We start from the raw sequence: 130,732 nt of genomic DNA, 5'->3' as shown, positions 1-130,732 counted from the left end.
GGGATGAAGTCTACTTGATAATGATGATCTTTTTGATGTGTTCTTGGATTCAGTTTGCAAGAATTTTATTGAGTATTTTTGCATTGATGCTCATAAGGAAAATTGGTCTGAAGTTCTCTTTCTTTGTTGGGTCTTTGTGTGGTTTAGGTATAAGAGTAATTCTGGCTTCAAAGAACAAATTGGATAGTGTTCCTTTTGTTTCTATTTTGTGGAATAGTTTGAAGGGTATTGGTATTAGATCTTCTTTGAAGGTCTGAGAGAATTCTGCACTAAAGCCCACTGGCCCTGGGCTTTTCTTGGTTGGAGACTTTTAATGACTGCTTCTATTTCTTTAGGAGTTATAGGACTGTTTAGATGGTTTATCTGATCCTGATTTAACTTTGGTACCATTCTTTTTTTTTTTTCTTTTTTTCGAGCTGGGGACCGAACCCAGGGCCTTGCGCTTGCTAGGCAAGTGCTCTACCACTGAGCTAAATCCCCAACCCCTTTGGTACCATTCTTATCTCCATGTACAAAGCTCAAGTCCAAGTGGATCAAGGACCTCCACATAAACCAGATACACTGAAACCAACAGAAGAGAAAGTGGGAAAGAGCCTCAAACACATGGGCACAGGGGAAATTTTCCTCAACAGAACAACAATGGCTTATGCTCTAAGATCAACAATCAACAAATGGAGCCTCATAAAACTGCAAAGCTTCTGTAAGGCAAAGGACACTGTGGTTAGGACAAAATGGCAACCAACAGATTGGGGAAAGATCTTTATCAATCCTACATCTGATAGAGGGCTATTATCCAATATATACAAAGAACTCAAGAAGTTAGATCCATAACCCTATTAAAAATGGGGTACAGACCTAAACAAAGAATTCTCAACTGAGGCACATCAAATGGCCAAGAAACACCTAAAGAAAAGTTCAATATCCTTAGTCATTGAGGAAATGCAAATCAAAACAACCCTGAGATTCCACCTCACACCAGTCAGAATAACTAAGATCAAAAACTCAGATGACAGCAGATGCTGGTGAGGATGAGGAGAAAGAGGAACACTCCACCATTGTTGCTGGGATTGCAAGCTGGTACCACCACTCTGGAAATCAGTCTGGTGGTTCCTTAGAAAATTGGACATTGCACTACCTGAGGACCCAGCTATACCACTCCTGGGCATATACCCAAAAGATGCTCTAACATATAACAAGGACACATGCTCCATTATGTTCATAGCAGTTTTATTTATAATAGCCAGAAGCTTGAAAGAACCCAGATGTCCTTTAATAAAGGAATGGATACAGAAAATGTGGTACACAATGGAGTACTACTCAGCTTTAAAAATGATGACTTCATGAAATTCTTAGGCAAATGGATGGAACTAGAAAATATAATCCTGAGTGAGGTGACCCAGTCACAAAGAAACTCACATGGTATGCACTCACTGAAAGTGGATATTAGCCCCAAAGCTTGGGATATCCAAGATACAATTCACAGACCACATGAAGCTGAAGAAAAAGGAAGACCAAAATGTGGTCAGTCCTTCTTAGAAGGCAGAACAAAATATTCATGGGAGGTAGAGGGTGGGAGGGACTTAGGAGGAAAAGAGGAAGGGGAGGGGAAAAGGGGGCAGGATCAGGTATTAGAGGAGAAGGGATAATATACAGAGGGTCAGGAATTTGAACAGAGGTGTGTAGCAATGGGGGATGGGGAACTGAGGGTAGCCACCAGCAAGTCCCAGATGCCAGGAGACCAAAAGGTTCCCAGGACCTAACAGGGATATTAGCTGAAACGCCAAACAAAGGAGAAGGAGAACCTGTAGAAACCAGGTTCTACAAGGTTAGACATGGCCCCCGGTTGGGGGCATGGGGCCACCCACCCTTCTCAAAATTTTAACTCAGAATTGATCCTGTCTACAGGAAATACAGGGACAAAGAGTGAAGCAGAGACTGAAGGAAAGGCCTTCCAGAGACCTGGGATCCATCCCATATGCAGACACCAAACCCAGTCATTATTGCTGATGCTAAGAAGTGCTTGCTGACAGGAGCCTGACATGGATGTCTCCTGAGAGGCTCTGCCAGAGCCTGACAAATACAGAGGTGGATTCTCACGGTCAACCATTGGACTGAGCATGGGGACCCCCAATGGAGAAGTTAGAGAAAGGACTGAAGTAGCTGAAGGGGTTTGCAACCCCATAGGAAGAACAACAATATCAACCAACCAGACCCCACCAGAGCTCCCAGGGACTAAACCACCAACCAGTGAGTACACGTGGTGGGCTCCAGCTGAATATGTAGCAGACGATTGTTGTGGTTTGCCCTGGAGTTATCTGTATTTTGATGCTAATTCCACTGCCCCAAGAAAGCTGCCTAGTCACATACTCAGGACTCAGGTGACTTTTCCAGAACCTTCTCCCCATTTAAATTGTAAAATACAGGTGAGGGGCAGGTACAGGATAGAAGGAGGCCTGTCATTGGACGAGAAGGAAGGATGGGCGGGAGAAGAGTTTGAAGGAAGAGGAGGAGACTGAAACGGAAAGGAGAAAGAGACAGGAGGGGAGGGTGCGAAGCCATGGCAGGACAATATGGCAGGTAATGTTAAGATTCTGCTCTGTGTACTTACAGGGTGTTATTAATGTTCTTAAGGAATGGATGGCACTGGGCTTTGTATGTTTAGGTGGGCAATTATATTTTACCAATTGGGTCAAAGATTATTGTGTTGTGTGTTCTTTCATGTGTAGATTTAAGTGTAATGGAGTGTGGGGCAGCTGGGCTGGGCTGCCAAGGAATTGGAATGTGTGCTTCTGGCAAGATATCCAGCAGATGTCTTGGGGCACCACGATGACGAACCTAGTGGGGACAAAAGACAACCATACTTTTTTTTTTATTTTTTATATTTTTACGACAACAGAGGATGGCATCAATAGGAGAGGCCCTTGGTCCTGTGAAGTTTCGATTCCCCAGTGTAGGGGAATGCCAGGGCAGTAAGGTGGGAGTGGGTGGGTGGGAAAGGGAATATCCTCATAGAAGCAGGGGAAGGGGGAGAGGAGAGGAGAGGGACTGGGAAAGGGGATAACATTTGAAATGTAAATACATAAAATATCCAATTAAAAAAGAGGGGGAGTCACAGTCTATCATGGGGGAGCCCAGAACCTAAGCCAGGAGAGCTTGAAGAAGAAACCACAGAGAATTACTGGTTCCAGCTTGCTCTCTGCTAGCTCTTTAAAACAGTCCAGAACCCTGGCCTAGGAATGTGCTTCCTAAGTGGGACATGCTTCCTACATCAACTAGCAATCAAGAAAACTGCTCTACAAAGCATCCACAGGTCAACCTGACAAGGGAATTACCCAACTGAAGTTCCCTCTACCCAGGTGACTCTAGTTAGGTTCAACTTAACAAGTAAAACCACCCGACAGAGTCACTGTTGGCAACAATTCTGAAGATGACAGGATTTTTTTTTCTATTAAAAAAAAAAGAGAGAGATAGAAAAGAAATCTTTTGAGGGATCAAAATGGCTCAGTTGGTACAGGGCCTGCCACACAAGCGTTAGGACCTGATTTCAGATCCCAGCACTGAGGAAATACAGACTGCGGGATACCTGGGGCTTGATGGCCAGCCCATCTAGTTCAGTTGGTAAGCCCTGGGTTCAGTGAGAGATCATCTCAAAATTAAGGTTAAGAGCTATTACAAGACTTTCTCAGACCCACCAGCGGTTCAGTAATGACACAGAGACTTTTATGCAGCTTAAAGTTTTACGCCTTCAGTTAGGAGAATCTCTCAGCTACTCTTTAAACTTAACCAGACCATGCTAGCTTATGACCCCCACCCCATGTGGCTAATTCTATACCTCCCTGCTCTGCTCTGGTCATGACTATTCTCTTCCACATCAATTTCTGAATCTTCTCTGTCGCTGTCTCTTCCAGGAAGTCCCACCCTTGTACTTCCTGTCCCAGCCATTGGCCATTAGCTCTTTATTACAACCAATCAACAGTGAAACAACATCTGATACAAGTCCTAGATTGGTTTTAGGCAGATGAGGAAGGAGAAATATTTACAAAATAGAAAACCCAGTTAGGGGGCATAGAAATGACAATACCAGAGTCCTGCCAGCATTTAGCTCTTTGTCAGTACAAAATTAACAATTGAAAATATAGAGACACACCTTTATACCATCGAGGAAGGTCACCCCAACAATGAGCAATTGGGAAAGGCACCCAATATTGACCTTTGGCTCCCACATATGGGACACGGGTTTGCAAGTTTGCATACACTCAGAGACCCTTTCTAAAGGTAGGATTTTGAATGCCAGTGATGAAGAAACAGAGGCAGACATTCTAAGTGGGGTAGAAGATCATGACTGGCAGAACCCGGGGCTTTAAAAAGGGCAGTGGGATTAATAGTGAGTCTGTTCAATTAAAGAACCGAAGACCAAGCAGGGCAGTGGTGGCAAATTCCTTTAATCCCAGCATTCGGGAGGTATTGGCAGATGGATCTCTGAGTTTCAGGCCAGATTGGTCTGTGTAATGAGTTCCAGGACATCCAGAGCTACATAGTGAAACCCTGCCTAAAATCTAACAAACAAAGAAACAAGGAATCCAATATCAAACATGATTATAGAGTAAGGAGGAGAGATTGCCTCATTCCCCACAGAATCAGAAGGGACTACATTCTAGGTAAAAACATCACCTTGAGCCAGGCGTGGTGCTTGCCTTTAATCCCAGAGCTCTGGAGCAGAGGCAGTGGGATATCTGAGTTACAGCCCAGCCTGGTCTACAGAGTCCCAGGACAGCCAGGGCTATAAACAGGGATGCCTTGTCTAAAAGGGGAGGAACGGGAGGAGGAGGAGGAGGAGGATGACGACGACGACAAAGAAGATGAAGAGGACAAAGGACACGAAGATGAAGACAATGAAGAAGATGACAAAGAAGAAACAACTTACAATGCCAAATATGGGGTTTTCTCAATGTTGTAAGGCAAGAGAGCCTTTAGACATTTTCGTGGAAAGAACCATCAAACTGATAGTTTCTAGGACAGGCTGAAAATAGTAGGAGGGTGTTGCTAACAACATCCCAATCAAAGTGGTGAGCGACCAACAACACCATCGCTACCCTTCTGACACACACACACTCCACTCAGAGTCTTATTGACATAACCTGTATCATGAATGCTAAATTGTTATTTAAAAATACATACAAGGGTCTGGGGAGATGGCCTGCTGGTTGAGAGTACTTGCTGCTCTTGCAGAGGATCGGGTCCCGTTTTCTGGATACTGGCGGGGTGCCCACAAGTTCATCTGTGCCTCTGGCATATCTGGTATCCGTAACTGGCTTCCCTGGGCTTAGCTAGACCACTTGACCAGTTGCAACATATAATGGCTTCAACTAGAACGTGCTCTGCTGACAGGGCAGGGCGGGTGGGTGTTCATCAAATACTGCTAGATCACTGGTGTGAAGATAGAACATAACCAGCTTGCATTTCTGAGATTTCTGCCTGGTCAGTAGTGCAGTCTCTGAGGGCAAGCAAGAGGACGGAAGAATGGGAGCAAGCTTCATGGAAATAATTACACACCTTCACAGGCCGTCAGCAACCTCGACTTCCCATTGCAAACCATGGAGTCTTTTTTTTTTTTTTTTTTTTTTTTTTTTTCCGGAGCTGGGGACCGAACTCAGGGCCTTGCGCTTGCTAGGCGAGCGCTCTACCACTGAGCTAAATCCCCAACCCGCAAACCATGGAGTCTTAACATGAGTTTCATTTCCATCACTCGTCATCTAAGAATATATCCCTAGGTCCTATAGATTGCATTATCAGACTTAGTTCTCACTCAGTAGTCAGGAACTGATACCAGGAGAAAGTACCAGTTTAAAACACAAATCCTAAATGTATCACATGCCCATCTATGAGAAAGAGAAAGCCCGTGTGTGTGCATGAGATGGGTTTCCTCACCAGGTAAAGGTCTAGAGATTCGGTAGTTGGATTTTAGGCCGTCCCTAGGCAGCCATGCTTCTGTTAAGCTGCAAGGCTGTTTCCTGGTATCTTCCCTAGAATATTCATACAAGGTATGTCTGTACAGTTTGGCCCTTTAGAACAAAGACTGTATGTAGCACTGGACATAGAAGGCAAACTAAGGTGTTCTTAATCAAGTTGGAAACAGCACAAGTTGCTGTCATTAGGGCGTATCACTCCCTTAATTTTACCACCTATCACAGGGGTAAGGACTGCCACATACACTGAAGGGCCACAGCCAAGAAGTTTTCTCCTAGTTCAAAGATGCCTTTACCATACCCAGAAACAACAACATGTGGCACCTAAGCCACATGATGCAGAACTAAAGGACTACGCTTGAGCGGATCAACAAGGTTACATTTCTAGAACTTCAAACAACAGAGCCAAACTTTGGAGATTTCAAGTCACCTTGGCTGTAGGACAAGAAGTAGAATTTTTTGCAGTTAATAGGAATGAGTGGTGGGTTTAAAACTACCGAGAAGGCAGAGCACAGCCACACATTTCCAGTAAAAAATCTCCAGGGAGAGCTGGGCAGTGGTTGGTAGCACACGCTTCTAATCCCAGCACTCGGAGAGAAGAGTCTTTGAGTTTGATCTTTGAGTTTGACCTGGTCTACAGAGTTTTAGGATAGCCAAGGTTACACAGAGAAAACCTGTATCAAAAAATATAAAACAATCAAAAATTCTCCAGGGAAAGTCAGTGGTAAAGTGACTATACACCTAGGTTCAATATTCACCAGCGTCACATGCCCCCAAATAAAGTCTTTGGTGGGCACCAATTGGTACATACAAAGGAGCAGCTTCTGTATGGGACCAGTCTCCTTCTAGTTTCTTCTGAGAAACTAACTTCAGAGTCCTTGATGATATCTAGGTATTTTTCCTTGATTGCTCTAAGAAATGCCATGTGACATGGTATGCAGTTATTCACATGAAAAGCCAAACAAGAGGTTATTTCTAGGATTTTTATAGCAAAGCAGATAGTATCTGGAAAATTTATTGAAGCCATATAAAATCTGCATACCTTGCGATGTTCTACAGGCTACATTACTTCTGGTTAATAACTGAACTTGAAAATATTTGTATTTAAGAAATTCTCATGTTTCTTACCCAAAGAAGCTCATAGGGTTGTCTTTTTCCCTTCCTCATAGTTTGACTATCAATAAAACATCTGTTTTCAGAGGTTTTTGCAATCATGTTTTACATATTTCATACAATGTCTTTTCTTTCAGGAGAAAAAAAAATCTGTTCACCCATGTGAATCAACTGAAATGTCCTCCTGCAGAAGCTAGGCTTCCAGTACATCTTCCAGCTTCTCATTTGAAAACTTGGGCTGTAAAACACCCCGGTCTAGTGGCACATTTTTTTTTTCCCCCGGAGCTGAGGACTGAACCCAGGGCCTTGCGCTTGCTAGGCAAGTGCTCTACCACTGAGCTAAATCCCCAACCCCTTAGTGGCACATTTTTATACCCAGCACTAGGAGACTAAGGCAGCTGAATCCTGATTCGACACTAGCCTGGACTGAGACCAGGCTAAACTGTAGAGTCACAAGATGTCAATGTGTGGGGTGTGTGGTGTGTGTGTGTGTGTGTGTTTCTACACACAAACATCAAAAAAAGACCAGAAAGAAGTCACTCTGTTGAGTGTGCAAGCCTCTACTGCTTGCCCACTTCTGTCCTTAGGCTGGCACACCAAGATGCTTCCTTCCCCCCAGCTCGCTGACTGACTGGAGCTTTTCACTAAGTACTTACTGTGTGTGCCTCCAACAAGGACCCTAAGAAAGCAAAGCCAGAAGCAGCACTTATGTGGAGAAACAATTCTGAAGACTAAACTAGCAAGAAGCTGAAAGGCCACCTCACCTCAAGCAGTGACTGCCACCTGGGTGTTCTGGTCACATCGACATGGAACAACTAGGCCTGTGAGGGCTTACCTGTAAACTGACATGGAGATGAACTGAGGAAAAGTTTGTTTTTCTTTTTTATTTGGTTATCAAGGGTTTTTTTATTGTTTGTCCTAGAACTCACTCTGTAGGCCAGGCTGGCCTCAAACTCACAGAGATCTGTCTGCCTCTGCCTCTGCCTCCTGAGGGTTACAATGGAAGGCATGTGCCGCATTTGCTTTTCTTACTTTGTGAAAACTGAAACTCAAGTTTTGTAAGGGAGCACTACCCTAATCTATGCTGAAATCAAACCACCTTTGCTGCAGGTTCCCGCCCTCATCTCTGTTGCTCATTTGAATTGTGGCCTTGATTTTAGAGGAAGAGCAATGTAGATGCAAGCTGTATTTTAATATACCACCACCAAAAATCTTGCTATCCTGGTAGGATCATCTGCAAAGCAGGTAATTATGGGAGAGCAGCTTTAGCAGAAAAAATTTTGTGCAATTCACATCAACAGGAATTTCAACCTGCACTCTATTTCTAAGTGTTTTTCTAAAGATACTATAAATGTGAAAAAGAAAAGAAAGCATGGACAACAGCAAATATTTGTATAAAATGAAAACAGAAGTTGTAAAGGCTTGGTGAGGGTTCCAGGAAGGTATCTGCTTTCAGTGTACACACTTACAAAAATAGAGGGTTACGTATGGTGGTGGATACTTGTAATTCCAACATTTGGGGAGCAGAGGTAGATTATGGGCCCAAGGGTAGCCTGGGCACTTAATGAGCTCCAGGACAGCAGTCTCAAAGATAGTGAAATTTAGTATGGAGTTAACAATATTGTAGTAGTGTTTCAGTATCAGTAACTATGGTGGTGTTTTGAATAAGAATGGACCCCTAGGCTCATGTATTTGAATGTTTAGTCATCTGGGAGTGGCACTGCTTCATAAGGATTTGGAGGTGTGGCTTTGTTGGAGAATGTGTCACTAGGGGTGGTCTCTGAGGTTTCAAAAGCCCAAGCCAGGCCTAGTGACTTTCTCTTCCTCCTGCTGCTGTCTGCAGATCTGATGTAGAACTCTCAGCTACTCTCCAGCACCATGTCTGCCAGTGTGCTGCCATGGTCCCTGCCATGATAAGAAACTTCTGAAACTGTAAGAAAGCTCCAATCAAATGCTTTCTCTTATGGGAACAGTCATGACTAAAGTGTCTCTTCACAGCAACAGAACAGTGACCTTTTGCTCCTTTCTTTGGTGGTCTTTTGGTTTTACTGTTTTTCAGATTTGATGTTCCTAACTTCTGACATGATTTTTTTTTAAGTTACACTTATTTACTTGCTATCTTACTGTGTGTGTATGTAGGTCAGAGGACCACTTGATGGGAGTCAGTTCCCTCCTTGCTTTGTGTGGGCCTGGGGGACTGAACTCAGGTCATCAGGCTTGGTGACAAGCACTTTTCCCAACTGAGCACCTCTTGAGCCTCATCATGATTTTAAATTATATATAATTGTTCCTAAGGAACTGGTTAAGAAGAAAGTCTTTACTGAAGTTCACAATCAACTTAAATATACTTATAAATATGTTAAAAATAATTCATTGTTAAGCATTTTTGATATTTAGAGAAACACTCCAACTTCTCTACGACTAGGAAAACTTCAGCAGTTCAATTGTACGCTAGCGCAAAGGTAACCTGAAGTTTAAAGCCTGCTGGGGCCCTGCTGGGGCCCTGCTGGGGCCCTGGCTCAGTGGCACAGTGCCTTGCTTAGCACACACCAAGCCCTGGGCTTGAGCCCTACTACCACAAAAGGAGAACAATTATAGTAAAGTTCAACTTAAGCACACACTCCTAACACCTATAACACATATATTAAATAGGATATAAAGACACGTAAAGTCATTGCTAAATTATATATTACACGTTTATTAGGAATACAACTTTCATGTAAAATTTACATTTTATGAAAAAATCAAAAGTATTTACAAAATTTTGGAAGACAGATGTGCTCTAATTACAACCCAAAGTAGTAAATGACGACCCTTGAACGCTCACTGTGCTAAGAGTTCTGTGTTTACAAATTCTTGTTAAAGAAGCAGCTACAAAGTTATCACTGTACACAAGCAAGAACCAGCTTGCTAGATAAGATAGTCTCCCACTGACTCTACTGGGTCTTTTTAAACATTAGTGAATTTTTAAATGGAAAAAAGAATCACTATAAACTCATATGGCTTTAAAACTGTAACCTGTACCCAATATAAACTTGCATGTCGACACTCAGTATGAAGGCTGTGGGGATTAGGAAAGTGCACAAGGTTAACCAACCATTCCACTCACTTCAACATTTTAAGGTAATACTTGATTAACAACAGACAGTGTCAGATTTCAAATAGTAAAGCATTAACTGCCCAATAAAAGCAGATTTAGTCAATATTTTAGTAAGTGTAATTGAAACTGGCATTTTAAAGATTGTAAGAGTTAGAAACTCTCATTTTGATAGTTAGTAAAGGCTGAATTTTCTTATCTTTAAGTCAAACCTAAATTTAGAATAGGAATAATACTGAATAAAAAATGCTCATTTGTATTACATACTGTGAAAAAGAACAGATTTCTGCTGTTTAATATAGCAAGGTGTTATATTAATGTCTAGAAATAGGGATTTTATTTTCTCTAATGCTTAACAAAATTAGTGGTTTATATAAATTACCAGATATAACACAAGCTATCACTTCTATGGAAAAAAAAAGGACACTGGTATTTATCATAAACTCCTGTCTGTGAATTATGAGGCCTTGTCTAGAACACACTCTTGTTAGTGGGGTTGACGTGAAGCGGCTGCGCGGCATGAGCAGCTCATTTAAGAGGCTCTTCTCCGTCCTTCACGTCATACATTGCCCATCTCACCATGTGGGAATCTGACCATTTCCTAGTTGTTAAAATAAAACAACTGACAGTACTTCTTTCATTGCTAAATGAATCCTGCCAAAAGAAATATTCTTAAAAGGCTAGAAAACTTGTGTTCACAACACAATAATGTGTAAAATTTTTTTTGATAAATAGGGTAAGGGAAATGCTAAATTACAGTTAAAATACCAGTTACGGATTTACCACCATAGTTTCAGAGCTTGTCTGTGTCACACACTTATAATGAGGTCAATGTTGAATATCTGAAGGTAATTTTATTCCCAGTAAACATACTCCATTAGGCTGATTTGTTTTTCTAGTGGCTACGGTGTATCACTAAAGAAATGAGACAGGATTTTTAAGTATAAATTATCTTTTAGTTATTTTGAATTTTCTTCTCAATTACAAGCCAGAAGTATTTTTTAAGTTGCAAATATCTTTTAAATATGCTTGAGCACGGTATGAATCTGAAGAGAAGATCCGGAGTGAGGCACATTAATTAACACAAACTAGAGAGGCACATTTCTGGTTTTTGTTATTGTTTTAAAAGGCACACATTATGTAATCCATATAAAAATAAATTAAATCTACAGCATTAATTCATCAAAACAATCACAACTTCTATAAAGTTAATTAACTGCAGAAGTAAGTTTTTCTGCTGTCCTTTGCAAGCTTATTTTAAAACACATTGCACTTGAGAATTTCAAAAAGTTATATAAAACACCATTTACACTTTATCAATATGCTTCGGAGAATCAGATTATAGGGATGTTTTTGTTTGCATACAACTTGGACTCTGGTCTGATTACCTTATGGCACATAACTCAATTAGATTGAGTTCTGATTTAACATTCAAAGCCTAAAAATTCATGTTCTCTTTATATTTATTCAAACTTAGGAAACTTCAAAGGTTAACTCCGAGTCTAAACACTTATGGAAAGCTAAATAACATCTGTGCTTGCTCTCCTGAAATTTTAGGCTTGTTACTACATTCTAACCTTTTTAAGAACACAGACACTGAAGATAATAAACTTCAATTTTAGTGACAATTTGAATGCACATGCTTCCAGAATATTGCATTTGATCATTTACTGTATACAAGGTCATTTCAGTGCTATTTCTTTCAACAATACTTTGAAAGTGCAATTTAATGTTTGTAGTCAGCTTTCAAAGAGCGAATTTGAAAGACATCATACAAGTAGAAATAGTGTTTGGGAGGAACAGGTGACGCAGAGTGGCGGGTGCCCACTAGTCCCTTGAGAAAACCGCATTCGGTTCCATCAACAATCTGCCAAGTATCGTCCTGAAAAACACCAAGCAGACCTTCACAGTTACAATTTCAGATATATTCAAATGATACATTCAGTGTTCTTTGTGGTTACAGACACAGAACTCTAATTCCCCTCTGTCATTTACAAGTCATTAGAATCACATCTATGCTGAAAATAGAAAACTCTCTACCAAGACTGCCTCTACTGACAACTACTGTGTCTGTAGGTCTGGGTGGGGGTGGGGGTGGAGATGGGGGTGAGGTGGTAGTCCATTTAAATTATAAACTACTAGAGCACAAGTGTTTCCCATGCACACTAAAAGAGTTCAAAACATGCCAACTTACCAGTGGCAAAACGCTTCTTTACTAAAGAAAGTCTATAGCCAGTACCAACAAGCTCGATGTCTACTCCTGAGAGGGTATTTCCCTCACTAAGGAATTGCACCGCAAGTGTGGCAGGCTTGCTGGGACCTTCTGAAAGATCAAATTTTGCTCTGAGGGATCCAGAACCTGTAAAGATAAGAATAAAGACCTCATAACGGATACAATACACTGCACAGCAAATAAAACTAAATGAGCATCTAAGCTGGTGCTTTTCAATCTTCCTAATGCTTCAACTCTTTACTGCAGCTCCTCATGTTGTGGGGACCCCCAACCATAAAGCTACCTTTGTTTCTACTTCTTAACTGTAATTTTGTTACTGTTATGAGTCCTAATATAAGTATCTGAATATATAACCCCCAGACAGGTCAACACCCACAGGTCAATAATAAATTCACGAGATGCATGTAGTAAACAAACCACTGTCTGCTTAAAATCAAATCTTTTTCAGTGAGCCAGAATTTCTACTACATAATCTTTTTTCTTTTTTTCCGTTTAAATGTAGAAGCACTCTGCCTGCGTGTACACCTAAATGCCAGAAGAGGACATCAGATTTCTTTATGGTCGTGAGCCACCATGTGGTTGCTGGGAACTGAACTCAATTAACTGCTGAGCCATCTCACTGGCCCCCACTAGGTCATCTCAACCATCCTTTTACTAATAGTAGCGTTCAGAGATGAATACTACTTAGACTGATGCCTGCGATGCATACATGTTACAGTGAGTCAACATGGATGAAGGAAGCCACAGAGGACAGACAGCACACAGCAAATACTGGGATTGGGGGAGCCGCAATGGGGACAAACCCAGAACAAGACAAAGTAAAGACAAGTAAGTTCTAGTACCAGAACATACAGTCCCCAAAGGGTAAGAAAAGGTGGATGAGATGACGGCATCAGCCTCACTCTTTTCCACTCATCTTTACTTATTAGCACCATCCTGTACCCAACTGAGCTAACTGGCTAATTGCACCACCATCATTTTTTAAATTTTACTCATACAACATTGCCCCTTAGGTACATTGTAAGACTTCCTTTCAGTCATTTGTTTAGTGTATCCTGTAGGGGGTAGTTCTAATGTTTTGATCAGGAACCTTCAGTGTTCCCTAACTGGTTTTTGATTGATCAATAAAGAGGCTAATGGCTGGGCAGATACTTGTGACTTCCAGTTTTCCCACAGGTGCAGGAGAGAGGACTAGAGATTCACCATGCTTCGGAGAGAGAGAGAGCCATCAGCCATGTGAGACCTAGGGTGGAGTGGCCATCGGCTGCTTCTCTGATTGGGCCTGGGGTAGCAGGGAGGAGGTTAGAAAGGCAACTCAGCTGCAGGCAGAGTCAGGGTGCTGAGCTGGGAGAGAAAGGGAAGGTGCAATAGCCACGAGAGGTCTAGAAGAGCCCGGCCACCGAGCTAAAGCATATGCAAATAAGTTAGTGTGTGTGCTCATCTCTTTCATGTGAGGATCCAAGGGAACCTGGCAGGGCAGGTAGTGTGGTCCGCCTGGAGCTTAAGGCAGGGTAGCAGGAACTACACAGTATGCCAGTCTGACTGCAGTACAAGTAGACAATCAGTGGCACTAATAATCTGACAAAGGGTGTGTGAAAACACGTTTCTACTGAACGTACACACTAATGGGCATGCTGGGTGTACCATAGGCAGAACAAGGTACTAGGATGAAGACAGACCTGTGAGAACAGGCTTAAGAGAACAACATCTAGACCACCGTATCTGATGAACAGGACACAAGTAAAGGGCACTTGAGATGAGACTAGAATAGTAGCAAAGACCAGACTACAACAAAGAGCTTATGACATAACCACAAAGTTAACACCCAAGAAAAGAGAGGCAAAGATATCTCAGATTAGTGTCCTAGAAGAGAGAGGAGGGACTAGATGCAAAGTAGAGAGACCAACTGTAAGACAATGCAACAGTTTATTAGAGCTCTGGGTGACAGGAGAGGGGATCTGTAGTAGGGCCGAGGCAGAAGACACAGTATTTAAAAGGAAAGAAAGGAGGGGTCTAGAAGAATTTCTAACCTAATTTAACCTGGGTTTCTGGTTAGGAAAGTGTTTCTTTTTCTTTTTTTTTTTTTTTTTTGGAGCTGGGGACCGAACCAGCGCTCTACCACTGAGCTAAATCCCCAACCCCAGGAAAGTGTTTCTTAACTAGAGTGCTATGATCCCTCAGTCCTATAAGACGTCCTGCATACCAGATATTTACATTTTGATTCATAACAGTAGAAAAATTATAGTTATGAAATAGCAATGAAAATTATTATTGTTGGGGGTCACCACATGATGAAAAAAGAGTATTAAAAAGTTGTAGCATTAGGAGGGTTGACAACTACTGTGTTTGGGGAAGTGGACAGACTTGCTCAGTAGCAACAGTAAGACATTTTAATCCCCTGTATACAGTTCAACAGCACAGAGAAATACAGAATAAGCTGTTGTGACTGGTCTGTCCTCTATTATCATGCCTGGTGACGCATACTGCAGTGCAGAACTCTTAGCTGCTGCCCACACAGTCTGAAGGTTGTACACCCTTGTTCAACAGCTCAGCTCTGTGAAAGTTCCACTGCCAGAACTGGCAAGGAGCAGCTCACCCAGCCACCCTTAAGCTTTCCAACTGCTTCCTGTTCCTATTCTGGGAACTGAGATAAAAGAGAAAACAGATTACTATTTTACAGTGTTCAGATCTGGATTGTTCTTTGTAAAGGTTTTACTGACAACATCAAAATCACATTCATAAAATTCTCCCATTTCCTCATCTAGAACACTCTCCTATCTGAATAACAGAAGGAAAGTACTAAATATGTGGATAAAAATATGAATCTTATTTCTGAGGGAATTCCTTTTCAGGTATATTTAAAATTAATATGTGCTTTATTAAATAGAGGAACAAGATACTCTCTTTTCCTTGCTGGTTGTTTGTTAGCCTAATACATAGGATTTCTGATTTGCTTTCCATCTAAGTTAGGAAGTTCAGTGTGGTTCACAAAACTCTCTATGGTAGGAGAAAAGTCAGTGAATCTACTGACTGAAAAATGCTTCCTGTAAGCACTAAACAACAAAAAGGAACTTCAGGCCACCTTGGTTATTTGTCTAGCGCAAATCTGACCTGCATAACAGTTATAAGTAAGAGACAGCCCAGACTTGCTGATGGTCTTTTGTATAGAAATCCTAAGAAGAAAAAACAATGACATTCTCAAAATGTTCAAAATGAACACCTGAACCAACGGGAAGAACTAAAGTGCTAACTCAGTAAGAAAACTTAGTGGAGGCTAATTAGGAAAGTAAGTTAGTTCTCTTTTAACTACGAGAGACTGTGACTCTCTCATTTTAAGGAGTTGATTGTCATGTGTCTTTAAGACACATGGTGGGGTTGGGGATTTAGCTCAGTGGTAGAGCGCTTGCCTAGCAAGCGCAAGGCCCTGGGTTCGGTCCCCAGCTCCAAAAAAAAAGAAAAAGGAAAAAAAAAAAAAAAAAGACACATGGTGAACGGACAGATGCAGTCAGTAGGAGACAATAAACTTGCTTCTCCTTAAAACTGCTATACAGAACTGAAGACTAACGTTAACTCCAAAAAGAATGAACAGAAGGGTCCCCTCGGCAAGACGGAGCAGACAAGCATTCTCTCAAGGCTGCTTTTCTATGTATTTTCAAAACTATTTTCTATGTAACTGGAGAGGGGAAAGCAAAGGTACCCCATTAACAGAGTAAGATCAATCATCTGCAATTATCTGAGTTATCTACCTGAGGATAGTTCTGTTTTTTTTTTTAAAAAAAAAAATCTATTACTAGACATTCCTCTTATGTAACACAAGAAGCATTTATCTTGCAGTTATAAAATTGTTATTTTTCTTACAGGAAAAACTGTTCTAAATCTCAGCTTGTCCATTCTTATGTAGGGTACTAACTTCCACCTAGTGGTCAGTTCTTGAACTGAAGACATAAAATTCCAGGGGGGAACTTTCCAGTGAATAAATAAGCTTTTAAAAAACAAACAAACAAACAAACAAGCAAACAAACAAGCAAGCAAAAGAAAAACAGCAAAAACAAAACCTGAAGGCGAGATAAAATGGCTCAGCAATGCCTCACCAAGTCTTAAAACCCATGTTTCACTCTCAGGACCCAGAGTAGAAGAGAACTGACTGCTGCAAGCTTTCCTGTGACCAGACCTGTATGCACTCATACACATAAACAAACAAAGGTAGTGACAGTTACAGAAAACAACCAAGGCTAGGGGCCGGGGCTGGGGCAGCAGAGTAACACATTACTTGCCTAGCATGAACACACCAGAACCTGGATCTGATCCCCAGCACAGAGTATAAGAGGGAGCACACCCTTACCTCCACTGTCTGACTTCTCCGAAATCCCAGATAATTTCCAAAAGGCTTTCATTTGTTCTGCATTCCTGTAATAAAAACAAGTGTCCTCAAATTCAGTCTCTAACAGTACCTAGTACGTGAATGGACACTCAATAAATGTACCTCAAATATTTTTACTATAAAAACTACAATGTCCCTTTAGAACAAGATGTCGAACTCTCACCTCCTTCTCTAGCACCATGCCTGCCTGGACACTGCCATGCTTCTCACCTTAATGACAATGGACTGAAACTCTGAACCTGCAAGCCAGCCCTAATTTAATGTTGTCCTTGTAAGAGCTGCCTTGGCATGGTGTCTCTTCACAGCAATGGGAGCCCTAAAAGGACACTGCTTTAAATTCTATGCATGCATAGCGATGTGCTTGCTACTGGCCCATACAGGGTCAGAGGGCCTCCTTTCCATGGTTCTCAGGTTTACTAAGATCATCAGGTTTGCATGGCAAGCACTTAACCCACTCACAATCCACCCCAGCAGCCCAACTACTATTAGTTTAAGAGGTTAGAACTGTTGCAGCTGGAGACAAACAGAAATACAAATGGATGCAAAAATAGTTTACCATATTGCAGGAGGAAGGGACTGCATATTTGTGACTCCTCCATCCACTGGTACCACCACCTGTATGTTGGAAAGCACACTAGGTGCGACCATAGCCTCTGGGTTGTACTTATAATCCACTCTCAGATCTGTGGTGCTGGCACTGCATTTCCAGTATGTTGCAAGATTTAGAGGAGTGGACTGAATGCCATTTGATGATACCTTTAAAAAGAATCAAGAGTAAACAAAGCACATTCATGACGAACACTTAAGCCTACGAATCTGCAGAAGCACAATTGAGCAGGTTGTGAGTGGTTGTTGTTGGGTAAAGCACTCAGCTCAGAGGACAGGGAACAACCTATGGGGCAAACTGCCATGATGCAGTTCCCCAGGATCCAACTGCAGAAAATCTGACTTTACAATACATTTTGGGACAGCACCCAGAAATCAGCTCTATTATGTAATTTTTTATTATTTATTTTTAGAAAGTCTAAAGCCTTTCAAAGGGGGATTCTAAGATTCATCATTAATTAATATGAAATTATAAAGAACTTAGATATACATCAGTGAGATCCCAAAGGTTAGAGTTAATGCACTTCTAACTTCAAATACTTAGTAACTTTAAGCATAGTAAATGGCATAATTCCTCCTGACTCCAGCTCCTTTCTCAAGGGCTCCCTGAGGCCATTCCCTTTTGTCCATACCATGTATTTTCTAACATAACAATATCCTTGTCCCAGCACTTAACAAGCACTAATTACAAATGTATTTTTTTAGAAACACAAGTTATTTTAGTATTACTACACTATTAAAATTTCAAACATAAATGTAGAATAGAGAATTTGCATGCTTGTGTGCTGCTAGGGATAAACTCTTCTCTAACAGTAACAACAAATCCAGAGGCACACTTAAACACTGTAATGCTAACAGAAACTGCAAGTGTCTGCCACATTGAACTTTAACTGACTGCTTTGGCATTTCTTTATGAAGAACAATGATACTGGAGTTTCCAGGTTAAATATAAATTCATGTATTAATATTTACTCAGTAGTTTAGTCACAAATACACTGTATCATTTGGCTGAAAGTCCTTAACTAATATTGTCTCAATTTTTGAAACAATCTTGTACTCTTGGAATGGACCTCATTTGGCTCTGACACTATTCCTTCAGTGTTCTGCCAGATTCCACTTGTTTCTATGCAAACTTAAGGTTGTCGCGGTTACAGACACTCACCTGGTATTTTAATACATCTACATTATAATAAGAAGCAGCTGGATTTTGCTCTGACAGCTTCTTGAGGTAGACAGTAACAGCTTGCATGTTCATCCAAAAATCTTTTGTGTTGGAATCACATTGTGATGGATCACTGTATGTGTAAGAAACATTGTTGTTATTTCATTTGACTTATCTTTTTCTTTCTTATATTTAGTCAATTGGTGACCTGGGAAAAATTACAGAAATGAACCAAAAGGTGGGATGAGGGAAAACTAAGGTGAAGGACAGAGCACAGCAGTTTCCCTGAAACACAGCAGCAGCATTAACAGGAAATAAGAGGATGGCACAGAGAAAACATTTCTTAAAAAGAAAGTTCAATGTTAATCTTAAGAGCAGAGCAAACAAACCTGAACACAAGCTGTGAATTTGGAAGAATCTGCTCGAGTCTACTGATGTTTTTCACCCTAAAGCACAGCACAGCTGGAGAGGGGTTGCTCGTGAAGACTTTAATAATTCCACTTGGAAATGATATTGTCACGTCTCCAGTAATCTTCACAATACACCTGACGAGGAAGGACATTGGCAAGTACTTAAATAAGATATTCTAATCTCTTCTCAAAAAGTCTGCTTGGCTTTAAAGGTATATGTATGTATACCTTATAGCTGTAACCCTATACATACAGCTGTTCATCTCTCTGTTCATACATACATATACTTAAATCTTATTATAACTGAGATAAATTAGTCTTAGAAAACTCCTTATTAACATACGCATACTTCTTTGTGTGTGGCTGCCATCGCTGGAAGATCTGTAGGAAGTGCAGCTCTGGTAATACCATCACTCACTCCTTGCAGTTATCTTCTTCTCTTGAGCCCTCTGACACCCTGGGTGTGGTGATGTCTGCTCTTTCTGTTCTGTTTCTTCCTTTGAAACTCATGGTTCACACGGTACTGTTCAGACCTATCCCCCTCAGACGAGATCTTCAGCAGTCCCTCTGCATTTTCTAAACGCCAAGTCTGGCTCACTGCTCATCTCTCTCTCTGCCCCACTATGTCAGCATAATATTTTGTAAAGCTCACTATCCATCCAGATGCCCCTCTCAATATCTGTCATCACTTAGCTCTTCAATGTCTTCCTTCCAGTGGCTCTGTCCTTTATTTGCTCACTCAGTCAGGCCACAGTTCCTCCAGTTTCACAATCCTCACTCATCTACTCAGAATCCTATTTATCTAACTCATCCCATCTAGTATCAACCATCCTACCATCCTACCTCCTCACTATCCTACCCCACTTTCATAAGTCTCTCAAACATCATACCTTATAAACCAACTCTGAATTTCCAGGTTCCTCATCGGACACTCTACATAAGCCCTCCTTACATAACTGCTTAGCTAGCTCAATGGTCTTGGCTAAATCTTGCTTCCTCCCCACTTGCACACACTGAATGTGAATGAGAAAATTCTACATGACCACACCTCTCCAATCTGCTCCCTTAGCATAACCTGGTAATCCACTCTTGTCTAGTCACTCATTCTTCTGCCACTTCAGGGCTTCTATTTCTCTCAAGTCTACACTTACTCAGTGAGCTCCAGAATCATGTATGAAGCTACCAACTTGTCCACAGTAATAGCACTCAACAAGTACTTCAAATTTGACATTCAAACTCAACAAATCTTGATAACTGTTTTCAAATTACAGTTAGAATGTCATCACCGCTTACAAGCTTTCCTGCTAATATTCAAGTCACCATCATCTCTTATCTGGGTTTCTGCAGCAAATCTTCTAACTCTTGAGTTTATCTTCCAAAGAGCAGCCAGAATACTACAAAACCACAAATAACTTCATGACCTCTCAACTCAGTGTCCACATGCCTTCTTGCCTTACTAGAAATGAATTCCTAATTTTTTTTTTTTTTTTTTTTTTTTTTCCGGAGCTGGGGACCCGAACCTAGGGCCTTGCGCGCTAGGCAAGCACTCTACCACTGAGCTAAATCCCCAACCCGAATTCCTAATTCTTTTATCATGGCCTACAACAGCCCATCTGGCCTGGGACTTTTCTGGATGAATCCTCGACCACACTCCTACCTTTCCCTATTCAGTGCCCTGCTTCCCCTTCACTGTCTCCTGAATACTCCAAGCATGCATTTACCCCAATTCTCTCCCATGGGGCTCTTCTCCCAGGTGTGGATGGTTTGTTTCACCATAGTTTTCAAATATCTGCTTAAAATCACCAAATCACCAAAAGGTGCCCTACTGTTATTTCCCACCTTCTTCCCCAACAAACCCCCAGAGTTGAAGACCGAACCCAAGACCTTGCACTTGCTAAGCAAGCACTCTACCACTGAGCTAAATCCCCAACCCCTATTTCCCACCCTCTTAGTAACATGTATCAATGCCCACTCTCTCTGCTTCTCCGATATTTTCTTTACTCTAATGCAAGCTCAGGAGACCCCTGTTTTCTGAAGTAGCTTTAGTACTTATCAAGAGTCTTACTGGTTTGATAGTGCACACTTGTAATCCCAAACACTGGGGAGGCAAAGGCAGGTGGATCTCTGAGTTCCAGGCCAGCCAGGGGTACACAGAGAGACCCTGTCTCATGAATAACCAAAAAAGGAAAAAAATGAAAGAAAAAAGAAAAACAAAGTCTTACACATAGTGAGTGCTCAAGTACTTTGGGAATGAATGTATACTGAATGCTAGAGACAATAGCAATGGAGGTTGAAAATAGCCTGGTAAATAAGAATGCTTGCTGCTCTTATAATGGACCCAAGTCCAGCTCCCAGCAGCCACATCAAGCAGTTCATTCCAGTTCCAGGGGCTCTAATGTCCTCTTCTATCCTTTGTGGGTAACAGACATGCATATGGCATACATACATACATATATACATGCAGGGAACATATATATATATGAAACTAAAACAAACCTTAAAGGAGATGTAACTTTTCTCAAAAGCAAGATGCTAAAATGTGTGTGTGTATAGGAATCCCTGAATGAATGAATATCTATCTATCTATCTATCTATCTATCTATCTATCTAAAATCAAAGTATAATTTAAAATTTACCACTAAACCCCAATTCCTGCCCAATACATAACACAAGTGCTTATGTATATTTAAAACTAACTTGGGGTTTGGGGATTTAGCTCAGTGGTAGAGCGCTTGCCTAGCAAACGCAAGGCCCTGGGTTCGGTTCCCAGCTCCGAAAAAAAAGAAAAAAAAAAAAAAAACTAACTTGGTAGGATCTGCTCCTTTAAAGTAGGCATTGACAGATTCTGTAAGGGCGATTGCCACAGGCAAAGTGTCCTGGTTTCCAAGGCTGACTGGGCTGGGACCCCGTGATACACCTAGAATAGACATAATTCATTTGTTAAATCATTCTAGAAGAGACACGCTAAATACTAAGACTCATACCATAAATACTAGGACAGATTCATGTTAGGCTGTCACAAAAGAAATTATTACTGGTTTCAATAATTCTGCAAGTATAAACCTAGAGGTTAAGAAAGACATCGTGAAACAAATTAGAACATAATGTAAAACACACACAAGTCTAGAAGGCTATAAAACTGACTTTTAAATGGAAATACACAGGATGGTTAAGAATATCAGAAGGCAAAGGTCATCGATTTGAAAAGCTAATGTAACTACTGCATCCTCCAAACCCTTCAAATATCAATTTTTTAAAGTTTATCAGTCAGACACTTCAGGCCATTATATTAGATTTGTGCTTGTTGTTTCTCCGAATAATAATAGTTCATATACTACTTTTTTAGACCCCTCTTGGATGCCTATATATCCTAAGTATAGTGTATCTGGATGGCTTGATGTCAGACATCTATCAGATTTGAAGTGTTTCATATCTTAGAGTATTGCCTGATCTTCACCAACCTCCATCATCCCTAACCTAAAAGCTTCAAATCTAAAATGTCCCCCAAATCAAACTGTTTTGAGAATTACCACCATACAAGCTTTAGTATTTCAGATTTTCAATTTTTAAATTGCAGGAACTTATCTTGTATTGCAGTCCCATGTTACTTTGCATGAATAAGTGCCTGACACCAAACATTACTTTAAAACCAATTTAATTTTCATTCAGTCAAAATACCTTTTGAACTGTACAACATAAAGACTGTGATTTTAAAAGCTTAATAAAATACTAGACAAATCTGTGAACTAAATTAAAGTTCAGCTATTTTTATGGTCATTGTGGACAAATACCTAGCACAACTCAAGAACAATTATTTGTATTGGCTCATGGTTTCCCGGGGCTTAGTCCATTGAGGTTGGTCTCATACGCTTCAGTAGATGATCATGCAGGCAGAAGCATATGGTGGGGGATGACAGGAAGCAAGGAGAGAGAAAGGGACAGGACAGGCCTAACCTTTAGAGGCTAGGACTTTCTTCTGTCTGCATGGGTCCTAGATGCTTTGTACTAAAATGCAAAATCTTCAAAACACTGTCACCAGTTTGGGAGCCAAGTATTCAACACAAGAATAGCAGGGTTTGTTTCACACTGCTCTCTAACTCCCTCCCTCCCCGCTCAGTCCGCACAGATGTGCTCTTCAAACGTAAGCTCCACAATTACTGTAACGATTTCCCAAAGGTGAGCATTCACTGGACCACAGTGTCTAATGCCTTGCAACCAAACAATCTTACAAAGAGTGACAGCAAATGTTTTATACGCTCAAGAGGTCAAGAAGACCTACTGTTCTAGACTTTGAAGGAATTTTGATTAAAAGGTTCTTTATTGTTATAAAAATAGCTTTAGTGATGAAAACTACTCGGAGACCAAAACTGGCGCTTTGGACCCTGGGAAGGTGTGCTCTCCAACATGAGCAATAAATAACTCCATGTGAAAATAAGAGATCAGAGTGGACTCACATAACAGCGACCACTGCAGGTTAAATAAATTGGGTCTAAATTGCCTGGGCCAGACTAGTCTCTCGCATTTAGGCTTTTTTTTTTCCAATTTGGGAATATTTTCATAAGCTCTGCCAGTTGAACAACTCTAATCTCAACATTTTTGTTATCCAAAAGGCTCCAGAATTTGAAACTCTGTCAAGAATCTTCAAATTTCAGAGCATTCTGAATCAAAGACAATTGGCAGGTACAAAGCATTTTGCTAAGGTAGCATAAAAAAATAAGAGATTTTTGAGTAACAAATATAGGTTAATATCAAGGCAATACATGATTGGACAGTAGAGAGTGGGGCGGGGACAAAGTTTTCCTAAGGCGGGAGCGAGGAGGAAGGAAGGGGATCAAGATGGAGTCTGTGGAGGAGGGTGGGTCAGTGAACTGGATCGATTTTTATCTTGTCCAGGTGGGAGGTTCATATCTTTATCAACTGGCAGTGAATTTATTGTGTAGATGAATTGTGGACTGAGAATTTAACATGTAAATCTAATTGCTAAATTACAAGTTTCTGGAACTTTGATTTTACCAGACTAAAGAGGACAGTGTGTGGAAGAAATGGCTGAGAGGCAGTGGGAGCGTGTGGATCTGGTTCTGTTGCCCGCGCAGATTGCAGACCATGTGGCAGAGTAGCAGCCGGAGTGAGCTGATCCAGCTCGTGGGGACTGATAGAAAACGTTCCTTTAAATTTTTACCGCAACAAACAAGTCACACTTTTGCAGAACAGAAATACATATGTGGATTAGGAATAGATAAACAGTGTAGAGAGAATCTCGTGCATGTATGGAAGCACCACTGGTCAATATAAAGCTGACTGGCTAATGAGCTGAAGCAGGATATAGGAAGTGGAGTTCTGATAGGGAGAGAGGAACTCTGAGGAGAGGTAACTAGCCCTGTGGCCTTCATAGAATAGAATGAACGAGTTAATTAAGTTAGGAGCTAGTTGGGAAACAAGACCGAGCTTAAAGCCTAGGCATTAATTCATACATAATTAAGTCTTAGAGTTGTTATTTTGGGAAGTGTGGCATGGGGGGAGGAAGGGCACGTGGTTACCAGACAGCTATGAAGAGGACAGAGTAGCTTTTATGATCCTGATCAGAGGATATAAACCTTTACACATTCACTCCACTATTTATAACTACTAGAAAATAGAAACAGCTTGGATATTCATCAAGAGAAGTGGATAAAGAAAATCTGGTAGTGTACACAGAATTTTATTCAGCCATAAAGAAAAATCAAATTACAACATTTGCAGAAAATGGACAGAAAGGAAACTCATGTTTTTAAAAACATAAGCAATACTCAAAAGTAAAATACATCTTTGTTCTCTTTCACATATGACACCGATATTTAAATGTGTATATATGGACTATTTGAGTGTGTGCGTGAAGGTATGCAGGTTTGTTTGTAGGTCATAAAACTACAAAGAGGACAGTGAAAGGGGAACAAGACCTTAAGAGACATTAGGGGAAAGAGAGTAACAACAGAAAGGGAACTATGGGAGAAAAGATAAAGGGATATATGAGAGGCAGAAAGAGCGGCAGGGGGACAAAAATGGCATGAGGAAATTTGCACGTTAACTTAAAAATTAATTTAAAAAAATGCCACCACTGTCAAAATTCAAAAAAAGCAATATTGTGGCCACTCAGAATACCAAATGATACTGAACTGAAAATAAACACATACAAGTTTAAATCTGTATTTAAAAATGATTAGGTAAAATATAATGAATTAAGCCAGGCCTAAGGCATGCCTTGAATCCTAACACTTGGGAGGCAAAGGCAAGCAGATCTCTGTGAGTTAGAGACCAGTGTGAAACTCCCAGGACAGCCAGGGCTACACAGTGAAACATTGTCTCAAAAACTTGAACAATGGAAAGGATGGACAGGTGGGTAGGTGGGTGGGTGGGTGGGTGGATGGATGGATGGATGGATGGATGGATGGATGGATGGACGGATGGATGGATGGATGGAATGGGATAGATGGGCAGATGGAGAGGCAGGCAGGCAGGTAGACAAGGGATTAATCAAGAGGAATGAATTTGAGCATGCAAGTGAGAAAATGTTAAGAAAAATGCTACTGGGGTTGGGGATTTAGCTCAGTGGTAGAGCGCTTGCCTAGCAAGCACAAGGCCCTGGGTTCAGTCCCCAGCTGGGGGGGGAGGCGACCGGATATGCTACTAAGCATGAGCTACTGATTTCAAGTATAAATACATGTTTATAGACAGAAAAGTGTCTATAACCTACACTGAGGTAGCTCCTACTTAATCTTCCTTGAGTTGCATATGGACCAAGGCCATCAAAATAAATAAATAAATAAAAATTAAACAAAAAAAAAAAAAACCTAAACTTGAACTCACCACCTTTTACTAACATTCTAAAGTAGAAAGCCACCAGAATGTAAGGACAGCACATTCTTAGGCAAAGATAAAGTTGTGGTCTTAACACTTATGTCCATTATTTTGACTTTTTGAGGCAGGGTCTTCTGGTCTTAGCAAGTTTTAGGTACATGGTTAAGTACAAAGACATGAAACAAGTAGCACTGCACAGCCATCATCATGTACTTCTATAACTCTCATTCACACAAAACTAAAACGCCATACCTGTTAAACAATTACCCTCCATACTCACACCCCATTTACCCACATCTGGCAACCATAGCTGTACTTTCTGTCCATGAGCCTGACTCTAAAATTAGATCAAATAATATTTGATCACAATATACTGAATATTCATATTGCGGTATGTCAGAATTCTCTTCCTTTCTAAGGCGAAATAATATTCTATGACATACACATATTACATGTGTCTAGGCTCCCATTTTCTTGCTACTGTAAATGCTATGGTAAATTGTACTGCTACAAATGAGTGTAAAGAAACTACCTCTTTGAGTTCCTGCTTTTCATCCTTTTGGATGTGTGCCTAGATGTTAAACTGCTAGATCATACAATTAATTTTGTTAATTTTCTGACAAGCTGACACTGTTCTCCACGCAAAGAGGTTCTCAGTTTTCATCAAACCTTTGCCAACACATGTTATTATGCTTTTTTGTGATTTGTTTTGTCTGGCAGTAATAAGGATCAAACTCAAGGACTTACACGTAAGAAGCAAGGTTTGTGATCTATATCCCAGTCCAATGACTTTCTTATTAAGAAGAATTACACAGGGGTTGGGGATTTAGCTCAGTGGTAGAGCGCTTGCCTAGAAGCGCAAGGCCCTGGGTTCGGTCCCCAGCTCCAAAAAAAAGAAAAAAAAAAAAAAAAAAAAAGAATAATTACACAGCTGGTTCACTGAACCTGAATGTTCAGCATTTGTAGGTTCAGCACACAAGATATATGAGAAAACACTATGTTTTGGTGTCTTCATTCCCTAAACAAGGCAGTATAACAACTACCTACAAAGCACTTATCTTGTCTTACATATTCTAAGTAACGTGAAAATGATTTAACGTCCACCAGAGGATGTGTGCAGGCCACATTAAAACAATGGCAGTGGACTTGAGCATCCACGGCTTTTCTTTTTAACTGCAAGGTTGTAAAAAATACTAGTCCTTTATGATACCAAGGCCTTTTCTTAACCATGAAATTCATATTTTCCTTGAATAGCCCACAAATAACTATCAGCACACAGTCAAAGATAAGCTAGCACCTGCTATTCCTTTGACTATAAAAATCAAAAGAAACCAGGCTGCGTAGCTAGCTCAGTTGGTAAAGCGCCTGCTACAGAAGCATGAGGACCTACATTTGACAGGCAGCACCCATCCAAAGTTGGGCATGGCAGTAGGTGTTTATAACCCACTTATAAACTAGAGATGGGCAGGCAGGTGGACTCCCAGAACTCGCTGGCCAGCCAATTTAGCAAAATTAGTGAGGAAGACACTGCCTCAAAAAACTAAGGTAGACCACAGTCAATGATCATATCTGCTGTTGACCTCTGGCCTCCATGTGCACACGCACATGCACGCACACACACACGCACACACGCACACACACACACACACACACACACACACACACGCTCATTGATAGAGCAACTGACAAGCAGGTTTCATACATAATACTAAAGTAAAAAAGAAAACTATTTTACCAAGTCAGTTATTCATTTAAGTTTTATAATCTGGTCATTTAACGATAATTCTTGAACTAATTTCCCCATACACTGCAATGCTTCTTATGAAATATGGGCAAGCAAAGAGTTAGAAGGTTGAGGGGAGCTCAAAAACACTTTACCATTTGGTTTATTTGCATTTCTGGTTTTTTGTTTTTGTTTTAATTACATTTTTGTTTTCAAAACTGTAATCCACAACATGTAGACTTCAAAATAATGGACTTGCAAAGGAACTATTTACCTGTCTAAAATAGAAAGGAAATATTTACCTGTCTAAAATAAAAAGCTTATTCTACATTTATAGTTGAGCGTTTTTGGACGTGAAAACGGTCTGTACTTTTTTCTCTTATAGAAATGTGCTGTTTTATTACAAAGAGACTCACGAAGTAAAAAGGAGGCGAGGCTCACAACCTGCATCTACGGAACTGGGGGAAGAGAGCAGCTTGCCCAGGATGGGTGGGAAGGTATAAAGCCAATCTAAAAATGGCTGATAGTACCCTAGCCTGCAAAGAGGTCCCAGAAGACCCAATCACCCCTTCTAAAAAGCTTAATCAGGGCATCTTAGCTGAGCTCCTAAGCAGGCACTTGCAGTTCAGGATTTTGTCTTCCAGTTGTTTTCTTTCTGCTCAGACCTGGTTCAAAACTCAGATCTGGGGCAGGACAGACAAGGAAGTTCTGGAAAGAGTTCTCCCAGTACCACTGCCCTGTGCGCTGGTCCCTGGTTCCTATCTAGTCCCTGAAGACGTTATATTTAATATATTTTATATAAATACACAGGAATAGAAAATATAAAGTCTGAGAAATTGAGGGCAAGTGAGGGACTTGGGGAGAAGATGGAGCTGCAGACCTTGCTCAGGCCAACTGGACCTCGCCTTTGACCCCTTTGGCTTCTGACCCTCCTCCTTGGTTTTCTCTTTGGGATCTTTCTCTTTCTCATCCTCTGTCCTGACTCATGGCTGTTAAAGTTAGAAGCGTTCTTGAGACCTCCTTCCCCTCCTCGTTGGAGTCGGAGAACCCCTCCTCACGGCAGTGCGTCTGTCAGAGGAGCAGGTGGGGATTCGCTTGTCAGGGTCTTCCTCACCTCTCTCTTCTGGGATGGCGTCCTCAGGTATGGCCTGAGCATGGGGCAGCATTCTCAAGTTCTCAAAGAGGCACTGCTTGGTCTTTTCCAGGTATTCATTAGTGTTCTGGTTAGTCATACTGGAAGGGCTGATGTGAAGCTTGAAATCTGGTCCAAAGTGGTCATTAGGGATCTCTGTGCCCAGGGCCACAGCTGTTAAGTCCAGGAGTGAGCAACACTAAGGATGGTGTAGCCACCTCCTCCCAGCATTAGCATAGGCAAGTCGAAACTCTTCAGGGACTCCACACACTTGGCATGACCTTTGATGGTCAGATTGAAGCAACCTAGCCGATCCCCAGACAAAGTCTGACCCCACTGTAGGACCACTGCACTAGGCTGGAACATCCCCATTACTTCAGACATGACTGGCTTGAAGATGGCTTCATAGGGCTCAGCATCAATGCCGTCTCCCAGTGGGTAGTTAACGGCGTAATACTTGCCTTTGCCAGCCCCAATATCCCATAGGTCCCCAGTTTCTGGGAAGTACTCTCCATACTTCTGAGAGGACACAGTCATGACCTGGTCTGTAGTATAGCAGGCCTCTTCCACACCATCACCATGGTGAATATCAATGTCAATATACAGCACCCTCTGGTGATACTCTAGCAGTTCCAGGATGGCCAAGATGATATCATTGACGTAACAGAAGCCAGATGCTACAGACTTCTTTGCATGGTGCAGGCCCCAAGTCTACTTCACAGCGATGTCAGTCTGCCTCTTATTGAGTTTCATTACACTTGTAATACAGCCACTCATGGACAACTGACAGAACTCAAACAAGCCATCAAATACCAGACAGTTCTCACCCACGTTGAATTGCTGTATTGAGACATACTATCTGGGCGAATAGAATGCAAGAATTTAATGTAGTCATCACTGTGGTACTTGGTCATCTCCTCAGCACTGGCTTTGTGAGAACGATAGATTTCCATTTTTTTGGTAGAGACCATAATTGAGCAGCTACTATGAGTCATGCAGATTCAGTGAGGCTTCACTGGGTGCCCTTGTTCATAATAGTAGTTTTCAATGTCCCCGTCATCACAGTAAGTAACTTTCCTCTTGGTGCCCTGAGTCTGTGTCATCTTGCTTGCCACCCGGCCCTCCTGTCAGTCTAACAATCTGTACTCTTACTAAGGACACATTCATTTCCAGTTTTGGTTTAACTGCTACATATTTAGAAAGCATTAAATCCTGAAAATACAAAACGTCTAGTAGGATAAGCAGGATACAGAGCACTTTCCTTCAACACTGAGTAGTTCTATGCACTTCCTTTGAGCACAGTATCCACATGGCCTTTGCGCTCACACTGCGAGCATTATTTATTTTTATTTTATGTGTATGCACTAGTTGCTTTGCTTGAATGCACTGAGTGCATGCAACACGCAGAACTAGAGTTATAGAGGGTTGTTAGTCAGCATGAGTTTCTGAGAATTGACCTGGTCTTCTGCACGAGCAGCCAGTGCTCTTACCTGCTGAGCCAAGTCTCCAGCCCCTTTTATAACATTGTTAAGGCTGACATACTTTGTTTCCTTTTTTTTTTTTATAAAGATTTATTTATTTATTATATATAGTGTTCTGCCTGCATGTATGCCTGCATGCTGGAAGAGGGCACCAGATCTCCTTACAGATGGTTGTGAGCCACCACGTGGTTGCTGGGAATTGAACTGAGGACCTCTGGAAGAGCAGTCAGTGCTCTTAACCACTGAGCCATCTCTCCAGACCCACTTTGTTTCTTTTCTAATCACTCTGTTCTGATAGCTTGAGAGTTCCAATCTGTTGGTTTTTAATCCTTAGGCAGGATGGAAGAAAATACAAGATCAGTATGCGTTTTTATAATTAAGGCCTGGTCTCGTATAGTGACTGGACATAATTAGCACAAAATTGAGACAGTTAATCTTAGAGTTATTCCTGACTGCTGACACACTATACAGTGCTGGAAAAGGAAAAAATTAGGTGAAATAGTTTAGACAGCTTTGGGAGCATTAGTCACATGTAACAATACCTGGTGTTGTCTCACAGTGCTTTTCAATGTCAGAGAGTGTCCCAATCAAATTATCATCTTCTATCACATTTAAATAAGATAAAATATTGCAGGAAAAGAAAACATTTTCAAGAAACAAGAAAAGTCAACAACTTCAAATCTCAACAGAGCTGAATAGTCATAACAAAGGAACTTTTTAGATAGACTGAAGACCCTCTAGTGCAAAAACCTGGAATCCATCTGCCTTGCCTGTCTATCTCTTGTACCAGATTTCCTACTGTCAACATTAGGGACTAAGACAATAAACAAATACATACCAGCTCAATCAAAATCAACTTCACATTTCCACTCACAAACCGGTTGTCTGAAACAGGCACATCCTGGGGCTCTGTGCACCCCAGGACAGGTGTGACTACAACCCAGCATGTGTACAGATCACAGTGCCATGCAGACAGCAAAAGGCTGGGTGTACCAGTATGCAATGAAAATGCTGAAGTCTGTTTTCATTACTCAAGCTGCCTGCTCAACTTCTAGTAGAGCTAATCTTTTCCTATGACTAAAGTATAAATTTTGTGGAAACAAAATTAAGAAAACACATATACAAACAAAAATAAAGCTGTTCACTCAAAGAACAAACTTATCGATTATACTCAGTTACATAAATTTAAAATGGAAAATGTGCAAGGCATGTAAAATAAAATGGTAGCATCAGGCTTGACCATTGAGAAGTCGAATCATTCCCTTGTCCGTCAAGTCGATCACCATGCAATCATCACACCAACAAGGTGCATTCTTTCTAAGTCAGCCGTGATAAACTGAATGTAATTAAATTAGCTTAATTATAGGTCATATCACAATCCCCCTGAAAAGCATGGAAAAGCCCAGCCTCCAGTCCTGAGTGTCTGACTTTAACGTCTACATTTCCATTAGGGCCCAGGAGACGGCTGCACCTGAAACCCAGCTGGTGCACGTCAGGAGCTTCCTGCTTGTTTTCACAGTGACAACGGGTTAGAAAAATAATGAGAACTGAATAAAGGAGACAATGCTAAAAAATTCTTGAGTAAAATCTAGATGCAGTAAAACATTGGTTTTGTTTGTATGGTTTAGATTATTTAAATAATTTCAGCCTAATAACTTATTTTTAATATTTGTGATTAAATTTCTATAAGATAAATAATTCACCACAAACACACAACATTCTTTCATTGAATAAAACATTCCAAGAAAATGATTTTCAAACATGAACTTTGTTTTCCTTTTTTGTGTATGTTCGAGTGTATGGTGTATGTATGTGTACAACATTGTGAATTAACCTGACTGTCACGCTCCTCCAGAAGTGAAGTTACTGGTGGTGTGGACTGCCATGTCTGTGCTGGAGATCAAGCCTGGGTCCTCTACAAGAGCTCTGTTAACCACTGAACTATCTTTTCAGCCCCCAAACACAAACTTTCTTAAGAATGTAACTGTGAATTCACAGTAGAACTGACTGCATTGTACAGTATTCCTTTGGTAATTTACACTGACCAGCAATTTATATATTGGCAAATTCGTAAGGAGTTTCAGCAATAGTTACAACATTCCAAGTATAGACAGTAATAACTAAAACAGAAAAAATGTGGTCAGTTTCACAAGTATAAATGTATGTCCAGAAAAACAAAATTTCTGATGTTAAATTCTTTACTTCTCACCAGGGAAGAGAAAAAAAGGGTATATGTGAGTGTCTGCTTTTCCTTTAATGAAAGTTCTAGGGTAAGATGGTTCACCAGATGCTATACTAGACTTACCCACAAAAATTTGGCCCAGGTTCTTACTCTTCTGCATCTACTCAAACTACTAGCATGGGAACCAAAAATACAGGCTGTTCCTGGGCTGCAATGTTTCCATCAGTATGCGAAGGACAGAGGCTGCATTAAGTTGGACTAAGCAGTTTTTCTTAAACATATTATTCAAGGCCTCTACTCAGTCAAAGAGCTGAGACTAGTCTTTGTATATAAAACTAAAAAATTTAAGGCCTTCTAAACCATGTATTGGGCGTGGTGGCACATGACTCTCATCTTTCACAGCAGATAGAGGCATGTCAGGGGTGGGGCAGAGGCAGGCAGATCTCTGTGAGTTCTAGGTCAGCCAGGGCTATGTGGAAAGACCTTGCTTCTCTAAAACAACAAATATGTGTGTATGCACATTTCTCACCCATGCAAATGTAAAGCTTTGCACACTAACTAACTTTCATAACCAACAATAACCACTTACCTACTGTTGGAGTATTGGCAGCACTCAATGACGCAGAGGAAGAGATAGAGGAACTGCTCTCTGCCCGGGCTAAGGGAGCAGTAGGAGGTGGGCTGGTGTTGGAAGTTATAGGTGGGCTGAATGGCCTGGGCTTAAAAACAAAAAGTTATTTATCAAATTATATAGAAAGTCCTCCTTCCTTGTCAGAGAAAAATGTTGTCTTAACAAACCATTCATCTTTACCATGAGTTTCTTTTAACTAGGTGTTGGAAGCAATTTGCTTCCAAGAATATACTGAAACCTTAAAAGGCTATATGCTATCAAGAAGGTTTGTACATAAAATATTCTCCTATTTTAAGTATACTTAATACAGTGCTCATAAGTAAAATAAAAGTTCTCCAAATTGCTTCCCAGAAAGGTCATGCACACTATTTCTATAAACAGGAGATTAGTTCTCTGTATCCTATCAGTAATAAGTCAAGAAATAAGAAAAAATAATTTTTAAATGTTCTAGTTAATTTTTAAAAGGCATATTTTCAAACTTTCTTGTTTTACTGCTTATGTGTGTTTGTGTGCCTGTGTTTGAATGGAATGGATATGTGAGTGCCCACACAGCGGCCAGACAAGGGCATTGGATCCCCTGGGCTAGAGTTATGGGTGGCTGTAAGTTACCCAAAGTAGGTGATACTATTTTTAAAGTAACTTGAAATCTATAAAGCAAAAATAATTCACAAAAGACATTTCCAAAACATCCAAGCAAAAATAACAGATATGTAAAATATGAATTAAAATATATGCTTCATAACTTTTTAAGTTATTATCTGTACTCAACAATGTCCTTACAATTTTACACACATTAAGTCACATAAGTCCATCTTCCCTAGGACTATTTTTTTTTGAAAGTTAATTCCTTTATTTGTAGCAAATAAAGTAGTTAAAGTTTTACTGTTTATTCCATGGCTCCATTGTGTTATATTGAACACGTGTGTGGCTGATGGGGACTTTAAAGTTGGTATCATCACTTTTTAGGAAAATACAATGTGGTGAGTCTAAAAAAAAAAAAAAAAAAAAAAACAAAAAAAAACAAAAACAGAAAATACTGGACACACATACATAGGAAAGACCCAAAGGGGATGAGACCAGCTGAAATGCCCAACAAAGGAGAGGTAGAATCCACAGAGCCCACATTCAGGGGTTAGGCAAGGCCCTGGTAAAACTGATCTAACACTGAACAGCTAATATGTCTGTCCTTATAGTAACTGGTAATTTACTATCTAGGGTCAAATATTTATGCATTAGGAAAACAATGAAAGAATATATACTAAAATGTTAACATAGTTATTGTTGGTAATATATTGAGGAGATTCAATTTTTCTGTGTGTTTTTTGTATTTTCTAACATGATTTAGAAGTAAGAAACAAGTTTTATAAACAGAAAAAAAGACATGTTACAAAGTAGTGATCTGAGCTGGAGAGAGAGCTCAGTGGTTAAGAGCACTGGGGGCTCTTCCAGAGGTCCTGAGTTCAATTCCCAGCACCTACATGGTGGCTCACAAGCATCTATAATGGGGTCTGGTACTTTCTCTGGCCTGTAGGCAGACAGGGGATTCATGCATAAAAATACATAAATAACTAAAACTTAGTAATTTTTATATTATTTAAATAACCATCTCCTTGGCAGCTTGTACTTAGTCTTTACCTCACTTCCAGTAAATCAGTTCACTGGGATAATACATTAATTAAAGAGGCTATCCCTTCTACTGTGACCTTCCACTCAAAGTACATTTCCTATCTGTGTACCATGTTGCAGGCTTTCTGCAAACTGCTGTGGACATGAAGCTGGCTAACACATCATGCAATCAAAAGAACAGCCACTAAGTCTGCACAATGTGAGATGCACTCTAACAAAAATACAAGTATGTGGGAGTGAGCAAAGAATGATACGATTTGCTGGAGGAGTGACCAAAGGCAGCTAATGGATAATAGCTGGGTCTTAAAGAAAAAGGCCATTTTTTGCTTAGTGAAAGCTGTCACTTCAAATGGAGTTGTACAATGAGAAAATGTAGATGTGGAAAATAACAAGAACCAACTCAATGGCAGTGTGTGTGCTTATCATGCATGAGGCCCAAAGTTCACTTCTATCTCCTTACAGCCCCTCCCCATCCATAAAAGAAAACAAAAGAAGGAATAAAGAGCATATTGTATTTGGAGAACACCAGAAAGTTTAGAGTAGCTGAATAGACACAAAAAGGGGGAAAGGGGCGGCTGGTATGGCTGAGACACTTTAAAGTATCTTTTATATTCAACCAAGACTCAACCACAATGATTACATTGCTGGAAATAGATAAGGAAAAAATATGCAAGGGTTTCAGAAACGTAATTGTAATTAAACAGCAATTAGTGTGAAAGATGAAACAAAACAGAGCACACAGGAGGCACAGAGGCTGGCTTGGGAACTCACAGATGTTCCTGCCACTATTGATGACTTTAGAGAATTCAGTGCTCCTCATTGTCTTGTACACTCATATCATCTACATACAATGGACTCCAGACCCCTATGTATAAAACAAAGTTGGAATAGACAGATGACCCCTGGGAACCCCTAACACTAAGGCCTAAAACATAATACATTTTTTCTTAAATAATTACACTTAGGCAATTACATGAACTTGTTTATTTTGAGTCAATGGACACTGGCTTGTGTAATATACCAACTTTTAAAAAGGAAACCTCTGTTCTCTTACACAGTTTGTTCTTTGCCAGTATGATTTTTGAGAGAGAGAGAGAAGTATGACTGGAAAAAATTCCTATTCTTTAAGGAGTTTAGAAAAAAGGATTTAACTATTCAGGGAATATAGAAAATAACTGTATCTTTTTTTTTTTTTTTTTTTTGGTTCTTTTTTTCAGAACTGGGGACCAAACCCAGGACCTTGCGCTTCCTAGGTAAGCGCTCTACCACTGAGCTAAATCCCCAGCCCAAAAAATAACTGTATCTTAAGTTGAAATAATTGTATCATTTTTAGAGAACAGTTTAATCTCTGTAATCTCCGCGCTTAGAAGGCAGAGGCAGATGGATCTCTGTGAGGCTGAGGCAGCCTGGCCTACATGAGGAGTTCCAGGACAGCCAGGGCTACACACTGAGACCCTGCCTCAGACAAATAAAGAGACTGAAAACAGTTATATAATTTAAAAGAAAAATGAATACATACTATTTCATTAATTCCACTCAGTTTGCCTGAAGTAAGCTTTGGTCTAGAAGCAGGTCTTGGAGGTGGAACAATGGTGCCTAAAGAAAGAGGTGTCGTGGGTCTGGCTGATGGGAGAGAAAGGAGAATTTGAAGAAAAATCAACAATATGCACCAATCCTTAGATAAAGACAGAAGAATTCAACGATCATTTCTAATAGTGTTAATATAATCAAGGTTATTTGTTGAAACACTGAGAATCTACCCATCAAATAGACTTTTATCAAAGCTATCGCTGATATTCACAATAATCCTCAAAACAATTAATTATTAAATCTTCCAACGAAACTGACACATAGAAATTTTATTCCTGTTTCAACTTTTTATACATATATAAAAATTAAATCTGATAGATCATAAACTAATTTAAATTCAAATGTCTTTGGTTTACTATCAATATATCTAACTCAGAGTCTAATGTGAAATCAAGGCTTTGCAGAATAACGTGAATGCCAATTAACACATCTAACCTTAATTAACCTTTGTGGTCTGACTTAAGTAGAACTACACTGTAATATTCATAATAATTAAACCATTCAAGACTATTAATTTGCTAAAAATATTACCCCAAATTAGTAAAACTCATTTTTTAAATTTTCATAATACCTTCATTCTTCTTAAATCCTGTTTGAATTTAATGTTGTCAATGCCATTTGTAACACTTTATAATTTTGAAAAGCAATATTCCTAACTTAAGTACCTTTATCATAATATTAAGTAAATTTCAATTGTATACCAACAAGTCATATATATATAAATCAAAGCAGGAATGAATTAGAGTCAAATATTTAAGCTATCTTTATAAAATTATTAATGTAGTTCTGAGTGTGTGAGTATGGTGGTTTAAATAGGAATGGCCCCTGTAGACTCATGTGCTTGAATGCTTGACCCATAGGAAGTAGCACTATTAGGAGGTGTGGCCTTATTGGAGGAAGGATGCCCCTGAGGGGGTGAGCTTTGAGGTCTCCTATGCTAATTTATGCCCAGTGTGGTGTGTGTATATAGAGAGAGAGTCTCCTGCCACTGCCTGTGGATTAGGACGTTATCCTCTTGGCCCTTCTACCACGTCTACCTGTACGCTAACATACTCCTTACCATGATGATAATGGACTGATGCTCTGATGCTCTAAGCCAGCCCCAGTTAAATGCTTTTCTTTATAAGAGCTGCCTTGGTCAGATGTCTGTTCACTGCAATGAAACCCTAACTGAGACAGTGTGCATGGAGGTTAGAGGACAAGTTGTGGGAGTCAGTGTCTTCTAGCATTTGGGCTCCAGGGATGAAACTCGGGTCGTTAGGCTTGACCACAGTACCACCTGCTGAGTCATCTCACTGGCCCTTAAATTATTTCCAAATAGAATGATTTTCAAAACCTTTGATCCACTAAGAATATGTACTATAATTCAAACATTAAAAAAATATAGTGAGTAGAAAAAATAAATTTGGCGAATTCTCTACATTTACAAATGTGCAAAATTCAAACCATGTAAGTACCAGCCTAAGTAAATACATAAGAAAATAAAATATAAAGCTAAAGATCTCGGTAATCACTCAAGGAGAGTACGAAGAAGGCAAAAAGAAAAGGCATTCACAGGATAGAAAATAAACTCACAGGAAGGAATTATCATTAGAAAGCACATCACATGAAAGTATGTATTCACAATTGAGGAAGCCGGTATAATATCAAATCTGGATTCAGAGGCTGCTTCATTCTTTCAAATGATACCAGTTTTTTCATGTTGTCCCTGTCCCTGCATTTGAAGGTATAATCTGAAGAAATGTATCCCACCCGAATGACTGCAACACTTCCCTTTGCTATTAAGTAGCTATTTTAAGGATATGATCCTCCCTGTGAAGCTGGCACTGAACGAGACTCAACACTTGAAGCTTGTTGGTGAGTAAGCACAGCAGAGGCAGGCGTAAGTGAGTTACGTATCAGGAGGCCTGTCCAAGTGGCATTTCAAACGGACTTAAGCCAAGCCGTGTATAAGTATGAAATTCAATTCTTTACAATAATCAGAATTACTTTATAAAAAACACTAGTAACATATTTATTAGCACTAGTGTTTATAAATGAATATTACATCTGCACACAATCTCCACCAGTCAGTGCTTTTAGAAGCCACTGGAAGAAAAGAGATGATTATGATTATTTCCATTCTTAAGTGTTCTGGAGTGTTCCATTTTTTACAGTGGTAGTAGCGATGGAACTCACTATTACTGGGTGACAAACTTAAAAGGAAAAGCTTTAGATGATTAAACATAATACATAGACACAATCAATCATGGGGAAAATGCTGCTACTATATTCCCAAAATTAAGACATCATTTATATACATATATTTTATTTTATCAGGGCTTTTTTTACCTGATGATGATGAAGTTAATGGAGCTGAAGATGACTCAAGAGACGATCCAAATAGGGGGTCCCAAGCAAGTAAATCATTGGTCCCTTTCCTAGAATAACATTTTAAGAACAATGATTAGAAAGATTATTATTAACATAAAACCATTTATTTTAGTTCCACAAAATTCTAACAGTTCAATAACTGTGATTAAATAGTTAGACACACTGAGAAATGTAGTCCATAGACTTAGCAAACAGCACCAGGCAGAATTACAATATAACATCGTGCTGGCAGGGAGAGTGATAAGGATTGATGTTCTTTGATCATACCTTGCTAAACTCAAACTGAGTGTGAAGAACAATAATTGTGGATTTACAAATGAAGAAAAGCAGCAATGTACATGAGCTACCCAATAGACACAGCTAACAGATCCTAAACAGACTGAGTTCTAGTACAGTCTACAATATAAAATTCAAAAGAAGTGAAATCTGTAAGAAATTCTGAATAGAATCGAGGTCTATTCTGTCAAAATTGTTACACTGATTTAAAATCACCCATCTAATATTTCAACATGCACCGATGCAAATATGTCCTACCTTGTACAATAAAGCCTACTACTGTAACTATCTAAGCAAAGTCTAAAGATTAAGCTTTAGATGCTAAACAGCTCAACTTTAAACGTTATAAATACAACAAATACCCCCACTGCCCTCATTCCATACTTCACAGGCACCAAATAATCTTCAACTACCCACTTCACTAAGCTGAATGTTCACTCATGTACAAACATGAACTCAAAGGGAATACTCTTGCTGGCACGGCTTTTTCCTTCATCTGTTTTAAGAGCTAGTGAGATGGCTATCTGGTTTTTGCCTTTTCATATTAATTGAGATACTCCATCTTGAAGCTCATGATATATGGTCCATTTTACAAAGTCACAACCAAAAGTGAAGAGGAAAGTGAGAAAGAGAAGTGGGAAATTCCCATAAAAAGATGAAAACACATACGCATGAAATGGTCACCAACATCTGTTAGGGAGCAGTACAGCTCAAGGCCAGCGGCACTTTTGTTTTGTTTTTAGAAAATCATCATAAAAAGAAGTTTCACGTGAAAAGAAATTAAAATATATAAAAACTCCAACATAAATTTTACAGTTCAGAAAACATGACTAACATATAACTGCAAATTTCTAGGGGAAAAAAGACAAAAGAAAATACTTAAATCTAAACGTGGCTTTAAAAAGATTAGCTACGCAGAGCATGAGATTTTACACAGTAAAGACACTGGTTATGACATTACAGTCCCAGTCCTGTGAGAGCTGCCTAGAGAGACTGGGTGGGGTGGCAGAGAGGAAAAAGAGGAAGAGTTGCTTACACCCACAGAATGTACAAGAACCTCTGAAATTCTCTGGGGGATCCATGTCAAGAGGCAAGTTCAGCAACAGTACTACCCTGGTAAGGGGTTTGAGAAGGAAGCCTGGCATGCTAAGATAGGGAGTATATATAGGCAATCTCTGTACCTTTCACCCAGCTTTGAGCTTGACCTAAAATTGCTTGAAATAATACAGTCTATAATGAATCTACTAAAAGAAATAAACAGCAAACTTACTCAGTGGGTAGAGAAGACGGCTTTGATTTTGTTAACTCTTCATCTAATTAAAAAATTAAAGTATTATGAAAAACTAATAATCTGAGACAAAAAATACTTTAATTAAAAGTTCCTCTATAAATTTACATATTCCAATGCTAAAAACAACTTAGAAGTTTGGGACTAGAAAAAATAAATATAAACAATTGTGAAAAACACAAAGCTGAATTTCTGCTGATTCCTGATTCTTTTTATTAGCTTTATAAAGGAAAGCACAGACTGTAACTTTAGACATTGTAAGAGCTAGGCATGGTGGCTCATGCCTTTACTTCCAGCCCTCCAGAGGGCAGAGACAAGGGAAAGCTCTGTGACTACAAGGCCAGCCTGGTCTACATAGTGAGTTCTAGGACTATATAAAGAACCTTATCTCAAAAATAAGTAATTAGAAAAATTAGAAGAAATGGGTAAGTACGTGTGTGTATTCTACACAAGAATTTTATTTGATAAGCCCCACAGTCGGTTTCGCACTCTCAGAATAACTACTACGGACTACTATACAATCATTAGTGGAGATGAGCTACTGAAGGAGGGAGGTCCTCATCCTTTCTGCTGCACTCTGCATCTGACCAGTGAGAACAACACTGGAGTGAGGTCTCACCAGTGAACATCAACTCTGGCCACACCTTAAATGTTCTACATCTCCAAGCAACAACTGGTGCCAGCAGTGATCCCAATGGGCAGCACAGCTCATCAGGAGTACCGAGCTGCCTGCACTGGTTTTCCCTGGGTTTATTCTGGATGTCTGCTCTGTCTCAGGGCTTGCTGCACTGTCCTCCATCTTACAGCAACTGCGGAAACTGTAACTGTAACATGACTTTAAAATAAGTAAAGTTAAAGATTATTACTATTTTATAAAACACTCTCACAGCCTCCTCCTCCACAACGCTGGGGTTTGACCCCAAAGGACGTTCATGTGCTAGGATCACATTAATGACAATGAACAGTCCATTTTAGCATCTCAGTCAGCAGCTCCTCTCTAGCTTTGTCGGTTTCTAAAGAATTCTGTAAGCTACATGAGGACTAAGGAATGTTTCCTAGTGCAACAACAAACGCTGTGGGTCCTGTTTTCTGCATAAGTATCCTCTAGTCTACCAGTAAGACTGGCAATGCAAACAGAGCATTAATCCCTTAACTACACAAGGCTGAGACCAGCTATGTGTCTGATATCCTTACAAAATCAACCAATTCCTGTTATCAAACTTACTAGATGAATTCCGATTCATCTGTACCTAAAACAGAAATGCAAAAATTAAGTATTATTAAACAAATATTTAACTTGGTAACAAACTGTAATAAAATGTTATCAATACTAACCTACTTTATGTGGCCTGTATCATATATACTTAACTGTAAATTGCATTTACAAAAATATATTTAAAAAATTCAGTACTTATAAATGTATCTCTAAATGTAGGCGTAATAATTTCTAGTGTAGTAACCTAATTCAAAAAGTAAAGTACATGTACCTAATACAATGTTCTTAAAATATTCAATATCTAAAATACTACAATAATCTAAACTTAACAAAATTTTGAAAATCAAATGTTTTATTACACTAATTTTTAAAAAGTCAATAGGCAAAATATAAAAATCTGGCACTTACTGGACTGTGTCTCTAGCAGTACATGGAAAGAAAGAGAAAAACAATGTTCAGTATAGAATTTAATTCTCTTTTCACACTTAATAATTTGTTTCTTCCCTTCTAAATCCTACTTAAAACACATTCACCTTAAAACACACAGTTAGGGAGAAAATCATACAAGTAAACCACATAGGCAACAACACACATGCAAAGAGCTCTTCTTTTCAAACACAATAGTCACTGTTAAATTGTTCCTTTAACTACTTTCTGGGCATGAAATTGATATATATTAATTTAAATACAAACAGAAACAACAGATGAGACACGAAAGCTTTAAGAATACCTGTGACCCCGACTGTTCATGAAGAGGTCATAGCACTTTAATATATATGTTTACACCCATCCCTTTAAGCGTTTGCTTATGTTTATTTTTCATTGGTTATGCTATTACACAATAAAAATTGTCAATGGTTCATAACTGACTACTTCAAATATACACCAAGTCTCCTCATAACTACATACTCATCAATGTTAAAATAGTAATGATATAATAGATCCTCACTTCGGAATCCTGGAGGCATGGTGCTGAGAATTATAGAACATTTTTCCCTCCATCAAAAAATACTTACTCCTCCCTTCCCCTTCCATGTTACTGAGTATCAGACTGAGGGCACAATGCTTGCTTGGCAGATGTTCCACCACGGACTGATACTCAAGAATATGAGTACTAAGAAAAAAACACTTTCACTTCCAAAACAAGTATGTATAGGTAGGTGGGTAGGTATGTATGCATGCACGCGCGCGCGCGCGCACACACACACACACACACACACACACACACACACACACACACACACACACACCTTTGAACGTATAATTAGGACCAGGTGTGGTGGTACATGCCTTTAGTCCTAGCAGGAAGGAGAGACAGGCAAATCTCTGTGAGCTCAAGACCAGCATCGTCTACGGAGCATATACTAGTCAGCCTATCTCAAAATAATATATTAAAATTTAAAAAATTAAAACCCACATACAAATTAGGTATAATACATAAAATGGTGTTATAACAAAAAATTATTAAGGAAAATAGCTTTTAAGTAATGATAATATGCATATTTCCATAGAAACTTCTCATTCTAAGACATGCCTTTCTCCTCTGTAATACCTCTCAATTCATATGACGTCAGTGGCATTATTACTATAGCATTCTTAATTTTATCACTATTGTGTATGATATTTGTGTGTATGAATGCAGGCACTCGTGTGGATGGAAACCAGAAGACACCTTTTGAAAGTGAGTTTACTCCTACAAAGTGGGGTCTGAGAATCGAACTTAGTGCATAGCAAGTGCTCTTAACAGTGAGACATCTATTGGCTACATTCGTATTTTGTTTCTTCTTCAAATTCAAATGTGACAGAGAAAGACAAGAATATAAAAATCCAAAAAAGAGCCAGAATATCACTCGGTGGTAGAGTGTTTGCGCAGCGTAAGCAAAAGCCGAGATTCAAGCTCTAGCACTGCCGGGGGAAAGGGAAAGACTGAATTTAACCTTTAAATTGATTTTCATGGCATCCTTTTACAGTAGATTTGAAAACAGAAGAAATCCTTTAAAATTAGATGAGGAAAATAATAATTTTGTCAGTTCGCAATCTTCTGCCAGAGACCCACAGCACTGTCACACAGTTAACAAATGCCGACTGCTCTACACTTCTTGCTTCCTTAACTGTTCCATCAGGTGCTGCTGCACACCTTTAGCCCCAGCACTGAGTTCGAGGCCAACCTGGTCTACAGAATGAGTTCCAGGACAGCCAGGGCCACACAAGAAAACCCTGTCTCAAACAAAACACAACAATTTTTTTTTCCAAGAGCATAACTAAGCCAAATCAATAGCCTTATTTATCTATATAAGAATTATAAACTGAGCTGGAGACGACTGGATAGGTTCTAGCAAGCGCAGAGTCAGTTCTCAGCGCCGACATGGCATGTCACCATTATCTGTTCACTACCTCTAAGTCCTGTTCCAGGGTCTAACTCCCCCTCTGCCTTCCTCAGCACCTCACAGACATGATCCACAGACGTCCATGCACGCAAACATTCATCACGTACCTAACAGCTCTGGGGGAAGACGACATAGGGAGCGAAGAGGGCATTGGGATTTAGCTTGAGGACCTGGATTCAGTCTCATTTTGTAAAAAAATATACAGTATATAAAACTCAAATAAAATCAAACAAACAAATTTAAGAATCACAAAATAATATCTTCCAGTTTTATTGTTTATTTACTATTCTCAAAATTAACCATAGATGGTATGATATCTCAGCAGGTAAAAAAAAAATTACCTGCCACACATACAAACATCACAACTTTGATCTCCAAATCCATGTAAAAGCATAGTGGGAGACCTGACTCTACAGAGTTGTCCTGACCACCACGCCTAACCCTGTGGCACATGTGCACATCCCCTCTACATGGTCATATACAGTACACATTAATAAAATAAATATTATTTTAAAAGAATTAAGCAGTTGTAGGCAGACAGAACATGGCTCGTGCTCAGATACTCACAGACACAGCTGGGGACAGTGTTATATTCCCTATGGACACTTTCAATTCATCCAGAGAAGCCATTGTGTGATGCACGTTATTGGGATGCACGGGCTTTATCTCTATCCGGTACCTCTTTGGTTCTTCGTCTTCAGAGTCAGAGTCACTGGATGAGTAGAAATGGTTCTCTTTGGTATGTGAGGATGAGTTAAAGAATGTAGTGTCTACCTTATCTTGAAAACTGATTTCCACATTAATACAAAAATAAAAGAGCCTTATAAGAGAAATATATATGGATAGGAATAAAACTACTCACTTAAATTAACAAAACATGTAAAATGAAGAACAGTCTATTTTAGCTAACTAAAAACGGAAGTGGCTTTAAGTAGGACATTATTTTTATAGCTATGTATATGCCAACACCATCCATTAAGAATACCCAGATCACAAAAGGATATCATTCTGATTTGCTTCTGGTTTAATACTAAAACCTTCTTCATCTACATCAGGAATATTCTAGGGAACAACAGTAAAGAATTACTATTATGACAGCACCAATATTTAAAGACACTAAAGAGAGCAAACTCTTATAGTCTAAAATATTACTGAGGGCCAGTGGTAGGGGTGCACACCTTTAGCCCCAGCACATGGAAGATAGAGACAGGTGGATTTCTGTGAGTTTGAAGCTAGCCTGGTTCTGAGTTCCAGGACAGTGAGATCCTTTCTTGAAAAATACCAAAAATTTTTAAAAAGATTTATTACTGAAGAACTAAGCTACTGTATCAAATATCAATAGATTAACAAAATTTTTAGCACTGTGGAAAATTAAATCTCTATAGTTTATTACTTTTAAATCACATTCTATGCTCCCGAACCTGAAGAAAACCCTGCAACATGCAATAGGAAATCACAACTCGTAATTTTAGAGCAAGAAACTGCCAAGGTGGGGTACAACAGATGGTTTAGTAGCCAAGAACACACACTACTCTGCTATAGGACCCCGATTTGGCTCCTACTACCCAGCAGCTAATCAGGCTAACAACTTCCTGTAACTCCAACTCAAGAGGATCTGACACTGCCAGCCTCTACATCTGAAGAGGCTTGCATATACATGCACATATGTATTCCCCCTATAAATATACACATATACGTAATTAATTTTTAAAACAAATATTTTTAAAAGATTTATTTATTGATTTTATGTATGTGAGTACACTGCAGCTGTCTTCAGACACACCAGAAGAGAGCATCAGATCCCATTACAGATGGTTGTGAGCCACCATGTGATTACTGGGAATTGAACTCAGGACCTCTGCAAGAGCAGTCAGTGCTCTTAACCACTGAGCCATCTCTCCAGTCCCCAAAAATAAATCTTTAAAAATAAAGAAAAACGCCAAGGTGAAAACCAATTCAGAATACTCAAGATCCACATTTCTGTTAAAGTCCAAAATGAAGGATGCACCTAGCCCTGTAGAGACCTGACCCCCATGGGAGGGGGATGGAAGGGTCGGTCAGTGAGGCAGCACTCTCTCAGAGGCAAAGGGGAGGGCGCACGGGTGAGGAACTCTTGGAGGGTGGACCCAGAAGGTAGGCAACAATTGGTAAATAAATAAAACAATTTTAGAAAACAGAAATAAATGAATTAAAAGAAAAAGAACTACGGCCAAGATAACTATTCTTTCAGTATCTTAAGCAGCTGCAAGGAGATCTAAGACAGAGCCTCTTTAAAGGAGATTAAAGTGTGACTAGCCAATGCTCTATCTAAGACAGTGCGTCAGTATTTTTAAAAAGATAAAAAGGAAAACATCATGTGCATCCAGAGGAAAACAAAACCCACTGAATCTAAATCTGATCACGCTTACAGAGCTAAGCACCAACTTAAATAACACAGAGAAGAGAAATAACTCACTATAGAAATACACAGTCAGCAAAATCCAGTTTATGCGAAGCTACAAACAAACCAGAGTCTCTTCAGCAAACAAACGGAGAGCTCAACAGAGATGGGGAGAGATGGGACTGCTGATCAGGACAGACAGCAGACATAGCAACAAATCCACACAAACTGTAGTCAAGCATTAGCAAACAGCGGTACACCACAGAGGCTGGAAAGCCATTCTCTAAGAGGCTGCTTCTGGATCCACTTGCAGATAACAACCATAAAGTATGGTGAAAATACATAGTTCTTAAAACTATTTGACATGGGGTAACCACTAAAAAGCTCTAAAAAACTGATTCATCCAATTTCTTTTTAAAAAAATGTTTTTTAAAAAGATATTTGTACTCCTAAGTTTACTGCAGTACTATTTCCAGTAGTCAAGACAGAATCAGCCACGGTGTCCATCATCAGGTGGCTGAGTAAATAAAATACAATACGCATTCAAAATGAAATAGCGTACAGCCACAAATTCAAACAACAAAAAATGAGTCCTATCGTTTAGAGCTACATAGACCAGGCTGAAGGGCTTTATATTAAATGATCTCTCTCTCTCTCTCTCTCTCTCTCTCTCTCTCTCTCTCTCTCCCTCTCTCTCTCTCTCTCTCACTCACACACACACACACTCACACTCAAAATACTTCATATTTTATATGTAGAAGCTAAAGAAACAATATTTTAGGTTGATGGTTATACTAATGGCTCTGAACTAACCATTAGACACTGGATATGCACACTAAAAATACCACATGATGTCTAATAAGTATGCATGATAACTTATCAAATAAAAACAATATATTTCAAAAAATAAATAAAATGTTCTTGTTTTGAATCGACAAATGAAAAAAATACACTTAATACTAAAATTAATTAAGTGATTGACACAACAAATGAAAGATAATTGAGCGAACTATGTCGATAATAAGATCAACTTATAAATAAATAGGTTGAAAAAAAGGATAGAAAAACAAGACAACAACACAAACAAAAGTAAAATCCAAGTAGTTATTTTAAGATTAGATTTCAGAAATAAAATTACCAATCATAGAAAATAATTATCTATATAAAAACATGTACACAAGTATTCACAGAAAGTTTATTTCTGACAGCACAAAACAAGAAAACCCAAAATAACATATAAAGGTTAGCATTTGAACAAACTTTGATATTCCTGAGCACAGAAAGCAATGAATTTCTCATCCCACACCAGCCCTGATGAGTGTCCTGAGAGCTGTGAGAGAGTGTAACAATCTGAAAGGGTGCTATGTGCTCCCTTACATAACTGCACTGTGAGACTGTCTATTTTCTGAAGGCCTGGGTGAAGAATGGTCAGTGGTTAAAGCGTCTACTGCTTTTCCAAAGGACTCAGGTTTGGCTTCCAGCACCATGTCCAGTGGCTCACTACCACCCGGTAGTCCAGCTGGAAAGGACTGGGGGCAGGGGTAAGGAAGGGGATCAGATGCCCTCTTCTGACCTCTGCAGACATCCTCACACACAAGGCAAACACAGACAGAGAAACACAAATTAGAAAATAAGAAGTAAAAAACAACAAAATGAGTCAGTTACTCAAGATTTTGAAATACTGAAACTATTCACAGAACTCTAATACTAATAAAAGCATGAAGACTACACTATATGTCTTCATTCATTTAACCCATGTTTCTATATTAGGGCTCTCACTATTTAATGAAGTATCATGCCAGTAGCTATATAAAGAAAAGAAGAAATAATTTCAACATTTTAAAAATATAGTTGTGGTAGTAGTGGTTTTTAAACAACAAAAATCAAACCATTATGTGCCCAAGCATGATGGTGCACACCTTTGATCCCAGCACTCAGGAGGCAGAGGCAGCTTCCAAGATCAGCCTTAGGTGAGTTCCAGGACAGTCAAGAGTTACACAGAGAAATACCATCTCAGGAAGGAAGGAAAGAAGGAAGAAAGAAGGAAAGAAGGAAAGAAGGAAAGAAAGAAGGAAGGAAGGAAGGAAGGAGAGAGAGAGGGAGAGGGAAAAGGGGAAAAACATTAAAAAAAAAAAATCACACTGTGAGCATTGTACAGACCTGTAATCCTTACCACTAAGGAAGCTGAGAACTCATTCAACCAAGGTGGGTGGTTGGGTGGGTGGGTGGGTGTGTGTGTTTGTGTGTTGAAAAAGTTCAAGAGTCAATGCAAAATTTTATAATCTCTGCTTAGGGACAATGTACCCCACCCCAAAAAGAACAATCTATTCTCACTTGAGCAGCCTTCAAAAGATGTACACCAAATTAGTTTTGAAATCACATGTTTTTTAAAAAGAACTAGGAAACAATAATATTTTACCTACAAAACAACTTACTGATTTTGTTCTTGTTAATAGCCAGATGTGGTGGTACACGCCTTTAATCCCAGCACTAATGAGGCAAAGGTTGGGGAATCTCTGGGAGTTCAAGGACAGCCTGAGCTATTTACAGAGACTCTGTCTAAAACAGACAGACAGGTGGGCAGGTGGACAGGCAAGTGGGATAGTGAGAGAGAGAGGGTGATAAGGGCATGAACTAGCCATAAACAAAATGAAGCAAAAGAAAAATGAGTCTCCTGTCCTGCTCATAACTAATCATTCCGCCCATAGCAATCACAATTACTTTTTGACGTGGTTTACTTTTGAAATAGCAATCAGTTAGAGAGATTACACTTTTACTTAAAAAATTCTTTCCATATGGACAGTTACAGATATAGGTCAACCTAATTCTTTGTAAAAATCTGCTTATATTAATAATTTATTTAACCAGTTCTCATTTGGTGAATATTTTGGCACTCCAGTATTTTGCTAATATATTTTCTTGATATGAGGTTTGAAAAATAAAAACAAATATCTTTTCCCCCTTTTGGTTTCTCTCCTCTCTCTCTCTCTCTCTCTCTCTCTCTCTCTCTCTCTCTCTATATATATATATATATATATATATATATATATATATATATATATATATATATACACCTCTATCAAGAGAATGTTTTGTTGTAGATAGATACAAATGTTCTATGAATACAGTCATAATAATAAACACTGAGCAGAGGCTACTGGCTTAAAACTAATCTATACTTATTTGGGGAGATATTATCAAATTATCCAGAAAACAGATGCCCAGTTTGTATTAATGTGCATGCAATGGCACGCATGTATAAGGTCTGTGTTATGGTTAGTCACTACTTCTGTTTCTTTTGAACAAAACTGCTTGGATCAATTTCACATCCTTTTCTTGCTAGTCAACTGCTTAACTTCTGAACTGATCTGTATTTAAAAAAAAAATCAAAGTTCCTTTTTTGATATCTTTTAATATATACTGCCAATATGGTGATACAAAACCATTTATGGTATATGATTTTCCTAACTTCACATCTACAACCAAATTTACCAATCTCTTCTTCCACAGCACAAGAACATAATGTTCTCTTTGGCCCTCTCCTAAAGTCTGATAATTGTATGTAAAGTCTAAAGCTGGATAACAACTATTGTAGCATTTAGCTGAATTAAAAAGTTAAAAGAATACACATATAGATAAAACATTTAAGAAAGTAAAAAGTTTAATAAATTTGCAACCATCAAATGCTATAATTTCAAAATACACGATGAGAGCCATAGTACACATCAACTGCACCTGCTACCTTTGTTAGTCGGTTAGGCTTCTCTGACAACTTCTCACTCTTAACTTCCACATACATTTTTAAAGACTTGGGTGTTGTTACTACTTGTGTTATCTGTGTGTGCCTGCATCAGCTATATGTGCCATGTGCTCACAGATGCAGGAGGAGGTTTGAGGGCATCTGAGTTACAGACAGCTGTGAGTTTCCTGATGTGGGGGCTGGGAACCAAATGTTGGTCTTCTGCAAGAGTAGTACAGACTTTCAACCACTGAGAAATCTCTCCAGCCTCTATTTTCAAATAAATTTATTAATAAACCACAACTCTCTTACTTGAAAACTGAAATAGAAAACAGAAATACTAGTTTATCTAAGTTACATAAGATAGCATTTTACAAAATACTCTCACGTCTTACTTACATACATCATTTAAGATTAAAATGCCTTAAAACAAAAACAAAGCACAAAAGCAGTATTTAGACTCTTACGCTAATCAGCACAGTTAGTGTCTAATAGAAATAGATCTGTGTGCACATTATCTCCAGCATTTGGTAAATCTACTCCTGCACTATGCCCACTGGGACCTCAACTTGGTAGCTCTTAACCAAGAAACAGAAACAAACCTTAAAACACAGAACAGTGATGATCACTTGTTGCTATTTCTAAAATGTCTTAAATAAAAACCAAATACACGAATAGATAATATCTTTGAAGCCAGAAGATGGTAAGGCACGACTTTAATCCTAGCACTCTGTAGGCAGAGGCAGGCTGATCTGTGAGTTAGAGGTCAGCCTGGTGTACACAGTGAGTTCCAGGACAACTAGGACTACACATAGAAAACCCATCTTGAAAAATTAAAAAAAAAAACAAAACAAAACAAGCCTAAATTAATAAATGTTGGCCAATTTTAAGGGATGCAGATTTTTTTAAACTTTACCAACATGGTGCCACTCTAATTTTAAAAGCAAAATTACCCATTTCTCAAAGAAAGTGAAAAGTATGTTCATTTAGCAGTAAAGTGTAATGTAATGTAAAACTGAGATGCATCTTTAAAATTATTTTAGTACCAAATTATTACATGGTTGGTATTTTTCTTTAAAGACTGATTAAAATAAAATCAAATGTGTTTTTTTTCTAATGAAAATGCCTAATTTAAATTTTCTTTAGTAAAATTAAAATTACTTACAAGTGAATCTGCATCAGGACATTCCCTGTTTTTAAAAACAAAACAAAACAAAAATGAAGTATTTTATGATTCAATTATTAAAACTATCTGCTAGAGACTTGAAATGCCAGGTGGGGGGATACCCAGGTAGGCCCCCTGCTCAGAGGAGAGGAAGGACTGTGGGAGGGCGTGACCATGTCCTATCGATAATAACTGTTAAACATAAAGAGCTCACACACACTGTGGGTGCGGATAACTGTACTTCTCTTGTAGTAATGTACTCATCAGTGCAACAACGACGCTGTCTACTCTACAGGGCTTTCTGGCAGTGTTTACATTTTTAAAACTGTATAGAGGTGGGGTGACCATGAACAACCTGTAGGACTTGCTTCTGTTTTTCTACATGCAGGTCCTAGGCATGTCAGTTTTGTCTATAATGCCTTCGAATTGTAAGTAATAAATTAGGAAAGTTAATGCTCTGAACTAAAGCCAAAGAAACTAACAAATCTAGTTGCTAAGAGAGGCTTTTTTCTTCTTCCAGTTAAGATAAATACACTCAATATTTTCAAAGACTTTTTCCTTTCAAAAATCAAAACAATTCTTAATCACTTATAAGCAATGAAAAGAATTTGGGCAATGGTTAAAATACTTACACAGATTCTGCATCCTTTTCCTTTTTAATTATTCCAGGCAAAGCAAAAGTCTTTCTTTTCCTTGGTTTTATGCCTTTAACATAAATGCACATTGTAAAGAAGCATAACTGCACGTGATAAGACACAACATACTCAGACAAGTCTTTTCTAAGCATCAAGCGGACTTCGAATCAAAGACATAAACTTCCCCAATAGTGGCAGTGCACACTGCAGTCCTAGCGCTGTAGAAACTGGGGCAGAGGAGGGCTGTGAGTTTGTTACCATATGAGGGAGCATACATGCCACAACCTTTCCTCCCAAAAATCCTAATGAATTAATAAACAACTGAAGAAATGATCAAACAATAATAAAAAGTGTCAGCTAATAAAGCCTACAACTTAAATCAGTCTGTTTCAACTCTTACATTCATACAACATGAGTTACTAAAAAGGATATTCACTTAATAAAATTCTCTGGTAAAATGTGCAACTCTTTGTAACTTCAGATAAAATAAGCATATAAAGACATTAAAACTCGAAAAGTACATAATTCATTATATGTATTTTTAAAAGTATTATCGTGGGATATGGGTATAGCTCATTAGTAGTGTAAATGTTAGATCCTTGGTCAGTATCAAGACCACTAAATATATGTATGTTAACACTGATGACATCAATGGATAGCAGAAGACACCAGTTCTCACATGCCTCAGTGTATTACAAGCAAACTTACCTTCAACTGCACTAGCAGGGTCACACTCCTCAAATTCAATAAGGCCTAGTTTAGAAAAGAAAAACTTGTTTTTAAAAAACAATTACCAGATAAACTGTTTTAACTTTTTAAATTTAATTGTAAATATATCTTGTATGAGTAAAGGCACATAAACACTCTAGCACACGTGTAACTAAGGAGTTCGTTCTATTTTGTGGAGAAAGGGTCTCCACGTATCTGCTGTATTCTGTACTTTGAACTCAAGGCTGGCGGGCTTGAGAGCAAACTGATCAACACCACTGTATAGGCTTTCTTACCTGGACTTGAGGGATAGAACTCAGTTGTCAGACTTGAGCTGCAAGCACTTCTAGCTGCTGAGCCATCTCACCAGCCTGACAAGACACCCTTTGAAACCATGCTAAATATGTTGTAGTGCTTATAATAACAAAGCGTTGTGACGTTACTGTACAGGTGTGTTAAGAGCAAGAGAACTGGCGGGAACACGCATTGGAACACATGTGGGGGTCAGAGCACAGCCTTCAGAACTTGACTCTTCTGCCCAGGTCCCAAGGATCCAACTCAAGGTGCCAGGCTGGTATCAATGTCTCTACCTGCTGAACCACCTCACTGGGCCTAGCAATGTTTTTAAATATTTATGTGAGTACCTGCATGTATGGGCATGAACCATATACAGAAGAGGGTGTCAGATATCCCTGGAATTGGAGTAACAGACAGTTGTGAGTTGACAACTGACTGCTGGAAACCAAATACATGGGGCTCATCTGAAAGAGCAACAAGTGTTCTTAATTGGTGAGCCTCTGTCCTTAGCAGTAGTTTTAAATTAAATAATTCTAACTGAGAAGACAAACCTAAGGGTTGGAAAGATGGGTCATCAGGTAGAGATGCTTGTCCCCAAGTCTGACCGCCTCAGTTTGATCCCTGGAGCCTACTCACATGGTAGAATAACAGGGAATCATTGATTTCCCTTTGACTCCCACAAATACACTATGGTATGTATACTGCCCCTACACATTAATGTAAATTAAAAATGAAAAACTGAGATTACTCAACAAATACCTGGTAATTTACTAGAAACTGTTCTTATGTTATAGCACAGAGCTAATGAAGTTTCTGCTTACAAGGATCTTGAAGCACAGTTAATGGAGGAAATGAGCAGTCAGAGGCAGCAGTCCTTGAAGAAAACAGTAAATAGTACCAGAGTACAACTCATCTGAGGCCCGGCACCTCAGGTGCCCCATTCTTTATTCTACCCTCAATTCTTAGACTTAGTAAATCCCCACTGCATAAGTAATTACAGCCTCGTTAGGTCGTCACCCTAGAATTACAATTCAGATCTCTAAGTGTTAGAAGGTCAAATGAGAGTCTGTGCAGTTTGCAGGCAATGAGAAGAGTTTTGTTTGAGACAGGGTCTCACTGTGTAGCCTGGCTAAGCTGAAACTCACTATGAAGACCAAGCTGGCCTTGAACTCAAGCAGAGATTCACCTGCTTTTGCCTCCCAATTGATGGGATCAAAGGTGTGTAGCCTCACACCCCACTGAATGGAAATATTTCTAATGTGAAAAGAACGTGCTTCACTCAGTGTCAGCTGCTAGCTCAGCTGGATGTCACGGCACGGTCTGACCTCATGGTAGCATGTCTCATTAGAGTTTAGTCAGCACTTCCCTCAAATGCAGTTTACACCTGTCATTTTGCTATTTAATCATAAAACCAGTTTTTTTCTTTGATAAGTACTGACAAAGCCAGAGTAAGAGTCTTAATTACTAGTTTGCTACAAATGGAATTTCAACTGCTTTAGACTCTATTAATTCTGCTGTGAAGATAAATCATTGCTCTTAGCACTTAGTTTCATGCTTGGTCACAGGGCAGTTTAGTTTGCATAAAGGTAAGTAAAACCATTTGCTTCTGTCTCTTGATGCTCTCCATCACATGTTTTCTAAAAAACACCACTGGATGTTCTACTCATAAGAGAACAATTCCAAAAGGACAGTAATTCAAAGCAAAATATCTTAAATATGATGCTTTAGTAGAAAGTAGAAATTGTTTCTACAAAAAGTCATCAACCTAATGAATTCACCCAAACTAATTTGAATTAGAACGTTTAAGAAATATTACAAAAGGAAAAACAAACTTTAATCTTGAACCAAAAATATTTTGTTGAATGAGGTTGAATATAAATATGTAACGTATTTAGACATATTAAACAGTTCACATTACCTTGGAATTAATCCTAAATCTCAGACCAGCACCAGAGCAAATTTACAACTTTCATTAAAAACTGCTTTAAGGGGCTGGAGAGAAAGCTCAGTGGTTAGGAGCACTTAATGCTCTTGCAGAGAACCCAGGTTCAGTTCCTAGCACCCTCATGGTGGCTTACAACCCAATTCCAATAAATCTAATGGCATATAGAGGAAAATAAAATAAAATATCAAGGCTCTTCCATGAAAAGATACAATTTAAAAGAAAAACTGACTCAAAACTCAGTATGTCATGACTATCCAAATTCAAGTAAGATTCTACAAATTTCCAACTAAAGAGTAGTTGATTTAAATAGAGCCAAGGCAAAACATACAATACATGCAACCACACACCCCAAGTCTAACGGAGGAGCATGTGTGTGCATGTATGAGCCTGCACTGGGTAGGGAGAATAACAGAGAGGTGTCTAACACTCATTTCAAGCTTGCTCTTGGGTTTGGCAGTCAGACGAGCTTGACAGCGAAAGAGCACTAGACTTCAGTCTGTGTGTTCACAGCTCTACCACTCGGTTCCTAGATAGTTAGTGACTTATTTTGAGTGTAGGATCACTCATTCTTATCACATATGAAAGGGGAATGCTTACGTGATCTTTGTCATGTATGCTTTCTCTTTACATATATATCCATATACATTTTTCCCTTCCTCTTCTGTTAAACCATTTGGAAATTACAAATATCAAGGATATCTACTTTAGTAAAGAACCTGTAGAAACAATTTCTTTAATTTAAAATCCCATCTGACCATCAGAAAGTCCTACTGCAACATTATTCAATCAATGATCCCAAGGCTATGACCATCCAGAGGGGAGGGTATGTCAAGCCACATAGCTCTAGACTACAATCCCAGCGAACCCTATTCAAGTCCGGGATGGTATTCAGGACTCAGCATTTTGATGGTTCAAGAATCACATTAGAGGGCTGTCGAGATGGCTCAGTGGTTAAGAGCACTGACCATTCTTCCAGAGGTCCTGAGTTCAATTCCCAGTAACCACATGGTGGCTCACAACCATCTGTAATGAGAACCAACAGCTACAGTGTACTCATATACATAAAATAAATAAATCTTAAAAAAAAAAAAAAGAATCACATTAGAGAAGTGCAGTTCTATAGGACACTGGGGCTGTTATTCCTTTAAGTCCAGACAAGGCTTCTCCAGCTGTCCTGTATGCAAACTACCCAGAGGTCATGTTAAAATATATATTCTGGTTTGGTATGGATAGGGTTTGTGATCCTGGTTTGTTTGTTTTTCAAGACAGGGTTTCTCCATGTTTCCTTGGATGCCCTGGATCTCTGTGTAGACCAGACTGGCCTTGAATTCAGAGATCCGCCTTCCTCTGCTTCCCAAGATGGGATTAAAGGCTGCCAGGTTAATAATTCTGTACTCTTAACAAGTATCCACCTGACTTAATGCTATAGTTTGTCAATAATAATGGCTAAATGAGCTGAGGAACATTAACTACAATATAATGGTTAAAAAATAATCTTCAGTCACTACCCAAAGACTATACATAGACTGACCCTGGGCTCCAACCTCATAGGTAGCAATGAATAGCCTAGTAAGAGCACCAGTGGAAGGGGAAGCCCTTGGTCCTGCTAAGACTGAACCCCCAGTGAACGTGATTGTTGGGGGGAGGCGGTAATGGGGGAAGATGGGAGGGGACACACCCCATATAGAAGGGAGGGGGGAGGGGTTGGGGGATGTTGTGTAAATAAGAAATACTCAAGTTAATAAAGATGGAGGAAAAAATCTTCAAACTAGTTAATATAAACAAAATTTCTAAGGTGATACATTTGTAACTTGAAAAGTTAGTATGGTCTTAATTTAAATTTCCTTAATAATTACTGAAGTTCTCTTCACATGTTTTTCTTTTCTTTTTACTCTCACATATTTTTGTTGAAGTATTAAAAAATTTAAATGTTGTTGCTGCTGTTATTTTGGCTATTAAAATTATGAATTTTGGACCAGGTATTGGTGGCATACGCTTTTAATCCCAGAATTTAGGAAACAGAGACAGGCAGATTGCTGAGGCCAGCATGTTCTACATAGGGAGTTCCAACAGAACAAAACAAAATATCACTATTTTTACGTATAGGGGCACATACTTGTAATCCTACTACTTAGGAAAGCTGAGGCAAGAGCTACCTGTAATTTGAGGGCAGCCTAGGTTTATACAGTAAAAGCCTATCTCAAAAATTCAGTAACTAATTAAATTAAAAATAAAAAATAATAGGGGCTGGAGAGATGGCTCAGCGGTTGACTGCTCTTCCAGGAGGTCCTGAGGCATGGTGGCTCCAACCATCTGAGATCTGATGCCCTCTTCTGGTGTGTCTGAAGACAGCTACAGTGTACTTATATAATAATAAATGAATAAATCTTTAAAAAAAAAATAAAAAAAAAAATAAAAATAATAAAGTCATGGTACAGGCTTTAATCTCAACGCTCTAGACGAAGAGACAGGCAGATCTCTGAGTATGAGACCAGCCTGGTCAGCAAGGTAAATCCCAGGACAGCCAGGGCTATATAATAAGACCTTGTCTCAAAAAATTAACAACCACATCAAAATTAGAAATAATGGTGAAAAGATGGCTCAGCAGGTAAAGGAACTTGCTGCCAAGCCTGACAACCTGAATTAGATTCCTAGGACCCTCCTGACAGAAGCAGAGAATCGACCTCCTTAAGTTGTATATGTACAAACGCGCACACACGCGCACACACACACACACACACACACACACAATGAATAAATGTAATTTTTAAAAAAGATTTATACATTTTTATTTTGATAAAAAGCTTTTAATTATTTATCTAAAAGTTTTCAATGCCTGTCCAAAACTGCAGCAAGTGATTTTCTTTTCTGGGTTACAATGTAATCCACTCATTACTTACTACTTACTCAAGTCATTCTAGCTATGACCAATGGGAGCTTTTTAGACTATTCCTTTGTCCTTCTAAAGCTATAAAACTACAATAAAACTAGAAAATTAGGAAAAAATCTTTGTGATATTGAATTAGACAAATGGTAACAACCCCTCTCCCCCCACCCCTTATTTTTTTGTTTTTTAAAGACAGGCTTTCTCTATGTAGCCCTGGCTGTCCTTCTTGAGTGCTAGGATTAAAGGTGTGTACCATCCTCTATGGGCACAGAGATAAGTACTTCTTTACTATGACACTAAGCTCCACTGGTGAAGCAGGCTTCAAATTGCAGCTAGCTCGGAGGCTAAGGCAAGAGGACTGAATTGAATGTCTTTCTGGGTCAGAAGGTGACCTAGTAAAAACAAGGCTGGGCAATACATATAGCTCACAGGTAGAGCAGCTTGCCTAGTGTGTGACAGGCCCTGGATTCCCTCCATAGTAACCAAAAAAAATTTTTTTTTTTTTTTTTTACTTTTCTATTTTTTGGAGCTGGGGACCGAACCCAGGGCCTTGCTCTTGCTAGGCAAGCGCTCTACCACTGAGCTAAATCCCCAGCCCAAAAAAATATTTTTGAAAATGCCATCAAAAGCATAAAACATAAATCTGGCAAACTGGACTTGATCAAAATCAACCTTTGATTTTTCTTTTTTTTTTTTTTTTTGGTTTTTTTTTTTTTTTTTGAGCTGGGGACCAACCCAGGGCCTTGTGCTTCCTAGGCAAGCGCTCTACCACTGAGCTAAATCCCCAACCCCAACCTTTGATTTTCAAACTAATAACCCAGGGGCTAAGAGAGATGGTTCAGTTGTTCAGAGTACTGACTGCTCTTCTAGAACACCTAGATTTAATTCTCAGTACCCACATAGCAGCTCACAATTGTCTGTTAACTCACATCCCAAGAGATCCAATACTGAGAGCACCAGGCAGACAAATAGATTTTAAAAAAAGAAAATCCAAACTAAAAAACAAACAAACAAAAAACTACACAAAATATAGATCTGACATACAGCTTAACATATTCAGTATTAATAACACATTCAGTCCAATTCTTGGAATGACCAAAAGATCTGAAATGCTTTGATGAGAAAATCATAAATGGTCACAGCATAAGAAGATGTATCCCGTTAGTTCTTTGGGAAATGCAGACCAGAAATCCTGCCCTTATTCAAGTCCAGCACAAAACTAAGCCCTGACAAACACCAGCAAAGCAGAACCTAAGCAGGTCATGGTGAGACTGTCAAACGCTGTGGACACAAAGTCTGATGAAATGAATACATACGTCTCTCACTTTAAAATACGTCCCACTATTCAACAGATATCGAAGTTTGCAACAAACTTTAGAGTGAAAAGTTATGCTCAACATACATTTTCAAGCATCTTTTCTCTCTTGCCATCTCCGGCTATCTTAAAGGGTCTCTGAGGTTAGGGAGATGTGAGGGAGATGGGAGGATTATGGGAGCTCAGCAACAAACACCCCCCCCCTCTCTGATAAATGCATCTAGTCTACAGAAGGAATTGCAGGACAGCCAAGGCTACACACAGAGATACCCTACCTCAAAACAAATTTTTTCCTTTATTTTCTCTTATTTTAAAAGCAATTTTTAAAAATCTGGATGATAAAAGATATAAAGCAATTGCTTTTCTAGTTTTCTAGTTCTAATCCTGTCATGGATCTTTTGGTTTGGGTGGTGGCTAAGTGCATAAAATATATTCACTGCTAAAAGGATAAAGTTTAAGTTCCACAGCTTCCATTCCAAAGAACTATTCCGACTACATAGAATTCAGAACCGTACAAACTTAGGATCTGATTAATTCTGGTGTAGAAAATTTTATTTATTTGCAAGATTTAAAAAAAATAAATTTATAAAATTTAAAAGAAGACTAGATAGCATCATGGGATAGTAAGTTCTCTAGGCTTGGCATTTTACCAAATCTTCAAGGGGCCTAGAAAGATAACTAACAGGTTGTCATCTATTTTTCAAAAAGTATTTGTTTTATCTTTTAATCTGTAGTAATATACCTAGTGTAGAAGCTGAAATATTACAGAATCTAAATATATTAACCTCACTTAGGAACTCTGATCACAAGAATTTCATTTTCCCCTTTTTCTTTTTTCTTTTTTTTTTAAACATCTACCCTTCCCCTGGCTTCCCCTGTTTTTACTTTTATTTTTAAAGATCTAAAGCTTTGACTTTAAGAACTTTGAACTAGAAGCTACAAATCTACTTTGTCATGTAATGAAAACAAAGACAAGTGTTCCAACAAAGCCTTTATGTTCAAACCTTACACAGTTTAAAGATACTTACAAAGCCTGTTAACTTTATTTTTTAAAGTTACCTAATATTTCTTATAACTGGTAGCACTAAGTTTTTATGAAAAGCAGACAGTAAATCTAGCAGGATGACTATAAAATAGAAAACAAAAATATGAATCCTAAATTGGGTATAGTGCTGTACCTGAAATCCAGAACTATGGGAGGTGAAGCAAGAAGACTGAGTTTGAAAACCTAGTCTAGGGGGCTGGAGAGATGGCTCATTGGCTAAGAGCAAGAATGCTATTCCAGAGGTCCTGAGTTCAATTCCCAGCACCCACAGGGTGACGCACAACCATCTATAATGGGATCTGAGGACCTCTTCTGGTGTGTCTGAAGACAGCCACAGTGTACTCATACATGTAAAATAAAAATAAATCTTTTTTTAAAAAAAGAAAACTTAGGCTATATATAGCAAGCTCTAGACTAGCATCAGCCATATACAAATCCTATCATCAAATGAAATACATGACTGATCAGGGCTACTAAGATAAAGAAAGAATATAAGTGGGGATCTAAATGGAGTTCCCTATATGATGGACTATAAACTGTAACCTGAAATAAACTCTTTTCTCTTCAAATTTTTGTCAAGTGTTTTATCACAGCCACAGAAAGCAAAGTAGGATTTCTGTATGAAATGAAAGACATGTTGCATAAGTTCCAATATATTTATGGCTTTGGACTAGATTATTTTAAAGTCTTCATTAAGTAGTAAAATTCTATGAGAGCAAGACAAGTCAGGTTATATAACATTTTCCTTCTAGTTTACCTAATTACAAACTAAATCCTCTGCACTGATCTTTCAAATTAATGATTAAATATTAATAACATGATTATGTCCTATAATTGAAACATATATACAATCGATTCCAGTTTTAAAAGCTTTTATTTGATAGTCTGATATGTTTTGAACAGATACTACAATCTAGAACTAAACCAGACATGCCCTAAAAACACCTTCCCTAAAATTAGTATACTAATACTAGCCAATCAAAGTTTGATTTTTTTCCTATTTTGATTCTCAACTGACATAGTCATTGACCTATGAAGGCAAAGGCAGGCATATCTCTATGAGTCTGAGGCCATCCAGGACCTCAGAGAGATTCTATCTCGAAAACACAAAATAACAAAAAAAATTACATCAAGAGAAAAAAATAAAATGCTATTAAAACTGGAGCTGGACATGGTGACCACACCGTTAGTCCCAATACTTGGGAGGCAGAGGCAGGAGGAGCTCTCTCCCGTGGGGGGCAGGGTGAGGAACAGACCATCAGAGGGGCAGACACCCCTGTGAAACCAGAGGAGACTACTCTCTGCCCACATTCCTGACTCAAGAGGAAAATGCCTAGCGCCATCTGTGGCCCCTATACACAGGGACCTAGGAGAAGTAGGGGTAGGACCCTTCTGGTTGCTGCCCTCACAGAGAGCTGAGTGCCAGCCCCGAGGAACGACTACATGCCTGAGAGCAAAACACTGTTCCCATAACTGGCTGAAAGAAAACAGGAAAACAGGTCTCCAGGAGTGCTGACACACAGGTCCACAGGAGTCAAGCAACCATCAGAAACAGCAAGAAAAGCTAACACCAGAGACAACCTGATGGCGAAAGTCAAGCACAGGAACCCAAGCAACAGAAACCAAGACTATTTGGCACCTTCAGAGCCCAATTCTCCCACCAAAGCAAACAGTGGATACCCAAACACACCAAAAAAGCAAGATGTAGATTTAAAACCACGTTTTATCATGATGATGGAGGACTTTAATAAGGTCATAAATAACTTCCTTAAGGAAATACAGGACAAGACAAGTAAACAACTAGAAGCCCTTAAAGAGGAAACACAAAAATCCCTTAAAGAACTACTGGAAAAAATAGCAAAACAGGAGAAGGAAATGGAAAAAAAAAAAATCCAGGAGTTAAAAAATGGAAATAGAGGGTTGGGATTTAGCTCAGTGGTAGAGCACTTGCCTAGCAAGCACAAGGCCCTGGGTTAGGGGTCCCCAGCTCCGAAAAAAAAAAAAAAATGGAAATAGAAACAATAAAGAAAGCACAAAGGGAGACAACCCTGAAGATAGAAAACCTAGGGAAGAGATCAGGAGTCACAGATGTGAGCATCACCAACAGAATACAAGAGATAGAAGAGAGAATCTCAGGAGTAGAAGATTCCATAGAAATCATCAACACAACTGTCAAAGATAATGTAAGATGCAAAAAGCTCCTATCTCAAAACATACAGAAAATCCAGGACTCAACGAGAAGATCAAACCTAAGGACAATAGGTATAGAAGAGAGTGAAGACTCCCAACTCAAAGGACCAGTAAATATCTTCAACAAAATCATAGAAGAAAACTTCCCTAACCTAAAGAAGGAGATGCCCATAAGCATACAACAAGCCTACAGAACTCCAAATAGATTGGACCAGAAAAGAAACTCCTCCCGTCACATACTAGTCAAAACACCAAATGCACAAAACAAAGAAAGAATATTAAAAGCAGTAAGGGGAAAAGGTCAAGTAACATATAAAGGCAGACCTATCAGAATCACACCAGACTTCTTACCAGAGACTATGAAAGCTAGAAGATCCTGGACAGATGTCATACAGACCCTAAGAGAACACAAATGCCAGCCCAGGTTACTGTATCCTGCAAAACTCTCAATTAGCATAGATGGAGAAACCAAGATATTCCATGACACAACCAAATTTACACAATATCTTTCTACAAATCCAGTCCTACAAAGGATAATAAATGGCAAAACCCAACACAAGGAGGCAAGCTACACCCTGGAAAAAGCAAGAAACTAATCTTTTTTGCAACAAAACCAAAAGAAGAGAAGCACACAAACAGAATTCCACCTCCAAATACAACAATGACAGGAAGCAACAATCACTATTCCTTAATATCTCTCAACATCAATGGACTCAATTCTCCAATAAAAAGACACAGATTAACAGACTGGATATGTAAAGAGGACCCAGCAATTTGCTGCCTACAGGAAACACCTCAGAGACAAAGACAGACACTAGCTCAGAGTGAAAGGCTGGAAAACAACTTTCCAAGCAAATGGTCTGAAGAAGCAAGCTGGAGTAGCCATTCTAATATCAAATAAAAATCGACGTTCAACCAAAAGTCATCAAAAAAGACATATTCATCAAAGGAAAAATCTACCAAGACGAACTCTCAATCCTAAATATCTATGCTCCAAATACAAGGGCACCTACATGCATAAAAGAAACCTTAATAAAGCTCAAAGCACACATTGCACCTCACACAATAACAGGAGATTTCAACACCCAACTCTCATCAATGGACAGATCATGGAAACAGAAATTAAACAGAGACATAAACAGACTAACAGAAGTTATGAACCAAATGGACTTAACAGATATTTGAGAACATTCCATCCAAAAACAAAAGGATATACCTTCTTCTCAGCACCTCATGGTACCTTCTCCAAAATTGACCAAATAATCGGTCACAAAACAGGCCTCAACAGATACAGGAAGATAGAAATAATCCCATGCACCCTATCAGACCACCATGGACTAAGGCTGGTCTTCAATAACAATAAGGGAAGAACGCTCACATATACGTGGAAGTTAAACAATGCTCTACTCAATGATAACTTTGTCAAGGAAGAAATAAAGAAAGAAATTAAAGACTTCTTAGAATTTAATGAAAATGAAGGTACAACATACCCAAACTTATGGGACACAATGAAAGCTGTGCTAAGAGGAAAACTCATAGCTCTGAGTGCCTGCAGAAAGAAACAGGAGAGAGCATATGTCAGCAGCTTGACAGCACACCTAAAAGCTCTAGAACAGAAAGAAGCAAATACATCCAGGAGGAGTAGAAGGCAGGAAATAATCAAACTCAGAGCTGAAATCAACCAAGTAGAAACAAAAAGGACCATAGAAAGAATCAACAGAACCAAAAGTTGGTTCTTTGAGAAAATCAACAAGATAGATAAACCCTTAGCCAGACTAACGAGAGGGCACAGAGAGTGTATCCAAATTAACAAAATCAGAAATGAAAAGGGAGACATAAAAACAGAGCCAGAGGAAATTCAAAAATCATCAGATCCTACTACAAAAGCCTATATTCAACAAAACTGGAAAATCTGGAGGAAATGGACAATTTTCTAGACAAATACCAGGTACCAAAGTTAAATCAGGAATAGATAAACAATTTAAACAACCCCATAACTCCTAAAGAAATAGAAGCAGTCATTAAAAGTCTCCTAACCAAAAACAGCCCAGGTCCAGATGGGTTTAGTGCAGAATTCTATCAGACCTTCATAGAAGACATCATACCAATACTGTCCAAACTATTCCGCAAAATTGAAACAGATGGAGCGCTACCAAATTTTCTATGAAGCCACAATTACTCTTTTTTTTAAAAAAAAAAAAAAAAGGTTTATTTATTTCATGTATGTACACTGTAGCTGTCTTTACACTCCAGAAGAGGGCATCGGATCCCATTACAGATGGTTGTGAGCCACCATGTGGTTGCTGGGAATTGAACTCAGGACCTCTGGAAGAGCAGTCAGTGCTCTTAACCACTGAGCCATCTCTCCAGCCCCACAATTACTCTTATACCTAAACCACACAAAGACCCAACAAGAAAGAGAACTTCAAACTAATTTCCCTTATGAATATTGACACAAAAATATTCAATAAAATGTTTGCAAACCGAATCCAAGAACACACCAAAACGATCATCCATCATGATCAAGTAGGCTTCATCCCAGGTATGCAGGAATGGTTCAATATACGGAAAACCATCAAAGTAATCCACTATATAAACAAACTCAAAGAAAAAAACCACATGATCAATTCATTAGATGCTGAGAAAGCATTTGACAAAATTCAACACCCCTTCATGATAAAAGTCCTGGAAAGAACAGGAATTCAAGGCCCATACCTAAACATAGTAAAAGCCATATACAGCAAACCAATAGCTAACATTAAACTAAATGGAGAGAAATTTGAAGCAATCACACTAAAATCAGGGACTAGACAAGGCTGCCCACTCTCACCCTACTTATTCAATATAGTTCTCGAAGTCCTAGCCAGAGCAATCAGACAGCGAAAGGAGGTCAAGGGGATACAAATTGGAAAGGAAGAAGTCAAATATCACTATTTGCAGGCTGACGGGAACCGGAGATAGATCTCTCCTGAGAGACACAGCCAGAACATGTCAAATAGAGAGGCGAATGCCAGCAGCAAACCACTGAACTGAGAATGGGACCCCCATTGGAGGAATTAGAGAAAGGACTGAAAGAGCTGAAGGGGCGCTTGCCTAGCAAGCACAAGGCCTGGGTTCGGTCCCCAGCTCCGAAAAAAAGAAAAGAAAAAAAAAAAAAAAAGAGCTGAAGGGGCTTGGGACCCCATAAGAACAACAATGCCAACCAACCAGAGCTTCCAGGGACTAAACCACTACCTAAAGACTATACAAGGACTGATCCTGGGTTCCAATTCCATAGGTAGCAGTGAATAGCCATGTTGGGTTCCCATCAGCATGCGCTTCTTAGCTTTATCCATCTTATCTAGTTTTGGTGGCTGTATATGTATGGGCCACATGTGGGGCACCAGTGGAAGGGGAAGCCCTTGGTACTGCCAAGGCTGCACTCTCAATGTAGGGGATTGTTGGGGGCTGGGGGCGGTAATGGGAGGAGGATGGGGAGGGGGACACCCATATAGAAGGAGAGGGGGAGGAGTTAGGGGGCTGATGGACAGGAAAGCAGGAAAGGGAATAACATTTGAAATGTAAATAAGAAATATCCAATTTAATAAAAATGGAAGGGAAAAAAAAAAACAATAGAGGATGATCTCTGGAATACCTTCCCCAATTTCCAACAATGATAACATTTGGGAAAGGACAGTTTGACATCCTTACAAGAATGCAAAGATAAAATCTCTATACTTGGATATCTCACCATCTTCACTCTATCTGTAACTAGGTCTGCTCCAAATTTTTCCTAATTGGTCTTAGGATCAAGAATCCTGGAACTGGAACCCATATATTCACACAGGCATATGTTAAGCTTCTCAGACCAACAGTAAAACAAATACCAGTGCCTGCTTCGGAGGGTCACACTTAATGCTCAGTGCACACCTGCTTCTGTGCCCTGTGTACTACAGTCACTGTGCAGATGCACATTGGTCTTTAGCAACTTTCTGAAGATCTTGAACACATAATGAAGATTTTCTGAAAGTAAATTCATCCACTTCAGTCTAATCTTACCATTCAAAGATTTATGTGTAACATAATCCTAAAGTTTTTCTTTTGTTTTGTGTTGTGCTGTTTTGTTTTGTTTTGTTTTGTTTGAAACAAGGTCTCTCTGTGTAGCCTTGGCTATCCTGTAACTTGCTCTGCAGACCAGACTGGCTTTCCTAACTCTGCCTTCCAAGCGCTGGGATTAAAGGCATGCACCACCACTTCCCCAGTTAACTGTTAATTGCATAGTCAAACATTCATGTTATAATATTTTAAAGGGACCTGGTAAAAAAAATATCTCCTTAGCTGTGTAAGAAAACTACAAATTATTCAGAAAGGTCTGACGAAGAAATATCTTATCATTCAATTAGTAACATTTAATAATTAATGAGATTTGGGAAAAAAAGAAAATTTAGATGACTTCAAGTCTTGTTTCTGTGATATAATGAAGAAAATCGATTCCCAAACTTTTCTTCTATCATTTACCTATTTTTTTGAGTTCCATGTTATAGTTTCATTTGACTGAATTAATTTTACCTATGAAATAAAATACATTTCTTTCATACTATAGTGCATAATAAACAAAGTCTGGAAGACTGTAAATTAAATAATAAGAGGTAATGACTACTTACTACACCCAATGTCACAATATGCTCAATACAAGTAAGATACGGGACCAGGCACAGAGGTCCAGACTTTAATCCCAACACTTGGGAAGCAGGGGCAGAGTTTGAGAGCAACCTGGTCTACATAGAGTTCCAGGACAGCTAGAGCTACATAAGAGAGAGTCCCTGTCTCAAAAAATTAAGACATACAATATACCTTTTTTAAAAAATAGAAATGTAGGGCTGGAGAGATGGCTCAGTGGTTAAGAGCACCCAACTACTCTTCCAGAGGTCCTGAGTTCAATTCCCAGCAACCACATGGTGGCTCACAACCTCTGTAAAGAGATCCGATGCCCTCTTCTGGTGTATCTGAAGACAGCTACAGTGTACTTATATAAATCTTAAAAAAAATAAATAAATAAAAAATAGAATGTAGAAGTTACGCATGGTAGCACATGCCTTTTATCGCTGTACTCAGGATGCAGAAGCAGGAAAAAAACTCCATGAGCCTGATCTACATGCTGAGTACCAGGCAACCAGAGTCGTAATAAGACCCTAGGAAATGAGGGAGGAGGGAGGGAGGGGAGGGAGGGATGGAGGAGGGGAGGGAAGGGAGGGAAGGGAGGGAAGGGAGGGAGGGAGGGAAGGGGAGGGGAGGGAGGGAAGGGAGAGGAGAATTTAGAAGCTAGGGTCATTTAGTCACAAAACTGAAAGCAGGACTCCTACACTCACTCAATCACTGGTATATTCCTAATGCCCAGCAGTTATCACTCAATAAAAGATTACCTAGAAATATCTGTCAGTGACAAAAGAAAAGGTAGTAAGTTTTAAGAAAGGTTCTATATTGGTCTTAGTGCTAAAGGATCAATATTTTATCCCAATCTTTCTTTATTAAACAGGCCTTCTGTATCTGTGGCTAATTCTCCTTTCAGAAATCTACTGAAACAGAAGATAGGTTCATTTAATAAAGGTTATATAACCATTTTAAGTAGCTAAATTATTAACTAAAAGGCTGTGACAAACGCTTTACATTAGAGGCTGGAGAGACGGCTCAATGGTTTAGATACTTGCTCTTGCCGAGGACCCAGCTTGAATTCCCAGCACCCATATGGTGGCCCACGACCACCCATAACTCCAATTTCAGGGGAAGTGAGTATCCTCTTTAGTCTCCTCAGGTATCAGGCATGCACATGATATACATATAGACATGTACATAAAACACTCAAATATAAAATAAATCTAAAACCAACAAACCAAACTAGCATGACTCAATTTCAAGCTTGACTCCATTTTAGGTTTAAAAATGTTATTTAGGGCAAATATGTGATAAAGGTTAAAATTACCCATCATATGCATACATTCAAATACAAATCTTTAAAGGATGCAAAACACTAAGGCAAGGATCACGAGCCAGTGTATGCTACATAGCAAGATTCTGTCTTAAAAAATAATAGTGGGGTTGGGGATTTAGCTCAGTGGTAGAGCGCTTGCCTAGCGCAAGGCCCTGGGTTCGGTCCCCAGCTCCGAAAAAAAGAAAAAAGAAAAGAAAAGAATAGTAAGGACTGCCTTGTCTGGTATCTGTGGGAGGGGAGGTGCCTGGTCCTGTGGAGGCTTGATGCCCCAGTGAAGGGGGATGAAAGATGGGTGAGGCGGGAGTGAGTAAGGAATGAGTACCCTCTTAGAGCCAAAGGGGAGGGAGATGGGGTTAGATGCTGCAGAGGGGAGACCAGGAAGGGGACAACATTTGAAATGCAAATAAAGAAAATAATAAAAAAACAATAAGGCAAATATTTGTTTCCTTGCAGTTTATCTTACCAGGTCTTTCTTTCCCTGTGCCTTTTGACTCAGCAAATTTTTGTATCAAACTTTCAATTGTTGTATTAGCCATATTATTTATAAATTCTTCATGAACCTATCAAAAAAAAAGGGGGGGGGTTTCTTTTTAAATTACATTCTTACTTTTTTCAGAAACCTACTACAAAGCAATTTAGAAAGCTACAGATTTCCTTTTAACCTTCCATGTTGTTTCCTAACTGCAGATTTCTGGAGACCAGCCTCTGCTTAGACAAATTCTCATGATAAATAAAACTTATGAAGACAATGTTTACATCTAAATAACAAAGAAAAAGACATTTCCTTTCCCCTTACTGAAAAACACCCAAAATTATCATTAAACTCTGAACACTTCCACATTTAAATTTCTCCCTTCCCCCACATTTAAATTTTCTAATTACTAAAGTTCCTTCTCTAATCTTTTAAAGTGTTAAAACTTGAAAAGAGAAGTATTTAGAAGTTGGTAATTTCAGTAAATGAAGACTGTAGGTTAATATGTAGAAGTACACAACTATTTAAGAAACAGATGTTTAATATACAGTAACTATCTGGTTAGGTATACAGGAATACTGATAAGTATATGCATATAGTAGCTATATAATTATATAGTACTTAGTTACTTTAAAACAATTTAAATTGGGGCTGGAGAAATGGCTTGATGTTGTTTTTCCAGAGGACCTAAGTTCGATCACCATCACCCATTAAAGACACTAAAAGACACCAGTAGCTGTAATTCCAGAGTAATCTCTAGATATCTTCAGTCATGTGTACATATCCAAACACAATTTAAAAATAATCAATAAAAATATATCTTAAAAAATAATAAATTGTCATCATACATCTTTAATCTTGGTAGGCAGAATGTAGGAGGATCTCTGAGTTGAAGCCGGCCTGCTCTACAGAGTGAGTTCTAGGACAGCCAGAGCTACACAAAGAAACCCTGTCTCAAAAAAACAAATACTGGGGACTGGCAAGATGGCTCAGAGGCTAAGAGCACTGGCTGCTCTTCCAGAGGTCCTGAGTTCAATCCCAGCAACCACATGGTGGCTCACAACCATCTATGATGAAGTCTGGCGTCGTCTTCTGGCCCACAGGCATACATGCAAGCAGAGTACTATATATAATAAATTTTTAAAAAAGATGGAAAGCAATCAAGCATACACAAATATAGTAATGATAATTAAAAAATCATGTTTTGTCGGGGTTGGGGATTTAGCTCAGTGATAGAGCGCTTGCCTAGCAAGCTCAAAGCCCTGAGTTCGATCCCAGCTCCGAAAAAAAAAAAAAAAAAAAAAAAAAAAAAAAAAAAAAAAAATCATGTTTTGTCATCAATAAAAAATGCAAATACATATTCTTCATCTGAAACAAATATATATATGATTTCCAAACAAAGTGATAAAAGACTTAATAAAAAGCTATAAGTGAACATAAAAATTTCATAAACTTTTACTTCAACATAAAGCAAAGAATTTACCTGGCCTATTTGTAAATGAATTTCCTTTATAGCATTTGACAAGGATCCTATAATTTCCTTTATATGAATGAGATGGGTTTCTTCAATATCTTGAAATTTCTGGGTTTGAAATATAAAAGTTTTGATTATAAAATATACATAAACACATACAAACAAATACTCTGGAATCAAGAGAAGCTTCAGAAACCATTTCAATATAGGTAACTAAATTAAACTAATGAGCACTATGTTTGAAATTCTTCTAGACAAATGAATCTAATAACTTTTCATTATCCCATTTTCTCAGGCCAATATAAATAAACCTTTCCAGAGTCTAAAGATACAAGAAGTTAAACTCTACAATCAGGATTTTAAAAATTAAGAAGACCCATAAAATAACAATGTTTCAAAACCAGAGAAAAGTCTCCAAAACTAAACACTGGTGCTGGCAAAGCAAAGCGCAATTATTTAGTGCTGAAGTCTACAATCTGACCGGAGACTTTCAACACGTCTGTTCAACTGCTTCTCAGCAGGCCTCCATGGAAGGTGGGAATGCACTGGGTTGGGGGGCGGGGAGGGGGGCGCACACCAGAACATAGGTCTCCAGGATGCCTGGAGAATAGGACAGGCAGGAATGCTGTTGGGAAAGAAACTTTCCAGTTATGATAGCATTTCCCAGAGAACACCATTGCTAGCTCTTGCTTTGCGAAACTCATGATCAAGACCCTGAGAAATACTAAAATAATGCAATCTGTTTGATTTTGCTTACCCCAGCATTTTCTAAACTTCAACCTCACAATCTTTGAGTGTTTTCTCCTTCCCTAACACAACTGTCAGTTCTACTGTACAGATCACCTTTTTTTTTTTTTTTTTTTTCCAAATTAAATCAGTTCTAAAGACTGGGCCTAAATTTCCAATTACTTTTTTCTGGTTAGTTATCAAATAAAGTTATCTCTCCTCATATTAATACCCAAATTTATCTAGCACTGAGTTACTTTATCAGAAATCATTAATACAAATTATCTAGTTTGTATGAATCAATTAAAAATATATCAACAGAGAGGCAAAACTATGTTAGAAGAATTGTACGAACAATTCCCAAACTTCAATCAACCTTATTGATGAGGATGACAGATAATAAAGTGATTCACCCTGACCAAGCTAATGACGTATCTATTCTAGGTCCTCCTGAACTATCTTTAGGAGCTGAAGAACACCCAGGCTAGAGATGACTCAGTGCTGAAGAGCACATACAGTTGAACATGTCTTGCGGAAGGCCCAAGTTCTGTTTCCAGCACCCAAATCAGATGACTTATGATAGCCTGTACCTCTAGTTCAGAGGATCTGAGACTCTTACCTCAGCAGACACCGATGTACATACAGAACACACATACATAAAAACGAACTTTAAAGAAGGAGTTAGACTTGAGGAACATCCAACAGGAGGATAATTCTTCCAGGTTCATAATAGAAGAAATGGCCCAGGGGCTAGAAAGATGGGGCCCAGGACTGGTGGAGAGAGTGCTCTACAAGAGCACTGGATCACCTTGCAGTAGACTAGGTTCAGTTCCCAGCACATACATGATGGTTCACAGTCATCCCTAACTTTAGGAGATCTGTTCCTTCTTCTGACCTCTGCAGGCACCATGCATATGGTACACATACATACATGCAGGCAAAATACTTACATAAAATAAAACAGCAAAAAAATGTTTTAAAAAGAAACAGCCCTTAGCTTAAATATCAGAAATTAACAAAATATTTTATCATAAACAAATACAACCAAATATAGTAAAGTATGGATGATTCTCTACTTCCAAGGAAAATGTTTTCATTCCTTCTTAAAACAGCTTTACCAAATAAGATATGTTCTGAACTATACAGAACTATCTTTTTATTTTTTTGTGAGTGTTTTGCTTGCTTGTATATCTGTGCACCATGTGCCTGCTGTACATGAAGAAACCAGAAGAGGGTGTCAGATCCCCTAGAACAGGAGTTATAGATAATAGTGAGCTGGTAAGTTGGTAAGTGCTGGGACTTGAACCCAGGTCTTCTGAAAAGCAATCAGTGCTCTTAACCACTGAGCTATCTCTCCTGGCCCCTAATCAGAGTATGTATCTTGCAGCATGAATCCACATTTAACTCAATGTGTAATTCAGATACAATTCTTTTTTTTTTTTAGCCTTTTAATCGTAAGGTTATTTATTCACTTTAATCCCAATCACAGTCCCTCCTCTCTTCTCAGTCCACTCCTCACACGATCCCTCCCCTTCACCCCTTAGAAGAGGGAGGTCCCCCCTGGGTTCCAACCCACCCTGGCACCTCAAGTCACTACAGGACTAGGTACATTCTCTCCCACTGTGGCCAGGCAAGGCAGTCCAATTAGGGGAACAGGATCCACAGGCAAGCAACAGAATCAGGGTAAGCCCCCTGCTTCAAATGTTGGGGAACATGCATGAAGATCAAGCTGCACATCAAATACAATTCTGAGATTGTGGGGTTTTCTTTCCGGATAGAAAAAGCACATTGCTGCCAAGCAACCAGAGCTTCCAGGGACTAAGCCACTACCTAAAAACTATACATGGACTGACCCTGGACTCTGACCTCATAGGTAGCAATGAATATCCTGGTAAGAGCACCAGTGGAAGGGGAAGCACTGGGTACTGCTAAGACTGTACCCCCAGTGAACAAGACTGTTGGGGAGAGGGAAGCAAGGGGGGGAGGATTGGGAGGGGAACACCCATAAGGAAGGGGAGGGGGGAGGGGGATGTTTGCCCGGAAACCGGGAAAGGGAATAACACTCGAAATGTATATAAGAAATATTCAAGTTAATAAAAAAAAATAAATAAATTTAAAAAAAAGAAAAAGAAAAAAAGAAAAAGAAAAAGCACATTGCTAGCTAACATTAATACTCAAAATTAGTGACTACTACACTTCAGAGGATCTAAAAACCTCTTCTGGCTTGAGACATACCCCCACACACTCACACACTCACCATACATTCATATGCACATATAAATAGAGGTTTCTTTAAAAATGAAAAAAGGAAAAAAACAATGGGAATCCGTTTTTAGTGGTGTGTAACAGCTTACAGCTGGAAGGCTAAAGAAGAAGGTCCTGAGTTTGAGGCCAGCTTGGAACACACAGGGATTGAACAGGTAGTTCAGCAGTTAAAAGCGTGCACTGTGTGTGCAGAGGACGAGGGCTTACAACTGCCTGTAACTCCAGCTCTAGGAGATCCAATGCCCTCTTCTGGCCTCTTTGGGTATCTATTACATACTTAAAAAATAAATCTTAAGAAAAAATAAAAACAGTACTAGGCAGTGTGTTTCCATGTGTGTAAGTACACACCATATGAGCTACGAAAAAGAGAAAGATGCAGAAAAATGTATTACAAATATATACAAATAACATATACATATACAAATAATTAAAATGCTATTTTGAAAAAATGCAATGAGAAAGCAGAAAAAGATAAGGAAATGGAAGGTTGAATGCTGAAAAATGTTTTTAAAATATTAACATTTTAAAAACTGCAAATGATATCCCACAAATGGTCTATGACATGTTGGCACATACCATTAATCCTAGCACGAGGGTGTCAAAGGCAGATGGATCTCTGGGAGTTCAGTGGCAGCCTGGTCTACATAGTGAGCTCCTAATTAGCTAGGGCTACATAGTGAAACCCAGCTTTTCAGGGGAAGAAGAAATATAAAATGAGGCATGGCAATACCAGCCTATAATTTCAGCACTCAAGAGACTGAGGCAAGATTACCAGTTGGAGGCCAGCTTGGCCTAAACAGAATCTAAAAAATAAACACAAACAAAACAAACAACATGTGTGTGTCTGTTTATAAAATTATAGGTCTGAGTTGGACCCTAAATCCCAGAGTGGCAGGAGACATCTCATTCCATCGAGTTGTTCTATGCCCTACACACAAACATAAATTTTAAAAAATTGAGAGGGTAGAGAGATGCCTCAGTGGATAAGAGCACTGGCTGCTATTCCAGAAGATCCATATTTAGTTCTCAACACCTACATGGTGGCTCAAAACCACCTGTAACTCCAGTTCCAGGGGTCTTGATAGCCTCTTCTGGCCTATGCAGGTCAAACTCATAAGACATTTACTTAATTTAAAAAATATTAAGCAACATCAATATAATAAAAATACTGAACAGCAGATTTAAATTTCTATGCTAATTTAAATAATTAACTGAAAGTATTTTAATTAGTAGAATTGAAAAATTAACAAGTCAATAGTAACTGCTTTATAATAAATACATGTTCTTAATGATTTAGAAGACAAAACAGCCTTTGCTCTAGTCTATTACAGTCTTCTTTGCAACAGAAATTTCACTATTTTAGAAATCTCATTTAATAGAAGTAAAGCCTTCTTGTGGAAGCATCATTTTTTCCATATAACACAAATGGAACCCTTCTTCAATCATTATCTGTGGCTGTGCTGATATAACACATCCTAGTTTTCTTTTTCTCTAGCTTCTACTTGGGTTTCAGCTTCTCTTCCTCTATCAAGTTCTTAATGACCCCATGTAAAACAAACATGAAGTCAGCATGGCTTTGTGAACTTACACTATTTTAAAAAGGCTCAAACTGTAATTTCTTACCCAAAACATTTTAGAATTCATTTTTTTCCTTTTTAAAATAAATGCACACGGTACTCTAAAAATATGGCATATTTTATATTATTGCCAGTATAATCTTGTGCTTATCAGTAACATTAATATTTGTTATGAAAGCATGTACATTCAGTCTAAGCTAAAATTGTAAACAGCTTCATGCAGATTCAGATCAAGTTTTGCTGTTGAAAGACACATGATAAAAACAGATTTGGGGGTTGGGGATTTAGCTCAGTGGTAGAGTGCTTGCCTAGGAAGCGCAAGGCCCTAGGTTCGGTCCCCAGCTCCGAAAAAAAAAAAAGAACCAAAAACAGATTTGGACTTACGAAACTGTGATATGGCTATGAGACTGGAACACTGCATCCAGTGCTAGAACTGCACTGTCACCTCAGAGTTAACATGTCTACCTCAGCATGACCCGCTCACCACACACCAACTACGTGCTTCAGGAAGCCTCTCCCACTTCTCTTTATCCACGAATTTGACAGGTTAAAATTTGAAAGTGATCTCAGCTCCCTGAGAATCCCTCCCTAATCCCTTAGCCATCCACAGCATTTGCGGCTCTCCTCCAAAATGAACCACAAGACCCTCATCACCCTTATCACCTGACTATTATGCTGACTTCCAAACTGGACTACTCCTCTCCTCTGGGGCTAGAATAATACATTCTTCACATAACTGCCAAAGCTAACTTTTAAAATACAGGTTCAATCATGTTACAACAAAATTTAGGTGGCTACCAGGTTGCCAGCTGCTCTTAGAGAACAACTAACCCTTTGTATATCCCAGTCTTCACCCAATTTCTTAACCTCATTTCTTTTCACTATTTCCTTTTTATTCTTCCCAGTTTTACATTTTTCTTTGTAGAATATAGCATCTATCGATTTCATATTTTATATTTCTGGACTTCATGCTCATGGCCCTAAAGCCTAGGCTTCTTCTGTCCTACATTTGACTCATGTTTCAAGTCTCCATTTTATTTATTTTTATGTTTGACATTTCTTTGTTGTACTGAGGAGAGGGGTATGCCATGGCTCATGTAGAGGTTAGATGATAACTTGTAGGAACAAATTCCTTTGTTTTACCAAATAGGCTCTGGAGATTGAACTCTGGATGTTAGGCAGCAAGTGCCTTTACTTGGCTGCCCCAAGTCTCAGTTCTAAATATCAGGTCTCCAAAACAAGTCTCCCAAGCTCCTGGTTTAAATTCTAGGTTACTCTTATTATTCTATCTCCTAGAAGCTTAGTCCTTCCCTTTATAACACTTATAAAACTTGTTAATATAAGCATGTATTTCATGTCTGCCCCCAGGCTCTGTACTGTCAACTGAATAGTGCCTTTGGCATAATAGGTAACCGTGGATGAGAGTGCACGTGCACACACACACACACACACACACACACACACACCTCTCCCTTTAAGTTATGAAATGGAAGTCTTTCATTTCCTCCAGTGAGGAGACAGAATAAGGAACTAGCAAAGTTTCAGAATTATCAAGACTTCTTTCACATCTAATAAATGCCCAACAAAAAAGAGAAACTATTTTAACTGCTGAAAAATAAAGTATCTGACCCTTGTCCTCATATAATTTACACATGGAAAAGACACGAAATAGAACAGGAGTGAAGCAGTGTACTTCACCATGGTGTAGCCCCTCAGAAATGATGGCTGAAATGTTCCAAAAGTTCCAACATTAGCCTCAGGCCCAGAGCTGCAGCACACCATGAAAACCATGCAGCATGATACGCTGAGTCACTGTGATCTGCAGGTCCTCTGCTATCTACTAAATGGAACTGAATTCCTGACGCCTTAAGTGGTGCTAGGTGCTAAGAACATAAGGAGACAGAGTGAGCGTAGTAGTGTTATTAGGTAGAACTCATCAAGTAGACCTACCTTAAAGTGGGCCTTCAACTAGGACTGAAAGAACACCAAATTACATGTCGTTTATCCCAAGTCAAAAGATCACATCTTCATTGTCTACCTTCATCCACGAAAACTTGAGAACAGGGTTTTTTCATTGTTTGTTTACTGCTGTACCTTCAGTACTGACTATCTTCCACTTTTCTTCTTACACAGAAATCATAAAATCAAGACTCAAGCCTGGCGACCAGCATTGTGTTCACAATCTAGCAAAGCCTTCACTGTCCTCGATTATACTTAAACAGCTCTTATTGTTTGAGTAAACTCTTATGACATTGTTATAGTCTGATTGAGAAATGTCCATCATGGACTCCTTCCTGTGTCTGAACACTGGGTCCCCAGCTAGCTGTTTTGGAACATCCTAGAGTCACTTGGACAGATGTGCCTAGCTGGTGGAGGTAGAGGACAGGGCCAGGGCTTGGGGAGTCTAGGCTGGCTCTACTTCCAGACTGAACTTCTGCTTCCCAATCACTAAGAAGGAACAAAGCAGCTGCTTCCTCTCTGGCTTCTCTACTGTGACCACCAACCCATAAGCCAAGGTAAGGGCAGCCCTCCCTCAGCTGTTTGGTCATGGTGACAGGAAAGAGACGTGGTATAAGCAGCACTGGCACTGCCATGTTGGCCGCACTCTCCCAGACAAAATGCCAATATAAATTACCACAGTACTCAAACAGCTCGTTTAAACTTTTCTAATACTAAGAAAATTAAACAAAAATTCTATTATTTAACCAATGTCCACAAATATAAGCATCCTGTCTTCAATTTAAAACCTTAAAAATACCAACCTGGGCTGTTTCTGTCATCTTCTGTTCAAAATCAGCTTTTGTTAATGCATACTTTTCCACATAAAGTTTGTAGGTGTCTGTAGCTTTCTTGGACTTAACAGCTGCCTGTAACAAAGCGAACACATTTTTAAACGACGTATGTATTTTATGTATGTTAGTGTTTGCCTTCATATATGTCTGCCTGTGAACAACATGCATACCTAGTGCTCTCAGAGAGCAGACGAAGGCATCAGAGCTTTTGACGCCAGAGTTACAGATGGTTGTGCGCCATAATACGAGTGCTGGGAATCAGACCTGGGTCCCTTGCAAGACCTGGTGCTTTCTAACCCACCCTCAAAAAACATTAAACTGAGGTTAACCATTTTCTCTATCTTAAAGTAAGGAATGAAGTAACAAATTAAAAATACATTTTAAGGGTTGGGGATTTGGCTCAGTGGTAGAGTGCTTGCCTAGGAAGCGCAAGGCCCTGGGTTCGGTCCCCAGCTCCGAAAAAAAGAATTAAAAAAAAAAAAAAAATACATTTTAAGAGTTTGGTTTGATATACAAACTTTAATCCTTTAATCCCTGCCTTCTTTTAAAAAAGTGGGCAGACAATAACTCGGGTATTAAACACGGACTCTTCTTTCTAATGGAATGCTCAAAAATTTCAAACATGCCCACTTAATAGCCCAGAGCAGTATTCTACCACCGTAACTAACAGCTGTGAGAAACTAGCAAAGCAATGTAAAAAAGCGCACAAATAAGACACACTTCTACTCCTCTCCCACTAATGCACACACATTCTATTTAATGTCTAATTAATGTTTATACACTAGCCAGGTGATGGCAGCACATGCCTTTAATCCCAGCAATCTAGAGGCTAAGGCAGGATTTCTGAGTTCGAGGCCAATCTTGTCTATATTACAGCTTGAGTTCCAGGACAGCCAAAGCTACACAGAGAAATCCTATCTCGAAAAAACAAAAAACAAAACAACAACAAAAAAAGTCTATAAACCGGGGGTTGGGGATTTAGCTCAGTGGTAAAGCGCTTGCCTAGCAAGCGCAAGGCCCTGGGTTCAGTCCTCAGCTCTGGGGCGGGTCTATAAACCAAACTCAAAAATTAAAAAATTTGGCTTACCATGATAATTTTCAGTTTCTAGGATGTTCTAATAAACCAATAAGTTTGTTTTTAATTTTTATCGATTTCTCAGGAACTCTTTCATAAAAACCCACTATGGTAATAATATAGTTTTTATTTTATCAGTTACTTAATGAAATTAGGAAATATAATGAAAGGAACATGAAATTATGTAAGACATCTTTTCTTCAAGGACTTTGTAAAATAACCTACATATAAATAGAAATCAGAAATAAAACCACAGAAATCAATATAAACCTTGGGTGAGACACAGTCTGGAGAAAAGATCCAAGGCAGCTCTGTACTAGACACACAGCTAGAGTCCTCAGTGCTGCAGACAGTGGTATGTGGTCAATAGGAGCATGACGCCAAGGCAGGCAGTCTGGGAGTATTAGGCCAGCCTTGGTGGTGGCAAGGGAAAAAAAAAAGAAATGCCTACTGTCTAAAGGTTGATCAATTTGGAGATAAGAAGATGGATTGTAAAATAAGAGTTCAAAGGTGAAGGGCGACGGTAGGGATCAATATAGAAGTATCCCCGTATTCTTCTTGACAGTCTGATGAGCAACAAATAGTAAGATAGGCGAGGTAAGAACAAAGTGAGTTTCATCAAACTATGGTGTGGGGGACATATCAAACAATTAGTCTCAGTGACTAAAAGTACTTCTGAGGGGTCTAAAGTAGTGCTAAGAGCCAAGTAAAAGCTTTACAACAAGACATTTGTGTAGGGCCAATCAGTGACGATACATAATCACCTTTAGCTGTATTTCCAGGACAAGAACCAGAGACAGAAAAACCAGCTTTGCTGTGGGTTAAGACTGGCAACAGACACACATGGTCTTCTCTAAACAGACAATGCTGTGTTCTCTAAAATTCAATAGAAATTATACCAAACACATGGTATGTGCTTTTCTGCCTTTTAAAAGAAAAGTGTTATTTTTATTTATGGTATGTGGGTGTCTGTCACATGTGTGTGAATACCCAGGAGGCCAGAAGAAGGTATCAAATCCCCTGAACCTGGAGTTCAGTTAAATCTAAACTGCTTGACATGGGTGCTAAGACTCTAACTCACAGCCATCTCTCCAGCTGCTTTCCAGCCTTTGTAAATAAAGCACATGCAGGATGCCATTTCCTATGCAGTAAAACTGGCCTGGAGCCAGAAGAGGTTAATTAAAATTCTGGATCTACCATTTACTCCCCCATCACATTATCTCTTGAGTTTTACATTGCTCTTTTACTTATAAAACAGAAATAATACAAGATTTTTTTAAAAGATTTATTCATTTATTATATATAAGTACACTGTAGGTGTCTCCAGGGCATCAGATCCCATCACAGATGGTTGTGAGCCACCATGTGGTTGCTGGGAATTGAACTCAGGACCTCTGGAAGAGTAGTCGGGTGCTCTTAACCACTGAGCCATCTCTCCAGCCCAATACAAGATATTTTTAAGGCTGCAATAGTTACCCAAATATAATTAGACAAAGTGCTTAGGAGCTAGTTAGAGGTCATGGTTCACAAGTAAAGATGCTTGCTGCCACACTGATAACTCTGAAACTCACATAAAGGAGAGGACTGATTCCAGCATATTATCATCTTCTTTTTTTTTTTTTTTTCTTTTTGTCGGAGCTGGGGACCGAACCCAGGGCCTAGCAATCGCTCTACCACTGAGCTAAATCCCCAAACCTGCATATTATCTTCTGACTGACACACGCACACACACAAAAAAAATTAAATAAATAAATAAATAAATAAATTTTTTTTATTTATAAAAAATTTATAGACAAATTTATAAATAACTGTTAACAGCTATTTTTATGTTTTTATCAAGGAACAACATAAAAATATATGTTGTTAAATTTTGTTGTTATATAAAGGCATGTCTAAGTACTGACTTGCACTGAGTTTCCCATTCCCTAAGAACATGGCTAAAATCTGTAAGATTGGGGCTGGAGAGATGGCTCAGGGGTTAAGAGCACTGACTGCTCCTCCAGAGGTCCTGAGTTCAATTCCCAGCAACCACATGGTGGCTCACAACCATCTGTGATGGGATCTGATGCCCTCGTCTGGTGTCTGAAGACAGCTACAGTGTACTTACGCATCCGTATACATAATATAAATAAATCCTTTTGAAAAAATCTGTAAGATTTATTTTTACTTTGCTCCTACAGTTTTTATCTTTTGTTTTTTGTTCTGTCCAGCCATTTGACCCTCTTTTCTCTAGAACCCCAGCCCTGTTCAAGTATAACAACTAGATAAAATGTCTTTGTAAAATTTACTAATAAATGAGCTCCATCCCAGGAGCCCTGTATAACCATGTCTGCTAGGGTTTACTTTAGAAAACACTCTAGCCATCTTTAGTACTGGTACTTGGAAGACAGAGAGACAAGTCAATCTCTGTGAATTCAAGGCCAATCTAGTCTACACAGAAAGTTCCAGGACAGCCAGGCTGTTACAGAGAGAAATCCTGTCTCAAAAAACAGAAACAAAATTTAATGACATGGTCAGCTGGGTTTCTTTTTGGATTTTCTTCCAACTAAATTTTGAGTTTGTACAAAGGCAATCAACAATCTGCAGTCCATGGAGCGGTTTTATAACAGCTTAGCAAAATTATGTAGTCTGAGGGGTAGACTCTTCTTCCCTGCTCTTCTTGCTAGTATCTCTTCTATTCTGCTGTCTATTACATTTTGCTATATAATACTTGTCACAAACCAATTAGAGCATCATTGAGAAATTTACAATTTAAAGGGAAATTCATACAGATTTTAAAAGTGGCTATGTCTATACTTTTAAATGCAAATTTTTCATAAAATCTTTATTAAGATTTACTTTATTATTTAAAATTAGGTGTAGGTGTGTTGTGTCTATAGGTGGGTCTGGGAACAGGAATGCAGGTATCTGTAGAGCGGAGAGGCATCAGATCTCCTAAAGCTCGAGTTGCAGATGGTGGTGACCTACCTGATATGGATGCTGGAAACTGAACCTGGGTCCTCTGGAAGAACAGCAAATATTCTTAACCCTTAACTACTAAGCCATCTCTCCAACCCCTAATAGACTCTTTTTTTTTTTTTTTTTTTTATCCAAAATGTGTTTATTGGGAACGTTCCCACTCATCTTGAATCAGGGGCTTTCAGTGCTGCTTCCTCCTGAAGGAGCATCTTTCTGTCAGCCTTGCTTTTCCACCTGTAGGCTGACAGAGTACAGTGGAGCAGCCAACACACAAGACTACAGTTTGTGCATGGCTAAAGACGGTGGTGATTTTATAGCATCCTGGGCATTTCACATCCATAAAGTAGGAATTGGGGCTCTGCACCAGGCGCTTTTTCTTGTGTTTCCTCTTCTCCTCTTCTGGAGAGGGATGAAGGAGATCCTTTGCGAGCTAAGAGGGGCAGAAATGCCTAATAGACTCTTAAAATCAATTTCTTTCCTTGATTTTTCAATGTTAGAGAAATCAAACCAGGGGCTATACAAATCCTATGAAAACCAAGTCAAACCCTCAGTGCTTGTAATGGGTTCTACCTTGTAGAGACTTTAGCAAAGGGGTCCCCATGGATCCCCAAATCACAGGCTATTGCCAAGGATACTGGTTGCTCTCTCCATATCCTGATGGTAAGGCCCTGTTGATGAAGACAACACTTACCCTACTGCTAGTGTTCATAGCACTAGAAGGTACTCTGCAAACATCCAGGGGAGTTTAATATCATCAATATCACCCAGCTATAAACCTTGAGACACCCACTGGAAACTGGCCTGCCAAATACACTATGACTAGTGGCACAAATGCTGTGGAAGTAACTAACCACTTTCTGCCTGGATCGAAGGCCCACTCCATGAGACCATGAGATGGAATCCCTGTCTGACACTCCTAAAGTAGCCAAGAACCTGAGAATGGATAGGTCATGGGCCTAGGGGAACATCTAATACTAGTATTCTGCTAAAGGAACATAGTGATTTTGAAGTGATTTTGTCTTGGTAGGGTTTCTATTGTTGTGAAGAGACACCATGACCACAGCAACTCTTATAAAGGACAACATTTAATTGGGGCCGGCTTATAGTTTCAGAGATTTAAGCCCATTATTGTCATGTCAGGAAGCATAGCAGTGTACAGTCAGACAAGGTACTGGAGGACAAGCTGAGAGCTTTCTACCTTGATCCAAAGGCAGATAGACTGCTATACTAGCCCTAGCTTGAGCACATGAGACCTCAAAGCCAGCCCCCAGAGTGACACCTACTCCAACAAGGCCACACCTTCCAATAGTGCCACTACCTATTAGCCAAACATTCAAACATGTGAGTCTATGGGGACCATTTCTTTTCAAGCCTAATGGCATATTACTACTATACCTACAGATCAGTGCCTTGCTCAACCCACGTTAAAGCAGCTTCTTGAAGTGAAAGGTGCATAGACCTGCAACTGGACAACAATCAGAGTGAGAGACTTTTAACCGCTAAGTCCTAAATGGGATATCTTCACCAAACCCTTCAGGGATCCATGTAGAATAAAGGGGAAATTTTTAAGCACCAGGTTTGGGCATCGTGGTGTACAGTCTATTCTAAAATATAAAGCAAGCTAAAACAAACTTGTAAATTTGTTTTAATTATATTAAGAAACTGGAAAATTCAAATAATTCTGCAAGTAAGATATATGCCCACCACAGTCTCAGCCCTCAGAAGGCAGAGGCAGGCAGATCTCTTAAGTTTGAAGTCAGTCTGTCTGCAGTTCCAGGTCAGCCAGGGCTACACAGAGAAACCCTGTCTTTAAAAAAGGAAAAAAAAAATTTTAAGAGCCAGAAGTGAGGGATGACTTATAGGGAATGATGTCTTCAAGATACAACAGCACTGATGCACATATGACATCAGACAGTGGCAGCAAGCACAGCCCAGACAGGGTCCCAAAACTAAGAAGGAGAAGTGGACATCAGGTCCTATTCCTAAGCAAGAAACTACTTGTAACTGGTACCTGCTGGCAAAGGGAAGAGTCTGTTTTCTCTGATAAGAGTGTCACTGGGTATTACCAAGCCCCTCCAGGGCAGTATCCATGCCCAGGAGTAGTTGCCCAACAAAATACAAACTGTTTTATGGGTTTTTGTTTCATTTGGACATTTTTTTGTCTTACTGGTTTTTTCTTTTTTCTTTTAATTTTCTTTCTTTCTTTTCTTAGAAAGAGATAAAGAGAGAGGCAGGGGGAGAGAACAAAGTTGAATGGGGAGGGAAATAGGATCTGGGAGGAGCTGGAGTGGGGAAAATATACTCAAAATATATTATATGAAAATATTTTTTTTCTTTTTTTCGGAGTTGGGGACTGAACCCTAAATCCCCAACCCCGGGATTCTAAAATATTCTAAAATATTTTAGAATAAAATAAAAACAAATTAAGAAAACACACACACAAAATGCTAGGCAGGTGCTCTACCACTGATGTACATAACTAGCCATAATTTTTCCTTTTCACGTGTTCTATACACATCACTCTATCCTCTCTCTGATCTCTGGCTCTATACTATGTAATAATGTATTTTAGTTCTCTATGAAAAGGGAAGCGTCTTGAAGACAGAATAGGATAACATGTATTTAGAGTTAAACTACTAACAGCACAGCAAGAGGCTAGGAACCAAAACATTTATTTACTAATGCAATTATTATACCATAATCCAATAGTCACTCACAAAATATACTTAAGGAAATCACTCATTAAGGAAATAATCTATTCTAAAGCATGAAGCTAAAACAAACTTGTAAAGTTGTTTCTATTACATTAAGAAACTGGAAATTCAAATAATTTTTCAAGTAACATAGACAATATAGTGATGACCTCTCATACTAGTAATACTGATAGCACTATTATAACAGTAATAAAGTCAACTGTTCTAGGCAAACATTATTTCCCATAGATCTGTACTAGGTAACTATCTTAGTTCTGGTTTTACTGCTGTCAACAGACCCCATGACCAAGGCAACTTTTTTTTCCCCCAACATGGAAAAGTTTAATGACAGAAGAAGAGTAGAAGAGAAGAGGAAAGGCCAGCCATGAGGAAATGGGGGAGGGGAATGTGGAGAGAAGGGACAAGGGGGAAGAGCAGGGATGAGAAGAGAGCAAAGAGCAAGAGCCCCAAGGCTAGTCTTATAAGAACATTTAGTTGGGGCTGGCTTACAGGTCCAGAGGTTCAGTCCATTCTCAACAATGCAAGAGCAAGGCAGCATGCAGCATGGTGCAGGAGGGCTGAGAGTTCTACATCTTGTTCCAAAAGCTAAAAGGAGAGCTCCCACATGGCTAGGAGGGTCTCAAAGCCACCCCCACAGTGGCACAAAAGCCACATCTACTCCAACAAAGCCACACCTCCTAAGAGTGCCACTACCTGGGCCAAACATATTCAAACCACACTAATTATGTCTCAACATTAGTCCTTACACCAGCTGGGTATTTAAGAGATGAAAGTATACTCCTGGAGCATCGTTTCATCTTCTTCCCTAACTTTCAGGGTTCTAAGTAGTTTTGTACTCAAGTCTTTACTTGGAAGGGATAACATTAATCTGGTGAGGATTGGCTCAGGTAGTAGAGCTCTTGCCTAGCACATGTGAAGCTGGAGTCGACCCCCAGCATTGCAGAACTGGTGTGGTAGTAGAGAAGCCTAAGTCCCGGCACCCAGCACCCAGCACCCAGCACATAGAGGTGGGAGGAAGGAAGGACTGACTACATGGCCAGTTTGCGTATGCATGGTAATACAGCTATCCAATCATACAAGCAAGTTTACACAAGCAATGAAGCCTCATCATAAATGTCACGTTCCAACAGCAATTAGATAAAAATCATTAAGAGAGTATGCATTCTGATTTCAGAGACATAAGGGGAAAACTGCCTCCTAGCTTTTTACATTTTCTTTCTCTCTGGTACCTAAGTCTACATTTATTTAGTACACTTAATTTCAAACTGAAGACTACTGAGTTTCCTCAACTGTAACTTCAATGTGAACTACTGATTCTCTAAGCAGTAGTTGTATATCATTACCTAGATTTTTTTATTCTATTAGAAATTTACATTAAATGAATGTAGATGAGTTTATTTTTCTGTAACATGCTCTGAGCAAGGTCTTTTAACAAAGGCTAAGCACCTCTCACCTAAGAAAAATCCAGTGGGACTTTAGATGCAAAAAAATAATTAAAATATTTGCTGGAGAGGTTTGAGGGGCTCTTCTTGTCAGAAAGACCTAAAACAAGTGCAGTCTTTTTTATGAAATAAAATAGGGGGAGATGTGGAAGGCTTTGGGGGTCTGTTTGCAAGCTCAAGGAAGGAATCTGACTTTGGGCTAGGACTCAGGAAATAGGCCCAGATTAAGAACATTTACATTTGAGTTAATGCAAAGCTCAGCAAAGGCATGCATGACATTCCTTTAGTCTTAGTCATCTGGACTAGCCTCTAGAAAGGTGTTCCTGGGATTTTGATTATGGCCTTGCTTGTTCCTTCACCCAGACTGATCTTATCATTTTGCATGTACTTATACTGGTATAAAAGCAGACTGGAAAAAAATAAACCCACTTCACTTCAGAACTGGCTGGGGTCATGTTATAGTGTTGTCTAATTGTCAGTTTTCTCTTTAATCCTCGCTCCTGTCCTGGAGAACCCATTTACTCACTGACCTGGCTTGGGCAATATTTTAAGCAATTATCTTTAATATAAATGTATAAAGTATAAACAAAGTAATTTAATTTACATAAATACCTGGGTCCGACTACCACCCTATTCTACATATTCATATACTCCAAATCCAGTCGGGAATGCTGGTACACAGCACTAATACCAGCATTGGGAGGCATAGGCAAGTGGATCTCTTAAGTTCAAAGTGAGTTATAGGTCAGCCACAGTTACACGTGAAACTGTCTCACAATAATAGTATTAATATCATTAATAATTAATATCCCTAATATGAAAAGATCCAATAATCTAAAAACATTCTGGGTTCAAGAGTTTTAGATAAAGAGTACTAGTATTCAAAGTAGCCTAGCTTCCAAATTTCTTCTTTAACTATAACTTCTTTATCGCTATTGCTTTTTAAAAAAAAATTGTTAGGCTGGAGAGATGGCTCAGTGGTTGAGGTCCTGAGTTCAATTCCCAGCAACCACATGGTGGCTCACAACCATCTGTAATGAGATCTGATGCCCTCTTCTGGTGTGTCTGAAGACAGCTACAGTGTGCTTATATACATTAAGTAAATAAATAAATCTTTAAAAAAAATTGTTTTTTCATTTCCATGTTTTCAAATTAGCTGGGTTTAATCCAGTAAATCTTGTTTCATCAGGTCTCCAATTAACTTCTTAATCCTCTCTAGTATGATGCTTTTTAAATTTAAATTTCATCCAAGAATTCTTATTCTAATTACTAAGTGCATTAGTAACCTATCTCAACATTAGGTCTTTTAAATGTGTTCTAGAATTGTAGTTGTTTGCTCATTCCAAATAGGTTGTTTTTGGCTTTCCCCTCTTCTTTCCCTGGCCATGAGAAGTGAAGAGCAGGCACAGGACACAGGAAGCAGTGCCCACCCCACATGTGCTATGCTTTCTCATTCACACCCAACCATCTAGGTTTCAGATTGTCTACTGCCAGCTCTCCAAGACTGAATTTAATGAATGTCTTTAAAGATGGTTTTAAGTTACATTCCTTTTAGAATATTAGAGATATGTATGGTCAAGAGTCATGAACTGGTTCCACAGACTGTGGGACAGGACTACGCATCTATAGTTTATGTCTCTAAGATCCCAATCTCCCCAGTCCTTGGACTTAGACCACAGTCCTAGGACCTTTCCTTCACTTACGTGGCTTTCAGCGGTGAGCTAGGTTCTTTTCTTTCTTTTTCAACCTTTTATTTATTATCTTTATGTTCTACTTAGTCACTTCCAGGCACCCGCCGGGAACGCCCCCACCTTGGCACATCAAGTCTCTGTGAGGCTGACAAGGCAGCCTAGCTAGTAGAACATATCCCACAGATATGTTCTGCTTTTGGGATAGTGCCCTCTCCAGCTGTTTGGGAGCCACACGAAGATCAAGCTTCCACTTATGTGCAGGTAGACCTAGGTCCAGCCTGTGCGTGTTCCTCGGTTGCTGGTTCATGCTTCATCACAAGATGGGAATTTGTTCCCCTTTGTCTTTCAAGCGTCAAACTCCATGCCTATCTTAGAAATTTGAGCCCAACAAGTTTTCATTACAATCTTCTCATATCATTTTAGGATTCTGACCCACAAAGACAATACTTTTCCTTTCGATTCTGTTAATTTGGTTTTTCTTATAATTGCTGTGTCTGGAACACAAGGTTTAAAGATGTACCTCATATTTTCTTGCATCCCAATTTTTATTTATTATATAAACTGTAAAGGAACTGATTACTCCAAATCCCATCGACTTTTTATTTTTCCTCATTCAACTTTTACCCAAAGGTATATATTTGTTTTCCAATTAGGTATGTTAAATATTTTACAAAGATTTCTAAATTGTTTCTAAATAAAATATGCATCAAAAAAATGAACGGGTGAATTGCTTTAAGAGGAAGGGTAAAAACTGTAGTGGCACACCCCTTTAATCTTAGCAAACAAGAGGCAGAGGCAGGAGGATTTCTAAGTTTGAATCAATAGTGAGTTACAAGCAGCCAGGGACACACAAAGATTCTATCTCAAAAAACGAAACAAAAACAAAAAAAGAGGAAAAGAAAAAAAAAGACCTTCTTTCAATTAAAACAGAATAGGAGAGAAGGTTACTATCCACTAAAATGCAACATAAATTTTGGTCAATCTGCAACAATATATATTTAAAACTTGTCGTTACTTAGCTATGTTTTTCTCAATACACTAAATTATTTAATCAACTGTCTTACTGTGTGAGTAACCAGGGTGAGGAGATAGCTCAGTAAAGTAAAGGAAGCAAAAAGACAGGTCCCCAGCATCTGTATAAAAGCCAGGCATGGTGATGTGCTTCTGCAATCCTGGTACTGAAGCAAGGAAAGACTCTTAGACTGCAGGGACTCAATGGCCTCCTAGTCAATATAGCTCTGTTAGTTCCAGGTTCGGTGGCAATCCCTGCCTCAAAATATAAGGCAGAGTAACAGAGGGAGAGAGAATGACCTTTGGCTTCCAAACGTGCATGCACGTGCTCTACATACACCACATATACACATACAAAAAAAGGACTTTGGAAGCTTTAGAGATATTTTTATTATAATTACCTTTTCTATTTCTCTCGGTGTAGCTCCTTCCTTTTTCAGACGTTCCTGTTCTACACATTTGGCATTATAATTTTCCTTAGACTTCTGGAGAGCCTGGGTTATATTCTGAATGGCTTGGACTGCTTCCAGAGTCCCTGCAACTTCTTCTTTAGTCTGTTTGATAAGAAATGGTTCAGTAAAATGAACTATGAAGCACTTACCATGTAACCACTCAATCCTTCAACAAGAAGAAAGTTACCTTTTTATGAGATTTTACTTGCTCCTCTCCATATTTCTGAACTTCCTTTATTAATTCCTGCAATTTTCTAACAAGATCCAAATGACAATTTGCTAATTTCTCTGTAGATGTTTTGAACACATCCCACACTGGTGCAAATGTTCTAAGGGAAAAGCACAATATGGAAGTAATTTAGTAATAGAAAAAGGAGCCAGTAAAAAAGAAAGAAAAAGTAAAGTTTAAGGTTCTAGGTTAAACTTGGTTCAGAAATTTTCTTTGGAAAAAAGATGAAATTAAAACAATGCACTATAGATTTTGTGTATTTGTCCTGGCTAAATTATTTGTATCTTTGAACTATAGGGACACAAAACTGGTCTTCACAGCTCATGCCATTTAAGTGTATTCAGATACATCACAAGCCTTTGAAAGTTAACGTTCAAATACTAGTTTCCCAGTAAAGAAGCTCCATCAAAACTAAACTTTCTCTGGTGTTGGAGACATATTCAATGACTGAAGGCTTGCCTCACATGTAAGAGATCCTGGGTGGGATTCACAACACCACAATAATCAGGTAACAAAAATAAAACCGGGGTTGGGGATTTACCTCAGTGGTAGAGCGCTTGCCTAGCAAACGCAAGGCACTGGGTTCGGTCCCCAGCTCCGAAAAAAAAGAAAAATAAAAAAAAAAATAAAATAAAAAAAAATAAATAAAACCTTCTCTTCTGAATTTAAATAAGCAAAAATCAATTTTTAGACAGGATTTCTTTGTGTCTTCAACAATTACACACAATTTAACAGCAGCAATCTGAACTCTTCATCTGAGCTTTGTAATTGCACCTATGTACTTAAACAATATACTAGCAGATTCATCTTTCTACCAGTATATGGAATATGCAACATATTTTTCTGCCACCTTTTCTCACTAGTAGAAGATTAAAATGATCAATAGTTTCAAATATTCAAGAACTTATTACCTTGGACAGCACTAAATTTCTATGGTTAGTTTAAATCAGACTGGTTAGTGCAGAATGTTCTAAGAATAATTAATGCTGTGTTCAAGTACATGCTTTAAAAGTATGTTCAATAAAACTTCTAATAGATTAAAACAAACAAACAAACAAAAAAACAAAATAAAAACACGGCAGTCAGGCATGGTGCTTCAGAGGCAAAGACAGGTAGATCAGCCTGATATACAAACCAAGTTCCAGGACAGCCAGGTCTGTTACACAAAAAAAACCTGTCTCAGAAAGCCATTTAAAAAAGAAAAAGAAAAACAAATGGCATCAACAGTCACTAAGGCACAACAGTAAAGAATACAGTCACAGCCAGGCATGGTGGCAGAAGCCTTGAGCACTCAGAAGGCAGAGGCAGTCAGATCTTCGTGAGTATGAGGCCAGCCTGGTCTACACAGCAAATCCAGGATAGCAGGGTTACTACACAGAGAAACCATATCTTGAAAAACAAAACAAAAACCAAGCAAACAAAAAGAAAAAACAAAACAAAGCTCTGCAGTCACTCATTCTGGCATGTACTCTTATAATTATTATAATTCCTAACCAGCAGAAAACTTAGCTGGGAACAATGACATGTAGTTAAAAAGAAGCTTGATGAGGGTAAACTCCTCAGAGTAGGACTGTTCTGATTAGTAAGATTTTATCTTATTTGAAATTTAATCAATGCTAAATCTAACAGGGGTTGGAAATTTTCAAGAGAAAAAAAATACCCAAAACTACATGAACTTCACTTCCTATAAGCGTAATATATACTAGTCAAGAAATCACAAGGCAGATCCGAGAATTTACCACTATCAACAGTCTTACACTGAAAAGGATAGTCAATACAAGATTTCTCTGAAACTAGGGTTCTTGAGGCCAACAAGATGGCTTGGCGAGTAAAGTGTTTGGTATATAAACCTAATAGCCTGACTTCAGTCCCTGGAACCCATGTGAAGGTAGAAAGAAGAGAGCTGAGTCCACAAAGGCACTACCTTCCTACCCTCCTCCTCTATGAAAGAATTTTTAAATTTGTGGTTTATGTCTATGGGTGCTTTGCCTGCATACCATGTGTGAGTGTCGGGTGCCCAAGGAGACCAGAAAGTACGGAATCTCCTGGAACTGGAGTTACAGATGGCTGTGAGCCATGATATGGGTGCTAAGAATTGAACCTGGGTCCTCTGGAAGTGCAGCAAATGCTCTAAACCACTGATCCATCTCTCCAGTTCCAAAAACTTAATTATAAGAAAGTTTCAAATTAAAGAAAAATAAATCACATACAAGCCTAGACCCAAAGACACAAGTCAGTGAACTGTACAGTTAGAGTAGCCGATGGAATGGAGGCTGCCCAGCTTTACACGGAATTTTATACTTTCACTACTGGATATGTTTTTATGCACTTATCCACACTGAGTCTAAAAAAATCCATGATGGTTAAACTAGAAAAAACAAATGGCTTTATATCCTCTTTATAATCCATGCTCAGTGTCTGCATTTGGTCCTTCAGCACCCTAACACTGACTTAGTCGTTCCAGTTCTCTTTTCTACATGTTACTGTGTACACATATGCACATTTATTTGTTCACACTTATTTACACTTATACACACATTCATGCTGGAGCACACTTTTAACCCTGCACTCACTATTAAATTCCTGATTGTGATATGCACAATTTCTTTTCTGGGCAAGTAATATATATTAATAGGCAAACTGAGAAATTCAAATAAACCTAAAGGCAAGGGAACATAAAATTAAACTTGACAAAATATACAACAATAAACAAAAACAATATTTAAAATCTCTATGCTCTTAAGAGATGAACAAAAATATAATAATGGAAGGTAGAGAGATAGCTCAGTATTTTGGAGCACTGGCTGCTCCTGCAGAGGACCTGGGTTCCATTCCCAGCACCCACATGGTGGCTCTCAACCGTCCTAACTGTAGTTCCAGGAGATCCAATGCTCTCTTCCTACCTCCGGGAACACCAAGCACGCACATGGCACACATATATGCATATAAGAAAATGCATGCATATAAAATTAAATAAACCTACAAAAAATTTAAGAAATGTACAACTTATACAGAAGCACACATTCTGGGGGTTGGGATTTAGCTCAGGTAGAGCGCTTGCCTATGGCAAGCTGAAGGCCCTGGGTTCGTCCCCAGCTCAAAAAAAAAAAAAAAAAAAAAAAAGGAGCACACATTCTAAACCCAAGAATGTTGTCAGAAATCACAGGTCAAGTCAACCCATATTTCTTCCTTTATTCATCAAGAAACTAAAATTACAATAGATTTTTCTAAATAAATGAAATCAAGGAGTTGGAGATTTAGCTCAGTGGTAGAGCGCTTGCCTAGCAAGCAAAAGGCCCTGGGCTCGGTCCCCAGCTCCGAAAAAAAGAAAAGGAAAAAAAAAGAAAAAAAAAGAAAAAAAAGAAAATGAAATCAAGTAGTTGAATCAGCTTTCATCATTATTTCTGACTCTCCTACTGTGGTTGGGAAAAAAAGAAACTATGTTTAGAAGATATTATCATGGAGCCTTCAGAAAAACAAATTCTGAGAAGAGATATAACAAAATAATAAACCTATAACAAAAAGAGAAAGGGAAAGAAAAGAACTGGAGAATCAATGGAGGTAAAAATAAAAATAGTCTCAACAATCCTAGGTACAAAGGACGGGATAGCCTGAAGCTGTCGAGCCACTGTGAATGCCTGCAGGTCCTATTACTGCAAACAGCACATTGCCAAACGGTGCCTCTGAGTGAAGATGAACTGGGATTTCTCCTCAGAGCCTGGGCTACAAAGCAGAAGTCTTCAACTCACTCAACCACACTATATGACACTTACATAAATAGCTTTTCTTTTTTTTTTTTATAAATAGCTTTTCTTAACATTTTAAAACACAGACACATTGTAAACTAGATTATTTATATAGGTCCTGCTAATTAGGAGTATGTGATATATATTCACAGAACTTTGTATTAAATTTCAAGAAATTCAGACTTATCAGAATCCCAGATACAGATGAGCCTTCTACTACAAACCACCACAGAATCTCGTTAGACTAATACACATACAACCAGCCTTTCCTCAACTTTAAGATAATAATCAACCCTTCATTCTGGAGTTGTTATAGTTCCTATTACATAATTATTCTTGCCACAGATGTTACACTGTAAGTATGCTTTCTACGGCAAATGAAGTATTATTAATTTTCATTTTATAAGGAATATAAATTTTCAAAGGAAAATTTAATAAGTTTATTAAACAATAGAAGAAATTTAAAAATATCTTAAATGAAGTTTATCTTCTAGGTGATTTGCTGTTGCTGTGTTTTAATCTTAAGAGAGAGTCTCACGGGGTTGGGGATTTAGCTCAGTGGTAGAGCGCTTGCCTAGGAAGCGCAAGGCCCTGGGTTCGGTCCCCAGCTCCGAAAAAAAAGAACCAAAAAAAAAAAAGATAGAGTCTCACTATGTAGCCTACACAGGCTGGCCTTACACTTGACATCTTCCCATCTCAGTCTCCCTGTGCTGGGATTACAGGTCATGTATTACCACCCTAGATCATTTAAATGAGTTTTTAAAGATCACTTTAAAGTGCAACAAAATTTAAATGAACTTCCAGAAAACTAGAATAGTACTTTACACATATTTAATTGCAATCTCAAAACTTATCAATATAAAACGATTACATTGAAAATATAAGTTTCATGAAGCCTTAATCCTAGACAAAGAGTTACAGGCAACTAAGAAATGCTTAAGTGTAGGAGAAATAGTCTCTCCTACATGGAAGAGCTCCTAAAGTGGTCATGCAATTCCAAATGATCAGTCCTGAAATCACTTATACAATATTATAAGTACTGAGGAGGTTGTATTTCTATGTTTATATACACTTAAACATATAAATCTATGTAATGACATTTAAAAAACCAGAGGTAGAATCTGAGAGAAAACAAGGAGGGTACAGTAGGAAGGGTTGGACAGAGGAAAGGAAAAGGAGAAAATGTGATTATATTTTAACTTCAAAATTTGTTAAAGAAAAAGTTTCATTATCTTTGTACTGACTGATTCAGTAACTACATGACATTTTCTACCAGGAATATATTTATAGGAAACAAACATTTTAAATAAGTACATGGGCTGGGGAGATGGCTCAGAGGTTAAGAGCACTGACTGCTCTTCCAGAGGTCCTGAGTTCAATTCCCAGCAACCACATGGTGGCTCACAACCATCTGTATCTGTAATGGGATCCAATGCCCTCTTCTGTTGTGTCTGATGTCGGCTACAGTGTACTCGTATGCATAAAATAAATAAATCTTTTTAAAAAAAAATTGGGGTTGGGGGATTTAGCTCAGTGGTAGAGCACTTGGCTAGGCAAGCACAAGGCCCTGGGTTGGTCCCCAGCTCCAAAAAAAAAGAAAAAAGAAAAAGAAAAAAAAAAAAAAAAAAAAAAAATTAAGTATACAATACAGTCTGTCACATGCTCTTAGTGACATTTTCAACAACAGACATCAATGGCACCAAAGCCTTAGCAATGAGTGTTCTCACGGCCATTTTAGTTTTTGTGAATATACTCTATGCTGTTTACAAATGACAAAATTGCCTAACAACACACTGAAGCTTTAGATTTTTTTCTCAACCTACTTTTAATATGGTTCTTAAATGCTTTAACCTCTCATCTAGCCAACCACCCACCAGATGCAGAGAGAAAAAAAGGTCATTAGGATATGGGGGAAGTGGACCTGTTTAGAAATTGTTCTTTGGAGCAGATCCCATTGTCAGGAAATCAGCAGTTCAGTTCACAGGATTCAGCAGTGGCAGCTCGGTCCACTGGCAAACACTCCATGAATACACCAGCAGTCCAGTTCGGTAGAGTTGGGATAGCAAACAAGAATCAGCAGTGGTGGCATGACCTAGCAGAGACAGCCAGGCCTCGGCTGAATCAGTACTAGTCAGCAGGAGGGACCAGGACCACCAGGGACACCAGGAGTTCTCGGTAGTACCTCTCTCAACAAAGCAAAGATCAGCTAAGGCTCCAGACCAAGAAGCACTGCACAGCTAGCTACAAGCCAGCCCCTCTCACAGTACACGGAGTTCTATTTACACTCCCGCCAAACACCACGTCTTCCACCACGTCTTCCTCAGAATGTGCGTCTGTATCAGCTGACATCACACTGCCAATCGGCCTGAGTCTCTTCTCGGAAGTGGCAAGAAGCTGCCAGAACACCAGCAGAAGGCTTTTGGTGCATTTTCTCTATGGAGTCACAACAAATGGAGCTCAACTATGCAATGCAGGGTGGACCAATCCTTGCGTGTCATTAGCGAAGACAAGCGAAGAATCCTTCCTCATGCGTTTTTTCACGTTTGCTTTAGCAAAACATCATTTTACCTGATAGTCTGCTTCAGCAAAACATCCGTTCAGGAGTCTGCCTTAGCGAAACATCCTTTCACCTGTGTCCACTTCAGCAGAATGTTCCTTCATGTGTCTGCTTTAGCAAAACAATCTTTCAACTGTGTCCGCTTCAGGAAAACACTCCTTCATGTGTTTGCCCCAGCAAAGCACCATCCAACATAACGGACTTTCCAAAGAACCCTTAAGTTTCCATGTTAACACATTTCAAAAATGTATTAGCACTAAGAGATATATCACTAAATATCATACTTACAAACTTTCAGATTCTTAGCAAAAACCCAATAGTCTCAAGAACTTTGTTTTAATACATTTTGAAAAACAGCCAGAAATTAACTCACCCAAGTTGTGAATAATTGCTTGCAGATTTCGCTAGTTTTGTCATTGATCTGGAGTATGCCTCTTCTATTGTAGCTCTGTTAAATTAAATTGCTATATTATAATATCTATTGTTTAGTGATCCAAACATAACAAAGTTACAAAACTTTAATTAAAAATGTGAAAATGAGAACATGACTCATGTTAAAAAACCAGCAGGGGGCCCCAGTGGATATCTAAAATCTTGGACAATGTTAAGTGCTATTATTATGGTTTGGATTTGTAGTATCCCCAAAAACGTTCCCATGTTAAAGGTTTGGTCTCCAGCTGGTTAACTCAATCACTGAGAATGCATAAGGTCAGGAGGCCTCTGCCCTAAATAATGGATTAATCCTTTGGCGGACTTACAATCTGGTGACACTACTGGAAGGTGGTGAGAATAATGAGATCGAACCTACTTGGAGGAGTTGTGGATCCTGGGAAGATAAACCTCAATCCCAGCCCCTTTTGATCTCGTTCGGTGCTTCCTGGCAATTGTAAGGTAAGGTAAGCAGCTTCTAGATTCTTTCACTGATGTGACAGTTACCCTTGCCTTAGAGTCAATGTAACATAAATAAATGATCATGGGCTAAAACCTTTGAAACTGTGAGCCAAATAAATCCTTTCTTAATTTGTTTTCTTGTAGCAATAGCAAGTATGAACAATAAATCTACATTACAATTAATACTCTCACCCTATACATATGTCTATGATTTAATTTTTAAGTTAGGCACACTAAGAAATTAACATAATAACTAATAAAATAATTACTGCAACAACAATGACAAAACCAGTAAGGCTACACATGGTGACACATCTGTAATCCTGCACTGGGGAAGCTGAGGCAGGAGAATCACAACTTTAAGGCCAGTATGCAGTTAGGTTTAACACTCCCAGCCTGAGCTATGGGATGAGTACTTAGTGTCGTCAGTTTGATTATTTCCAACACTGGGAAGTGTATTTAAAGTAATAAGCCTGGGGCTGGAGGGATGGCTCGGTGGGTAATGTATCTGCCACCAAGTCTGACAAGCTGAATTTAATCCCTGGAACTCACATGGTAGAAAGAGAAAATTAAATCCCACAAGATGTCCTCTAACCTCTGACCTGACCCATGCATACTCCCATGCACATAAAATAAATAAAAATTTAATTAAAACAATTTTGAATTAATGAACCCTATGACAATCATTTGCACAAAACTAAATATGAGTCACCAAGCAATTGGTAGGTCCTGAACTTCAGAGTTTAATTTATTTTGCAAATAAGATCTAAAACACTATACTAGAAAACATTTATCTATTACATGAAGATTTTAGACTAAAAAGAATTAAAATTTAAAATTAAAAGGAAACACAATTAGTAGTGTTACATATAAAATAAATATTGGTGTGGAGGGACACAAATTGTCATATATATATATATATATATATATATATATATATATATATATATATGCTACATCTCTTTACTTGTTCCGTAATTTCTCTAGCCCTTCTTAACTGTGCACTGACTTTAATAGTGGAAAAGCCTACAACCATCCCTGTCCATTTATTTTGATGAGTTCCACACTACTCTTGCACTAATGTTCAACTCTCCCAGCCTAACTATATATCTATAGTTAAGACATCTGTATCCCCTCAACTCCAAATTTCTATACTTATCTTCAAATACTTCCTAGTCACAAAAAACAAACAAACAAACACCAACTGCCCAAAAAGTACTGACAGAAATAGCCCCTCACTGGTAGCCCTGTGATTTTCTTCTGCACTTTTATTCATTTATATGCCACAGATGAGAGCAAATACCTATAATCTTATCTATTCAGTAGGCCAAGCCAGATCATAAAGTCAGCTCAGGAAACAAAGCAAGACAATACCTCAAACAGACAATAACAACAAAAATTTTGTTGTGTTTTTTTTTGTTTTATCTATATTTTTAAATAATACTATAAGTAGTACTTTGATCATCTTTAAAAAGTAAATACAGAAATAAATACTAGCATCTTTTTTTTTCTTTTGGTTTTCGAGACAGGGTTTTCTTGTAGCCCTAGTTGTTCTTTCTGGGATTCAACTCTATAAACCAGGGTGGCCTTGAATTCACACATCCCCCTGCCTCTGCCTCTTCATCCCCCTGCCTCTACCTCTTCAGTGTTGGGATTAAATGTGTGTCCCGGCTGGGCAGTGGTTGCTCATACCTTGAATCCCAGCACTCAGCCAACAGAGACAGTTAGGTCTCTGGGAGTTTGAGGCCAGCCTGGTCTACAGATCAAGTTCCAGAACAGTCAAAGCTACATACAAGAAACGCTGTGTTGAAAAACAAAAAACAACACAAGTGCCCATGTGAACTAGCGTGCGCGTGCGCTCGCGCTCTCTCTCTCTCTCTCTCTCTCACACACACACACACACACACACACACACACACACACACACACACACAGAGATATGTGCCACCACCACCCAGCTAGTTCTTTTGGGTTTTTTGTTTTTTGGGTTTTTTTTTTTTGGTGAAATATTAGTATCTTAGTGGTGAAGTTTAATTGGAAAAACACAGATAGCTCAGCAGTAAAGAGCACTGGCTGCTCTTACAGAGGATCTCAATATAACTTCCAGCACCCACATATAATAGCTCACAACCAATTCTAACTTTAGTTCCGGAGATTTGCCACCCTCTTTTGGCCTCCATGACCATTGTACATGTATGGTACACACAAATGCAGGCAAAACACCCATACACATAAAAATAATAATTATAAGAAAAAGAAAGACATTAAAATACCTATGAACTAGGGACAGGACATTTGACAATTTAACAATCAGTAAGGATGCCAAGAAGCCATCAGATATGTCAGGCAGCTTTTTCCTTCAGAACATCTAGAAAAGGCAGCTAAAAAACTGAAGTAAAATAGTTTGTCATAAACAAAACTTAGAGTTAAGGAATGCCCATGTGACCTCACTGGTAAAGGAGGAAATGTAGCATCTGTTAATCTAATGTTGGCTTTTTAAGAAGTTAGGGCTGGTTGTGGCAGCGCACGTCTTTAATCCTAGCACTCAGGAGGTAGAGGCAGGAGGATCTCTATAGTTTAGAAGCCAGGTGGTCACAGATCAAGTTCAAGAACAGCCAAGGCTGTTACTCAGAGAAACCCTGTCTTGAAAATCCATTTAAAAACAAAAGAAAAGTTAAATGGAAGAGCCAGGCACGTGGGCAAACTACCTTCAACTCCACCTGGGAACGCAGAGGCAGGCAGATGTGTGTCAGAGGACAACCTAGTCCATGTACTGAGTTCCAGAACAGCCAGAGCTACATAGTGAGGAAAAAAACAAAACAAAACAAAAAAACCAACCAACCAGAAAGGTAAGGAACCAGAGAGGCACTTCACTGGTCAAGAGGAGTGGTTGCAGACATTAGGCAGAACTTGGGGAACCTCGTGGAAGAGGGAAGAAAGAATTGTAGGAACCAGAAAAGAGGAGTTGCGGACACTGTATGCTGTGTTAATCCCACAGAATCAACTAAGCAGGGCTCACAGAGACTGAAATGACAATCACAGAGCCTGTGTGAGTCTGAGATACGTCCTCTGCATATGTTGTATGGCTGTATAGCTTAGTGTTCTTGTGGGACTCCTGACAGTGGGAAGGGGGAACTCTGACTCTTCTGTCTACTCTTGGGATCCTTTTCCTCCTACTGGGTTGTCTCATCCAGCCTTGATATGAGAGTTTGTGTCTAGTCTTACTGTAACTTGTTCTGCCTTTTCTGGTTGATATCCTAGGATTCCTCTTTTCTGAAGGGAAACCGAGGAACAGTGGGGTCTGGGGAAGAGGAGAGGTTTGGGGGGAGGACTGGGAATTGTAAAAGGGAGGGGAAACTGAGGTTTGGATGTAATATATGAGAAATAAATAAAAAATAAACAAATAAATAACTGGCTACCCTTCTAGGGCCCAGGTTTGATTCCTAACACCCAGATACTTACAGCCAACTATCTGTAATTACAATGCCAAGGGATGTAATGCCTTCTTCTAGAGCCTCCTCAGGTACCAGTGATTCAGATGTGCCACAGACAAAACACCCATAAACATTAAATAATTTTTAAAATAGTAAGAAAAAAGCACATCAAAAATGATAATTGTAGGGGTTGGGGATTTAGCTCAGTGGTAGAGCGCTTGCCTAGCAAACGCAAGGCCCTGGGTTCGGTCCCCAGCTCCGAAAAAAAAGAAAAAAGAAAAAAGAAGAAAAAAAAAATGATAATTGTATTGTTTCCATAATGAAGTTTTTGAAAAGTGAAAAACGGGGCAGGTATGGTAGAAAATGTCTGTAATCCCAACACTTAGAAGGCCAAAGGAAGAAGAATGACATGAGCTCAAAGCCAGCACAGGCCACATAGTGAGGACCAGGACAGAGTTTATATAACAAGACTTGGACTCAAGAAAAAAAGGTATTTTTTAAAGAAAGGGGCTGATAAGATGGCTTAGTGAGTACTGGCCTGCCACCAAGGCTAACGACCTGAGTGTGGTCTCTCAGACCCACAGGATGGAGAAGGACAGCCAGTCCTGCAAGTTGTCCTCTGACCTCCAAACACGCCAAGAGGAAGTGATGTTCTGAGGTCTGCACATCTTCAGGAAACAGTTAACAAGCGACAGTCATTATTAATAGGACAAGGAACTCTTACTGTAAGACCTAGGATAATCACAAACTGAAAAGCATACTGCAGGTGCTACTTTTAAACCAACGGAAGAAAACAGACTTACAAAAAAGGCCCAAAAGCAGACAACAAAAAAGAAAAAAAAAACAGAAAAATAAACTAAGATGACATTGAGATTGCTAAATTACTGGAGAATAAGTGCAGAAGATAGACCAGAAAAAAAACAAAACAAAGATAACACAGCAAAGCAATGGACTGCCATGTGAGCTTTATTTATTCAGCGAAGAAAGACAGTAAAACAGCACACATATCAGACAACAGCACACTGAAGAGTGCTGAGGTACAACAGGACACTACATTGTCTCCTAAGTACAACAATGTGTTTCTGTGGTTCAGAAACAAATACAAATGAATAATTAAAAGATGTTACAATATCACCAGAGATCAAGATAGGTGTTTTTAACCCTAGTCAGACAGACCAGGAAGGGCAGGGTGAGTGAGTACACTGCAAAAGCCTGACAAACAAAGACGACGAATGAACGTACAAAGAACAAGTCAATGCAGTGCCTACAGTGGAGGAAGCCTGCTCACGACTGCTATCTCAGGATGGAAGTAAGAAGGAACCTGGTGGGAGCTAAGACAATTCAGGCTTATCTTAACAGAAACAGAAAACCTATGAAATAATTTGAACAAGAACCCAACAAGCTGTTCTGTAGCTCAAAAATAAAAATTAAAAACAAACAAAAAAATCCTCTAACTACAACACAAGGAATGGATTCTAGAACAAAAATCAATGAAGATAAACCAGTAAGAGCAAATGCTGACATTCAGGCAAACATACAGAGTCAAGATGATTAAACTGCAAATCATCCTTTACTGAGGGCTTACTCGATGCCAAATGACATAATAAACACAGGAGCCAGAGCACACTAAATAAAATAAATAAATCAAATACTGAGCACTTCCATGCTAGTAAGAATGGTGGCATGCACCAGCATTTGAAAGGTGATCTCTGTGATTTTGAATCCAGCCTGATCTACAAAGCAAGTTCCAGGACAACCAGGCCTACACAGAGAAACCCTGCCTCAGGAAGAAAAGAAGAAGAAGAAATCACCCCACAATTACTAGACTCCCTGTGACTGACATAAATAGAGACCTCAAGGCAGAGAGTGACAGCAGTGAAGAATGTGTTGGGTAAGAGGAAAGTTCAGGAGATATCAGAGATATTGTGCCTTCCTTCCTTTATTCCTGCTTATGCTGCTGCTGCTGATAATGATGATGATGATGCAGAAGCCAGGAAGGTCAGCCTTTACCCAGAGCTCCAACTATCTGAGATTCCTTCTCCAAGTGAAAGGTGGAAGCCAGAAGAATTGTCCCATGTAAAATCATTAATATCCCAATTCCTGTGTATCATGTATATATCTCCTTTCCCATAAACTCCATGAAAGATGATACATATTTGCAACCATTATCTTTAGAATGCAAGCAAATACTTGGTACTAAGAAAACATGAGACAGCTATGTTATTCAAAGAAAATATGAACAAATGGGATAGATTTAAAGGCCAAGTCCCTATAATAAAGATTTCTTTAATGTATTCACACAACAAAACAACAACAACTACAGAATGAGGTAGAGCTCATCACAGAACAGCTCTATGAAGCAGCAGAAATGAGCGGATGTGGCGGCAAATGCCTGTAGTCCCAGCCTGAGATGGCTGAAACAAAATGATCAATGGCATCTTTAGCTGTATAGAGAATTCAAGGCCAGCCTGAGCTGATTTTGGTTATTGGGATGGGGGGACACAGTGGCACAGGCCTTAAATTCTAGCACTGAGGAGGCTGAGAAGACAGAACTGAGTTCCAGGCCAGCCTGGTCTGCATAGTGAGCTCTGGACTGGCCAGAGCTACACAGTGTAACCTTGTTACAAAAAAAAACAAAAGGGGGTAGAGAATCCAAGTACAAAAGTAGCTTTGTAACTGTCAAATTATATTAACTTCTAGTAATTTCTAAATTGACTATTATATTCTAAAGTTTAAAGAAAATAACATTTTATAAAATTTATAGCATTTAAAACTATAAAACTTTTTCAATAGAAATTATAATGAACAACTAAACTGAGTTTGGGAGAGTTTTTTCAAATTATTTTAGCATATCTGCTTTAAAAAGATGGCAGTGTGCTGGGTGGTAGTGGTACACCCTGCAGGAAGATCTCTGAGTTTGAGACCAGCCTGGTCTACAGAGCAAGTTCCAGGACAGCCAGAGCTACATGGAGAAACCCAGTCTGGAGAAAAACAAACAAAAACAACAACAACAGAAGAAATGACAAATGTTTCAACTTCTGAAATTCTTGTTTCATTACATTATTTTGCTAATACATTCAATGTGAAATGTATACATATTATAAAGCAGTAATTTGCAAACCCGAGCTTCAACCATTTTATCAGCGCTCAGTGTGGAGATGATAAAAGTTTGTAAAACACTGCTTTAAAATACAACTATACTATATTTTTAAAAAGTGAATCTTGATTATTTAAGTCCAACTAAAATTTTTGCAATTATTTATATTCTTAAATTTAAATTGGTAAATTCCTAAACCACTTATAAAAACACATACCTTTCTCTTACAAAATCTGCTAGTTCTTTAGTTGATATCTGTCCATGTTTCATATTATGGTACAGAACATCAAAGCCATTATTTTTTTCCCCCTGAAATTCAAAAGATAAACAAAACCAGACATTAATATTATGAAAATACAATAATTATTAATTATTATATAATTCTTATGTTCTGGTAAGCTATTTTTCTTTAAGCTAAAAATTGTTAACTGCCTACATACTTTCAAAACAATTTCCATACCTTTAATAACATTTACAGTTGACTATACATACTCATTCCACACACATGCTAAAGTGTATAATCAATGAGATTAATCTGAAACTTTTAAGAATCGCACACCATATTTTAGGCAATCAACAGGGACTTTCTAAAATACATTATAAAACCCCATTATACATATCAAGAGATTCTGGATTATTTATGTTTTTGCTCTAAAATAACTAAATCCCAGCTCAGCATAATGATGTACACCTTTAACCCCAGCAATGGAAGGTAAAGGGAGATATGCATCTCCTTGAGCTCAAGGCTAGCCTAGTCTACATACTAGAATAGCCAGGACTATACTGAGACCTTGCCATGGATGGATGGATGGGTGGATGGATGGATGGATGGATGGATAGAAAGAAAAGTTAAATCCTGACTTCTGAGTCAAATCAGCATACTATTATTAACAACATAAGCTTTGACCATCATAAAATATTTTGTAATTTCTATTCAGATGTTCAATAAACTTGAAAAAAGAGCTTAAAGCTTTTTAAGTGCTCTATTTTATTTTGGGTGCACTGGTGTTTTGTCCGTATGTGTCTGGTGAGGGTGTCAGACACGATGGAACTAAAGTTACAACGTTAAGAGCTGCCATGCGGGTGCTGGGAATGAACCTCAGTCCTCAAAAAGAAAAGCCAGTGCTCTTAACTGCTGAGCCAGCTTTCCAACCCCACAATTTTTATTTCCTTAAAATAAAAATTTAAGAAAAGAAACAAGGGGTTCGGGATTTAGCTCAGTGGTAGAGCGCTTGCCTAGGAAGCACAAGGCCCTGGGTTCAGTCCCAAGCTCCGAAAAAAAAAAAAAAAAAAAAAAAGAACCAAAAAAAAAAAAAAAAAAAAAAAAAAAAAAAAAAAAAAAAAAAAAAAAAAAAAAAAAAAAAAGAAGAAAAAAAAAAAAAAAAAAAAGAAAAGAAACAAGATATTGTTTTATCTCCAACTGATGGGATTAAAAGAATCATACAAATTTTAAAGTCTTTGTAGTATTTAACCGTGTAAGTTCTATATTATCAAATCATTACAAAGGAAATACCAAAAATGTCCATTTAATCTGTAAAATAAAGAACAATAAATTAAGTTTAACAATGCCCATATTTATGGCTTAAGTTTTTAATTTTCTTGAATGAAAGTAAAATGAGGAATGAAATATGTGCTGGGTATGAAGCAATCCTATAAGCAAGTACACAGGACCGGAAATCTAAGTTCTCAACAGCTTACCAAAACAGCAGCAAACAGGAACTTCAAACCAAGCTGATGTCATTTCTAATAAACTCTTAGCTTGTAAACATCAAGTGCTTGCCACACATACAACAAATAAAAAATATTATATTTGTAGTAATAGAAAATATTTGGGGGCTGGAGAGATGGCTCAGTGGTTAAGAGCACTTACTGCTCTTCCAAAGGTCCTGAGTTCAAATCCCAGCAACCACATGATGGCTTACAACCATCTGTAATGAGATCTGATGCCCTCTTCTGGTGTGTCTGAACAGCTACCGTGTACTTATATATAATAAATAAATAAATCTTTAAAAAAAATTATATTTTGAACATCCATTTTTATCCATGAAGAAAAAAATATAAAATTATTTTGAGTCCAACATCTCCCTAGGCTTCAACAGGTTTCCATATTTAAGAATGTATTATTTAGGTTGGGGATTTAGCTCAGTGGTAGAGCACTTGCCTAGGAAGCGCAAGGCCCTGGGTTCGATCCCCAGCTCCGAAAAAAAGAACCAAAAAAAAAAAAAGAATGTATTATTTAACGTTAGATTTTTATGAGTTTTTTAACTTACACTGTTTTTCAAGCCATTTTTTTTTCAATCAAAATAAGAATATTCTCTTAGCTAACCATTATCAAACGAAATATCATCATGAAGATTTAGAATCAACAAATGAGGTAGGCAGTGGTGGCACACAACTTTAATGCCAGTACTGGGGAGGCAGAGGCAGACAGATCTCTGTTCAAGGCCAGCCTGGACTACAAAGCAAGTTCTAGGACAGCAAAGGCTATACAGAGAAACTAAAATAAAATAAATATAAATAATAAAATAAGTAAATAAATAAATAAATAAATAAATAGAAATAGAATAGACAAAAAGCAAAGGATCTTCCAAGGGATGCTATCACTGGACTAGAACACAGAAACTGCACGTGTTTGATAAAACCACCCACCAGCTTATAATGAAGTTGTAAAGCTCTAAATAGATGGTACTGAAATGCAAAACCTCAAAAACCCAAGTCTCCCAGCCCTTGAGAGGCAGACGCAAGTGGATCTCTAAGTTTGAAGCCAAGCTGGTCTACAGAGCAAGTTCCAGGACAGCCAGGCCTACGCAAAGAAATCCTGTCTCAAAAAACCAAAAACCAAAAATGTTAAAAACAACAAAAACCGGGGTTGGGGATTTGGCTCAGTGGTAGAGCGCTTGCCTAGGAAGCGCAAGGTCCTGGGTTCGGTCCCCAGCCCCGGAAAAAAAAAAACAACAAAAACCCTATATTTTCAGAATGTCTACTATCATGTGATTTAGTAGAACCATTGGCTGACTTAATTGAATCTGTAGCAGGATACCGTCTTTTGCAACAAAAACAGCTTGGGTACGTAACTGCTTTCACCGCTACACCCTAATACATTTCACTTTGCGAATGTTTATGCTTGTATATATACAGGCTTTCTCAGATGCTAAAAAGAAATAAGTAACTGCCTTCGGGGAAATCTAGACAAAGAAAAGGGGAGACTTTATATTTCAGTCTTTTTTTTGAACCAGTAACTGCCTTCGGGGAAATCTAGACAAAGAAAAGGGGAGACTTTATATTTCAGTCTTTTTTTTGTACCTTTGGAGTATCTATCAATAGATATAAAACAATTTACAAGTCTGTTAGTACATAGCAAATATTTCTACATATATGTCCACATATGTATACATATTTAAATTTAGTGTACCATCTGATGAGATCATATTCTAAGCAAGAATACCAAGTTACAATATAACTTTTTTATTATTATTTCTTTAATGGACATGAGTACACTGTTGCTGTCTTCAGACACACCAGAAGAGGGCATCAGATCCCATTACAGATGGTTGTGAGCCACCATGTGGTTGCTGGGAATTGAACTCAGGACATCTGGAAGATTAGACCTCTGAGCCATCTCTCCAGCCCTATTTAGAACTTTAAACTAATAAAAGATAAGCTTCTATTTTGTGCTTCCAGTCATATCAAATACTTTTCTAAAGACACAATTTTAAATTGTCCACCTGATTAAAAAAATTCCACCAAAATGTATTATTAATCTCTCATCTAAAATACCAGATTTAAAATTGACAAAAATTGTTTTACACTCCAAAGTCCTACTGACAGAATAGTAAGAGTTTCTAAAAGCATTTTAATCCTCCCAGATTTACCCATATAACTACAGATCAAACTGGATAACTGAGAGCTTCAACTTAATTTAAGACTAAACTATGACAACGCCAATGAAGCAGTGAATGAAATGAGACTATTTACAGGCTAAACAGTAAGATTAAAAGGAAAGGCTTCAGGATCAAAACACCTAGTCATGTGTTTGTTAACTTTTGATGTGTTGACTGAGACGCCCTCTGGAGAAAGTTACCTAACTCAAAACTTCAGTTTATCATAATGTGACATGCACTAAGGAATACGTGGTATGTTATATGGGTTTGGTTCACTATGTAAAGTAATATTCATAAAGCATTAAACACAAGTCTCTCATACTTATTTTCCTTTTAATTATTATCTGTGAAATTATTTCCTTTTATGTTTTTACTGATGAACAATCTAGGTGTATATATACAAAGTCATTTTAATTATTACAGTGCAGTGTTCTTACAGATAATCTCAGTATTATAAACTATTACTTAACTCTTTCTGTAAGCAAGATTCAGCAAAAGAGACAACAAAATCCGGGACAATAGCCTTTTAAAGTTATGTAATATGTTGAGGAGCTAACGTTTGTTTTTACATATTAAGAGTAATGGTGTGGATTAACAGGAAAAAATATTTCAGCTTGATTATCAATAGTACACTAAGCTTTAGGGCCACAGACTTATCAGCAACAAAACATCTGTTATGTAGGAAGTCTTGAACATGTTTTTTTCTTTAAAGTACAGGATTAAGGAATTTTTAATTTAGCAGTTTCACTTAGGAAAAACTATAAAGAAAAAGGGAGGATGTGATGCTTTCAAAAGAGCTTGAAATGTGTTTCAATGATTCAAGCTTTCCCCTATCAAAATGCCACAATAAAAAGGTCTGTCTTCATAACCATTAAGGAGAACACCACTCACTGGTTGTTTGGCTAGAGACTTAACTTCAACATTTTCCATTACCTCACCTTGACCATTGGTTTTTTTTTTTTTTTTTTGAACTAACAAAATGTGTGTACGCACGTGTGTATCTCCTTACCATGTACAATATGTTTTAAACTTTGACAAGTTTTATTTTCTTACCACTGCAAATACTAGAGGGAATAAATATTTAATTCTCTACAGAATTATTTCATAAATAACCGTGCACTTTGTAAAACTGTAAGATGTTTAAGGTAGAAACTATGAGACCCTTATAAGCTAGCTGCTTAGTTATAGCTCCTAGGCTCTCCTCGATCCTTTTTGCCTCCTCTGAGAACCTCTCATGCTCTAATTTAGAGCCCCAATTCCAGACTGGAAATAAAATTCAACTTATTTTTAATCTATTTCCCTATTTGTTCCTAGTTGTGGAAATGAAGGCAAAGATTGAAACATAAATTAGATTTCAGATATTCAAATTATTCTTGTTCCTCTATTAATCTGGTCAAACAAGAGGCATGAAAAATATACACAAAAACATCCAGAAGCTCATATTCTGAAATAGGCAAAAACAAGGCTACACTTAATGTTCAACTGACAAAACATCTCTGAAACAGGAAAAAACAATTTAAAATTGTTAGTAAACTTAAAAATATTAGCATGTCCAAAATATGTTTTTAAAAAAAGCTTTTCTAAAAAAAAAAAAAAAAAACAAAAAAGCTTTTCTTTTCTAATTTCATATGTTTATTATGAGATTGTGGGGGGCTGGAGAGATGGCTCAGTGCTTAAGAGCACTGAGTGCTCTTTCAGAGGTCCTGAGTTCAAGTCCCAGAAACCACATGGTGGCTCACAACCATCTGTAATAGGATCCAATGCCCTCTTCTGGTGTGTCTGAAGACAGCTACAGTGTACTCATACACATAGAATAAATTACTTAATTTAAAAAAAAAAAAAAGAGAGAGATTGTGGGGAATGTCTATCAGCCAAGGCTAACAGAGGGCAACTGCAGGAGTCTTCCCCTACTACACAAGTCCTCCTGTCAGGCTTCAGACAGAAGTCTTAACCAGCTTTGCTATCTGCGCCTGTCCTAAGAACATCAATCCCTAGGCAATCTTTGTAACGGGGTTCTAAGTTTCCACTTAAGTCTAACGTGTGTGGAGCAATCCTAAAACTCATATGGAAATAAAAGGGACACCCCCCCCCAAAATAACCAAAATCTTTTTTAAAAAAAGAAAGAAAAAACATGTAGAATTTGTGTATTTCCTGCCTCCTGACTCAGTATACAAACCTGTATTAAATAGTATAGTAGCTGCTGACATAAAATTAGACCGAAATAAAATTGAAAATCCAAAAATAAACTCATACACTCATGGTCAAGTGATATTTGAAGAAAGTATCACCAAAACCCAATGAGGAAAGAAGACCTTTAAAAAAAAAAACTAGCACAAAGACATGCACTTCAAAGACGGACGTGGAGCCTTTTCTTTGACACACAGGATTATGTTCAAATAGATCACAGAAGGAGACAGATAAAGTAAAACTAAGGAGACAGACATCCATTAGGCTAGCACAAGCCTCTTAGGATGATAGAAGCACAGGTGACAGCAGAGTGGGAGCTGGACCTCAGAAGGTGCTATAATAAAATAAAGAGGCAGCCCTCCAGGTGGAGAAGTCGCCTCCACACCATGTGTCTGTGCAGCTACTGTTAAGTTGCTGCGATGCCCATCAGGTGGTCACGAGTTTCTCTGGTTTCCTGCTCCTGTTTTCTCCTCCTTGCAGGCAGGATGGCCTACAAGCAGATCTACTGTCATGTTACACAGTACATGTCACTCTCTAAACAACTGCCACAACCTCATCTGATGTCTGAACAGGAGTGGAGGAGCCTTTGTGTCCAACAGAGTCTAGGATGGGTTCAGTACACGATTCAGGAGCCCAAAATGCATATTCTCTTTAGACACCTCTTCCAAAAACACACACACACACACACACACACACACACACACACACACACGCGCACACGCACGCAATTAAGTATAGCTGGGACCATCTAATCTTTTTTCAAACTTAATATGTATACATAAGGTAGTATTCAGTGAATATTTGAAAAATGTACAAATCTTCCAGCCATATCTGTGCATGACCTGTATTCTTATCAGCAAGTATTCAGCTAAATATAAGTTGTTGAAAATAAATTTTCTTGTAGTTTTTTTTTTCTTAATACAAGTGCCTGTTTTACTTTATCTGTCACTTTTATTAAATAAAGTTTATATGTTACATGAAGGAAGGGAGGGAGGGAGAGAGGGAAGGAAGGAAGGAAGGAAGGAAGGAAGGAAGGAAGGAAGGACGGACGGAAGGAAGGAAGGAAGGAAGGGACGGCGGGCGGGCAGGCAGGCGGGCAGGTAGATGCGTATATCTAAAAGTCTGAAATGGTATGCCTGGGAGGTAGAAGCATGCAATCTGAGTTCAAAACCTGGTCTACACAGTCAGTTCCAGGACAGTCAGGGCTATGTAAATAGACCTATCTCCAAAAAATTAATTAATTAATTTTTTTTAAAAAAGTGCACCCAGGGCTAATAGAAACGGCACACACCTGTATTCCCAGCATTCTGTAGGCAGAAACAGGAGGATCAGAAGGCCAGGAAACTGCCTTTAAATAGTGGGCAGGCACAAGATTTGGGGGGGATTATCCAACTATAAAAAGAATTCAATGACAAAAAGGCAATAAAAATAATCAAATTTTAAAACTGACAATGGATCTACAAAGAAAAATACTTAAAATGGGCAAAAAAAAAAGTTCAATACCATTAACCACAGAAAAATGCAAATCAAAACCACAAGATGCTACTTCATGTCCACCTTCATAATAATAAAAGACAGCAAGTGTTAGTGAGTATATACTCTGAGACACAACAGAGCAAGGTGCAACGCTGAACCGCTCTGAGGAACAGTCTAGCAGCTGACTGAACTAGCAATACATCTGCTTCTTGGCCCTTTGGCTACCCATGTGCAAATATAGAGTTAACCACATGATCCAGTAAATTCCATTCCCCAAAGAAATAAAAACACATGCTCTGACAAACATGTATAAAAGTGTTCACTGCAGTATTACTCATAATAAAAGAGTAGTTAGGATGGGTACCAAATATCCATCACCAATGAATAGATAAGTAAAAAAATGGAATGGAATATTATTTGATCATAAAAAGGAATGAAATACTTATATATATTATCTCGTGGGTTACCTTTGAAAATATTATGTTAAGTGAAATAGGCCAGTCATCAGAGTTCCATTTAAATGCTGAGTCCAGAAAAGACAGAACTGTAGAAGCAGAGAGATCAGTTGCCTAGGGGCTGAGGCAAGGGGCAAACTGGAAATGACTGCTAACCGGTAAGGATTCTTTCTGAGCTTATGAAATTGCTCTAAAATTGACTGTGGTGATTTTGCCCAAAACAATGAAGAACTCTTCACGATACATACTTTAAATGCATGCACTGCATACATGGAAAGAGAACCTCAATAAATTCGCTCTTTAAAAACACCACGGCGTACGATGTTTGTGGAAAACGAGTTAACATTGAAAACAAATAACCATGAACTGATTGTATTATTGAGCAAGCCCGTGCTTGAGACTGAATTAAGAATCTCAGACAGCAGTGGCTGGCGTGACTGAAAGCTGACTCCTTTCAACACTTCTACACCTTACCCAAATAAAAGTGCCGTATTTGCAACTGTCGGGCCACAAAAACCAAGTTCGGCCAAGATACCTGAGCAAACACGTAACTTTCCTTGTTCACGGCAGAAGCGTACTTGCCATTATCGGCTAACAGCACGAAAGCACTCGTAGAGCAGAGGGCTGTGGGGAAAACGAGGAAGGTCCACGAAATCCAACTTCCACAGGCTTTGTGAGCAGGCCTGGAGGCAAAGTCCTGGGCGAAGCCCCACCAGCCCAGCCGCGCGGCCGAGAGGAAGTGCCGAGCCCGTGCGGCTGTGCACGGACTCTGCGCGGGGCTCTGGGCCTGCGCCGCGGGAAGCAGACCGGCCGGGTGCCCGGCTCCCCGCGCCCGACGCCGCGCACGCCCCGTCGGCGCTTTGTCCCCGCCCGGCGCCGCCGAACCTCGGAGTCCCCCCGCCACGGCTCCCGGGCCCCGCTGCCAGCCGGGGCGCCCCGCGCAGTTGCCGACCCGGAGGACGCGGTAGCCGCAGAGCCGTGGCCCGCGGGAGTTCGGCCGGGCAACCCCAGGCCGTGGACTCTAGCTCGGCCGCCTGAGGAGCCGCCGCCCGCCGCGCACGCAGGCCGCGGGGAGAAGCCGAAGCCCATGGCGTCCCCAACACCCTCCGCTCACCCAGAAATTCTCCACGAAATGCGCCATGACCATCGTGCCGCCGCCGCGCAGGGTTCCGCGTCCGCACCCGCCCGCCGCTGTGTAAACACGGACCGGCCCCCACGGCGCCCCCGCCTCTCGCCGCCGCCGCCGCCTTCTTCCCAGAGACCGCCCGCGCCCTCCAGGGCGCATGCGCCACCTAGCGGCCGCCGCCGCGGGACGAGCGCCTGGACGTGGAGCCCCGAGTGCGCGTGCGCGCAGCCTGTCGGGGTCCGAGCGTTCGCTGGGAATTTTACAGAGCTAAGTCTTCGCGATCCTCTGGGGCTGGCGGGAGCCAAGCGACCCGCAGGCCCGGGGGCGGAGCTAATAGGGCCCCGCCCACTCGCGGCCACTGTCCGGGCCTTCGAGGATCTCCAACAGACCCAGGTCCGGCCAGGCTGGGACTAGGGAAACTTGGCCGCCGGCCACCCCAAGGAGACTGGGAAACCTTTGGTCAAAGGGAGCCTTTCCTTGACTGGGAAGTAAGATCCAAAACAAAACTGTCCAAGGCCGGAAAGGGAGGGAACGCCCAGTGTCGCCTGCAAGACTCGGGCACCGCAGTCGGTCACAAGGGAGCCGGCCCGCCTGGACCGCCTGCTGAGAGCAGGAGTGACCCGAAAGGCGACCCCTCCAGGCCTGTTCACAAAGCCCATGGCGGCAATCTTACCAGTTTGTACACTCAGGAAGAAAGGACACAAGTTTTAACATGCCTCGGCCTGATGGAGAAAATAAATCCCTCTCCATGCCTTTCTTTCCAAAAGTTTAAAACAAAAACTTTTAGAGGTCCCAAGTTCATTAAGCTAGGTCAAAATCTGCAAGTTTGAAGTCAAGCGCTCCACAAATGATTTAGTGACGTTTTAACTACAATATATACACCGCGCTCTCTAAGATATTGTTTTCAAACATGGACAATATGACACTTTCTTCAAGGGAAAATCATTTGCCTCCCCAAAAGGAAAAACTTTCATATGGATGTATATAAAATCTTTAATATATCTTTTTTTTTTTTTTCTGGGGCTGGGGACCGAACCTAGGACCTTGTGCTTCCTAGGTAAGCGCTCTACCACTGAGCCAAATCCCCAACCCCTAATATATCTTTTATATGGTTGAAATGCAAAATATAACCAGGTTACAGTTGTACCTTTCGAAGAATACGACATCTAGAATCTGCTTAACAGTATTCCATGGGAGCTGAGCAGAAGACTAGGGTACAGGTGGAACAAGATTGGCCATAAGAGTTAATATTTGGAGTTGGGTGATAGAAAAATGCTAATTCAATATACTATTTTAAAAGATTTATGTGTCTGAGTGATTTCCCTGCATGTTAAGTATGAATTCCATGCATGTGCCCGGTGCCCAATAAGACCAGAAGAGGGTGTGGGATCCCCTGGAACTGAAGATATAGAGAGTTGTAAATCACCATGTGGACATTGGAATTGAATCAGAGTCCTCTGCAAGAGCAGTAATGCTCCTAACCACTGAGCAATCTCTCCTTTTGTATTTTTGTTTGTTTGGTTTTTTTTTCTTATATATGGTAACTCTCCTGTTAAATATTTGCTTTTGTTCTGTTAAACTATCGATAGATATACTATCCTTGGTGCTGAAGATATAAGAAAGTTCTAACAAAAGGAGTAAGTTCACCCTGCAAAAGTGGCTGACATGGATTCCTAATATCACTAGGGACTTAATGCAAGAAAGGATCCTGAAATCCTAGGTGTTAAGTGACCACATCTCTCTGTGTGTCTGTGTCTCTGTCTCTCTCTCTCTCTTACACACACACACACACACACACACACACACACACACACTTCCTTTAAAAAGAAAAGCTATGGGCTCAAGAGATGGCTCAGCGGTTAAGAGCACTGACTGCTCTTCCAGAGGTCATAAGTTCAATTCCCAGCTCACAACCATCTGTAATGAATCCAATCTTGTGTGTCTAAAGACAACTACAGTATAGTCACATACATAAAATACATAATAAATAAAATAACTTAAATAATATATTGTTATATATAAACATTTTATAGATGTGTGTGTGTATAAGCTACACAAGTGACTGTTAATTGTTATCTAATATTAAGCACCAATCCCTAACCACAAACTTCCTTTCCCATAACCAATGCCATTCGGGTCCCAGCAAAGCCCCTGTTAATATCTTTTTCTCTATCCTCATATTAAAAGGTAAAGTGTGAATGGCAGTGAAAACCCGTGAGAGGTGTGGAATGGCTACCCACATCAGAAGCAGGCAGCTTTGGAGTTCAGGCAAATTTGAGACACTGAAGTACTTACAGAAGGAAGGTTAACTTGTCAAATCCTTCCTCTGGGTTTGAATGCAATTGGCTCTTGCATAACAAAAAGTGGCTTTTCGGAGTAGTGTCAAAGCCAGATGTGTCTTCTCTTAAGGTTCTAATTAGTGGTTACAAAGCAGACTATTCAGCAGAGTGCTCACAGCAGCCGTAGCTGCTACACTGGCCACCATTTTGTTGTTGGTCTCATAGATATCAAGGCTGTCTGCCATGAAGATAAACACTCTTCTGTGTGTTTCAGGCGCTCATAAGGTTCATTGTGTGGTGATTACCTGGTCTTTAAGTTGCAGAGCCTTATAAACAGTGATTAAGGTGACGGGATTTCAGATAAGACAGTATAATAGAAGAAGAATCTGGGTGGCATCAGCCACCTTCCATCTTTATGAGAGATGTTTCCAGGGATCCTGGAAGAGGAAAGGCCTTGAGTGGGGAGCCACTCGAACGCCTTAGAGTACGATTGCTCACACACTTAGCCTGACATGTCTAACAACAATGTACGGCTTCCTGTCACTTAGTGCCAGTCACCTGACAGTTACTCAGTTAATGTTTGGTGACTGAGTGGATCATTAAGCCTATCATAAACACGCCAAGGTGGCCGAGTCCTTGGCGACGCAGTCTCTCCATTCTTTTACCCATGCTCTTTAATCTCAATGCTAATCCAATGCTTATAACAATATGGGGTTCTGCTTGGTTGAACTTTTCACCTTAGTTTAAATAGTTTCAAACAAATTCTTATGGGCTCGAGCACCCTTGTTATAGAGTACCGGTTTTAGTAAAACTAAGATGACATTGAACAAAGTTGTCTTAGTTAGGGTTTCTATTCCTGCACAAACATCGTGACCAAGAAACAAGTTGGGGAGAAAGGGGTTTATTCAGCTTACACTTCTATGTTGCTGTTTCATCACCAAAGGAAGTTAGGACTGGAACTCAAGCAGGTCAGGAAGCAGGAGCTGATGCAGAGGCCATGGAGGGATGTTTCTTACTGGCTTGCTTCCCCTGGCTTGCCCAGCTTGCTTTCTTATAGCACCCAAGACTACCAGCCCAGGGACAGCACCACCCACAATGGGCTGGGTCCTCCCTCCTTGATCACTAACTGAGAAAATGCCTTACAGCTGGGTCTCATGGAGGCATTTCCATAGCTAAGGTTCCTTTTCTGTGATAACTCCAGCTTGTGTCGAGTTGACACACAAAACCAGCCAGTACAAAAGTATTCAAGATAGGCTTTACAGGAGCGCTGTCTCGTGGGGACAGCACTCAACGCTTGAGCCTCCCATTTTGAGATGTCCTCATAGGAATTACCTCCCATACCTACTATAACCATGTCTGGGGAGAGGCTGCTGTTTCCCATTAAATTCTTACCCAAGCATAGACATTACAGCCCAAAGCATTCCTGGGCTGTTAAATCATAACATAATGAACGGTAGCAAGTAATAGAAGGAAAATTTTACATAAAATAAGCTTACTTGGGGCTTATAAAATATGGCTTACGTCCAAGTTCAAAGGCCCAAAGCATTAAGCAATAGAACTTGTCCACTTATGCATTCTTCAGTATGAATGTGGCCTTCTGACCGAGCTTTACAGCTGAGAGCACATTAGTCAACATTTAGTGGCAAGGCCTATTTCCTCATAACTGCTAGTTTCGTTTCAGAGGAGTGGCTCTGAAGGAAAGCGCATTTTCCCACTTGTGCTAGATGTAATTTTTGTAAATGCATTTATTTCACCAAGTCCCCAAATGAGAGCAGCTCAGGAGAGGCTTGAGTAAGACCCAGCCCCTGTTGTTTCCTTCACAAGGCAACATCTTGTGGCAGGTGCTGTACTCCTCCCAACAACAGCAAGTGGGGAAAGAGCTAAGCCCCCAAGAGGCAAGAAACAGGGAGATCTCAGACATCTGCAATTCTCTTGGTTTTTTTCCCCCCTGCTTGAGAACAAGCATATTTAAAGCTAACACTTTATGCAAAACAAAGAAAAGCCAAGGTAGCAGATGGTAGCCAGGCAGGCTGCGCTGTGAAGGCTGAGGGGTAGGAAGGAACGAGCAGACCAAAGGGCAGGAGGGAAGCAAATGCATCCTCTGCACAGCTGCCTCTGCTCTGACTGCACAGCCAGGCACTCGTCTCTCTTCTCTCGCAGGTGCACTTGGGACTGGCAGCCATTAGATGTGGCATCATCTCTCCCTCTGGAATGAGATGTATTTTCCCCGGAGGGCTCCCTTCCCTTGCTGTCTGCTCAAGAAGCATAAACACCTGACAGGCAGGCTTTACACTACTGGTGGCCACACCAGGAGCCAAACAGAGCTCTCTCGAAACTAAGAGAAACTAGAGAGTCACAAAGGCACTAACAGCCTAAAGACAGGAATGTTAAGTGGAAAGGCAGAAGATGGTATGATAAGTAAGCTAAAATCACAGATACACACACACACACACACACACACACACACACACAAATTCACAAAAATACTTTGTACAGAGGTAAGAATGAGATAGAAAAATGAAAAAGTTTTTAGACTAATAATTATTAAATACTTAATTTTAGTTTAATAGGACCATGTCCAGAGTAAAGAACAATTCTTGTTCTTTTTATTTAACTGTAACTGGGCCTAATCTTCTTTAATATCCTTCACTGGTTCTCTCCTTTCCCTCATTTATATAGGCAGTAGTCAGCTAATTAAGACACAATCCAGGGGGCTGGAGACGATGGAAGAGTCTCACTAAGGTATGGGAACAGTACCTGACACACCGGTGGTAACAAGAGCATGTGTGTTAAGTGAATAAGGTGGCATTGTTTCAAAAGGGTACTCTCACAGAAATTAGCCTTTCCTCTTCCGTTTCTCTTTCATGAAGGAACTAACAAGAAGCTGTCCTGACAAGGGCTGTCCTCCTTTAGCACAGTAGACTGGGGCACCCATGAACAGTAGACACCAGAATGACTCCCCGGGCTAGCTATCTCCCTAGCTAGATGAATAGCACTAGGAACTAAGCTACAGCAGCCAAGCAAGAGGCACCTTTGGCTAAGCTGTGCATGGAGGAAGTAGACTTGATCATCCTTAAAGATCCTCTGGAGCCTGGGCAGGGCTCTGAGTCTGGTTGATATGGTTCGGATCCAGCTCCTTTCCTATGAGACTGTGTCTGAAGACTTGGTCTCTAGTACGGTGATGTTAAGATACTTGAACCTTTAAGGGGAGGTGGGCCTATTGGAAATAATTAGGCCACGAGGGCACTCATTATGAGGGATTAATGCAGGTCTCTTGGGACTGGCTTGGTTCATGCAAAAATGGAATGCTGTAAAGTTACAACGTAGCCAGACATCTCTTGTGAACTCTTCCTCGAACTCTACTTACCGTGGTGCCGTCTACCAAGAGGCCTGCACTGCAACTGAGCAGCTGCCTGTGCTGTGTTCTCCAATTTTTAGAACGCTGGGCCTGATAGGGTCTGAGGCTGCCTGCTCTGCAGAAAGGAACCCATGCCTGATACTGTAAACCTGGTCAAAAGCCCCTGGCTAGGGAGATCATAGGCTCTAGGGAGCCCTACCTTTGTTGTTTGCCTAAACGAACAAGGCATCAACTGTCTTCTTTTTCACTTAGAGCTGCTCTCGGCCTTGCTCAGCCTTGTAGTGAGCAGTAGGTAGTGAAGAGACAGCTGGCTAAAGTGCTAAGGGTAAGCGACTGTTGAGTGCTGAGCCCTAAATAAGCCATCACTCCCTCCCAGACTCAGGAAGCGTCAAGGAAGGAAGTCAGGACAGGAGACCAAAAGACAGGAACCGGGAGGCAGAAGCTGACGATGCAGAGGCCATGGAGGGAGTGCTGCTTCCTGGGTTGCTCTTCCTGGTTTGCTCAACCTGCTTTCTTATAGAACCCAACCTGCTTTCTTATAGAACCCACCGTGGGCTGGGCCCTCCCCATTGATCGCTAATTGAGAAAATGCCTTCCAGCTGGATCACATGGAGACATTGCCTCAACTGACTATGCCTTCCTCTCTGATGACTCTAGCTTGTGTCAAGTTGTTAGAAAACCAGCCAGTACAACCACTGAGATTAGCCAGGATCATGCAGTCATGAACTCAACAGCTATGGTTACCTGCAGGAGACAGGGCCTGGCAACATTCCACAGTAGACAGGAAAGGGACTATGCCTCCATCTGTTCCTGAGGAACTGTTGACAGTCAATGGTTGCTAAGGGAAGACTTATTTTCCTCAGGGGTGTAGCCATTAGTAGGTTGCCTTTGCTCCAAAATAGCCCCTACCTCACGTTCATGCAAGCAACCCTAATTAAACAGTGGGACAGACACATGTGGGGACACAGTCACTACTTTTAGCTGCGAGCTTCTGGGAGCTGTTCTCGCTTTATTCCTTTTCTCTTTCTTTCCACTCAGATTCCCTGTATTAGCTTTTCTCTCAGCTTGCTTTCGCCGCCGCAGAGGCTTGCAAAGGAAACACTCCGCCCTTTCTCCTTCCCTCCCTCCCTCCTTCCATTCTCTCCCTCCTCTGTTTTTCCAAAGAGGGTTTCTCTGTGTATTCCTGGCTGTCCTGGAACTTGTTCAGTAGACTAGGCTGGTCTCGAACTCAGGGACTTGGTTGCCTCTGCCTCCAGAGTACTGGGATTAAAGTCATGTGCTGCACCACCACCCAGCTTCATCATTTTTTTTTAATTTTTTTTTTAAAGATTTATTTATTTATGTTATGTATATGAGTACACTTTCGCCGTCTTCAAACACACCAGAAGAGGGCATCAGATCCCCATGACAGATGGTTGTGAGCCACCATGCGGTTGCTGGGATTTGAACTCAGGACCTCTGCAAGAGCAGTCAGTGCTCTTAACCACTGAGCCATCTCTCCAACCCCTCATTTTTATTTTTTTATTTATTTTTTTTAATTCACTGAGTCTAACCAGGAGCCTCTGCATGACTGTGAGTTTGGAACTACCCAGTGGAGCCTAAGGAGCTTGACAATTAGTCAGAGAAACAACTGCTTCATGTGTTATTTCAGTCCTGTATATTAAAGGACTCCGCCATTACATCCATGTGAATCCATTACATCCCTAGAGTCCTCGGGATACACGGCTGAACACGGTGACTGTTCCTCCCCTAAAACCAATTGGTAGCCAGTAGTTCAGTGGGAAGGGTAGAACCTCTGAGCCCCTCCCTGATCCATGATTGACTTCTAGACCTGGTCTTGACTGTGTTGCTGTGCCCAGAAGACAAGATCTTAGGGCCCGTTTTATCGCCAGGCTCTTTCTAGCCCTACTCCCTTAAAAGTGGTGGTACTGTTGTCCTGTTCTCCTTCAATTAGTTCTAGCTGGCCTTTTGAGTTGGGAGGCAAACAATTTAGAAAGAAATGGGAGTGTTCTCCCTCCCTCCCTCCCTCCTTTACTCCCTACCCCCCCCCTCCCGAGCTGGGGACTGAGCTCCCAGGGCCTTGCGCTTGCTAGGCAAGCGCTCTACCACTGAGCTAAATCCCCAACCCCTCTCCTGGAGTTTCTTATCTCCATAGACCCATTTTCCTCAATGTGATAATTCAAATTTTTAGCACAATCCTTACATTGTGAGTAACAATAGAAAATGATCTTTGGCATAAAATTTGAGTTTCGATATGAAAAATTTAAATGTATTTGTCTTTGAATGATTTGTTTGAAATGAACATCACTAGACTATGATCTATAAATATGCGCTCCTTTCTGGAGGTATCTTTAAGTGTTTGTCCTTCCTTGAGAGAGGCAAGACTTTGTATTGGCGTGTTGCTTCATATACTTCCTGTACTGAGAAAACATACTCCAGGAAATTAAATGAATTGCCTAAGATCTCATAACAAGTAAATTGGGGTGTGGGGGGGTATCGTAACTATAGCCATATAAAGAAGGAATGGAGAAGGGTCTGGGAAGGTGGCTCAGTCTGTGAATACTTGGTGTCTAAACATAGGACCAGAGTTTGATCCCCAGAACCCACATAAAAAGTCAAGAGTAATGCTAAGAGTTTAAAATCCCTGTAGTGGGGGGGGGCAAGGAAGGACCCCTGGGGTTGACCACTTTCTCCATACAAACACACAAAGAGGTGTAGACAGAGGGAAGCGAGACCTTGAGCACCAAGATGAAAAGAGGGAGCATTAGGAGGAAAGCTAAACTTGTACCTGGGACTTTAACTTCCAAATTTGATCACATTCATATATATACACATATACATAGGTATAGATCTATAGATATGAGTGTTTTGGGGGGATTTTGTTGTTGTTGTTCAACAGTCTTCACATTCTCTCCATAGATCGACCTTTTCCTTGGCTTCCTTCCCCCTAAACCTAGGTATGATATGACTTGAGATGATACGGATACGAATGCTAATAAGGGTCCCATTAAATTTTAAAGACATTTATATTCAACTTCCTGTTTTAAAACTCTTTTGTTTCCTTACTATCAGCTCTAAAGTGTAATTGTTCAAAAACTCAAGGTCTAATAAAAATATAGGGCTGACCCACCCTAAACAGGACATCTGGTTATTGTACTAAACGCTGGTCCCTGTGGGCTGAGGGTACAGCCCCACGGTAGAGCATAGACTGAGCATGCGGGAAGCGGGGGCGAGGGATTCGATCAAAAGTACTGAAAAGGGAAAAAGGAAAAGAGCCTGTTTTACAGTAGAAGGAGATGGAAAATCCTCCAAGCCTATAGATGTTCTGAATGCCCTCCATCAAAACCCTTAAGAACCACTACCACATTCTCTACATAATCCTCCATAGGGAGAGCCACTCACAGTCAACCAGAGACTCAAATGACGGAAGTAAGGCTGGGGTATAGCTTAGTGTCAAGAGCACCTCTCCAGCTCATGCAGGGCATGCACACACGCGCGCGCGCACACACACAGACACACACACACACACACGCACAGAAATGACCTTTGATCCTAGCTTTAAAATCCCACTGGATGACATCTGCCTTTCTTTATTGTGTTCCAAGATCATAAAGTGTTACCAACTGTTTTTTGGGGGATTTTTTTTTTTTTTGCTTCCCCATTTAGGCACATAAAATATAGGTTGTTGTTTTTTTCCTTCTACCTCCCACATGCCAGCTAAAACCAGTTCTTTCCTTTATTCAAAATTGTCTTCAAATATGTCTTCTGAGAAGAGAATGTCACTCACACATATTCTTGCTATAAAGTCCCTTGTATTTCTCATCTCTTTGTGTTCACCGAAGGATGCAGGCCTTCAGTGAGGTAGCCTAGAGCTGGGACAAAAGCCATAACCTCTGTTTATAATATCTTTTTTGCTCTCCTCTTGCAGGTACATACATTTGACCTGGTGTTTCCATGTGTATATTGGGGGTGGGTGTCCTGTTTCTTTGCTCCTGAAAAATGCACCCTCTCACCAGGCAGTAGTGGCCCAAGCTTTTAACCCCAGCACTTCAGAAGCAGAGGCAGACAGATGTCTGTGAGTTGGAGGCCAGCCTGGTTTACAAAGCAAGTTCCAGACAGCCAGGGCTACAAAGAGACATCCTGTCTTGAAAAGCAAACCCACAAACAAAAAGGCACATCTACTTTCCACTTTGTGCATGGGCTTCTGTATTTGGGATAGCATTTCTTACATCACTGATGTGTTTTGGCCTATCCTACATGTGTGAAAAGAACAGATGAATCTTGTTCTCAGAATTCTTACAGCCAGAAGGGATAGACAAGAGAATACATAATATATGTGAGTAGATACCTGGCTGATAAATAACTACAACGTCAACACATAAGCCAGGACGGCATCAGTCTAGTGTTGTGCTGAAGTACAATCCACGAGAGCAAGCGATTCACACAAAACATCGCACTTCTCAAAATCACTGGGCACCTTACGTTTTCAGTGCTGAGGCTCTAACTCAAAGGCCCAGCTCGTGTTACCAAAGTGTGGCACAGCCGCCAGGCCCAGGAAGAGATTTTAATTGCTCTCACTACACACAGGAAAATACATGTGTGAGGGAATGCACGGTGGTGTTTCCACGATGTACACAGATAAATATGTACTTTTCAAATAAAAAGTAATGTACGCCAGGGATGCTATGCGTGCTTTTTTATTTATTTATTTACTTAATCACTTATTTTTCAAAACAGGGTTTCTCTCTGTGTATTCCTGGCTGTCCCGGAACACACTCTGTAGACAAGGCTGGCTTTGAACTCACAGTGCTCTACCTGCCTCTGCCAGGGATTAAAGCCAAGCACACTCCTGTGCGTACACACACACACACACACACACACACACACACACACTCACACACACACACACACCACTCCTCAACCCCCAACCCTGCAATGCACTCTTGTAATCCCAGTACTCAAGAGGCTGAGATTAACTTGAGCTCCCTAGAAAGATCTGTCTCCAAAAGGCTGTGGGGAGAGGCTTTGTAATGGGGTCAAGTGATAAGCACAGGCCTAGTACATGGGAGGACCTGAGTTTAGTCCCCACTACTGAAATATTTGTTTGTTTGTTTTTAAGTAAGTAACTCGGGACCATGTAGACAACGACTCTAAAGTAAAACAAAACTACCTAGGCTGCGGTTTGTGAGCTCCCTGTCCTTAAGGATAGTGCCTTAACCACGTGTGTGACTCAGGCTGTGTCGCTGTAAAGTAGGGATGATCGTACCCACTTCAAAGAGGTGCTATTATGAATCGAAACATGTACAACTCTGAGAATAGTACCTGCACTGTAATAAACACACCGGCTGAAAGCAGTTAAGACTATTCAGATCAGGGAACAAGGGAGCTATTTGGGAGGGCATATTCAGTGTAGACTTAGAGGTTGAGATGGAAGGAAAGAATCTTGTGGTGTCTGCGGCAGAAAAGTGAATGCAAGTTGGAAAAATGAGGCAAAGAATAAAGCTAGGGCCAGGTGACCTCAGGCCTGGAAGGGCCCTTCTGATAGGGTTCTAAGAGCCTCAGGAAGTCATCCAAGGGTTTTCAGGAAAGGAATGGCATGAACAAATGCTAACAAGGTCTATTCTTGCTGTGATGTGAAAGGTGGGTTATAGAAGTGCAAGAAGTTCTTAAACATCTCCTGCACACCACTAGATTCCAGATGCATAGCATCCTAAGTAGAAAAAAACAGGGCAAAAAAAAATTGCTGGGTTGGAGATGGCTCAGAGGTTAAGAGCACTGACTGCTCTTCCAGAGGTCCTGAGTTCAATTCCCAGCAACCACATGGTGGCTCACAACCATCTGTAATGGGATCTGATGCCCTCTTTTTGTGTGTCTGAAGAGAGTGACAGTACCCAAAAAAAAAAAATAAATAAATCTTAAAAAAAAAAAAAAAAAAGAAAGAAAAGAAAGAAAAAGAAAAAGATGGTGGTGCATGCCTTTAATCTCAGCACTCCGTAGGCAGAGGAGTTCATGGTCGGCCTGGTCTACAGAGTGGGTTCCAGTACAACCAGTGCTTCACAGAGAATCCCTGTCTCAAAAAACAAAACAAAACAAAAGGGGTTGGGGATTTAGCTCAGTGGTAGAGCACTTGCCTAGCAAGCACAAGGCCCTGGGTTCGGTCCCCAGCTCCGGAAAAAACAAAACAAAACAAAAAACAAAAACCTAAAACCAAAACCAACCAAAGAAAAACCCGAGGTGGAGGAGGAAGGAAGGGGAAAGAAAGGCGAATAGCCCGAGGGACTGCCTGCCTCTTGTGCCTCTAGTCTTTGCTTTGTCATTGTTCTACATCCTTAGAGGCCTAAACTCTAACATTAAAAGAGAAATTTTACCCAGATGTAAAAAACAACGGCGGTAGCCCCGAGGTTAAAGGACAGTGCTGTAACTGGATGTACCAGTATGGTCTGGATGCTTGGTACGAAAAACATACATATCACTGCAGAGGTGAAGAATGTATATAATAAAAGTGAAAATATTTTCCTGGTCCGCGGATGCAGCTCAGTGGTAGAGCTTGGCAAGCTTGCGTGAGATCCTTGGTTCAGTTCTGAGCGTGGAAAAAGTTTTTCTTTTTTTTTTTTTTTTTACTTTAATACAATTTGGTTGTTATCGGTTGTGTAAAATTATTATTACATGATGCTTCATTTTCTTGATTTTTTAGGATTATTCTACTACTCTAAGCTGCAAGCATCTGTGACATCTGAACACTCCAGCCTAGGACAAGGACTCAGTGGTTAAGGACACACATCCTGCTCTCCAGAAGACCCGAGTTAGGGTCCTAGGATGCCAGACCAGCAGCTCCTACCATCTGTAACTCCAGCTCCGGGGACACTGGACTCTGCAGGGACTTCTCTCTCTTGTGTACCTTCCCACACGGAGACTTAGAAACATAGCTAAGGAAAAAAAAAAACCAAAAAACAAATCCTTACATTTCAGCCTGAATTGTTTTTACTTATTTTTAAAACCTTCCTGTCTAAAAGATTATCCATTTTAAAAAGAAATTTTGAAAAATTTGTTTTGCCTACATGTATGTATGTACATAGGTATGTACGTATATGTGTGTATGTGTGTGTGTCACCTATGTGCCCAGCCCCATTGGGGTCAGAAGAGGGCATCAGATCCCCTGGTACTAAGAGTTACAAATAATTATGAGTCATCATCTGGTTGCCAGGAACCAAACATGGGTCCTTTGCAAGAACAAGTGCCCTTAACCACTGAGCCACCTCTTCAGTCTCTGATCTGTTTTCTTAAGAGTCAAACATATTGGGGTTGGGGATTTAGCTCAGTGGTAGAGCACTTGCCTAGCAAGCGCAAGGCCCTGGGTTCGGTCCCCAGCTCCGAAAAAAAGAAAAAAAAAAAAGTCAAACATATTTATTAAAACCTATGTTGTTGGGCTGGAGAGATGGCCCAGCGGTTAAGAGCACTGACTGCTCCTCCAGAGGTCCTGAGCTCAATTCCCAGCAACCACACGGTGGCTCACAACCATCTGTAATGGGATCTGATGCAATCTTCTGCTGTGTCTGAAGACAGCCGCAGTGCACTCACATATAAAATAAATAAATCTTTAAAAATAAAATAACCTATGTTGTTAAAGATGTTCCCCATGGATTTTGTTCAATGTCCCTACATAAGCTAAGGCAGAGTAAAGCATCATGGTATGCCCCCAACCATGGTACTGAGATGACAGAAGTCTGTCTCTACAGGAGGAAGGGCTACGGCAGGTATTCTCAGACAGATGTCTCCTCTCCACAAAGAGGTTCAAGGACTCCAGTGATTTCCTCTTCTCTTAGAAGAAAGGAAGTATCGATTTTTGTTTCTGGTAAGGAGATTTTTTTTTTTAATATTTATTTATTTTAGGTATATGAAACACTGTAGTTGTCCTCAGACGCACCAGAAAAGGGCATTGGATCTCATTACAGATGGTTGTGAGCCACCATGTGGTTGCTGGGAATTGAACTCAGGACCTCTGGAAGAACTGTCAGTGTTCTTAACCACTGAGCCATCTCTCTAGCCCAGGAGATTTGTGTCAATGATAAATTATGCCTCTTTGATTAGCTGATGTCTTTATTTCTGGCACGTTCTTCTGAATTCTACAATAAATATTTTAAATTAACAAGTGAACATATTCAGTATTCTATGCTGCTTATGTTGAAAGATACCATTTGTGATCTTATCTACATGATCATTCTTTCCAAACTTTTAAAATCTGTAATTGTAATGAAAAGTTAATTCATAAAAATAACTCATGACATTTTGTCTGGCTCCCTTCTGTACCTGTCACGGACAGAGGGAAACCGGTTAGTCTGACATTTACTTGGTCAGAACTAATATCTTCACCCCTCAAAATACATGTGTAATGGAAAATATTGTTCCTATGATTTTCAAAAGAATTTCAAGTTGGGGATTTGGCTCAGTGGTAGAGCGCTTGCCTAGGAAGCGCAAGGTCCTGGGTTCGGTCCCCAGCCCCGGAAAAAGAATTTCAAATAAAGGTGCAACTTTATTTGTTTTCTGAGGGAGAGGAGGATTGGATGCCGTTCGGCAGAAATTCTCCTTCTAACAGCATTTCTGCATGTGACTCATCTCAATGGCCTGTCATCTGTGCGGCCATCTGATGTTAACACCGAAGGGGTGTCACAGGACAGACTTCCTCTTCTCTCTCTTCCACAGCACGCTGCTTCCTGGAAAGTCAGAGTTAATCTGCATCATTTCTAACTCAAATCCACTCCCTCAGCTTTTCGGTCAGTTCCCACTAACACCTCAGACCACTAGTCCAACAATGGGACTATTTGCTGTTTGAGACAGGGCCTTTGTAGGTTGTCCTGGTCACTGTATAGGCCAGCCTAGCCTTGACTTTAGAGATCTGCCTGCTTCTGCCTCCAGAGTCCTGGGATTAAAGGCGTGTGCCACCTGCTCGGCTGTTAATTTGTCATCTCTGGCTCTGCTCTGGAGCCATGAGCTCTACTGGCTTCTTCCCAGTCCCACAGCTGAGCATGGGTCTTCCAGTGGCTGTGACCTTTCTCAGTTGACAGGCCTCCTTCCTCCTTAGGTCTTTTAGGTTGGGAGTTGTGGAACTGGCGATTTGGTTTCTTATTCTTGTTACTTTTTAGTTTCTAAGGAGAGAGGCAGAAGACCTCTGGCTTTTCCATGCAGTGTTAATACTTGGATAGCTTTGCTTTCATTTGTTCCATTTATATTTTGCTTTTTTAAAAAGGATTAAAGTACAAAGGGACAGGGTTGGGGATTTAGCTCAGTGGTAGAGCGCTTGCCTAGCAAGCGCAAGGCCCTGGGTTCGGTCCCCAGCTCCGAAGAAAAGAAAAGAAAAATAAAAGGTACAAAGGGATTACATTATTACATTTTCATTATAATGTCAGTATATGTGGCTCACATCTGCTCCTCCCCGCCGTCCCCTGGATCCCTGCCACCACTGCTAGTGCCCTTCCTCCCCACTTCCTCCCTGCCAAATGTTCCCCTTCTGCTTTCCTGTCCTTTGCATATATTTGTGTAACTTCTGCACTTAAGAAAGCACACACTGTTTGTCTTTCCCCTCTCCTTTTTCTCTCCCAATAGGCCTCCACTTTACATCATATATACATGCATACATATACATGCTGGTATTTAAGTCGAGGTTTAAATAGATTCCTCATAGGAAAAACATGTTTATCTGAGTCACTTCATGTTCCCCATTTCCTTCTGGATTACATAATTTTTTTTCTTTATGGCTAAATAAAACTCCAGTGTGTGTGTGTGTGTGTGTGTGTGTGTGTGTGTGTATGCATATATATGATGCTTTCTTTACCCATCTATGGCTGACGTACATCAGCCCAATTCCCATAACTTGCCTGTTGTGAACAGCACTGCAGTAACATGGATGTGCAAGTGTCTTTCTGGTCCTGAGGATATTAGTTATATATATGCAAAGTTCGTATCTGTGCCCATTTAGGTTTGTTATGCTAGGGTATCCCTGCTCTGCTCCTAAATTTGGTGCTATTTTTTTTTTTTTTTTTTTTTTTTTTTTTTTTTTTCCGGAGCTGGGGACCAACCCAGGGGCCTTGCGCTTGCTAGGCAAGCGCCTACCACTGAGCTAAATCCCCAACCCCTTGGTGCTATTTTTTAAACTCACTTTCCCCCATAGTGGTGATTCCTTACTTCCTGTCCCTATCTGTAGTTACAGGAAACCCTCACTTCAAAAGGGAACTGTTTACCTGGTAATAGATACAGGCTTTGGTTGGGGTACAACAGGCTGTAGGTGACCTGACCTCTAGGTTTGGTCTCCCTGACTCTCCAGGGCATTGTCCCTGTTCTCCAATCATAGCTTGCTCTGGAGCTGAGATATTTGGTGAATGTTTAACAGCCAGCTTGGAGGTGAGAGTTCATGCTGATTTGCAGCATTTGCTAATTTGCTTACCAAGTAATCTGCCACATGAGCCAGTCACTGGATGGCAATGGACGGGAAGAGCCTGGCCTCACTCTCTCCCCAGGGTCAGGTCTGACATGGATGGGGAAGGGCCTGGCCTCACTCTTTTCCCAGGGTCAGGTCTGACCTGGATGGGGACATGGACAGGAAGAGCCTGGCCTCACTTCCTCTTCTGCTCAGATAAGCTGTAGGAGTGACTTTTCCATGCCTTAGAGGGGAGCTGGTGATTCCTACAGGACTGACTTAGCAGTCAGTACTTTGGTTGTTTCCTGGTTTAAGTTCCACTGTGCTAGCAATTTCTACCAATTCTCATGTTTGTGTTTTGTATTTTCCCAAATCTTCAGTCTTACATTTGTTTCCTCCAAGTACCCTTTCTAAGTTTTCTGTGTTGATATCTTTGTGAGTCCAGTTAAATTAAAGACGGCAAAAGGGAGTCGTTCTAGCTCATGTTTTCTTCAGAAGCCACTCACCTCTCCTCTCTAGGAGGTCACTCCTCTCCCATGACCCGTGGCTTTCCTGTGAGCTCCTCTTTAAAGATGGTTCAACTGAGAAGGGCCATTGAGGGATGCTGGGAGGTTTCGGAGAAGTTGTAATGGCTCGACTTAAGTTACCGAATGCTATACCTGAGCTTCAGCTGGGGACTACCTTGTTTGGTTTAGAGTGCCATGCACAATGGCCAGAGCAGAACAGCCCACAGGTGCCTGGGCTAAGGAACAGACAGGATTCTAGGGAACAAGCGTCTGTCTAAGGATCTAAATGATGATCTCACAAGTCAGATGAGGAAACTCCCACTCATTTAGAAGGCCCTTGGAAGTGGGCAGCTCGGATCTCCATATGATCTCTTGATGTTATTTGAATCTAATGATTGAAGGCGGGAAGCAGAAGCAGGCATGAGTCTGAGGTCAGTGAGACAGGGCTAGGACTATACAGAGCCTTTTTCAAAAACCAACCCCCTGCCCCCACACTACAGCAACCCCCTGTGACTTGCCTTGTTATTAACAAAGTTTTCTCTCCCTTTTATGCTAACTTATACAAATTAGAATTTTTTTTATTTATTATGTATACAACATTCTCCCTGCACGTATGCTTGCATGCCAGAAGAGGGCATCGGATCCCATTACAGGTGGTTGTGAGCCACCATGTAGTTGCTGGGAATTGAACTCAGGACCTCTGGAAAAGCAGTCAGTGCTCTTAACCTCTGAGTCATCCCTCCAGCCCTAGTAGAATTTTCTAATCTTGAAGATACAAGATATAGTGTGGTTGCTACCATTTTTATTTTTTTAAGACTGGGTTTCTCTGTGTGACCCTGGCTGTCCTGGCACTTGCTATTTAGACCAGGCTGGCCTTAAAGTCACAGAGATGCTTCTGCCTCCCAAGTTTTGGAATTAAAGGCTTGCACATTTTATTTTAAATCTATTTGGAAATTCCATTGGAGGATTTAGTCCTTGGCACTTGCCCTGCTTGTCTGGAGCTGCTCTCCCTCTCTCCCTTCCTCCTCCCTCTTCTCAGTACTGGAGTGCTAGGATTATAGGTGTGAGCCACCACTCTCCTGAACCCCAAGCTTCCCAATACCTCCCCCCACACCAAGTCAGAATCACTTTTATCTAGGATAAGATTAAATAGGATGGTAGAGATCTTATAACTAACTACCAGCTTAAAAAGGATGTAGAAAAGCATGTGCTGCTATAACCACCCCAGACAAGAAGGAAGAAATGCTCAAAACTTCCAGAAATGTGACAAGAAGTGGGGTGTCTTGAAGATGCAAAAGTACTGCTCACAAGATATGTGCTTATTCCAAATCGGAGAGCGTGGTCAGCAGCACACGGCTGGCATGGTGGGCCCGCCGGCAGGGTTCTCCTTAGAAAAGGCTGTTGTTACTCCAGATGCACATTTCTGGACCCAGTAAGGGAAAGGATGAACTGAGATGGCAGTACCTGTTCACAGCAATGAGTTTATTCTCTTTTAAAACGCCAATGCCGGGGTTGGGGATTTAGCTCAGTGGTAGAGCACTTGCCTAGCAAGCGCAAGGCCCTGGGTTCGGTCCCCAGTTCGAAAAAAAAAAAAAAAAAAAAGAAAAACAAAACAAAATGCCGATGCCATGAATGGCTGAGGAATCTCAGGTGAAAGCAAATCACCCACTGCTGGTGGCTTTCTTTTCTTTTTTTCTTTTTCTTCTGATATTAGGATACTTAGTAACATCTGGAAATATAAATTAGATCTTTTTTATTTTTGAGATTACTTATTGTATACCCTTGATGGCTTAGAACTTGGGATCTTCCTGCCTCAATCTGAGTGACATCAAATCAGACCACTGTTTTGTTTTGTGTGTGTGTTTACAAAAGATACAGTTTCTGGGCATACATGTTGAGATACTTACTGAGAAAGAGGTACTTCCAACTTACTCAGATGGTTCTGGAAGCTTTGTCTACTTAAAAAAGATTTAAAAGACAATATTTACATACCCATGTTTATTAAAATGAACCTTAGAGCCATACCAAAAAAGTATATTCATTCATACAATGGACTACTACATGATAGTAAAGGAATGAGCAACTGATGCCAGGAATCAACACTATTTTTTTTTTTTTAATGTATATGAGCACACTGTAGCTGTCTTCAGACACACCAGAAGAGGGCATCAGAGCTCATTACAGATGGTTGCTCCAGCCCCAACACTGAAGTTCTTAAGACACTGTTAATGGAAAACTGAGCTCAAAAGGCTATTTGTAATGATTCTGGTTATACCGGGCAAAGACAAATCTATAGGGACGGAAAACAGTCCATGGTTATCAGTGATCGAGGGATGAGTGCTTGTATGGAGGAAATATTTTGAGTAATGGAACTATTTTGGAAAGTTCTGGTGCAGTTAAGATCAGCTAGCCTGATAAATCAGAACTTTTACTGAATAGGTTTTTATAAGAAAACCAAGGGAGGCAGGA

The 130,732-nt window shown here is 39.7% G+C and overlaps 2 protein-coding genes and 1 pseudogene across 3 annotated transcripts; all 3 read right to left on the bottom strand.

The window, feature by feature from the left end:
- Positions 1-9,757: 9,757 nt before the first annotated feature.
- Positions 9,758-112,142, bottom strand: Fcho2 (FCH and mu domain containing endocytic adaptor 2). Of its 2 annotated transcripts, none has more exons than XM_032898986.1 (26): positions 111,698-112,142; positions 102,802-102,893; positions 95,536-95,610; positions 88,818-88,959; positions 88,580-88,732; positions 77,258-77,362; positions 69,937-70,035; positions 68,445-68,541; positions 52,335-52,379; positions 51,624-51,696; positions 50,992-51,016; positions 44,712-44,769; positions 44,275-44,450; positions 41,729-41,740; positions 41,330-41,354; positions 40,087-40,129; positions 38,502-38,587; positions 36,097-36,206; positions 32,910-33,039; positions 21,774-21,885; positions 18,948-19,103; positions 18,559-18,691; positions 17,347-17,546; positions 16,752-16,816; positions 12,371-12,535; positions 9,758-12,058 (listed from the first exon to the last, which is right to left on the bottom strand). In XM_032898986.1, the coding sequence occupies exons 1-26, from the start codon at positions 111,866-111,868 to the stop codon at positions 12,036-12,038; spliced, it is 2,571 nt and encodes an 856-aa protein (XP_032754877.1). In that variant the 5' UTR covers positions 111,869-112,142; the 3' UTR covers positions 9,758-12,035. The 2 variants fall into 2 exon arrangements, with proteins under 2 accessions (XP_032754877.1, XP_032754878.1); XM_032898987.1 differs by having other exon boundaries at positions 36,097-36,200; positions 38,499-38,587; positions 111,698-112,140.
- Positions 28,288-30,231, bottom strand: LOC116897254 (annotated as a pseudogene).
- LOC116897255 (40S ribosomal protein S27-like) lies at positions 81,430-81,763 on the bottom strand. Its single transcript, XM_032898988.1, has one exon. It carries the CDS (start codon positions 81,658-81,660, stop codon positions 81,502-81,504), a length of 159 nt encoding a protein of 52 aa, XP_032754879.1. The 5' UTR covers positions 81,661-81,763; the 3' UTR covers positions 81,430-81,501.
- Positions 112,143-130,732: the final 18,590 nt, after the last annotated feature.

This window comes from Rattus rattus, chromosome 3 (genome assembly GCF_011064425.1).
Source record: "Rattus rattus isolate New Zealand chromosome 3, Rrattus_CSIRO_v1, whole genome shotgun sequence".
Classification (NCBI taxonomy): domain Eukaryota; kingdom Metazoa; phylum Chordata; class Mammalia; order Rodentia; family Muridae; genus Rattus; species Rattus rattus.
The sequence above is the reverse complement of the archived record's forward strand: the minus strand, read 5'-3'. Positions and strand labels throughout refer to the sequence as shown.

Bases quoted from the DNA above. Each gene is read 5' to 3' on its own strand.
- LOC116897255 (XM_032898988.1), bottom strand. From the start codon at position 81,660: ATGGATGTGAAATGCCCAGGATGCTATAAAATCACCACCGTCTTTAGC.
- Fcho2 (XM_032898986.1), bottom strand. From the start codon at position 111,868: ATGCGCCCTGGAGGGCGCGGGCGGTCTCTGGGAAGAAGGCGGCGGCGG. The intron at 68,542-69,936 runs GTAAATTCTTTG...TTTTTTTGATAG, and splicing joins TTCATTTACAAATAGGCCAG to GTTCATGAAGAATTTATAAA. The intron at 12,059-12,370 runs GTAAGTTGGCAT...GGTGTTTTTCAG, and splicing joins AAAGAAGCGTTTTGCCACTG to GACGATACTTGGCAGATTGT.